The 144,179-nt window shown below is 49.0% G+C and overlaps 1 protein-coding gene across 1 annotated transcript; it reads left to right on the plus strand.

The window, feature by feature from the left end:
• The first annotated feature begins 1,216 nt into the window (after positions 1 to 1,216).
• On the plus strand, positions 1,217 to 110,187 carry LOC147090606 (zinc finger CW-type PWWP domain protein 1-like). Its single transcript, XM_085977080.1, has 18 exons — positions 1,217 to 1,296; positions 2,106 to 2,200; positions 5,013 to 5,075; positions 7,528 to 7,868; positions 11,355 to 11,433; positions 29,282 to 29,348; positions 29,574 to 29,716; positions 37,036 to 37,149; positions 64,283 to 64,399; positions 66,952 to 67,072; positions 69,777 to 69,852; positions 71,758 to 71,862; positions 73,646 to 73,717; positions 74,629 to 74,719; positions 79,196 to 79,263; positions 84,134 to 84,206; positions 86,203 to 86,346; positions 105,543 to 110,187. Exons 1-18 carry the CDS (start codon positions 1,217 to 1,219, stop codon positions 105,917 to 105,919), a joined length of 2,226 nt encoding a protein of 741 aa, XP_085833206.1. The 3' UTR covers positions 105,920 to 110,187.
• Positions 110,188 to 144,179: the final 33,992 nt, after the last annotated feature.

Below are 144,179 nucleotides of genomic sequence, written 5' to 3' on the forward strand. Positions count from 1 at the left end.
ACCATAAGGTCCCTGGTGTCGCTTCCTTCGCCCCACCATTGGCCGGCCATGCCTTCAGCTGTGTAGGCCCTAAGCTTTGAAATTCCCTCCTCCTTTAAGACACTCCTTAAAACCTACATCTTTGACCAAGCTTTTAGCCACCGGTCCTTATGTGGCACGGTGCCAATTTTATTTCTGATTACACTCCAGTAAGGCCGTGGGACATTTTACTACGTTAAAGGCGCCATATAAATACAAGTTATTGTTGTTGATATGGAGGATGTGAAGGCCCTCGAGAGGGTGCAGAGGAGATTTACCAGAATGGCTCCGGGGATGGGGGATCTTAGCTACAAGGACAGGTTGGAGAAGCTGGATTTGTAGAGCAAAGGAGGTTGAGGGGTGATTTGATCGAGGTGTACAAGATTATGACGGGTTTGGATAGGCTAGACGGGGGAAAGGCTGTTCCCACTAGTTGATGGTACAAGGACTAGGACACAGATTAAAGGTTTTGGGCAAGAGATACAGGGGGGACGTGAGGAAAAACTTTTTTACGCAGCGAGTGGTGAGGACCTGGAACTCGCTGCCGACGGAAGTGGTGGAAGCGGAGACACTCAATGTTTTCAAGGGGAGACTGGATAGGCACTTGAGAGAAATAAACTTACAGGGCTACGGGGATAGAGCGGGGGAATGGGACTGACTGGATTGCTCTACAGAGAGCCGGCACAGGCTCGATGGGCCGAATGGCCTCCTTCTGTGCCGTTATGACTCTGACTAGGTCATTTATATATATCTAGAAAAGCAGTGGCCCCAGCACTGGCCCTTGGGGAACACCACTGTCTACCATCCTCCAGTCTGAAAAACAGCCATTTACCACAACTCGCTGTTTTCTGTCCTTAAGCCAATTCCTTATCCAAGCTACCACTGTCCCACCTATTCCATGACCTCAGGTGGAGTGGCTGGGGGAGCGCCCTGCTTTACAAGGGCGGATTGGGATAGATGCCACTGTTGCATCCTTGCAGGGATTTGGGAGGGGGGGCGGCGGTGGGGGGAGCGGGGCGTTCTCCGGCCTGGGACTAGAGCAGGTGGGGTTCAGATCTGCCACACTTGCGGCAGCAGAACGGAGCCCAGGAATTTTGGGGCCCAGATATCTAACTCCAACTGGTACATCTTGCATTCTGTCTACAGCTTTAAACTAGTAAGAGATAAGAATTAAATACATAATAAAGGAATCTACAGTATGTATAAAATAAAGGCCACTCATTTATGGTTATCACAGAATAATGGACACAACTATGGAAGTAAGTCCCCAAAGTACCAGTAAGAAACCTGGAGTACCATTTAATGCAAATATTATTTGACTTACTCAGTCACTGTAAATCGACGGCACTGATGTTATCCCCTACATTGCACAAACACCCCCATTGTTATAAAACAGTGTAACCTCACTCGCGTTCAGCAATGCCATGGAAGATCTGCTCGTATATAATGTAATTAGTATGCAGGATTAGAACAGACGAGATGCCATTTTAAGTTTGGTCAGGGAGGATGTGCAGAAGGAATATCTCCGTGATCTCCTCCGCCCTTACACCCTCTCCCCCCCCCCCCCCCCCCCGAGGTCTCTGCGCTCCTCCAACTCTGGCCTCTCGCGCATCCCCGGATTTTTATCGCTCCTCCATTGGTGGCCGTGCCTTCAGCCGCCAGGGCTCTGAGCTCTGGAATTCCCCCCCCCCTAAACCTCTCCGCCTTTCTCCTCCTTCAAGTTGCTCCTTAAAACCTACCTCACCTGTCCTAATATCTCCTTATGCGGCTCGGTGTCAAATTTAGTTGGACAATCGCTCCTGCGGAAGCGTTATTATGTTTTGGCTACCTTAAAGGCGCGATATAAGTGCAAGTTGCTGTTGTTATGAAATAGCTGAACGAGAAAAGAAGATGAAAGGCTAAACTATAAAATAAGAGAAAACAGGCAGAAAGTGGGGTCAAACAGTTAGAACAACAACTTGTCATTTTAAAATTATGAACATGGAATTGTCAAAATAGTTGTAAAGTATGTAAGAAAATCATACTGAGTGAAGGACATTCTTTTAGATTTCCATTCCTCTTTACCCCCAGGGACAGAGCGTGTGAAGGAAGGAGAGCCGTGTTTACCAGATAATCATTGCGAACCAAATTAAACTGTTCAGAGAACTGAGGCACAGAGAGAGGACCATGAAAGACTTCGAAGGTGCAGTTGTGCTAATAATAACTTTCGATCTTGTATGTATTAAAACCTTGTGCATTGCGCGTTGTTTAAAAATGACAGTTTCGTAAAGATTCAAAACGAATAGGGTGGTGCGGCGGCGTATGGTTCCCTGGAGTGGAGTAATTCAGGTTCAGTCTCCCACCCCGCCCAGTTTTTTTTTTTCATCTCAGGAGTGCTGCTGTGGGAGAATTTGAGGGAATTTTAATCTAAAAAAAAACGGGTGGGAAGTTCAAGTGTTAAAAAATGAATCCCGACGTCGGGAAACCCTGCCAGGGTCAGCGAGGCGAGCAGTGGGTCTGCGGGGTGCAAAAGTGCACTGTGAAGGTAAGTGATGGGTGCAAGTGTGGAGAGGTGAGTATGTGAGGTGAGTGGAAAGTGATAGAAAATGTTCACTTACCTTTGTTTCTTCCTGAAAGTTTCAAGAGTTGGGGATGCGGAGACTCGCGCATCTCACCGGCAGAGATGACAGAATGGCTGCTGCATTCTCCGATGCAACATCCATCTAATTTCTGCTAAAGAAAGAGGCTTGATGAGTCTTGAATACAAGGACTCATCAAACAACAGAGAATGTCACAGAGCTGTCAAACGATGAAATGTCATACGCTGACGTTCTCTGTCACCGGCTTCCCCTTAGTTGGCCTGCTGAGCCCCGCTGGGCGGGTTTAACAAGGTCAATCAAGGGAACATAGTGTGGGTTGGCCACAAGTCGATGGAGGCTGGGCTGAAACCCGACAAGCAGCAGTCCCGCCTCCAACGTGCCCCCATTGATATAATCGCCTCCTGAATGTCAGGCGCTGCGTATAACGGGCGGCCGATCCCATCCCATCCCATCCCGCCAGACTTGCGCCACCGCCCAAGATGAATTTCTAGCTCAGTGCCTATATTGCCGTTGTGCCGGGGGACAATTGCCCTACGCGCTCTGTGTAGTGACATTGTAAGCGCGTTCATAATGAATTCCTCTGGTCTGTATTCCTAGCAAAATCATAAAACACATTCAAAAAAGATATCTTTGCAACAGAGCAAGCAGAACACTTTGTCCCATTGCTGTCACTGTATAGAAAATTAACAATACTTAATTGAAGAAAATAAAATGTGCGGGTGGCTTTTATTTGCTTAATGTTTAACTGTAGCAGTAACGTGGTTGATTTTTTTTTCCTGTGTTAATCAGATAGTGAGAGCAGCGGCGGCAATGTAATCACTGGTCATGTGGTCTATCTTGCAATAATTGAAAGTAGTCTTGTGAAAATGTGGTACAGGTACACTATCCCTTATCCGAAAGCCTTGGGACCAGCTGAGTTTCGGTTTTCGGAATTTTTCGGATTTCAGAAGGTATTATTATAAGACTGGGAAATTTGTACTTAATATAAATTGTAAAAGTTCAGGCTACCTCTTGCGACTGTTCCATGTCTCATAGAAACATAGAAACATAGAAGATAGGAGCAGGAGTAGGCCATTTGGCCCTTCGAGCCTGCTCCGCCATTCAACGAGATCATGGCTGATCATCCAAACCCTAGCACCCGGTCCCTACACCGACAGCCATCCCATCCAAGCCCTATCCCCGTAACCCCGTGTATTTAATCCCCCCTAACACTAAGGGTCAATTTTTATCATGGCCAATCAACCTAATTTCCCTTCCTGCTTCTCTGGAAAGCCGGATATCGTCTGACTCCTACTAAGCTGGCCCGCAAATCAGGTCGGGGGTTGGGTGGGGGCGGAGAAAAGAATATCGGACGGGCCGCGGTTCAGGTCGCGGGGGGGGCGGGGGGTCGGGGTCGGGGGGGGGCATCCGGGGGGGGAGAAAAGAATATCGGACGGGCCGCGGTTCGGGTCGGGTCGGGTCAGGGGGAGAAAAGAATATCGGACGGGCCGCTGCAGCTATCGGACGGGCTGCTGTATTGTTGGGTTCACTCTCCTGGTACCTCCTTCACACTGCCTGGCTCGGCCTGCAATCTCCTACCCAGGAGGGAACTCTGTGACCCTCTGCCCTGCTCAGCGTAAGTCGTGCGCCACTCTGGTCATGTCGTGCGCACGACTTACGCTGAACAAAAAAACTTTCGGTTTTTAGAGGTTTTCGGTTTTCGGAAGTTCAGATAAAGGATAGTCTACCTGTATCACACTGGTGCTGCCATACAGGTCCTACGGCCACTCTTCTCTTAGGCAGTCCCTCGGAACCGAGGATGACTTGCTTCCACATTAAAAATGAGTTTGCAGGTGACTGATGAGCCCAATGTGGGACCTACAGTCGCTGTCACAGGTGGGGCAGACGGTGTTTGTTGCCTTTCCAGAAGAAGGTGTAACCATCACCTTGCTCCTTGAGCTGGCCTTCCCCTGCCCGCTGGGTCTCACTTAGGGCGGCGCTGTCAATGTCAAAACGTCTGAGCTCCCGGGCAACATTAGCAGTACGGCGTTACGGTCTGTCGCTGTTGGGGTTGTCCATGAGGGTCCTGACTTTCCAGGTCCCGAACTTCATTTTAAAGGGTGGAAGATGCCTGTGCCTGAATTCTTTTAACGTGGGGTGGCCGTTGCACACCAGCTACCACACAGGCTTGACCGAGCAAGGTCTTGGTCCAATGGCAAGGGGATCCAAGACGAATGGAGACCAGGCTCTGCTACATCGGCCCAGCACACACACACACAAACATAATGCTACTGTCCTCCTCCCTCCTTCCCGCAGGTCCTCTCTGCCTGGGTTTCGTAGGATGCATTGTGGTCACACCCAATAAGATAACACACCATTTAAAAAAAAAGTTGAGCTTTTAATTGATTTGCATTTATTGTACTTGCCTTTCTCTAGAGCTGAGGAAACTGTGCTGCGCTGATAATTCTGGTGAGATTGAGATGTCTGCAGCAAGTAACGGTAGGTTATATATAGGTACCTCACTATACACATGGAGGTGCCAAGCACTCCTATATTTGCAGGGGAAAATGGGGCCTTTGTTTCATATTTTCACATCCTGACCAAGAACTATGCCTAAATAGACCTTTATCATGTAACATCTTTTAGGTATAGCCGTTGAAATTACATTGCACGGAGATTGCCACATTTGTATTAAATTCTTTTCAGTGCCGTTAACCTCTACCATCTAGAAGGACAAGGGCAGCAGGCGCACGGGAACACCACCACCTCCAAGTTCACCTCCAAGTCACACACACCATCCTGACTTGGAAATATATCGGCCGTTCCCTCATCGTCGCGGGGTCAAAATCCTGGAACTCCCTCCCTAACAGCGCTGTGGGAGCACCTTCACCACACGGACTGCAGCGGTTCAAGAAGGCAGCTCACCGCCACCTTCTCAAGGGGCAATTAGGGATGGACAGTGAATGCCGGCCTTGCCAGCGTCGCCCACATCCCATGAACGCATTAAAAAAATCCTTTATTTTAAATGGTTTAATGCTTCGTTTAAAATAACGGGCCAAGGAATTTCAAATGCAAGTTTGCACACAGCACAATTCCAAGGACATTGTTTCCACTTTATTCATGTGCCCTGTTTTGAAATGTCATTTCCTTTCCTGCTTTTGGTTCCCTCAGCCCTACGTGACGTGACATTCCCCTCACAGTGGCCTGCTGCCACATCTCTGCCAGTGCTGCTGTTGAGGTAGCTGCTAAGAGTTGTGTCTTTTTGGGCTGGGAGGGTGGGGGGGAGCGAGGGGGTAGGGGGACACACACACGACACATCCAGTCTGTGGTGCCTCTGTCCATGTTGGAAAGTGTCGCTGATGGCATGGCTAAAATCGGATACTCTCCTTGCAGGGAATAGCTACCGTTGTGTCTCAGATGAATGTGCAGAAAAGGAACAAGGAAAAGATACTTTGAAGAAGTACTTTTCGCCTCGATGGCCTTGTGTAGCAGACCAGAAGGTCCTCCTTAAGTTCCTGGTCTGAGTTAGGTGACCTCAGCCAGTGTGCTGGTTGATGCCATTACAAATGGCCTGAGCACCCTGGACTAGTTTTTACTCTTGATCACTATCAAGTGACTCTGGCTGGAAAGTGTCTGTGTGTGTGGATGAGGACAGCACAGGGCTTGGCTGTGATGCTCCTGTGGGGAAAATAGCCCAGTGACACCAAGGGCGCGATCTTGCCAGCCCTGGGGAGGCGGGTATGGAGGCGCGACTGCCGGGAAAATGGCAGAATTTGGGGGCGGGTGACTATCTCCAACAAGCGAGAGTCTAACCACCTCCCCATGACATTCAACGGCATTACCATCGCCGAATCCCCCACCATCAACATGCTGGGGGGTCACCATTGACCAGAAACTTAACTGGACCAGCCACATAAATACTGTGGCAACAAGAGCAGGTCAGAGGCTGGGTATTCTGCGGCGAGTGTCTCATCTCCTGACTCCCCAAAGCCTTTCCACCATCTACAAGGCACAAGTCAGGAGTGTGATGGAATACTCTCCACTTGCCTGGATGAGTGCAGCTCCAACAACACTCAAGAAGCTCGACACCATCCAGGCCAAAGCAGCCCGCTTGATTGGCACCCCATCCACCACCTTAAACATTCACTCCCTCCACCGCCGGCGCACCGTGGCTGCAGTGTGTACCATCTACAAGATGCACTGCAGCAACTCGCCAAGGCTTCTTCGGCAGCACCTCCCAAACCCGCGACCTCTACCACCTAGAAGGACAAGGGCAGCAGGCGCATGGGAACACCACCACCTCCAAGTTCCCCTCCAAGTCACACACCATCCTGACTTGGAAATATATCGGCCGTTCCTTCATCGTCGCTGGGTCAAAATCCTGGAACTCCCTCCCTAACAGCACTGTGGGAGCACCTTCACCGCACGGACTGCAGCGGTTCAAGAAGGCGGCTCACCACCACCTTCTCAAGGGGCAACTAGGGATGGGCAATAAATGCTGGCCTTGCCAGCGATGCCCAGATCCCATAAGCGAATAAAAAAAAAAGTTTTCTAAATCTTTGGGGGTCCAGGTCAGGTCCTAGGAATGAACCCACAGGTAAAATCGGGCGCCCCATGCTATACCGCCTGTTTTGCGTCCCCCGCCCGTGCCCAATTTTACCCCCATCCACTCCCAATTCAATTTCTTTTTTATTTCCAACCTTCCAATTTTCCTCCCCCTTGCTGTGGGGAAATGCTTGCTTTCTGCGTCGTACCATCCCAAACGGAGTGGTTCCGATCAGGAGCACAGCAGGTGGAGGATCATATGTGTGAACCCACGCCCTGCTAATCCATGGCGCGGTACTTCGGGGCGCCAGAGCGCAGCGCTATTTCTGTCGTGCGGAATGATTAAGAAAGCGTGTAATAGGGCAAATAAAAAGCGCCTTGTCACAAAAAATCTTTAAATATTCAGGTATCGAGAAGAACGTGAAGAAAGGTGCGAACTTTGTAGCTCCTGGTGGGAAGGACGACATCCTGAAGAAGAAGAAGAAAGAGGTGCCGTGTGAGAATTCCTCTGCCGTAATCGAGGGTCAGAACGGAGACAGCACGGACGGCACGAGTTCAGATATGGAAAGGAAGGGCCAGAAAAGCTTTGTACTGAAGAAAAAGATTGCTGTGTTAGAAAAGAAACAGGCCAAGACTTGTCCCGATGAAGGCTGTGTAGGCAAACCAGGAAAAGTCAGTAATAAGAGTGATGAAGTGAAGGCTAAACGCAAAAACAAGTGCGTTGGAGGCACAACTAAAACAAATAAGGTGTGGTTCTGAAATAAGCCAACTGCATATCTGGATAGATTAAAAACATGGCAAGATAAATACAGATAGTTCCTTAACATTCCCTGGATGTCAGAGTTTAAGTTAGAAAATTAACATGCAATCGTAGCTTGTGGGATGTTTAGTTAAAGGAAATGCCAAAACCTCTGATGGGCAAAGTTTAAAAAAAAGGTGTCAAGCCTACTCGGAGAGGGGTGGGTGAGTCGGGGGGGTGGTGGGGAAGTGAGAATACCTTGAAATGACACTGCAATCCCGGCATGTGAATGTTTAATGAGTTCATATTCAATTCCCCTGCCCTCTTAATGGAGATAGGAATCTGTTTGAACCAAAGTTAGAATAGTAATTTCATACAAAATGAGTTTGTCACTAATTGTGTACAATCCGGTTTCAGGTACAGTGGCTTCGAGACCAAGTGGGTAAAAACGGATCGCGTCCACTGCTGTTCGATTTGGGGTTGCCAACTCGGGTTGGGTGTATTCCGGGAGCTTTCATCACACGACCTCTTGTCTCCAATCACCCCGCCCCCACGCTCCCGTTATTGGTCACCCGACATGTTCACCCTTGTGGCGCACTGCTTTCCCACGCCAATTGGAAAGCAAACAGACTATATGACACCCAGTTGGATGATTCTTGACTGTCAGTCAAACAGCCTTTATCCTCATCTCCCATATTTCTTTTCATGTCCCTATGATTTTTCTCCCGGGTTGTTCGCAGCAGTGTCCGGGAGAGTAATCTTTAATTCCCAGTAAACCTTGGTGGGTTGGGCAAAACCTAGTTCGATTTCATATCTTTAAATATAAGAAAGGAGGACTAGATCTGATGTCAAGAAGAAAAGATGGAGATTGGTGTGAAGGAGAAAGGGCGAGTTTGATGTAAGAAAGGTGGAGTTTGGTGTTAAAGGGGAGAGAAAAAGATTTAGGCCTAGACAGCCTCACCAGGGCGCCGGAAGTTGCGCCCCGGAAGAAGTCGCGGCTGCCCGCCACAAATTCAGTTTCAGCGCCCCAAACGGAAGCGCGGCGCTACTCGAGGCGCCCTGCATCCCACTTGGGGTGCTGCAACTAAAGTTCGCGGCGCAACGTGCCGCAGCGCTACACGCTGCGGCACGGCGCGCTGCGGTACTGCAGGCCTTCCCTTCTTAAAGGGGAGGGGCCTGCTGCAGCGCAATCAGAGATCACGAGTGCCGGCAAAAGAGCCCGGCACCGAGGAGAAGTGCCGGGCTCTTGGGACACAGCCGGCACTCCGCAGGGTTGCGGGGGGGTGCCGAGGAGGCTGGGGACAACGGCGCGGCGAGGTGCTGGCAGGCGGCCAGCAAAAAAATTGGCCGCCCCGCACCTCAGCGCCTCTACCGCCGCAGGTAGGCCCCCCTGAACTGGTCGCAAATTGCGACCGGCGTTAAAGCAGGGGGCGCTACCAAATTTCGCGATCGGGGCATACAGCCTCACATTGGAATTGTGCAATAAAGGTGTACGAACACTTAACCTGTTTTATGAAATTACTTTATCTGCTGTTGTAACAGCCTGTTTAAAACAAGTGGTTAACATCTCTGTTAAAAAAAGCAGACAGAAGAATTTCATATTTATGTACAACAACTTGTATTTATATAGCTCCTTTAACGTAGTAAAACGTCCCAAGGCGCTTCACAGGCGTATTATAAAACAAAAAATTTGACACCGAGCCATATAAGGAGAAATTAGGGCAGGTGACCAAAAGCTTGGTCAAAGAGATAGGTTTTAAGGAGTGTCTTAAAGAAGGAAAGAGAGGTAGCGAGGCGGAGAGGTTTAGGCAGGGAATTCCAGAGCTTAGGGCCCAGGCAACAGATGGCATGGCCACCAATGGTTGAGTGATTATAATCAGGGATGCTCAAGAGGGCAGAATTAGAGGAGCGCAGGTATCTCAGGGGGTTGTGGGGCTGGAGGAGATTACAGAGATAGGGAGGGGCGAGACCATGGAGGGATTTGAAAATAAGGATTTTGAAATCGAGGCGTTACCGGACCAGGAGCCAATGTAGGTCAGCGAGCACAGGGGGTGATGGGTGAACGGGACTTGGTGCGAGTTAGGACACGGGCAGCTGAGTTTTGGATGACCTCAAGTTTACGTAGGGTGGAATGTGGGAGGCCAGCCAGGAGTGCGTTGGAATGGTCGAGTCTAGAGGTAACAAAGGCATGGATGAGGGTTTCAGCAGCGGATGAGCTGAGGCAATGGAGACGGGCGATGTTACAGAGGTGGAAGTAGGCGGTCTTTGTTATGCCGCGGATGTGTGGTCGGAAGCTCATTTCAGGGTCAAATATGACACTAAGGTTGCGAACAGCGTGGTTCAGCCTCAGACAGATGTTAGGGAGAGGGATGGAGTCAGTGGCTAGGGAACAGAGTTTGTGTTGGGGACCGAAAACAATGGCTTTGGTCTTCCCAATATTTAATTGGAGAAAATTTCTGCTCATCCAGAACTGTATGTCGGACAAGCAGTCTGAGAGACCGTGGAGGGGTCGAGAGAAGGGGTAGTGAGGTAGAGCCGGGTGTCGTCAGCGTACAAGTGGAAACTGACGCTGTGTTTTCGGATGATGTCGCCAAGGGGCAACATGTAGATGAGAAATAGGAGGGGGCCAAGGATAGATCCTTGGGGGACACCAGAGGTAACGATGCGGGAGTGGGAAGAGAAGCCGTTGCAGGTGATTCTCTGGTTACGATTAGATAGATAAGAATGGAACCAGGCGAGTGCAGTCCCACCCAGCTGGACGACGGTGGAGAGGTGTTGGAGGAGGATGGAGTGGTCAACCGTGTCAAAGGCTGCAGACAAGTTAAGAAGGACGAGGAGCGACAGTTTACCTTTGTCACAGTCACAAAGGATATCATTTGTGAGTGATGAGCGACGTTTCGGTACTGTGGTGGGGCGTAAACCTGATTGGAGGGATTCAAACATGGAGTTGCGGGAAAGTTGGGCACGGATTTGGGAGGCAACAACACGTTCAAGGACTTAGCGAGGAAAGGGAGGTTGGAGATGGGGCGGTAGTTTGCAAGGACGCAGGGGTCAAGGGTTCTTTTTGAGGAGAGGGGTGATGACGGCAGATTTGAGGGAGAGGGGGACAGTACTTGAGGAGAGAGAACCGTTAACAATATCAGCTAACATGGGATCCAGAAAAGGAAGTTGGGTGGTCAGCAGTTTGGTGGGAATAGGGTCGAGGGAGCAGGAAGTGGGTCTCATGGACAAGATGAGCGCAGAGAGGTATTGAGGGGAGATCGGAGAGATACTGGAGAAAGATGTGAGTTTAGGGCTAGGGCGGGTGGGGGGTGGGGGAACCTTAAGAGGAAGTTTGGCCCAGTATTAAACATTTGTTCACTTACACTGCACAACACAATGTTACGGTCATGATTGCTTGCATAGCAGCTGGGTAATAATTACCTGTAAACCTGTGGAATTTTTTCTTTTGATTGTATTTTTTTTTTAAGTGTTACCTTCGCTTATCTTTTCAGGAGATTCCAACACTCAGTGACAGTCAGTATGAAAAGCTCTTCCAGTCTGTAATAGACAACTCTCTAGAGGAATGCATAGGTACTGTACCTAGACGTATGATTAGGACTCTGTTCAGTCTTGCGCTGCACTGTGTTATGATTGTTAGTCAGTCCTCCCAGTAACAGTTACCCAGTAGGCAGTGGGTAAATTGTGGGCAGTGCATACCCGAAATCCTAATTTGCACTGCCAGCAGCTGAGGCACTTACCCAGCAGCAGGGACTCGAAAGATGCCGCCATTGTCTACTTAATGATAGAGCTCTGTTATATTCAGTAGCCACCTGAGCACGTTACAGACAAATATCTGTGGGTCCAACATCTTAGTGTAAGTGTGCTCGCTCCAAACCTCCACTGCTAAACCTTGCTGGACTTTCTGGGGTCGAGAGATTCCCTCATTAGATTATCCATAGTGGGCGCCCGCACCATTATGTGCCCATCTTAGGTGCCCGCCACCAGGAGGGGAAAGGGGGAGGAAATGCAGCACTGGCTAGCTGCTCGAGGAGAGTGCAAAGAGAACCTCCACTGCCCCCCCCCCCCTTTATAACAGTTTTCTGAACCTTTGAGGGGGTCCTGGTCAGGTCCTAGGTCTAAACCCATAGGTCGGCGTCAGTTGACATACGGGCCTGCTGGCTGTTTCTCAGGCCAGGGCTGAGGAAATCCCTGGCCTGGGAGTCCCCTCCTCTGGCTACATCCCATCTGACGCGGGCGATCTTGTTTGGGGTGGGGCAGAGTTTCTTCCCCAAACAAGGTCCTCCCGTGGTGCGTCAAAAGGCCTGCGGAGGTTTGTGCAATTGTCACCAAAGTGGATGGGGTGGTAACTGTTACATTTGAAATACATTTTTAATTCAGGTGAGATAAATAGCATTCAAAGAGACCTGCTAAGATATAACAGATGGATTTTAATACAGATAAAATAAGGTGCAGTAATGTATACACGATGAAGGGATGCACATTAGCATAGATGGAAAGGACTTTGGGTTAATTATTGATCACTTACTGAAAGTTGCATGTGAATCTGAAGCTGTTATCAGCAAAGTTGATGGAGATACTGGGACACATTCCACGAGCATTTGACAGTAAGTCAAAGCAATTTATTCTAACTAAGTTCCTCAGGGCAGTGTCCGAGGCCCAACCATCTTCAGCTACTTCATCAGTGACCCATCATAAGGTCAGAAGTGGGGATGTTCGCTGATGATTGCAGTGTTCAGTGCCATCTGCAACTCCTCAGATAATGAAGCAGTCCATGCCTGCATGCAGCAAGACCTGGACGACATTCAGGCTTGGGCTGATAAGTGGCAGGTAACATTCGCCCCACACAAGTGCCAGGCAATGACTGTCTCCAACGAGCGAGCGTCTAACCACCACCCTTTGACAATCAACAGCATTACCATCGCCGAATCCCCCACCATCGATATCCTGGGTGTCACCATTGACCAGAAACTTAACTGGACCAGCCACATAAATACTGTGGCAACAAGAGTCGGTCAGAGGCTGGGTATTCTGCGGCGAGTGTCTCACCTCCTGACTCCCCAAAGCCTTTCCACCATCTACAAGGCACAAGTCAGGAGTGTGATGGAATACTCTCCACAAAGCAATCCCCTTAATCGGCAGCCCATTCACCACCTTAAACATTCACTCCCTCCACCACCGGCGTACCGTGGTTGCAGTGTGTACCATCTACAAGATGCACTGCAGCAACTCACCGAGGCTTCTTCGGCAGCACCTCCCAAACCCGCGACCTCTTCCACCTAGAAGGACAAGGGCAGCAGGCGCATGGGAACACCACCACCTCCAAGTTCCCCTCCAAGTCACACACTATCCTGACTTAGAAGTATATTGGCCGGTCCTTTATCGTTGCTGGGTCAAAATACTGGAACTCCCTTCCACACGGACTGCAGCGGTTCAAGATAGGCAGCGCACCACCACCTTCTCAAGGGCAACTAGGGATGGGCAATAAATGCTGGCCTTGCCAGCGACGCCCACATCCAATGAACGAATTTTAAAAAAGTAGAAATTATTGATACGGCTGCATTTGGAACACTGTGTGCTACCTTGGGAACCCAATCTTTAATAGAGGATATGTGGAACAGGTGCCCAATAATATAGCATTATAGATGGGCCTGTGCCGGCTCGTTGTTAGAGCAATCTGAAACTAATTGTACTGCTCTGCTGTCTCCCCGTAGCCCTGTACTTCCTTTGCTTCAAATATTTATCCAGTTTTCCTGTAAAAGGTGCCGTAGTCTCTGCCCCCCACGCTATGTGACAAAGCAGTCCAGGCACCAACAACCTTTTGAGTAAAGAAGTTTCTCCTAACCTCTCTCCTCACTCTCTTCGAGTGGGATTGAATAGTGCATATGTGAGGACAAATGAACATGGCATAATTTTGCTTCATTTACCTTCAGGAGATTAAATGGGGAGAATGGAATCTAAGAGAGGGGAATTATAGAACGTAGGAACAGGAGGAGGCCATTCAGCCCCTCGAACCTGTTCCGCCATACGATTAGATCATATCTTAACTCTGTCTACCTGCATTTAGTTCCGTAACCATTAATACCCTTGCCTAACAAAAATCTAGCAATCTCAGTTTAGAAATTTTCAGTTGTCCCCCAGCATCGACAGCATTTTGGGGGGAGAGAGTTCCCGATTTCCACTCCCCTTTGTGTGAAGAAGTGCTGCCTGATATCACCCCTGAACGGCCTGGCTCTAATTTTAAGGTTACGCCCCCTTGTTCTGGACTCTCCCACCAGAGGAAATAGATTCTCTCTATCTACCCGATCCAATCCTTTAATCATCTTCAAAACACCTCAATTAGATCACCCCTTCTATATTCAAGGGAATGCCAGCCTAGTCTATGCAACCTGTCCTCATAATTTAACCCTTTTAACTCTGGTATCATTCTAGTGAATTTGCGCTGCACCCCCTCCAAGGCCAATACATCCTTCCTTCCTGAGGAGGGGGCTTGATCGGCTTTTTCTTATTCCATACTTTTTTTCTTAAACGTATTTAAAAAAAAAGTTCTCCCTCCCCTCCTAAAAATGCTGAGTCATGCAGGGGTTTGGTTTCACAGGTACGGCAGCCTTGCAGTACCTCACCCAAGCAACCATTCTTCATGCATGAGCCCAGACAATGAGTGTCGGCAGGATGTTCAACTGTGAGGGGTAGTACATCCGAGTGGAAATGTGTCCTTGCAGCTACAGTCACTGAATAGCGATCAGGACTGGAAATCGAGGCTGAGTTTTCCCTCCCTAACCCAGAGGTGCGGAGGCTAATTGTAGCACCTCTACTACAGGCCTGTCAGAGACCAGCTAATTCAGCACAGATGGTGGTAAAGGTAGCAGAGTGGTAATGTTACTGGATGAGTAATCCAGAGGCCAGGACTAATGATCGGAGACAAAGGGGGGTGATTTTGTCAATGGGGGCGCGTTGGAGGCGGGACTCCTGCTTGTTGGGTTTTAGTCCCGCCTCCATCGACTTGTGGCCAACCCACTCTACTTTCCCTTGATTGACCTTGTTAAGCCCGCTCAGCGGGCTTAGCAGGCCAATTAAGGGGAGGCCGGTTACAGAGAACGTTGGCGTATGACGTTTCATCTGTCAAAAATTTTTGACAGATGAATTGTCATCGTTTGACAGCTCTGTGAAGCTGTCAAACACGGACATTCTCTGTTGTTTGATGAGTCCTTGTATTCAAGACTCATCAAACCTCTTTTGTGAGCAGAAATTAGATGGTTGTTGCATTGGAGAATGCAGCAGCCATTCTGTCATCTCTGCCGGTGAGATGCGAGAGTCTCCGCATCCCCAACTGTTGAAGCCTGCAGAAAGAAACAAAGTAAACATTTTCTATCACTTTCCACTCACCTCACATACTTACCTCTCCACACTTGCACCCATCACTTACCTCCACAGCGCACTTTTGCACCCCTCCGACCCCCGCAGACCCACTGCCGCGCCTCTGCTGGAAAAATGGGGATAATCCTCTTAACTGCCTGTTAACTACCTGTTAACAGGCAGTTAAGTGGCTGTAATCCCCTTCCCGCCTGCAGGAGACCCATCGCAGGTCGGCTACCCGCCTCCTGGAAAGATGGCACAGAGGCGGGTTGGGGGGGGGTGCGGGATGGGTACCCGCCCCAGATTCAGCCATTTTCCCGGCAGTCTCACCTCCAAACCCGCCTCCCCAGGGCTGGCACGATCACGCCCAAGAGTTCATAATCCCACCACGGCAGCTGGGGAATTTAAATTCAGTTAAAACAATCTGGAATAAAAAGTAGTATCAGTAATGGTGACCATGAAACTACTGGATTGTCGTGAAACCCTGTCTGGTTCACCAATGTCCCTTAGGGAAGGAAATCTGCTCTCTTTACCCAGTCTGGCCTAAATGTGACTCCAGACCCAACAGCAATGTGGTTGACTCTTAACTGCCCTCTGAAATGGCCTCAGTTGTCAAGAAGGTGGCTCACCACCACCTTCTCAAGGGCAATTAGGGATGGATCTAATTCTTCTTCTTCTTCTTAGGCAGTCCCTCGGAACCGAGGATGACTTGCTTCCACACTAAAAATGAGTTCTCAGGTGACTGATGAGTCCAATGCGGGACCTACAGTCTCTGTTGCTGTTGGGGTTGTCCATGAGGATCCTGATGTTCCAGGTCCCGAATTTCATTTTAAAGGGTGGAAGATGCCTGTGCGTGAATTCTTTTAACGTGGGGTGGCCGTTGCACACTAGCTACCACACGGGCTTGACAGAGCAAGGTCTTGGTCCAATGGCAAGGGGATCCAAGACGATTGGAGACCAGGCTCTGCTACATCGGCCTAGCACACACACACAAACATACTGCTACTGTCCTCCCTCCTTCCCGTAGGTTCGCTCTGCCTGGGTTTCATAGGCTGCAGTGTGGTCCTCCCTACTCTGCTGCTGGCCCACGCTGGGCCTTGACTTATCAACTTACATAGTACCTGTACAGGAAACTTTTTTTTATCCGGGACCGACGTGGTGCCGGTTCATCAACAATTCCGGATAACCGAACGCTATAGTAAAAGATACGGAGCTGAGAGCTCCGTATAAAGCAACAAACCCTGTTGCTTAGCAACAGGTGCAGAACAATGGCCACAAGTTCCAAGCGTCTCTGTAGCTTAGCAACAGCTGCAGCCACACCCTTGCACAGCAACAGATGGAGGAAGGCAAGTAATAAAACTTACCTGAACCTACTCCTGAATTTTGCCGGTTAACCGAGATTTCCGGTTATTTAGGTGCCGGTAAATCGAAAGTTTCCTGTAACAGTTTTAGACAGGAGAACACCATCCGTCCATCTAGCCCTCCTAACCACAGTATTTGGTAGATATCTAAAAGCCCTGTATCACATTTCTTGACAAGGTTCTGATTAGTTCCTCTTGAACCCATTAAGGTTTCTTGTTCCACCATCCGTGCCGATAATTTGCTCCACATACTTACCACACTTTTGGTAAAAAAAAATTACTCCTGCATTTCCTATGTTCTGTTTTCTTTAATTTGTTAAGATGACCCCTTGTGCCAGCGATGCCCGCATCCCATGAATGAATACAAATAAGGGCCCAAACCTTTTAGATCTGCATCACTCAGTACTTCCATTCTTTTATAATATAAACAGAAAAGGCTGGGAATGCTTTCGAAAGGTCATCGACCTGTAAACGGTAACTCTGTTTCTCTCTCTCCACAGATGCTGCCTGACCTGCTGAACGTTCCCAGCATTTTCTGTTTATATTTCAGATTCCCAGCATCCGCAGCATTTTGCTTTTTCTCTTCCATTCTTTTATCCTTCTCTACAGTACTTACTGGGTAAAAAAAAAAGCAACAGCTCACTCACATCCCATACTTGTGTCTGTCTCAGTGTGAACTCCTATACAGGTACAGTTGAATCTCATCCAGTACAAAGGAGGTTATGTGTGTGTCATTCTAATACAATGTTAGATTGATACGCTAGAGTTACTACCCCATTTCCCTTTGGGGGACCAGGGAATGCAGACATTTCACCCAGTGACCTCTGGCTATTTACCTCCTTCCAGCAATGAAATTCCTCTTTTAATGAAAAGAAAAGGGAGAATGCGTGTTTATCTTGATCATTCGCCGACAAAGTTGCATTCTCAGAAACCACAAATTTCAAGGCTGCATGTCCCAGCGATTCCGTTAGCAGGTTAATGATGGAGGAAAAGCAGGCATTCTTCTGGTTTTTGTTAAAAGGGGAATTTTAAGCCCTGAATCCACTCGGGAGAGCCTACAACTGCAGAATGTAAACAGTGTTTGGAAGAACTGGACTCAGTGAGCCTATAGACCGTTTCTCATTCCAGCTTTTATTATGTTATTAGGTTGTCAGTGTTGGTTACTGTAAGCGTCGAGTAAGCGATGATACATGAGTGCTTATCCATATCTGTACAGTATTCTCCATTTTATACCGCGTCCTCCATCTGCACTCTCAGACCATATTCTGCACCTGTACTTTGCAAAATAAGAGCATTATGGACTGGAAACACACAGCAGGCAGATATTTCAAAAGAAAAAGGACAAGTTAACATTTCAAAGTAAACAAGGTCCCTTTGGGGTTGAAGCAGCTCAAAAGTGGAAAAGAAAGAGATATCGGAGACGAGATGAACCCTGAAGTGGTTCAGAGTGAGATGAGTGATAATTATGATGGATAAAAGAAACATTTTAAAATAAATTATTTGGGCTAAAGGAAGGTAAATCACTGGGGCCCACTAGGCTACATCCGAGGATCCTGAGGGAGGAAGTTGCCGAACCCCTAAAAATTATATTTCCGAGCTCTATTGAGCGCGGATGTGCGCCGGCGGCCTGGAGAATGGCCAATAATACCAATTTTTTAAAAGGGAGACAGAGCTAGTATGCATAATTATAGGTCCCAGTTAGTTTAACATCTGTGTCAGCCTAGGCTCAGTTGGTAGCATTCTTGCCTCCAAGTCAGAAGGTTGTAGGTTCATGTTTCACTCCAGAGACTTGAGCACATAATCCAGACTGACAGTTCAGTGCAGTGCTGAAGGAGTTGAATCTGCCGCCTGTCGGATGAGACATTAAGCCGAGGCCCTCTCTGCCCTCTCAGATGGACGTAAAGGATCCAGTGGCACTATTTGAAGAATAGTGGCACTATCCTGGCCAATGTTTATCCCTCAACTAACACCATTAAAAAAAAAATCCAGACCATCTGGTTATTTATCTTATTGCTGTTTGTGGGGGTTTGCTGTGCGCCAACTGGCTGCTGCGTTTCCTACATTACAACAGTGATTACAATTCAAAAGTATTTAATTGGCTGTGACGTGCTTTGGGATATTATGAGGTTGTGAAAGGCGCTATTTAAATGCAAATTATTTCTTATCTGTGGTAGGGAAAATTTTGGAGTCTCTAATTAGGGATGAAATTACAACGTATCTAGATAAAGAAAAAGTACAGGAAACTTTCTGGTATCCGGCACTGACGGGACCGAGTTGGTGCCGTACCATCAAAACTGCCGTATAAACCAGCGCTAATGTTAAAACATACAGAGCTTTTCAGCTCCGTGTGAATCAACAAACCCTGTTGCTTAGCAACTGCTTCAAAACAGTCGGCTGCAGCTGCAAGCGTCTCTAGCTGAAGCTGTTGCTTAGCTACAGACCTTGCAGAGCCTGACTGGGGAAAAAAAAAGCAACGAGAAGTAAAAAAACTTACAGGAAACGGCTCCTGAATTTTGCTGGTAGATAGAGCTTTCCGGACTTTTAACCTCCGGTTAAACGAAAGTTTCCTGTAGTTAGAAGTAGCCAGCACAGATTTCAAAAGGGACAATCGTGCTTGACAAATCTTATCCACAGTGTCAGTTGTGGCTCAGTAGTCAAATGCTCACTACGTTCTGACGAAGGGTCCTCGACCAGAAACATTGACTCTGTTTCTCTCTCCTCAATGCTGCCTGAGTGTTTCCAGCATTTCCTGTTGTTATTTCAGATTTCCAGCATCCACAGTATTTTGTTATTGTAGTAGAATGCTCGCCTCTTGAGTCAGAAGGTTGTGGGATCAAGTCCCACTCCATGGGACTTCAGCATAAGGCTGACACTCCCAATGCAAAACTGAGGGAGTGTTGCACTGTCGGATGAGACGTCGAACTGAAGCTCTGACTGCCCTCTGAGCGAGACGTAAAAGATCCCATGGCACTATTTCGGTGTCCTGGGCCAATATTTATCCCTCAACCAACACCACTAAAAAAAACCCAGATTATCTGGTCATTATCACATTGCTGTTTGTAGGAGCTTGCTGCGTGCAAATTGGCTGCTGCATTTCCTACATTACAACAGTGACTACACTTTCTTTTTTTTTGTTTGTTTTTATGGGATGTGGGCATCGCTGGCAAGGCCAGCATTTATTGCCCATCCCTAGTTGCCCTCGAGAAGGTGGTGGTGAGCCGCCTTCTTGAACCGCTGCAGTTCGTGTGGTGAAGGTGCTCCCACAGTGCTGTTAGGGAGGGAGTTCCAGGATTTTGACTCAGCGACGGTGAAGGATCGGCGATATACTTCTAAGTCAGGATGGTGTGTGACTTGGAGGTGGCGGTGTTCCCATGCGCCTGCTGTCCTTGTCCTTCTAGATGGTAGAGGTCGTGGGTTTGGGAGGTGCTGCAGTGCATCTTGTAGATGGTACACACTGCAGCCACAGTGCGCCGGTGGTGGAGGGAGTGAATGTTTAAGGTGGTGGATGGGGTGCCTATCAAGCGGGCTGCTTTGTCCTGGATGGTGTCGAGCTTCTTGAGTGTTGTTGGAGCTGCACTCATCCAGGCAAGTGGAGAGTATTCCATCACACTCCTTACTTGTGCCTTGTAGATGGTGGAAAGGCTTTGGGGAGTCAGGAGGTGAGACAGTCGTTGCAGAATTCCCAGTCTCTGGCCTGCTCTTGTAGCCACAGTATTTATGTGGCTGGTCCAGTTAAGTTTCTGGTCAATGGCGACCCCCAGGATGGTGGGGGATTCGGCGATGGTAATGCCGTTGAATGTCAAGGGGCGGCGGTTAGTCTCTCACTTGTTGGAGATAATCATTGCCTGGCACTTGACCTGAAGCCATGCGACTTCATGGGGTCCGGAGTCAATGTTGAGGACTCCCAGGGCCACTCCTTCCCGACTGTATACCACCGCCCTGGTGGGACAGGACATACCCAGGGATGGTGATGGAGGAGTTTGGGACATTGGCTGAAAGGTATGATTCTGTGAGTATGACTATGTCAGGCTGTTGCTTGACTAGTCTGTGGGACAGCTCTCCCAATTTTGGCACAAGTCCCCAGCTGTTGGTGAGGAGGACTTTGCAGGGTCGACTGGGCTGGGTGTGCCGTTGCCATGTCCGTACTGAGTGGTCCGTCCGGTTTCATTCTTATTATTTTGTTTTGTAGCGGTTAGTTACTTGCTAGGCCATTTAAAAGCCACCTATAGGCCAGACCAGGTAAGGACGGCAGATTTCCTTTCCTAAAGGACATTAGTGAACCAGATGGGTTTTTACGACAATCTGATAGTTTCATGGTTACCATTACTGATACTAGCTTTTTATTCCAGATTTAATTAATTGAATTTAAATTCTCCAGTTGGTGTGGTGGGATTGGAACTCATGTTCCAGTGGATCATTAGTCCAGGCTTCTGGATTACTAGCCCAGGGACATTACCACTACGCTACCATTCCCTACAGTTGGAAGTGGGAAGCAGTGTCCCTAGGGTGCAGTTCTGAGGCCACTTCTGACCAATGATTTGGATGTAGGCCTGGAGGGCGTGGTGTTGAAATTTGCTGATAATACCAAAATAGGAAGGATATAGTTAATTCCTTAGCAGACCAAAAGAAGCTGCAAAGGGATATTGATAAGATGGGGGACTGGGCTAAATATTGGCAAATGGAATTCAGCATCAGTAAGAGTGAGGTGATATTAAAAAAAAGCAGTAATTATACTCTGAATGGAAGTAGGCTCGGTGCTGTGGTTGAGCAGAGGGATTTGGGGAGACAGGTTCACAGGATATTAAAGGCAGCACCAGGTAGATAAGGCTGTAAAAAAGCTAAAGAAGTATATAGAATATAAAAGCCAAGTGGTAATATTGAGCCGCTTTAAAACCTTAATAAGACCTCGGTTAGAGTACTGGGATCCACACAATAGGAAGGATATTGAAGCTTTAGAGAGGGTGCAACACAGGTTTACTCGGATGCCGCCTGGTATGAGGGAATACAAATAAAGACTTGAAAAATTGGGCCTTTTTTTTTGTTAAAGCAATGCAGATTACGGGGGATATGATAGAAGTGTTTAAAATTATGAATGGATGGGACAGGGTAAATAAAAGCATACTGTCTCCAGTAGTTGAGGGGTCTAGAACGAAAAGCAATGGATACGATATTAAAAGTAATAGATTTACAACAGAGAGCAAGAGAAACGTCGTGAGGCTGTGGAATTCACTTCCAGGGTTAGTGGTTGTAGCAGAAAACTATATGAGCGTTCAAAATTAGATTGGAAAAGTGAATAAAGGAGAGGGGTTGAAGGGATAAAGGAACAGGGTGGGTAAATGTGATCAGGGCTATTTGTTCGTACGGAAGGTAAACACTGACATGGACTGGTTGAGCCTGTTTATGTGTTGTAATTTCTGCTTATGTATTTCTTTCTTGGCAATGGAAGATTGGAACCAAGTCAGTCTTCTGTAGTAGTGTTGAGAATTCGATACCTGAGCTAGGCAGGATGTGACAAGTGGTGTTCCCCCGGGATCGTTTTTAAATTCATTCACGGGATATGGGCATCGCTGGCAAGGCCAGCATTTATTGCCCATCCCTAACTGCCCTTGAGAAAAAAAGAAAGACTTGCATTTATATAGCAACTTTCACAACCACCGGACGTCCCAAAGCAGTACTTTTTTGAAGTGTAGTCACTGTTGTAATGTGGGAAACACAGCAGCCAATTTGCACACAGCAAGCTCCCACAAACTGCAATGTGATAATGACCAGATAATCTGTTTGTTATGTTAATCAAGGGATAAATATTGGCCAGGACACCAGGGATAACTTCCCTGCTCTTCTTTGAAATAGTGTCATGGGATCTTTTACATCCACCTGAGAGAGCAGACAGAACCTTGGTTTAACATCTCATCCGAAAGACGGCACCTCCAACAGTGCAGCACTCCACTGGAGTATCAGCCTAGATTTTTGTGCTCAAGTCCCTGGAGTGGGACTTGAATCCTCAACCGTCTAACTCAGAGGCAAGTGTGCTACCCACTGAGCCACAGCTGACACTTGAGAAGGTGGTGGTGAATCACCTTCTTGAACCACTGCAGTCTGTGCTTATTATAGTTTATCGTAGTGGTTTGGTACAACTGAGTGGCTTGCTAGGCCACTGCAGAGGGCAGTTAAGAGGCAACCACATTGCTGTGGGTCTGGAGTCACATATAGGCCAGACTGGGTAAGGACCACAGATTTCCTGAAGGACATTAGTGAACCAGTTGGGTTTTTACAACAATCCAGTAGTTTTTACTAGCTTTTTATTCCAGATTTATTTAATTAACTGAATGCCTTGGTAGAATTATGAACTCATGTCATTAGTCCAGGCCTCTGGATTACTAGTCCAGTAGCATAACCACTATGCTACTGTTCTGGGGCCTCAGCATTTCGCCATGTACTTGGATGAAGGAACAGAGAGTTTGCAAATGACACTGAGTTAGGCACAGTAGATAGTGTAGACAGAAGCACGATGTTACAAACAGACATAGATAGAATAAGTGAGTGGGCAAAACTATGGCAGAAGATTTCAATGTCGGAAAGTGTGAGGTCATCCACTTTGGATCTGAGAAAGGCCAATCGCTGTGGAGTTACAAAAGGACTTAAGTGGCCAAGTGGAGTTACAAAAGGACTTAAGTGGCCAAGTACACAAATCACTAAAGGCTAGTGGACAGGTACAAACGTAATCAAAAAAGGCAAAAGAGTTTAAAGGGTTAAATTACGAGGACAGGTCGAATAAACTTGGCTTGTATTCCCATGAGTTTAGATGGTTGAGGGGCGACCTGATCAAGGAGTTTATAATGCTAAAAGGAGTTGATAGGGTAGATACAGAGGCCGCGATTTTGCAAATGGATGCGGCTTGGGAGCGGGTCAGCTGGTTTACGGGTTCCAGTCCCGCCCCCCAACTGCATCTGGCCAACGAACGTGATTTTACGTCGATTGACCTTGTTAAGCCCGCCCTGCGGGTTTGCCGGCCAATTAAGAGGAAGCCGGTGTCAGATGATGTCATTTGATCACGCGTCATCAAATGCACTTTTTCTTTGACAGCTCATTTCTCAGTGTTTGACAGCATTGAGGTGCTGCAAACACTGACAATGACTGTTCACAGGTGAGCTCTTGCAGCTAGGCTCTCCAGTGACTCCCTCCTTAGGCTGGAACAGATGGCAGCTGCAGGTGAAGTGACAGAAGCGATCTATCACTGGTGAGAGAGGTTCTCCCAATGAGGTGGGACTAGACAGCCAATTCAAAACTTGTTACCTACAGAAAAGTGTAAATGCATTAAAAATGATTTTCCCAACATTTCCTTACTCACCAGTGCACCATTGTATCCTTCACACCACTTCTGCAGCTGTCATCAATGCAGAAACATTACAGCAGACTCACAACGCACCACACTTACCTGTGTGGTGCCCGGACGTTGGGAAACCCGAGGCAAAAGCGGCAACATTGAAAAAGAGCCTGTTAACAAGTATCAGGTACCTGTTAACAGCCAGGTAAGTGGCTATAATCCTCTTCCCGCTGCTACGTGTCGGGTCCATGCGCAAATCGGGGACCCGACACTTGGGAAGGTTGATTGGAGGCGGGTTGACAACGGGTTTCTTACCCGCTGTCAATCTTTGCCATTTTGACAGCGGTCCCGCCTCCAATCCCGCACTCTGAGGACCGGCAAAATTCCGGCCAGAGAAACTATTTCCTCTGGTGGGGGGAGTCCAGAACAAGGGGGCATAACCTTAAAATTAGAGCCAGGCCGTTCAGGGGTGAAATCAGGAAGCACTTCTTTGCACAAAGGGTAGCGGAAATGTGGTATTCTCTCCCCCAAATAAGCTGTGGATGCTGGGGGGTCAATTGAAATTTTAAAGATTGAAATTGATAGTTTTTTTGTTAGATAAGGGCATTAAGGGTTATGGAACAAAGGTGGATAGATGGAGTTAAGATACAGAGCAGCCAGGATCTAATTGAATGGCGTAACAGGCTAGGGGGGCTGAATGGCCTCCTGTTGCTGTGCAGAGCTCCAGGGCACTGTTGATGATTGACCAGACAGCCTGACTGGCTAATGGGATATGGAGAGGGGTAGACTGGTTGGGAGGTATGATTCTTCTCTCTGGGTCCAGATAACTCTGCAAACCTGTACCCTAGGTAGGTTCCGGCTGGACGTGCAGTGGGAAGCTTAGACGCGCTCTGTGATTGTAGGCTGCTTGGTTTTAGCTGATTAAGCATCAAAAGAAAGAAAGACTTGCATTTATATAGCGCCTTTCACGACCACTGGACATCCCAAAACGCTTTACAACCAATGAAGTACATTTTTTTGAAGTGCATTCAGTGTTGTAACATAGGAAACGCGACAGCCAATTTGCACACAGCAAGGTCCCACAAACAGCAATGTGATAACGACCCGATAATCTGTTTTAGTGATGTTGATTGAGGGATAAATATTGGCCAGGACACCGGGGAAGAACCCTTCTTCGAAATAGTGGCTGTGGGATCTTTTACATCCACCTGAGAGGGCAGACGGAGCCTCGGTTTAATGTCTCATCCGAAAGACGGCACTTCCAACAGTGCAGCGCTCCCTCAGTACTGGCACTGGGAGTGTCAGCCTAGATATTGCCCCACTGCGGGCCAAGAACGGAGAGGTACTCATCAAGGACAGAGAGGCAGTCAGTGCCCGCTGGAAGGAGCACTTCGAAGATCTCCTTAACCACGACCCTGTCTTCGACACGAGTGTCCTCAACTCCATCCCGCAGCATGCTACCCGCCACCATCTCAGCACAACCCCAGACCGGCATGAGGTTGAAAAGGCCATCCGACAACTGAAGAACAGCAAGGCCTCAGGAGCAGATGGAATCCCCGCCGAGGCACTAAAGCATGGCGGAGAAGCACTACGAATTCATGAACTCATTTCTCTTATCTGGAAGGAGGAGAGCATGCCAGGGGATCTCAGAGACGCCGTAATTGTGACCATCTTCAAGAAAGGTGACAAGTCCGATTGCGGTAATTACAGAGGAGTTTCCCTGCTGTCTGCCACAGGGAAAGTCATCGCAAGAATCCTCCTAAATTGCCTTCTCCCAGTGGCCGAAGAGCTCCTCCCAGAGTTGCAATGCGGATTCCGCCCACTAAGGGGCACAATGGACATGATCTTCACCGCACGTCAATTACAAGAGAAATGCAGGAAACAGCACCAACCGCTGTACATGGCCTTCTTTGATCTCACAAAGGCCTTCGACACTGTCAACTGTGAGGGGTTATGGAGTGTCTTCCTCAAATTTGGCTGCCCTCAAAAGTTTGTCACTATCCTCCGCCTGCTTCACGACGACATGCAAGCCGTGATTCTGACCAACAGTTCCACCACAGACCCAATTCACGTACGAACCGGGGTCAAGCAAGGCTGTGTCATCGCACCAACGCTCTTCTCGATCTTCCTTGCTGCTATGCTCTACCTCAGTAAGCTCCCCACTGGAGTGGAGCTAATTTACAGAACAAACGGGAAACTGTTCAACCTCCGTCACCTCCAGTCCAGATCCAAGATCGTCCCATCCTCTGTCGTTGAATTACAGTATGCAGACGACGCTTGCGTCTGCGCTCACTCGGAGGTCGAACTCCAAACCATCGTCAACACCTTCACCGAAGCGTACGAGAGCATGGGCCTTACACTAAACATCCGTAAGACAAAGGTCCTCTACCAACCTGCCCCTGCCACACAGTACTGCCCCCCCGATTATCAAAATCCACGACAAGGCCTTGGACAACGTGGACCACTTTCCATACCTCGGGAGCCTACTGTGAACAAGGGCAGATGTTGACGACGAAGTCCAACACCGCCTTCAGTGTGCCAGTGTAGCCTTCGGTTGCCTGAGGAAGAGAGTGTTTGAAGACCAGGACCTCAAACCCGGCACTAAGCTCATGGTCTACAGAGCAGCAGTGATACCCGCCCTGCTGTATGCCTCGGAGACATGGACCATGTACAGCAGGCACCTCAAAGCATTGGAGAGGTACCACCAACGTTGCCTCTGCAAGATCCTGCAAACCCATTGGCAGGATAGGCGCAGCAACGTCAGTGTTCTTTCTCAGGCCAACATCCCCAGCATCGAAGCTTTGACCACGCTCGATCAGCTCCAATGGACGGGTCACATTGTCCGCATGCCTGATACGAGACTCCCAAAACAAGCGCTCTACTTGGAGCTCCGGCACGGCAAGAGAGTCCCAGGTGGGCAGAGGAAACGCTTCAAGGACACCCTCAAAGCCTCCTTGAAAAAGTGTAACATCCCCACCGACACCTGGGAATCCCTGGCCCAAGACCACACAAAGTGGAGGAGAAGCATCCGGGAAGGTGCTGAACACCTCGAGTCTCTTCGCCGGGAGCAAGCGGAAGCAGCGCAAGGAGCGCACGTCAACCCAAGCACCCCACCCACCCGCCCCTTCAACCACCGTCTGCCCCACCTGTGACAGAGACTGTAGGTCCTGCATTGGACTCATCAGTCACCTGCGAACTCATTTTTTAATGTGGAAGCAAGTCATCCTCGGTTCCCAGGGACTGCCTAAGAAGAGAAGAGAAGATTTGTGCTCAAGTCCCGTTGCACATTACATTTGGCTTGGCTTTTGCCAGCCTGCACTGAAGCTCCCTGGACGTATGTAAGTAGGGTGTGTCCCTACAGGAAAACGGTGTGTTCAAATCAGGCAGCTAGAAACCACCTCTGGATTTGTCGGTAGTTTGCTGGGGAGACTCTTAAACAAGGTGGCGGGTTTCTGTGCATGTTACACATCTGACTGACTAAAAAAAAAATGTCAAAACCAGTTCTGCAGATGGGGTAAAGGCAGGGGAACTGGACTAAGCGGATAGCTCTTTCAGAAAGCTGCAAAGGGCCAAAAGGCCTTCCCTGGGGTAAAATTCTGTATCAGAAAAATTAGCATTTTAGCATGTGCAGTAAGGAAGTGGGCCACTAGAGGATGCTCTTAGTCTCAAAACAAACAAGAGCAAGCAGACACGGTGCACGGTTAAGTAAAAGGGCCCCGAAAATCTGTAGGTCAGCTGGTCAGTGAGATGAGTCGGGAACCTCCGGCACTGACCCAGTCAAAGTATGCGAGTCTAGGGGAGGTTTCCTCATTAAACTATCAGTGGCAAAACCAGGGAATCGCGGCATAGGCTGTCTGTACTGGAGGGGGAGTGGTGCCAGGGCCAATCCGTACTCTTCCATTGCCCCCCCACCTCCGGGAAGCATTCTGTAATTGACCCATTGAACCCCTTTAAAAGGGGGAGTAAAAAGATAAATCAAACATTTTTGAAATCTTCAGGGGTCCATGCATTACCGGACCAGGTAGGCTCATCTAGAAGGATGACATGTTTTATTTCACTTAAAGAAAGACTTGCATTTATATAGCGCCTTTCACGACCTCAGGACGTCCCAAGGCACTTTACAGCCAACGAAGTACTTTTGAAGTGCAGTCACTGTTGTAATGTGGGCAACACGGCAGACAATTTGCGCACAGCAAGCTCCCACAAACAGCAATGTGATAGTGACCAGATCATCTGTTTTAGTGATGTTGGTTGAGGGATAAATATTGGCCAGAACCCCGCTGCTCTTCTCGAAATAGTGTCATAGGATCTTTTACACCCACCTGAGAAAGCAGACGGGGCCTAGGTTTATGTCTCACCCAAAAGACAGCACCTCTGACAGTACAGCACTCCTTCAGTACTGCACTGGGAGTGTCAGCCTAGATTGTTATGCTCCAAGTCCCTGGAGTAGGACTGTGAACCCACAACATTTCTGGCTCAGAGGTGAGGATGCTACGGCTGACACTAGGCAGATTCACAGGCCGCAGACGAGAAATCACCTGGACTGGGAGTCCCCCACTCCCCCCCCCCCCCCCGCACTAAGCTCCCTCCGATGCATGTGAACTTGTTTGGGTGGGTATTGTGGCAGTGACGCCCAGTGCCTGGCCTGCCAGTGAAACCTAGCGGCAGGCAGCACTGCAGCCAGAAGAGGCCCAGGTAAGTTTCATTTTATAATTTTTTTTGAAGGGATTCTTTGTGGGCCAGGAGGAGCAGGAGTGTTCCTCCAGGCCCCACAAGGAAACCATGGGCCCCTCCTGACCCGGGCTTCCCTCCCCCGAAACCAATCACCTCAGGATACCCGCCTTATACTCGTCCCTTATGCCGGGGACTGTTCCCTCGGGTCCCCAGTGACAGCCTCCTGCCGCCCAAAATCCTGCTCTTGCCCACGGGCTAGGTAGTAATTCTCGCCCTCATCAGGGGGTGGGTTCGAGGGGAAGCCGACTTAAATGAGGCCAGTGAGTTAAAATCTCCTGGGCCGCTTGCTATGGGGGTGCCGGACAGTTTGCCGTCTGCCTCATCTACTGCACGCCACACTTGCAACCCGAGTTAAAATCGGGGCTTTACTGTCAAAGTTCACTCGTGGATATTGGTCGCTTGGGCAGGGAGCACCTGCGGAATCATACCCCAGCAAGGAGTCAAAGCCTTCAGCAAAAGAGAGACGAGGAGAAAATTGGGCAGGAAAAAAAAATATTGGATAAAAAAAAATAGTTACAGTGCAAATTAAATGAGATCATTAACGGGTAAATTCAGTTGCCTGCCGTTTACATTCCCATGTTTGTTCCTGTTTTGAAATTAAAGTTCTTAGAATAATGAAACTGACTTTTATTTCATTCTATCACAGCTAGTAGTAAGAAGCTAATGTATGAAGTGCAAAGCTTGCAGGAGAATAGTGAACTGCTGCTTGTCAGGTTAGTGTCCAGATGCTAATGTCTTGAACGATTCACTAGACAGTGCCTCAATCGGCCGACCTGCAACGCCATTCCAAGTATTAATCACTCGCGTGAAGCAGTGCTTCCCGACAGGATTCCCAAACTTTCACCAGATTAATGACGCGACCTTTAACTTACTGACATGCTGGCGCTGACGCGCTTGTTTTTCGTCTGTGCTCACGCGAAACGTTTCTTCCCACACAGCGAGAACACTGCGCCGGCCGAGCCTTCCATACCCAAAGGCAACGAGGATTCAGAAATGCAGCGAGTTCGGAAAACAAAGACCAAAGAAAAGGACAAGAAAGTTAACAAACTGTCTCGGAAAAATAAAATTCTCATCAGTACAAGTAAGAAATGAGTAAAGTCTGTACAGATTAAGAAAATAATTGGTGCATGGTATCGAGGTGCTGCAGCACAAGGGACATACTGGGTTATAGTAAGGAAACTCTTGATTTACCAGCACCTAAATAACCGGAAATCTCGGTTAACCGGCAAAATTCAGGAGTAGGTTCAGGTAAGTTTTACTTCATATTAGTGGCCGTTCCTCGATCTGTGGCTGTGCAATCGGGGTTCCTGCACATGTTGCTAAGCAACAGGGACGCTTGGTCTGTGGCTGGTGTTCCTGCACATGTTGCTAAGCAACAGGGAAGCCTGGATTTGTTGCTGTGTACGGAGCTCTCGTACCTTTTAACTATACCTCACTGTAATCTGGACTTTTTGATAAACCGGCACCACACCGGTGCCGGATAAAAAAGAGTTTCCTGTATTAATGTGCAAACAAAGGGTTTGTTTTATTGGAGTTTTCAAGAAGTGGTTAGGTATGTGTTTGAGCCCAGGGTCCTCCACACCATGAATTTTGCAGAAGATTACCGAGGATGACGGTAAAAGTTTGTAGCACAAAAGGAGAACATTGGGGGCGATTTTCCCACTGGAGGCGAGATGGAGGCGGTTTTCAGTTTGGGTGGGTTTGAAACCCGCCTCCACTGATAGCTTTCAAAAATTTGCGATTGGCCACTTGATTTCAGAGGTGTGGGATGCCCTCGGTCAATTAGTGTTTTGGGACTGAAACTCGCCTCTGCTGACATCACTTTTCCAGTCTGATTTTATGGCTTCTTGCTGCCTTGGCTCATTCCACAGGATTTCTGCCAATGCTGCACCACCTGCAACATATTCTGAGAAACCACTCTGTCCAATTCCAAGGCAAGGGCCTCCCCGAGGCTCTCGGATGAGGCGCTGCAAATGTTGTTTGAGGGGGTGACAGCTAGCAGGGAGGTGCTCTTCTACTCATCTGGGAGGAAGAGGCCTCCCAAAGAAACCAAGGCTGTGTGGGTACAGCTGGCAAGGGATATAACCTCCAGATCTATGTGCAGATTGGGAGAATGTTTCTGTGTATTGATGAAATGCCATCCCTGTTGGAAAGCATTAAAATGATTTGATGCCAAAATGTTGGCGTTACGACATCTGTTCTTTCGCCTTAGGCAGCTCCAGATTGCGGGCCCCGCCACACCTGCGTTGTCAGGTTGGTGACCTGAGTGAAAGGAGGCCAGAGAGTCATGTCCATTGTCAATGATGTCTTAGGATGGAGCCAAGGACATGTGCCACCTTGGGCAACCTATGCAAATCTGGTCATGATAAGTTCTTCCCTTGCATCCCGGGCTGCCATGTGCTCGCGTGCTGCTGCTGGTCGATACACCGGCGCTCTGACCTCCTCCTGCTCCTCCTCCAGATCCTCCTCCTCCTCAGCCTCCTCCTCTTCCTTATCTGAGGTCCATGGAGAAAGAAAACGAATGGTTCCCATGCTGCTTGCAGATGCCTCCATTGGGGAAGCGCTCATTGCAAGCGGGGAGAGGGTCTTCCAAGGAGGTCCCACAGTTGATAGATTCAAGCTGCAGCATCTCCGACTTTGGAAGGCCTTCTAAAAGTGCTCAGAGACCTTTTAAAGCAAAGTTCTGGCACCTGCAAGTAATCCTTGATGAAATAAATGATGAATCGTTGGACCTGCAGCTGTGAGGAGACCACCCACGAGTCAAACCCGCCAGGTTTAGCTGGCGTGGTTTAGGAGGGTCGTGGAACACGCCGAAATGCTCGAAAAATCACTAGGGCCTCTCAAAATAGGCTTAGAGAGGCCCTTAACGAGCATTTAATGATGTTAACTAGCGCTATGGCCAGCTGGAGGCGGGACCGTTTCCCGACCTCCAAAACCGGCACCGGCAAAATCCCGCGGAGGCGGGCTCCGAACCCGCCCTCATTGTTCCTGATTTTCTCGCCTCCAAACCCGCCTCCTCCGACGTCAGAAAATCGCCCCCATGGTGCCTATGCTGGCTTTTTGCTTGGAGGTGTCCAAAACTCATCCCACTGTTGTGCTTACTCCACAGAATCCTGCATCTCCTTCTACTTCAAATGTTTATCCACTTTTCCATTAAAAGATGATCTCAGCTACATCCAGTGGAAAATTATTTCATGCTTTAACAACACTCCGTGCAAAAAAAAAAATTTCTAACCTCTCTCCTCACTCTTTAGTGACAATTTTAAATCGATACTCACTCGCCACTGACTCCCCAACCAGGGCAAATAGTTTATCCCATTTCACTCTCAGTATTTTAAAAACCTCTATTAAATCTTTTTAAATGGTGAGAGATTGGCAAATGTTGGTATTCAGAGGGACCTGGGTGTCCTTGTACACGAATCACAGAAAGTTAACATGCAGGTACAGCAAGCAATTAGGGAAGTAAATGGTAGGTCAGCCTTTTTTGCAAAAGGATTGGAGTATAAGAGTAAAGACGTTTTACTGCAATTATACAGGGCCCTGGTGAGACCACACCTGGAGTATTGTGTACAGTTTTGGTCTCCTCACTTAAGGAAGGCTGTAATTACCTGAGAGGGAGTGCAACGAAGGTTCACTAGACTGATTCCTGGGATGGGGGGATTGTCCTATTAGGAGTGTTTGAGCAGACTCGGCCTATATTCTCAAGAGTTTAGAAGAATAAGAGTGAATCTCATTGAAACATATAAAAGTTTAAGGGCCTTGACAGGGTAGATGCTGTGAGGATGTTTCCCTGGCTGGGGAGTCTAGAACCAGGGGTCACAGTCTCTGAATAAGGGGTCGGCCATTTAGGACTGAGATGAGGAGAAATTTCTTCACTCAGAGGGTGGTGAATCTTTGGAATTTTCTACCCCAGAGGGCTGTGGATGCTGAGTCATTGGGTATATTCAAAACAGAGATCGATAGATTTTTGGATATTAAAGGAATCAAGGGATATGGGGATCGGGCGGGGAAGTGAAGATGAGGTAGAAGATCAGCCATGATCTTATTGAATGGCAGAGCAGGCTCGAGGGGCCGAATGGCCGACTCCTGCTCCTATTTCTTATGTTTTCTCAACCCCGGTGTCGTCCCAATGAATAATTGTTCTGCTCTGTAAGGCTTTAATGTCCTTTCTATAACGGGCTGCTTGCACACAGTACGCTAACTGTGGCCAAATTTATCATATAACCTCTTTGCTCTTGTACTCTATGGGGGCGATTTTGCCAGCCCTGGGGAGGCGGGTATGGAGGCGGGACTGCCAGGAAAATGGGAGAATTTGGGGGCGGGTGTGTTGGCCACAAGTCGATGGAGGCGGGACTAAAACCTGACAAGCAGCAGTCCTGCCTGTAACACGCCCCCAAAATCGCCCTCTATGCCCCTATTTATAAAACACCAAATGCAATTGGCATTTTTTTATGGCTATATCTATCTGCACTTGCACTTTCACAGAATTATGCATTTGAATTCCTAGATCTCGATATTCAGCCACACCCTTGAACTTCTTTTCATTGAGCGCATCCTCCCATCAAAATCTGGCAGCGCTCTGGGAGTACCTTCACCACACAGACTGCAGCGGTTCAAGATGAAAGCCCACCACCACTTTCCCAGGGACAACTAGGGATGGCCAATAAGTGCTGGCCTGTCCAGCGACGCCCACATCCCAAGAACGACTAATAAAAAAAAACCCAAGAATTTTGGGGCCTTACTGCCGCTACCCCGGGCCTACCGCCACTGTCTCCAGGCAGTCCTGGGAGTGGCAGTAAGAGAGGTGAAGGCCGGGTAGCAAAAACAGCTGGGAAACCGAATCCTGCTAACACCACCGCCGCCCCCCCCCTGCCGTCTTCCCCCTGGGGTCAGCATTTACATATAGTGGGTGGGGAAGGGGCAAGAAGAGGGAAATGGCGCTCAGTAGGGAACGTGAAGGCCTTACTGCCCAATTTTGTCCCCTTTTCTGCCACTAACTCACCCGATTTCAGACAAGATAGCGGAGGAAAATCCAGCCCATAACTTCTTGCTAGCAATTACATTTTTGACTGAACGCTTTGTTTCGTGCGTGTAGGATTTGAAGTTGTGCTGGTGATCATGTTTTTACTAATAGCAGAACCCCTGACCAAACTTAAAAGTGCCGCATATGAAAAACATGAACATTCATTAAAACGAATTAATTGTCGGGGAAAACTGACTCTGTGATTATTCTGCAGTTAATTGAATTATGAATGAGGCACTTTACAAAGGGAAGAATAATTAAAATCTGTGGATGCTTTGTAATTGTGACCGAAGGATAATAGTCAGGGAGGCTGAACAGGTTAGCGCCTCCGTTGAACTAGCAGACAGAGGAATGCCATACAAACACATTGGCCCAGAATTTCGGGTCGGGGGCTTCCCGCGGGTGTAAGCCCCCGACCTGCACTTACCTTGCGCGCCGGCAGTTGAGCTGTAGGGCCCCGTGGAATTCCGCTCCGGGGCCTGGTCCAGCTGCCGGCGCACTGTGCTTGCGTGTCCCAGGGGCGTAGTTAGTGCGATGCGTCCCCTGGGATCACGTGAGCCATGGGCAGCCAATCGGAGGAGGGAAAAGCCCATTCATAAGATTGACAGGTAGACCTGTGAAAACTTATAAATACTACGGGCCCAAAATAGCAGTAAACCTTCAAATAAATTTTTAAAAAATCACACTTTTTAAATAAACCATAAATTACATTAAATAACTATTTTAAACAATAATTTAAATTTTTGAAAAAAGTAATTTTATTTTATAACGGGGCTAAAAATAAACTTACCTTCCTTTAAAGTATTAAAAAATAATAAACCTGTGGAAAAAATGTTTTAATTTTAATTAATTGACCACTTACGCCTGCTTTTTAAATGTGTAAATCCTGCAGGCTTACCCTCCCGGAAAAACCTGTAAAAAAAAAACTAAGTTCAAAGCGCACACGCAGCCTCCCCTGCGCGTGCGTTCGACCTCTGAACCCCTTCGTTCAGAGGATCGGAAGTGCCGGTTTCCCGCGCATGCGCAGTGCATGCAGGAAACCCGCAATTCCATTCGGCCTACGGGTGAGTACCCCGTGCGTACACACCCGGGGAGAGCCGAATTTCTGGGCCAAATTAAATGCTCCTCTAAATTTGGCAACAGTAATGTTTTGCTTTCGGTCTTGCCTTCCTCCCACAATCTACAGGTTTTTAAAACCCCAGGTTGGTGACACTCTTGGGGTAAATTCGCTGAACCCTGGCTCCCAGTTCGGGAGAAGTACTCGAATGGTGCATGGTTTAGGGAATCGGCATTACAGCAGCAACTACAACTTGCATTTATACAGTGCCTTTAACGTGGTAAAACGTCCCATGCAGTGTTTCCCTCTCATTTTTTTTTAGGTGCCCGCGCGCGTGGCCCCTTTAACAGGCTGCGCGGCCCGTTCAAATTTTCCGCCCATGCGCGCAGCTTTTTTCCATTTAAATGCCGGTGAGCCGGCTGCGTGGGACCTCCAGACCGCTGCGCAGCCACGCGACTAAAAGGGCAACATTGGTCCCGAGGCGCTTCACAGGAGCGATTGTCAAACAAAATTTGGCAATACTGTCGCCCTGTCTTTGGCCCTTGCTCACTTTGAGTGTGACTTGATCAAGATCAGTGAGTTTACCCCTTTATCACTGCTGTTTCATGCATCATGTTTTTCATTTACTGTTCTCAGCCTTGGTAATGTTTTAGTTGCTCACCGTGGTACTTAGGTCTTCAATCAGGTTTTTCCAAATTTAATAAACGTAACTCTGTTTTAAGATTTTAACGGAGTCCAGTGGATCTCTGTGGGGCATTGCTTGCGAGACCAAGGGGGTCAGCCAACTTGCAGCTCGGGAGGTTGAGGGACTTAAAGCCAGAACCTTTAGGCCCAGAGACGCAAGTGCTACCACTGAGCCACAGCTGACACCGTACAGTCCCTGAGTTCATGTGTGCATGTGTAGAGAAGGGAAAAAAACTGATTGCTACAAAGAACATGTCGATTGTAAGCAATGTCTGCCATACTACAGGAAACTTTGTGATATCCGGCACCGACGGGACCGAGCTGTTGCCGTCCCATCAAAACTGCCGGACAAACCAGCGCTAATGTTGAAACATACGCTCCGTATCTGGCAACAAACCCTGTTGCTTAAATAGTCGGCCGTACCTTGCAAGCATCTCTGTAGCTTAGCAACAGCTTCAGCGAGACCTTGCAGAGCCTGACTGGTGAAAAAAAAGCAACGAAAACAAAAAAAAACTAACGAAACGGCTCCTGATTTTTGCCGGTGGATCGAGCATTCCGGACAGTTAAACCAAAGTTTCCTGTACCTGAAGGGTAATGGGTTGAGGCAGTGAGAGTTGCGGAGGCAGATATGTGACCCATGGTATATACCAAATATATATATAAATAATAATGACTGGTACTTGCTAATAAAAACCTGTAGATTATCACTGTATAAACCTCAAGTGATTTTTAAAATTCATTTACGGGGTATGGACGTCACTGGCAATCCCCAGTTGCCCCTTGAGAAGGTGGTGGTGGGCCTCCTTCTTGAACCGCTGCAGTCTGCGCGTTCTTTGTAGCGGTATGATGCAACCGAGTGGCTTGCGCAAGGCCACTTCAGAAGGGCAGTTTAGAGTCAACTGTGTGATGTACGACTGAATCATAGAAAGTTGCAGCGCGGAAGGAGGCCATTTCGGCCCATCGTGTCCGCGCCGGCCAACAACGAGCCGTCCAGCCTAATCCCACTTCCCAGCTCTTGGTCCGTAGCCCTGCAGGTTACAGCATCCCAAGCGCACATCCAAGTACTTTTTAAATGTGAGGGTTCCTGCCTCTACCACCCTTTCAGGCAGTGAGTTCCAGACCCCCACCACCCTCTGGGTGAAGACATTTCCCCTCTAAACCTTCCCCCAATTACTTTAAATCTCTGCCTCCTGGTTCTTGACCCATCTGCTAAGGGAATTAGGTCCTTTCTATCCACTTTATCTAGGCCCTCTGGAGTCACATATAGGCCCAGACCAGGCAAAGGCGGCAGGTTTCCTCCCCTAAAGGACATTGGAACATTCACAGTAAGAACGTTTTATGCATCAATTACTGTACATGAAATATTGATGTCTTCTCATGACACCTACCACTCATAAAAAATGAAACAAAACATGTATTTATCATAAAAGGTCATAGAGAGTGTAAATCGGCAAATACTGGTGTGAAGTGCACTTTGTGCAATCACTTCTTGTGCAAAATTAATTTCCTGGAAGACCTTTGCACTACATGTGGTAGATTAACATGGGGATAATTATTTGTCAACCCTATATATGGGAGGGTTTCCTGGGCAGTAATTTAAAAAAATATATATATATGTAACTCTTTTCATTATTAGATGAGATAAATGAAGTAAGCAAGGAAGGACGTAAGCGCAAACGAAAAGGCCAGCCGAAGAAAATTGTTCAGGACTACACCAGATTTACTGATGACGATGAGGAAACCACATTAGGTAAGCCTGGTGTTCCTAGCACTTGTGGAATGTAAATATGTGGGCTGTTGTCATTCTTGGACACCCACCGGTGTGTGTGTGAATAGTGTTTATAGCTCTGTGTGTGTGTAAATGTTTGATCAGGGCAGGATCGGGGGCCTTGGTCTGTGTGCGTGCATGGTCAAACAGCATTCTGTGTTCAAAGTTGGATGTGGTTTAGATGTGCAAACAATTGATTTCCTTTCTGAACAGCACTCAGACTCCGAACACATTAAAAAAAAAAAAATTCCTTTCTTCCCCTCCTCTGCTGCTCTTCTTGAAGCCATTAGCTCCTAGGAACAGGAGGCGGCCATTCAGCTCCTCGAGCCTGTTATGCCATTCAATTAGATCATGGCTGATCTGTATCTCGACTCTTGAGCCACCTTGGTTTCGTATCCCTTACCTAACCAAAAAAAAAAATCTATCAATCTCAGGTTTGATATTTTCAATTGACCTCCAGCCTCAACAGCTATTTGGGGGAGAGGGTTTCAGATTTCCTTGTTGGGTTTTAGTTCTGTGAGTGCCAGGCACTATCTCCTACTTCACCTAAGTGACCATTACTTACATGTGAGCCGTGACACTGAGGGCTAAAAATTGAGTAGGGTCCCCTTTGGGGCAGCGCCCCAGAAAAATTAGTGCCCCCGCGACGGAAATAAAGTGGTAGCGCCCCAAGAGGGAAGTGGGGCGCTACTGGAAGTGCCCCGCCTCCCTCTTGGGGCGCTGCGAGGGAATATCATGGCGCTACGTGCCGCGGTATTGCAGGCCTTCCTCCCCTTCTTAAAGGGGAGGGGCCTTGCGCAGCGCGACCCGGGGCCCAGCTGGGTCCCCGGGGATCGGGAGTGCCGGCAAAAGAGCCCGGCACTCAAGAGAAGTGCCGAGCTCATGGAGCGTAGCCGGCACTCCGTGGGGGAGCGGGTAAGGAGGACGGGAGCGGAGGCAGGTGCTGGCAGGCGGCCAGCAACAAAAATGGCCGCCCCGCACCTCGCCTTTAAATAGCGCCTCCCCGGCCGCAAGTAGACCCCCCCTGACCCTGTTGGACGTAGCGTCCGGCGGTAAGTCGGGGCGCTCCCAAAGATCGAGGCCGGGGCGCAAGTGGGGCGCTGCCTGTTGCCGCCGCCACTAACCTCCCGCTGAATTTTGTGGGAGACGTTGGCGGCGCCGCTCCCAGGCAGTAGTTGCTTTGTGCCCGGTTAGCGCTAACAGGAGGCGCAAAGCAACCGAATCTTTCCCCCTGAGTTTCAGCACGCTTTTTAACTGCGGGAGCATTACAGCTGAGCCCCGATTCTCTCTCACTGAGAATCCGCACATAAACGTTTTCTGCAAGAGCCACTAGATAGTGATCGGAAGCGGGCATCCAGTAGGAGTTTTACCTCTTTAACCCCAAGGGTTTAGAGGCCAGTTGCAGCACCCCAAGTGCTGTCCTGGCTGAGATCATACCAGGGATCTTCTTGTATCTTTTATATCATTCTTTGGGATGTGCGTGTTGTTGACAAGGCCTTCAAAACCAATAAGACTGAGATGAGGAGGAATTTCTTCACTCGGAGGGTTGTGAGTCTCTGGAATTCTTTGCCCCAGAGGGCTGTGGATGCTGAATCGTTGAGTATATTCAAGGCTGAGATCGATAGATTTTTGGACTCTAGGAAAATTAAGGGATATGGGGATCGGGCGGGAAAGTGGAGTTGAGGTCGAATATCAGCCATGATCTTATTGAATGGCGGAGCAGACTCAGAGGGCAGTATGGCCTATTCCTGCTCCTAATTCTTATATTCTTATGGTGGCGGGGGTGGGGGTGGGGGCGGGGGAACATGTATAACCAGCTGTCTGTCCTCCCTCCCACAAATGAATCAAACCTTGCAAGCTCATTCCCACAGAGGCTGTGTCTGGTGTTGGAAGTTGAAGCCACTGGTGCAGACCAATTACCATTCTAGAAATTGTAGATTAGGCAGTGATGTCTGCCATTCTGCGCGCCACCTTATTTAAAGTACTTGCACAGGCGTACTTAATGTAAAACCATTGTCATTTACCGAACTCGTTCCGTGATACTTTCTTTTAAAAGCAGCTGGTCGTCTGTGATGTTTCTGCTCAAGGGTAGCCTGGGGTCTTTGAGTACTGATGTAAGAAAACTAGTAGGCACTTGGTCTCGGCATTAAACAAAGCTTTAATCAACGGTTTTACAATATGGAGGTCTAGTTGTGTCCTTCACTAGTTCCTGCTAAGAATGTCCTGCGCAAGCTGGGCCCGTGCCCGAGTATTTATACTCTCCCTGGACAGCGCCACCCATAGGCCGCTCAGTATTATTTCATAGGTCTTTCTTTCATGAATGATTGATTTATATCAAGTACTATCAAGAATGTGGTGTTTAATCTGTCCTGTTTCATTAAGGCAGTTAGTTAGCTGCTCAGCTTTTTTCTGTTGGGGAAGTGGTCTAAATGGGGCAATCCTGAGGTCAGTCGCAGGTAATTGTTCCAAGGGACGCTTCTCAAATGAGGAACTTCTTGCAAATCACAACTCCCCCGCTTAGGGAGAGGCGAGGTTATCAGGGACAGAAGAAATCAGCAGGAAATCAACAGGCTTTTTTCTTCTTTCTCTTGTTAATACTTAAAAAATATTGTTCGGTTGTGACTTGTTGCTGTTTATTTTGGGTTAAACAAGTTCAAGTTGATGTATACTTTGCATACGTGACAAAGTGTGATACAGGAAACTCTCTTTTTACCGGCACCTAAATAACCGGAAATCTCTCTTAACCGGCAAAATTCAGGAGTAGGTTCAGGTAAGTTTTACTTCATATTAGTGGCTGTGTAACCAGGGTTCCTGGATCTGTGGCCGTGTAACTGGGGTTCCTGCACCTGTTGCCATGCAACAGGGACGCCTGGATCTGTGGCCGTGTACGGGGCTCTCGTACCTTAGTAAGTATACCTCTCTGTAATCCGGACTTTTTGATCAACCGGCAGCACGCCGGTCCCGTCGATGCCGGATAAAAAAGAGTTTCCTGTACTTTGAGGCGTGATATTTTGAGGTGTGACGGACACACATAGATGTAAGACTTTTAGTCAGAAAGAAGACTTTCTGGGATGAGAGGGTTGTCCTGTGAGGAGATATTGAGTAGATTGGGCCTCTACTCTCTGGAGTTTAGAAGAATGAGAGTTGATCTCATTGAAACATGCAAGATTCTGAGGGGGATTGACAGGGTAGATGCTGAGAGGTTGTTTCCCCCTGGCTGGAGAGTCTAGAACTAGGGGGCACAGTCTCAGGATAAGGGGTCGGCCATTTAGGACTGAGATGAGGAGAAATTTCTTCACTCAGAGGGTTGTGAATCTTTGGAATTCTCTACCCCAGAGGGCTGTGCTGAAATAGATAGATTTTTGGACTCTCGGGGAATCAAGGGATATGGAGATCGGGCGGGAAAGTGGAGTTGAGGTCGAAGATCAGCCATGATCTCATTGAATGGCGGACTTTCTCTAGATGTGGAGGGTGACTTAATCTCAGGCACTTATTTATGTCCCTTAAGGAATAGTTGAGGAAGTTGGGCTAGTCCTGTTTGGAAAAAGGACATTTTAAGGAGACTGATTGACAAAGCTGATCCAGGTAAACTGTTCACAGGGGCAAAGGATTCAAATACCAGGGCATATGTTAAAAGTTAGGAAGCTAGGAGCAAGAGAAGAAGGTAGAGAGAACTTGCTTTATGCAGAGGGTAGGATCATAAATAGTACCGGCCATGGATCATTCCTGGTACCGCATGGTACTATTACCCACTTAATTATAGGGAACCTAGTTGAAGAGGGGGGTTGGGTCGAATGAGTTAATGGGACTGGCAAGAATATAACGGTGCTAGATATTTTATTGAAAATACGAACATTACTCAACTGGGTCATTCTCAAAAGTCACCAGGACAGCAAACCCGGTTTAGGAGATTAGTACCCCGGCCTCCTCCTTTCATTCTCATTACTGAGCCATGAAGGTAGTTGGTTAATTGTGTAGGGCAACGGGGTCAAAGATTCATATTTGATATTGTAATATCTCAATGGTTCTCATCCTCACACAGAGTTCAGCAACCGGCCCAGCCCCTCCTTCATCGCCACATCCAGGTCAGACACCACCAGAGGGAGCGGGTCCATGGAGCCTCCTCGTGGGGAGAGTAGCCACGATATGCCAGCTGGCAGCTCCGATCCATGGGCCACTCCAGCGGCTATGAGAGACTACCTGCCAAAGGAGGAGGAGGAGAGTGTCCAGGATAGTCCAGCACAAAGTGCTTCCAGGAGTCTTTCTAGGGGAACCAGGGGGGTTGGCCAATACAGAAATGCTGGGTTTGGGTGCCAACAGCCAGAGGGAGAGGTAGGGGAGATCCTGGCTTCCAAGTTCTTGGAGCTACAACAGGAAGGGTTTCACATCCTGCACAGAGATCTGACGCAGCTGCAAGAAACCTTGGGAGAAGGAATCAATAGTTTCTCTCGGAAGCTGGGCAAGAGGCTAGTCAGGCTGTCCAATCAAATGTCAGTATTGGTGGAGCTCCTGCGGAACGTCAATGCCGCCCTGGTGCCCAGTCCCTCTGCGCAGATCTCGGTCGCCTGTCAAACCGCCGATGAGGAGGCTCCAGACCCTTCTGGGACGGCGTCTGCCCTCACCTCCCCCACAGAGCAAGCTGAGCCAGAGGCCATAAGCAGCAGGGTGTCCACCGCTCCTTTGCTGTCCGCCACCCTCAGGAAACGTCAGTATTCTGCGACAACAAGGAGTGGTGAGACACCCTTAAAAATAGTTAGAGCAGGCATATAAGAACAGACTGTTTACTGGGGTGCCCTTTTTCTGAAGTCTTGAAACTATTGGCTCGGTCAGTGGAATTTGTACACTATCCTGTTCTTTCAGCAGTTGTTGTGGCATTTTTATAATTTGGAAAGGGGAGCTGTTTTATTTGGTGGGGTGGTTTTACCGTGGAGGCGGTCTCATGTTGATATTTTGTTCTGTAAACAAAGGATGTGGGCGGCTGCAATTGAATGCCACCCTGCCAAGGTTTCCCAGCCATTTGTTAGTTAGTTAACAGAAGTGTGTGAGAGAATGGATTATCTCGGGATAAATTATGTAAAATTCCAGTTTGTTTACTTCTGTTTAAAACGTTCTTAGTCTCTGTTTCCCGTTAGATGCCATTTGAATTTCTCTTTTTCACTGGGGGGAAGGGTGGCAGTGGTGTGGAAACTGTGAACTTGGAAAATGCTTAAAAGGGAAGCCCAAGGCTCTAGCGCCTCATTGTTCTAATGCACCGTCCCACAGAGAAGTAGGGTGAGTTTTTTTGCCATCCGCGGTGCTCCTGCTTGGTGAGTTCCTGATCTTGCCCAGCCTGTTCGGGAAGAAATGCCGAGTGGAATTCATCTCCATAAGGGAGAATGAACAAGAGGGTAAATCATCCCAGACTGCACTGGTGTAATAACTGAAGGCCGATTGCTTGGCAGAAGCCATGAAACGAGCCGTCTGCACATCTTCTCAGTTGGTGACTGGTGTGCAGGGCTGGTGCAGGGGAAGGGACAAAATAGGGAGAGAAAAGAGGGCTTAAAATGAAGAGCAAAAAAAAAACCAATTTTGTGTTTCCAACTGTGAAACAATAAATGGTCCTGTCTATGCAATTCCTTAGTTTGGTGTTATTTTTCTTGTTACAATACATACAGTGCATGTCTATGCCTCCTTGGCGAACAGCTGGACAAAAAAGCATTTTAACAGAAAATCCCGTTTGTCTTATTGTCATAAATCTCATCATTCATCAAGAAACTACCTATGAAATAACGCTGGATGGCCAGCTGGTGGCGCCGTCCAAGGAGTATAAATACTCGGGCGTGGGCCCCAGCTTGCCAGGGACATTTTGTAAGACAAGGAGCTAGTGAAGTACAACTAGACCTCCATGTTCTGAAACAAGTTGATTAAAGCCTTGCTTTACGCTCAAACCAAGTGCGTAGTGAGTTTTATTACATCACTTATGTCCTTGATGTGAGCGGCTTAATGTCTCGTAAACTTGAGATCGCGTTTGGCCTTTAGACATGCAACAGCATGTAGTACAGGAAACTTTCTGTTATCCGGCACGGACGGTACCGACGTGGTGCCGGTTCATCAACAATTCCGGATAACCGAACGCTATAGTAAAAGATACGGAGCTCAGAGCTCCGTATAAAGCAACAAACCCTGTTGCTTAGCAACAGGTTCAGAACAATGGCCACAAGTTCCAAGCGTCTCTGTAGCTTAGCAACAGCTGCAGCCACACCCTTGCACAGCAACAAATGGAGTAAAAAAAGTAATAAAAGTTACCTGAACCTACTCCTGAATTTTGCCGGTTAACCGACATTTCCGGTTATTTAGGGGCCGGTTAATCGAAAGTTTCCTGTAAAAAGACTTGCATTTATATAGCACCTTTCATGACCACCGGACGTTCCAAAGCTTTTTACAGCCAATGAAGTACTTAAAAAAAAAAGTGTAGTCACTGTTGTAATGTAGGAAACACAGCAGCCAATTTGCACACAGCAAGCTCCCACGAACAGCAATGTGATAATGACCAGAGAATCTGTTCTAGATCGATAGCAAAATACTGCAGATGCTGGAAATCCGAAATAACAACAGAAAATGCTGGAAAAACTCAGCAGGCCAGGCAACATCCGTGGAGAGAAATTAGAGTCAACGTTTCGGTTCAAAACCCTTTGTCAAGACTAAAGAGGCACAGGAAATGAAATAGATTAAGAGGCCAGGCTGGGAGAGAACAAAAGAGAAGAAGAGACATTAAGAGGTATTCAAAACCAGACGAGATGGTGATAGGACTAGTGGAGACAAAAGACGGCTCAGATTAGGTGTGAAATGTTCGGGTAGAATGGGAGACAGCTGCCATGTGGGAGAGAGAAAAAAAAAGAAAGGGGGGGGGGGGAAAGGCCAAAACAAAGGTGTAGATAAAAAATATAATGGCCTAGAACTTCGGTGGGCTGCGCCACCAGTTAGCACCCAAAGAGGGCACTTAGTGGCTTTAGCGCCACTGGCCACGCCCCCCGCGAAATTTAGCGGGGCGTTAATGGTGGCGTTAGCCTGTAGCGCTGCGCCACCACCAATGACGTCATCGGTGTGCGCAGCGCCCCGATCGCGATATTGGGTCGCGCCCCCCGCTGTAACGCCGGTCGCAATTTGCGACCGGTTCAGGGGGGCCGACCTGCGGCGGTAGTGGCGTTAATTAAAGGGGAGGTGCAGGGTGGCCATTTTTTTTGCTGGCTGCCTGCCGGCACCTCCTCGCACCGCCGTCTCCCGGCCTCCTGAGCCCCGCCCCCCCGGGCAGTGCCGGCTGTGTCCCAAGAGCCCGGCACCTCTCCTCGGTGCCGGGCTCTTTTGCCGGCACTCGCGATCTCTGATCGCGCTGGTGCAGGCCCCTCCCCTTTAAGAAGGGGAGGAAGGCCTGCAGTACCGCAGCGCGCCGTGACGCAGCGGCACATTGTGCTGCGATATTCAGTTGCAGCGCCCCAAGAGGGACGCGGGGCGCCTCGAGCAGCGCCCCGCTTCCGTTTGGGGTGCTGAAACTGAATATCGCGCTGGCGCAAGCGGCTCCGTCCGGAGCGGTAATTCCGGCGCCCAGGCGAGTTTGGCGCCCCAAATGGGGCGCAACTGAATTTCTAGGCCAATATGTTCTAGATGTTGATTGAGGGATAAATATTGGCCAGGACACCAGAGAGTAATTCCGCTGCTCTTCTTCGAAATAGTGCCATATAGGATCTTTTACATCCACCTGAGAGAGCAGACAGGGCTTCACAGGGTTAATGTCTCATCCGTAAGACAGCACCTCTGACAATGCAGCACTCCCTTATTACTGCACTGGAGTGTCAGCCTGCATTTTTGTGCTCAAGTACTGTGGAGTGGGAACTTGAACCCACAACCTTCTGATTCAGAGGCACGAGTTCTACCCACTGAGCCACAGCTGACAGGTCACCTGACAGCATTGGTGTACGAGCTCAGTACTGCATCTTGTGAATCTATGTGACCTGGCCACGATGGAGGCGCCGAGTGTAAGTGAGGAAACTCTCGATAGGGAGGGTTGCTCTCATTCACCCTCTTACAATCACAGAGCACAAATTGGATTAAGTCACCTGGTCAACTGTGAAATAGTGCGTTTGTGGGCGGCGGGGGTTGTGTTAAAACTAACTTAAAATGGTGAACAAAAATATACATTTTTGCCAAAGTAAAGGAAGAAAGTGAAAGAAACAAAAAATGAAAGCCAAAAGAGGTAAAAAGACAAATTTCAGACGCTACAACTGAAAATAAAATTTCCTTGAACTATCTGGAACAATAACTTTGAATTCGAGGTCAGTACATAACCCTCGAGCAGTAATTTTGCAATCCTGTTTCTTTTGCTGAAGTCTTAAGAATGGACCAATGGAGCAAGCAACTGGTGTTTCAGACTGTGACGCCTGTCGCCCGCGGAGAAAAAAGAATCACCACGAGAGTTGAGTTAGCTTTCGTGAGGCATATACTCCTTCCTGCACCTGCCTGGCAGACCGTCTAAAACTTAAAAGATCAAAAATTGATGACGCAAATGTTAAGTATGTGTATTGTACTGAACAATTAACACAAAGACTTAAACGTATAACTCAAACAGGTCTTTACTGGTTGGAGGTAGGGACTGCACGTAGGTCTTTACTTCATGCCCACAGGCGGGAACTGAGGGGAGATCAGTACCCACAGTACTATTTATACCCCTATGGCCAGGAGTGGTACTGCGTATCACTACGCCCTACAAGTAGTGCAGTCCTGTCCATAGGTTCAAGTAGCACACATATTACATACACAACATTCCTCCCTTCTTAGCTTTACAGTCATCTCCCCATTTAACATAACGTAATAACATATATACATATATAACTTCAGGTTTACATAACAGAATAACATAGATACATAGATAACTTCATGTCAAAACAGATCACAGATTCAGTCTCTGCGGAAAACAGTTCACAGATTCAATCTCTGTGGTGTAGTCGGTTCATGTTGCTGGAGTGGCTCATTCAATAGTCCTTCCATGGATTTAACAGTTTGAACTTCCGAACTGAATTGGCTCCGTTCGGAGGGACCACGTGTGTGATCTGGTAGAGGTAATAATGGTTCAGATGGGTCATCTTCTGTTTCGACTTTTCCTTTTCTGCTTCTTGGAGACTCTCTGGGCTCCACTGTCAGCTGCCAGCTGCATGCGCAGTTCCTCCTTCTCTTCCTCCTTTTTCCGTAGTAGAGCCACCTTCTCCCGATGTTCCGTAGACTTTCGGTGCACCTCCATGATTTCTGTATGGTGGGAGTCGAAGTTACAAGTTGGGCAGGACAGGACATAGTAATATTCGGTGTCATCCTGATCTAGGCCAGCGAGAGGGTCTTCTATTTCCTCCATACCCAGCTGGGCGTTAGCCAGCTTTTGTTCCAAGTCCAGACATCTTTCCTGAAGAGACTTCTTCATGCGTACCTCTTCATCCAGCTTTTTCTGGGCTTTCAGCAAGTCGTTTACTAATGACCTCATTTGAGATTTTACTACTTCAACTTCTTTTGGAGATTGATTGATCGGACTATTCAATCCCTCTACCGGAGCAGCTGTTTCAGCGGTCTGTTGTTCTACGTTGACGTGAGTCAGCGTACTTTTGGCATCCAAGGGCTGCTCTGTTGCAGTCATCTCAGTCTGTGTTGCCACCTCAGCTCTTCCAATAACCTTTGAGAGCTCCGAACCCCTTTCGTTTGAATATTGAAGTTCGTGTTCAAGTTTTTCCCATTTCAGAGTCCTGTCCTTCAGCATATGCAGGAGTTGGCTGACCGTTAACTCCTCTGACATCAGACGTTTTGTGTGCTCCTGCTCCATTTTCTCCATCAGCTGCTTCTGTTGTCTTTCCAGATTCTCCAACTCTATATCAAAGAACTCTTTCGTTGCATTCAACTCTTGCTCAAAACGGCGAAGCATTTGCTCTAATTGCTGTTGTAGTTTGAAATGGAGTTGAGTTCGAGCCCGGTGTCCCTCAGAAATGGGCACATCAGTAGACTTGCCAGACTCAGAATCCACAGTTAAACTATGTTGTTGTTGCTCAGTGGAATTCTGTGCTGAAACTTTGTCTTTTGCACCTGAGTTGGGCTTACCATCATCCGTTCCAGAGTCTGGGCCGACTATCTTCACCGAGTTCTCACTCGTTATTGTTTGTAGGAAATGCCAGTCCATATTCATTTTCCTAATCCACTCCCATCCTAGTAGTGGAGGACCTCCTTCAGATATCACATATAAGTCCATTATTTGACTGTCTTCGCCCTTGTGGACCACTGCAACCTCTATTTTCCCGATGGGGTACATTCTTTGCCCCGTGTATGTTTTCAATATAATCCCCGTATCCTGTAGGGGAATATGTTGGAATAACTTTCCGTAATCTTTCTTATTTATGACCGTCAATGCCGATCCAGTGTCCAATTCCAGTTTTACTTGGACTCCTTCTATCTGAAGAGTGACCCAAATTGTCTGGAGGTCTGCACCCTTACCAGCGTTGAGTACTCTTAAGCTAGCCAGTTCATTACAGCTTAAGCTAGCCAGTTCATTACTGCTAGCGTCTGAATCGGACTCCTGTTCGGTCACCTTGTGTACCTTTGCGTATTTTCCTTGCGGTGACTTCTTGTTGCTGGTCTTCTTCCCTGACCTGCATACTCTAGCTATATGTCCAAGCCTACCACAAGTTCTACATTCTTGGTTTTTAAACCAACACTGGTTCTGATCATGCGTTGTCTTTCCACAACGATAACATTTGCCAGAACTCACACCCAATTTGTGTGCACTGAGCTCCGGTGACCGTAGCTGCATTACTGCCGTGCCTCTCGCTGCGGCTTCGTGTGCTGCTGCCATAGTGACCGCCTTCTCAAGCGTCAGCTCATTCTCCTCGAGCAGTCGCTTTTGTGTATCCTGTTTAAATAAACCACACACAAATTTGTCTCGTAGTGCATCTGTCAGTCCCGTTCCAAACTGGCAATATTTCGCTAATTTACGCAATTCCAGCAAATATTCAGCATTGCTTTCATGCTGTAGCTGCCTTCTGTCGTAAAATTTAAATCGTTCCGCTAGCATCAGCGGCGTGGGGTTTAGATGATCTTTCAGGACAGTAACAATCTCATCGAACGTCTTATCCGCCGGTTCATCTGGTGATAACAGGTGTTTCAATTGCCCGTATGTCTTCGCACCCATTAAATTTAATAATGTTAGAGCTTTATCTTGGTCACGAATTTTATTGGCCTTACAATAATTTTTTACTCTTTCAACATATATGGCCCAATCTTCGAGGTCACTATCAAAGGTGCTAATATTCCCGTGTTTAGGCATTGTAGATTTGCAATTTCTCAGATTTTATTTTCTTTACTTGTTATCAAAGATGGCGGCTTCCCGCTCTTGCCGTCGTCCTCCGCCCACAAAATGGCGGTTTTCCCGCGCTTGGCGGTCTTCACCCGTCCCCCGACGCCGTCTCCCTTCAGCCCCCGAGTGCGGCCCTTATCTTCGGTCCCGATCGCTGGCCCGCGCTGCGCCTCGCACTTGAAGCGGCTCCCGGCCTCTGGCTCACCCGCTCGCGCGGCTCTTGCTCGCTCCCTCCCGGGCTCTGGCTTACCCACGAGGTTATGGAGGCTTCAGGGTCCTAATGCCTGTCGCTTCCAGTCGCTGGAAGCTGTCAGGATTCCTGCTGCCCTTCAGTTTTGAGTGGGGTGTTGAGGATTGAAACCTCTCTTCAACGTCCTGTCTTTGGACGAAGCCGCCGTGGAATAACTGCCGCAGGGTTCGAACCGACTCGTCGCCAGTGTTAAGTATGTGTATTGTATTGAACAATTAACACAAAGACTTAAACGTATAACTCAAACAGGTCTTTACTGGTTGGAGGTAGGGACTGCACGTAGGTCTTTACTTCATGCCCACAGGCGGGAACTGAGGGGAGATCAGTACCCACAGTACTATTTATACCCCTATGGCCAGGAGTGGTACTGCGTATCACTACGCCCTACAAGTAGTGCAGTCCTGTCCATAGGTTCAAGTAGCACACATATTACATACACAACAGCAAACACATGGGAGGTCTCAGACTGCTTGTACATCCACAGACACTGCTCATTCCGATTACAGACTAAAGTGTTTGTCTCGTCACAGGCCACATGATTCAGCATGTGTGCAGTTGACAGAAATCAGGACCCCGGGGAAGCCAGTGATGAACAAATCCTTTGTGTTTGCGCGTGATGATCCTGTGTGTCAAGAGAAAAAAAAAACAGGTACAGCACGGTGCCTGCTTTGCCAGTACAGCTGTTAACCTGTTTTATGCGGTTTGACATTGCGAACTGCCCTATGATGTCACCTAGAAAAGTCTGAAAGGAGCTGTTAATGCAGGAGAATGAAATATGCACTGCTGGCTGGTGAAGCTCAATTCGTCTTCACTGCTCGTGAAAGAAAGACTTGTGTTTATATAGCGTCGTATCACACCTCTCAGAAATATGCCAGACCACTTCACATCACTGAATTACATAGAAGTGTAGTGACTGTTATTTAGGCAGAGGCAGCAGCCAATCTGCACACAACAATATAACAACAACAACAATTTGTATTTATGTAGCGCCTTTAACGTAGTAAAACATCCCAAAGCACTGCACAGGAGTATTTTAAGACAAAAAATTTGACACCGATTCACATAAGGATAAATTAGGGCAGGCTTGGTCAAAGAGGTAGGTTTTAAGGAGCGTCTTAAAGGAGGAAAGAGAGGTAGAGAGGCGGAGAGGTTTAGGCAGGGAATTCCAGAGCTTAGGGCCTAGGCAATGGAAGGCACGGCCAGCAAAGGTTGAGCGATTATAATCAGGGATCCTCGAGAGGGCTGAATTAGAGGAGCACAGATATCTCGGGGGCGGGGGGGGGGGGGGTGGTGGGGGTTGTGGGGCTGAAGGAGATTACAGAGATAGGGGAGGGGCGAGGCCATGGAGGGATTTGAAAACAAGGATGAGAATTTTGAATATACCACAAATAGCCAGCTTATCCATTGATAGCGGTCTCCTCTACATTGGGGAGATCCAACGCAGATTGGGCGACCGCTTTGCGGAACACCTCCGTTCAGTCCGCAAGCGTGACCCCGAGCTTCCGGTCGCCTGTCACTTTAATTCTCCGCTCCACTCCCACTCTGACCTCTCTGTCCTCGGCCTCCTACACTGTACCAATGAAGCTCAACATAAGCTTGAGGACCAGCACCTCATCTTTCGATGAGGCACTGTACAGCCTTCCAGACTCAACATGGAGTTCAACAATTTCAGACCATAACCTCTGCCCCCATTTTTTCGGACGGCAGCTGTCGATGATTCTGCCATTCCCATTTACACCTCCTCGAATCTAGACCTATCTTTTGTTTCTTTAATTGTCCCATTACCATCTCCTTTTGCCTCGCACCATCATCCCTTTTGTCTTTTAATCTCTCCTGCCTTCCACCCTTCCTTCCCTTTTGTTCTTTGCAAACCCACTTTCCCTGCCTCTGTACTTGCTTATAACCTGTTACATCTCTAACTTTTTCCAGTTCTGACGAAAGGTCATCGACCTGAAACGTTAACTCTGTTTCTTTCTCCACAGATACTGCCTGACCGGCTGAGTACTTCCAGCATTTTTTGTTTTTATTTCAGTTTGGCTGTTTATGGTGATGTTGGCTGAGGAAGGAATTTTGGCCAGGACACCAGGAGATCTCTTTGCCCTTCTTCAAGCAGTTTATTTGTTTTTTTTTAATATCTATCCGAACCACAGGAACAGTCAACTTGGGGTCTTGGTTTAACACCTAATCTGAAAGCCAGCTGGTCTGACAGTGCAGTACTCTCTCAGTACTGCACAGGTATGTCATCTTAGATTATGCACACAGGTCCTAGAGTGCGACTTGAAATCAACAGCTTTCTGCCTCAGAGGCAATCGTGCCACCAGTTGAGCCAAGCTGAGACAATGCTGAGGCTGCACCCACCAATTTACTTGCACTGCTTCTGGTGAGGATGAACTGTTACTGGCAAAGCTAAACTGGCCTCCACAGTTACCGGGGTGCCTAAATTCGCCTTCATAGCTACTAGAGAAGCTAAACTGGCCTTCATAGTTACTAGCGAGCCTAACCTGGCCTTCATAGTTACTGGCGAGCCTAAACTGGCCTTCATAGTTACTGGCGAGGCTAAACTGGCCTTCATAGTTACTGGCGAGCCTAAACTGGCCTTCATAGTTACTGGCGAGCCTAAACTGGCCTTCATAGTTACTGGTGAGATAAACCTGGCCTTCATAGTTACTGGCGAGCCTAAACTGGCCTTCATAGTTACTGGCGAGCCTAAACTGGCCTTCATAGTTACTGGCGAGGCTAAACTGGCCTTCATAGTTACTAGCGAGCCTAAACTGGCCTTCATAGTTACTGGCGAGCCTAAACTGGCCTTCATAGTTACTGGCGAGGCTAAACTGGCCTTCATAGTTACTGGTGAGATAAACCTGGCCTTCATAGTTACTGGCGAGCCTAAACTGGCCTTCATAGTTACTGGTGAGCCTAAACTGGCCTTCATAGTTACTGGCGAGCCTAAACTGGCTTTCATAGTTACTGGCGAGGCTAAACTGGCCTTCATAGTTACTGGCGAGCCTAAACTGGCTTTCATAGTTACTGGCGAGGCTAAACTGGCCTTCATAGTTACTGGCGAGGCTAAACTGGCCTTCATAGTTACTGGTGAGATAAACCTGGCCTTCATAGTTACTGGCGAGCCTAAACTGGCCTTCATAGTTACCGGTGAGCCTAAACTGGCCTTCATAGTTACTGGCGAGCCTAAACTGGCTTTCATAGTTACTGGCGAGGCTAAACTGGCCTTCATAGTTACTGGTGAGATAAACCTGGCCTTCATAGTTACTGGCGAGCCTAAACTGGCCTTCATAGTTACTGGCGAGCCTAAACTGGCCTTCATAGTTACTGGCGAGGCTAAACTGGCCTTCATTGTTACCGACGAGGCAAACCTGGCCTTCATAGTTACTGGTGAGATAAACCTGGCCTTCATAGCTACTGGCGAGCCTAAACTGGCCTTCATAGTTACTGGCGAGGCTAAACTGGCCTTCATAGTTACTGGCGAGGCTAAACTGGCCTTCATTGTTACCGACGAGGCAAACCTGGCCTTCATAGTTACTGGTGAGATAAACCTGGCCTACATAGTTACTGGCAAGCCTAAACTGGCCTTCATAGTTACTGGCGAGGCTAAACTGGCCTTCATAGTTACTGGTGAGATAAACCTGGCCTTCATAGTTACTGGCGAGCCTAAACTGGCCTTCATAGTTACTGGCGAGCCTAAACTGGTCTTCATAGTTACTGGCGAGGCTAAACTGGCCTTTGTAGTTACTGGCGAGGCTAAACTGGCCTTCATAGTTACTGGCGAGGCTAAACTGGCCCTCATAGTTACTGGCGAGGCTAAACTGGCCTTCATAGTTACTGGCGAGCCTAAACTGGCCTTTGTAATTACTGGCGAGCCTAAACTGGTCTTCATAGTTAGTGGCGAGGCTAAACTGGCCTTCATAGTTACTGGTGATCCTAAACTGGCCTTTATAGTTACTAGCGAGGCTAAACTGGCCTTCATAGTTACTAGCGAGGCTAAACTGGCCTTCATAGTTACTGGCGAGGCTAAACTGGCCTTCATAGTTACTAGCGAGGCTAAACTGGCCTTCATAGTTACTGGCGAGGCTAAACTGGTCTTCATAGTTACTGGCGAGGCTAAACTGGTCTTCCTAGTTACTAACAAGGCTAATCTGGCCTTCATAGTTACTGGCGAGGCTAACCTGGCCTTCATAGTTACTAGCGAGGCTAAACTGGCCTTCATAGTTACTGGTGATCCTAAACTGGCCTTTGTAGTTACTGGTGAGGCTAAACTGGACTTCATAGTTACTGGCGAGGCTAAACTGGTCTTCATAGTTACTGGCGAGGCTAAACTGGTCTTCCTAGTTACTAGCAAGGCTAATCTGGCCTTCATAGTTACTGGCGAGGCTAACCTGGCCTTCATAGTTACTGGCGAGGCTAAACTGGCCTTCGTAGTTACTGGCGAGCCTAAACTGGCCTTTGTAGTTACTGGCGAGCCTAAACTGGCCTTCATAGTTACTGGCGAGCCTAAACTGGCCTTTGTAGTTACTGGCGAGCCTAAACTGGCCTTCATAGTTACTGGCGAGGCTAAACTGGGCTTCATAGTTACTGGCGAGGCTAAACTAGTCTTCGTAGTTACGGGCGAGGCTAAACTGGTCTTCATAGTTACAGGTGAGCCTAAACTGGCCTTCATAGTTACTGGCGAGGCTAAACTGGCCTTCATAGTTACTGGCGAGGCTAAACTGGTCTTCCTAGTTACTGGCGAGGCTAATCTGGCCTTCATAGTTACTAGCGAGGCTAAACTGGCCTTCATAGTTACTAGTAAACCTAAACTGGCCTTCATAGTTACTAGCAAACCTAAACTGGCCTTCATAGTTACTAGTGAGGCTAAATTGGTCTTCATAGTTACTGGCGAGGCTAAACTGGTCTTCGTAGTTACTGGCGAGGCTAAACTGGCCTTCATAGTTACTAGCAAACCTAAACGGGCCTTCATAGTTACTGGCGAGGCTAAACTGGCCTTCGTAGTTACTAGTAAACCTAAACTGACCTTCATAGTTACTGGCGAGGCTAACCTGGCGTTCATAGTTAATGGTGAAGCTAAACTGGCCTTTACTGCTCTTGTCGTGGCTGGACTGGCGTTCACTGTTACTGGTGAGGCTGGACTGGCATTCACTGTTACTGGCGAGGCTGGACTGGCATCACTGTAACTGGCGAGGCTGGACTGGCATTCACTGTAACTGGCGAGGCTGGACTGGCATTCACTGTTACTGGCGAGGCTGGACTGGCATTCACTGTAACTGGCGAGGCTGGACTGGCATTCACTGTAACTGGCGAGGCTGGACTGGCATTCACTGTTACTGGCGAGGCTGGACTGGCATTCACTGTTACTGGCGAGGCTGGACTGGCATCACTGTAACTGGCGAGGCTGGACTGGCATTCACTGTAACTGGCGAGGCTGGACTGGCATCACTAACTGGCGAGGCTGGACTGGCATCACTGTAACTGGTGAGGCTGGACTGACATTCACTGTTACTGGTGAGGCTGGACTGGCATCACTGTAACTGGCGAGGCTGGACTGGCATTCACTGTTACTGGCGAGGCTGGACTGGCATCACTAACTGGCGAGGCTGGACTGGCATCACTGTTACTGGCGAGGCTGGACTGGCATTCACTGTTACTGGCGAGGCTGGACTGGCATCACTGTAACTGGCGAGGCTGGACTGGCATTCACTGTTACTGGCGAGGCCGGACTGGTATTCACTGTAACTGGCGAGGCTGGACTGGCATTCACTGTTACTGGCGAGGCTGGACTGGCATTCACTGTTACTGGCGAGGCTGGACTGGCATCACTGTAACTGGCGAGGCTGGACTGGCATCACTGTAACTGGCGAGGCTGGACTGGCATCACTGTTACTGGCGAGGCTGGACTGGCATCACTGTAACTGGCAAGGCTGGACTGGCATCACTGTAACTGGCGAGGCTGGACTGGCATCACTGTAACTGGCGAGGCTGGACTGGCATTCACTGTTACTGGCGAGGCTGGACTGGCATCACTAACTGGCGAGGCTGGACTGGCATCACTAACTGGCGAGGCTGGACTGGCATCACTGTTACTGGCGAGGCTGGACTAGCATTCACTGTAACTGGCAAGGCTGGACTGGCGTTCACTGTAACTGGCAAGGCTGGACTGGCATCACTGTTACTGGCGAGGCTGGACTGGCATTCACTGTTACTGGCGAGGCTGGACTGGCATTCACTGTTACTGGCGAGGCTGGACTGGCATCACTAACTGGCGAGGCTGGACTGGCATCACTAACTGGCGAGGCTGGACTGGCATTCACTGTAACTGGCGAGGCTGGACTGGCGTTCACTAACTGGCGAGGCTGGACTGGCATCACTGTAACTGGCGAGGCTGGACTGGCATTCACTGTAACTGGCGAGGCTGGACTGGCATTCACTGTAACTGGCGAGGCTGGACTAGCATTCACTGTAACTGGCGAGGCTGGACTGGCATTACTGTTACTGGTGAGGCTGGACTGGCATTCACTGTAACTGGCGAGGCTGGACTGGCATCACTGTTACTGGTGAGGCTGGACTGGCATCACTGTAACTGGCATCACTGTAACTGGCGAGGCTGGACTGGCATCACTGTAACTGGCGAGGCTGGACTGGCATCACTGTAACTGGCGAGGCTGGACTGGCATTCACTGTTACTGGCGAGGCTGGACTGGCATCACTGTAACTGGTGAGGCTGGACTGGCATCACTGTAACTGGCGAGGCTGGACTGGCATCACTGTAACTGGTGAGGCTGGACTGGCATTCACTAACTGGTGAGGCTGGACTGGCATCACTGTAACTGGCGAGGCTGGACTGGCATTCACTAACTGGTGAGGCTGGACTGGCATCACTGTAACTGGCGAGGCTGGACTGGCATTCACTGTTACTGGCGAGGCTGGACTGGCATCACTGTTACTGGCGAGGCTGGACTGGCATCACTTACTGGCGAGGCTGGACTGGCGTTCACTGTAACTGGCAAGGTTGGACTGGTGTTCACTGTAACTGGCGAGGCTGGACTGGCATCACTGTAACTGGCGAGGCTGGACTGGTGTTCACTAACTGGCAAGGCTGGACTGGCATCACTGTAACTGGCGAGGCTGGACTGGCATTCACTGTAACTGGCGAGGCTGGACTGGCATTCACTGTAACTGGCGAGGCTGGACTAGCATTCACTGTAACTGGCGAGGCTGGACTGGCATTACTGTTACTGGTGAGGCTGGACAGGCATTCACTGTAACTGGCGAGGCTGGACTGGCATCACTGTAACTGCCGTGGCTGGACTGGCATTACTGTTACTGGTGAGGCTGGACTGGCATCACTGTAACTGGCATCACTGTAACTGGCGAGGCTGGACTGGCATCACTGTAACTGGCGAGGCTGGACTGGCATCATTGTAACTGGCGAGGCTGGACTGGCATTCACTGTTACTGGCGAGGCTGGACTGGCATCACTGTAACTGGTGAGGCTGGACTGGCATCACTGTAACTGGCGAGGCTGGACTGGCATCACTGTAACTGGTGAGGCTGGACTGGCATTCACTAACTGGTGAGGCTGGACTGGCATCACTGTAACTGGCGAGGCTGGACTGGCATTCACTAACTGGTGAGGCTGGACTGGCATCACTTACTGGCGAGGCTGGACTGGCGTTCACTGTAACTGGCAAGGTTGGACTGGTGTTCACTGTAACTGGCGAGGCTGGACTGGCATCACTGTAACTGGCGAGGCTGGACTGGCGTTCACTGTAACTGGCAAGGCTGGACTGGCGTTCACTGTAACTGGCAAGGCTGGACTGGCATCACTGTAACTGGCGAGGCTGGACTGGCATCACTAACTGGCGAGGCTGGACTGGCGTTCACTGTTACTGGCGAGGCTGGACTGGCATCACTGTAACTGGCGAGGCTGGACTGGCATCACTGTAACTGGCGAGGCTGGACTGGCATCACTGTAACTGGCGAGGCTGGACTGGCGTTCACTGTAACTGGCGAGGCTGGACTGGCATCACTGTAACTGGCGAGGCTGGACTGGCGTTCACTGTAACTGGCGAGGCTGGACTGGCATCACTGTAACTGGCGAGGCTGGACTGGCATCACTGTAACTGGCGAGGCTGGACTGGCGTTCACTGTAACTGCCGTGGCTGGACTGGCATTACTGTTACTGGTGAGGCTGGACTGGCATCACTGTAACTGGCATCACTGTAACTGGCGAGGCTGGACTGGCATCACTGTAACTGGCGAGGCTGGACTGGCATCACTGTAACTGGCGAGGCTGGACTGGCATTCACTGTTACTGGCGAGGCTGGACTGGCATCACTGTAACTGGTGAGGCTGGACTGGCATCACTGTAACTGGCGAGGCTGGACTGGCATCACTGTAACTGGTGAGGCTGGACTGGCATTCACTAACTGGTGAGGCTGGACTGGCATCACTGTAACTGGCGAGGCTGGACTGGCATTCACTAACTGGTGAGGCTGGACTGGCATCACTTACTGGCGAGGCTGGACTGGCGTTCACTGTAACTGGCAAGGTTGGACTGGTGTTCACTGTAACTGGCGAGGCTGGACTGGCATCACTGTAACTGGCGAGGCTGGACTGGCGTTCACTGTAACTGGCAAGGCTGGACTGGCGTTCACTGTAACTGGCAAGGCTGGACTGGCATCACTGTAACTGGCGAGGCTGGACTGGCATCACTAACTGGCGAGGCTGGACTGGCGTTCACTGTTACTGGCGAGGCTGGACTGGCATCACTGTAACTGGCGAGGCTGGACTGGCATCACTGTAACTGGCGAGGCTGGACTGGCATCACTGTAACTGGCGAGGCTGGACTGGCGTTCACTGTAACTGGCGAGGCTGGACTGGCATCACTGTAACTGGCGAGGCTGGACTGGCGTTCACTGTAACTGGCGAGGCTGGACTGGCATCACTGTAACTGGCGAGGCTGGACTGGCATCACTGTAACTGGCGAGGCTGGACTGGCGTTCACTGTAACTGGCGAGGCTGGACTGGCATCACTGTAACTGGCGAGGCTGGACTGGCGTTCACTGTTACTGGCAAGGCTGGACTGGCGTTCACTGTAACTGGCGAGGCTGGACTGGCGTTCACTGTAACTGGCGAGGCTGGACTGGCATCACTGTAACTGGCGAGGCTGGACTGGCATTACTGTTACTGGCAAGGCTGGACTGGCGTTCACTGTAACTGGCGAGGCTGGACTGGCGTTCACTGTAACTGGCGAGGCTGGACTGGCATCACTGTAACTGGCGAGGCTGGACTGGCGTTCACTGTAACTGGCAAGGCTGGACTGGCGTTCACTGTAACTGGCGAGGCTGGACTTACATCACTAACTGGTGAGGCTGGACTGGCATTCACTGTTACTGGCGAGGCTGGACTGGCATCACTGTCACTGACGAGCTCAGACTACATTTACATAGCATCTTTCACATCCTCAGGACATCCAAAAAGCACTTGAGAGCCATTTAATCCATTTTGAAGTGTAGCTTCTGTTATGTAAGCAACACAGCAGCCAATTTGTGCACAGCAAGAACCCACAAACTGCAGTGAGATTTATAACTAATTAATAATGTTATGGGATCTTTAACATGCACCTGAACAGGCAGATTTACGAAGATTTTGCCGGGACTGGAGAATTTTAGCTTTGCGGAAAGATTAAATAGGCTGAGGGGAGATTTAATTGAGGTGTAGAAAATTATGAGGGGCCCGGATAGAGTGGATAGGAAGGACCTATTTCCCTTAGCAGAGTGGTCAATAACCAGGGGGCAGAGATTTAAAATAATTGGTAGAAGGATTAGAGGGGAGCCGAGGGAAAATTTTTCACCCAGAGGGTGGAGGGGGTCTGAAACTCACTGCCTGAAAGGGTGGGAGAGGCAGAAACCCTCATCGCATTTAAAAAGTACTTGGATATGCGCTTGAAGTGCCGTAACCTGCAGGGCTACGGACCAAGAGCTGGAAAGTGGGATTAGGCTGGATAGCTCTTTGTGGGCCGGCACGGACACGATGGGCCGAATGGCCTCCTTCTGTGCGTGCCGTAAATTTCTATGATTCTACGGGCCTTTGTTTAATATCTCATCTGAGGAACAGCAGCTCCAATGCTCTGGCATTGGACTGTCAGCATAGAATATCTGCTCAAGTCCCAGAGTGGAACTTAAACGCACAACCTGCTGACTCCGTTGTGAGAGTGTTTCCACTGGCTGGCGAGTCTAGAACCGGGGGGGTCACAGTCTCAGAATAAAGGGTCGGCCATTTAGGACTGAGAGGAGGAGAAATTTCTTCACTCAGAGGGTGGTGAATCTTTGGAATTCTCTACCCCAGAGGGCTGTGGAGGCTCCGTCGTTGAGTATATTCAAGACAGAGATCGCTAGATTTTTGAATATTAAGGGAATCAAGGGATATGGGGATAGTGCAGGAAAGTGCAGATGAGGTAGAAGATCAGCCATGATCTTATTGAATGGCGGAGCAGGTTCAAATGGCCGACTCCTGCTCCGATTTTTTATGTTCTTACCCACTGAGCCCGTCTTTCTGATATTTGCACAAAAACCTGCACTAACTTAAAAAAAAATGTAGAACGTTAAGTCAACATCCTAAATTAAATACAGCAAACTAAACGTTTGAACGAATTGCAGATTCCTTATTGAAATGATAACGTTTAAAATACTGAATTATGTATATTCAGTTTTAATGTCAAATTTATGCTGCTTTGCCATCTTTAAGTGGACTGTTTTGCTGATGATCTCCTATCAGGCAGATGCTGCGTTATGTTCTGAACTCGCAATTATAAATGAGCCAGATTCACCCTCACCTTTAAGTAGGAGTGGAGGCCCGGCAGACTGTGCTGTCCTGCGCAAACACTCCAGTGCAGTGCTGAGGGAGCGCCGCACTGTCGGAGACGTTAAACCGAGGGCCCCGTCTGTTCTCTCAGGTGGACGTAAAAGATCCCATGGCACTATTTCGAAGAAGAGCAGTGGGAGTTCTCCCCGGTGTCCTGGGGCTGATATTTATCCCTCAATCAACATCACTAAAACACAGACGATCTGGTCATTATCGCATTGCTGTTTGTGGGAGCTTGCTGTGCGCGAATTGGCTGCCGCGTTTCCCACATTACAACAGCGACTCCACTTCAAAAACGACTTCATCGGCCGTAAAGCGCTTTGAGATGCCCGGTGGTCGTGGAAGGCGCTCTATAAATGCAAGTCTTTCTTTTAAAGTACAAACCACCAATCTCATACAGCAGCGTAGCCATCTGCTGGTAGGAGTGTGGTACTGCTTCAGCAAAAAACAAAGGGAGAGGGGAAAATGCAACTGTTTTTTAATCTCTTCTACTGACATGCACGACAAGCAAAGACCAGCATCCTTCCTAGTTTCTGATCACTGAATTTCATGCTGGAATGCCTTGCAGGTCTTCCGAGGTATTGCTTTGTCTGCGTGATTCATCAGTGTGCAGCGGTGCTTTGCACTCCTGAGCAAACATGAAGGAGAGCACTTGAATGCATTTCTGGCGTGTTTTTTGTGTCGGCACGCTGAAATGTTGCTAGGGCATCAGGAAGGAAATGGCCAGACATTATAAATTCAGAGTCCATTTCCTTTCCTGGATGAAAGGAGAGGGAACATCATTTAAAAAAAAAACACAAAACAAAAATGTATTTTTAGGTATAAATTTTATTTACAATTAAAAAAAAAACATTAAAACACAAGGGGGAGAAATTGGGTTGAGGCGCCAAAGTGGCGCCAAGTTCGCCTGGGCGCTAATTTTTGCGCAGCGTTCAGAGCATTAGCGAATGTCAGAAATTCAGTTTCAGCGCCCCTAGAGGGAGATGAGGCGAGGCTCGAGGCGCTCCGCGTCCCTCTTAGGGCGCTGAAACTGAATATCGCAGCTCAACGTGGCGCTGCGGCACGGCACGCTGCGATACTGCAGGCCTTCCTCCCATTGTTAAGGGGGAGGGGCCTGCAACAGCGCGATCCCCGATCGCGAGTGCCGGCAAAAGAGCCCGGCACCGAGGAGATGTGCCGGGCTCTCGGGAAACAGCCGGCAATGCCGCGGGGGGGGGGGGGGCTCAGGAGGCCGGGGACGGAGGTGCTGGCAGGCGACCGCCGAAAAAGGCGGCCGCCCCGCACCTCCACCTTAACTTGCGCCACTGCCGGCACAGCAAGACCCCGTGAACCGGGCGCGGGTAGCGAACGGCGCTACAGCGGCGTTCGCTACCAAATATCGCAATCGGGGCGCTGCGCACACCGATCACGTCATCGGTGGCGGCGCAGCGCAACAGGCTAACGCCACCATTAGCGCCCCCCCCCCCCCGCCGAATATCGCGGGAGGCGGGCCAGTGGCGCTACAGCCACTGACTGCCCTTTTTAGGCGCTAATAGGTGGCGCTACATACCCAATTTCTCCCCTTGATACTTTAAAATTAATGATATGCCTTATGTATGCTTCCTTTCATGTGAGTGTTGAGGTTGCACCTGAAAACTAGTGCTGGATTACTACAGCCTCTGTGTGGCACATTGCAACATGAACGTGTCGCGTTAAATGGGGCAGGGAAGAGAGGAGATCCCCAGCGTTGCAACAGGGGAAATCTGTGTGCAATGCCAAAACACATTCTTGTTACGACACACCATGATCAGCGTTCGGCCTTGTGTTTCAGTATGAGACTCAGCGGGCTCTCGAGATACTCATCGCTCCACCATTGGCGGCCGTGCCTTCAGCAGCCCGAAGCTCAGGAATTTTCGCCCTAAAGATCTCCGCCTTGCTCTCTCCTCCTTTAAGTCGCTCCTTAAAATCTACCTCTTTGACCAAGCTTTTGGTCATCTGCCCTAATACCTCCTTATGTGGCTCGGTGTCAAATTTTGTTTGATAATCGCTCCTGTGAAGCACCTTGGGACGTTCTACTACGTTAAAGGCGCTATATAAATGTAAGTTGTTGCTGCCCATTACTTCTTCAAATATTGCCCCTGCTTTATGTCTCCTCATGTATCATCCCTCCGTCTGAGAGAGTTGGCAGGTGGGTGACCTGTTTTCAGGCCTTTGCAAAAGCTAGGAGGTGACCAAGCATGTCGTGGGTTGAATCGCCCTCTGATTTCCCCGCCTTCTTCCCTCTGGAGAAGAGCCTTGCTTTCCTATGATAGATCAATATCTGGGTTGCCAACCTGTTGTGCCTCTGGTTTACCACAAGATCCTGTGCCGATGGCCTGCCAGCCTAGAGAAAAGCAGTAGCTGTTTTTCTTCTCTTAAGCAGTCCCTCGGAAGCGAGGATGACTTGCTTCCACATTAAAAATGAGTTCGCAGGTGACTGATGAGTCCAATGCGGGACCTACAGTCTCTGTCACATGTGGGGCAGACGGTGGTTGAAGGGGCGAGTGGGTGGGGTGCTTGGGTTGACGTGCGCTCCTTGCGCTTGGCTTCCGCTTGCTCCCGGCGAAGAGACTCGAGGTGTTCGGCCCCTTCCCGGATGCTTCTCCTCCACTTTGTGCAGCCTTGGGCCAGGGATTCCCAGGTGTCGGTGGGGATGTTACACTTTTTCAAGGAGGCTTTGAGGGTGCCCTTGAAACGTTTCCTCTGCCCACCTGGGGCTCTCTTGCCGTGCCGGAGCTCCGAGTAGAGCGCTTGTTTTGGGAGTCTCGTATCGGGCATGCGGACGATGCGACCCATCCATCGGAGCTGATTGAGCGTGGTCAAAGCTTCGATGCTGGGGATGTTGGCCTGAGCGAGAACACTGACGTTGGTGCGCCTGTCCTGCCAATGGATTTGCAGGATCTTGCGGAGGCAGCATTGGTGGTACCTCTCCAGTGATTTGAGGTGCCTGCTGTACATGGTCCATGTCTCTGAGGCATACAGCAGGGCGGGTATCACTGCTGCTCTGTAGACCATGAGCTTAGTGCCGGGTTTGAGTTCCTGGTCTTCAAACACTCTCTTCCTCAGGCGACCGAAGGCTACACTGGCACACTGGTGTTGGACTTCGTCGTCGACATCTGCCCTTGTTGACAGTAGGCTCCCGAGGTATGGAAAGTGGTCCATGTTGTCCAAGGCCTTGTCGTGGATTTTGATAATCGGGGGGGCAGCACTGTGTGGCGGGGGCAGGTTGGTAGAGGACCTTTGTCTTACGGATGTTTAGTGTAAGGCCCATGCTCTCGTACGCTTCGGTGAAGGTGTTAACGATGGTTTGGAGTTCGACCTCCGAGTGAGCGCAGACGCAAGCATCGTCTGCATACTGTAATTCGATGACAGAGGATGGGACGACCTTGGATCTGGACTGGAGGCGACGGAGGTTGAACAGTTTCCCGTTTGTTCTGTAAATTAGCTCCAGTGGGGAGCTTACTGAGGGTGAGATGGAGCATTGTAGCAAGGGAGATTGAGAAGAGCGTTGGTGCGATGACACAGCCTTGCTTGACCCCGGTTCGTACGTGAATTGGGTCTGTGGTGGAACCATTGGTCAGGATCACGGCTTGCATGTCGTCATGAAGCAGGCGGAGGATGGTGACAAACTTTTGAGGGCAGCCGAATTTGAGGAGGGCACTCCATAATCCCTCATGGTTGACAGTGTCGAAGGCCTTTGTGAGGTCAAAGAAGCCATGTACAGCGGTTGGTGCTGTTCCCTGCATTTCTCTTGTAATTGACGTGCGGTGTAGATCATGTCCATTGTGCCCCTTAGTGGGCGGAATCCGCACTGCGACTCTGGGATGAGCTCTTCGGCCACTGGGTGAAGGCGATTGAGGAGGATTCTTACGATGACTTTCCCTGTGACAGACAGCAGGGAAACTCCTCTGTAATTACCGCAATCGAACTTGTCACCTTTCTTGAAGATGGTCACAATTACGGCGTCTCTGAGATCCCCTGGCATGCTCTCCTCCTTCCAGATAAGAGAAATGAGTTCATGAAGTCACGCCAGTAGTGCTTCTCCGCCATGCTTTAGTGCCTCGGCGGGGATTCCATCTGCTTCTGAGGCCTTGTTTTTAACTCAGTTGCAGGTGACATAATCCAGGCTGACACTCCCAGTGCAGTGCTGAGGGAGCGCTGCACTGTCAGAGGTGCTGTCTTTCGGAGGCCCCGTCTGCTCTCTCAGGTGGACAGAAAAGATCCCGTGGCCACTATTTCGAAGGAAGAGCTGGGGAGCTATCCTAGCCAATATTTATTCCTCAATCAACATCACTAAAACAGATGATCTGGTCATTATCACATTGCTGTTTGTGCGCAAATTGGCTGTCGCGTTTCCTACATTACAACAGTGGCTACATTTCAAAAAATACTTCATTGGCTGTAAAGTGCTTTGGGACGCCCGGTGGTCGTGAAAGGCGCTATAGAAATGTAAATCTTTTCTTTATAAAAATACTTGGGATAATTTTTAAAAATGTGAATGTGTATGAAATGCAAACTTGAGGTTGCTGCATTCAGTCTCTCTGCACTCCTGGGTAACCGGTTGTTTACTGAAGGTGGCCCCCGCTGATTGAATGTCCTTTGTTTCCTTCCAGATAATTATGTCGCCTGGGTTCAGTGCAGCAGGAAGAAATGTGGGAAGTGGAGACGGTTGGGAGACAATGTGGATCCAGCGACACTGCCGCTGGACTGGATATGCAGTCAGAATCCAGGTACTGAGTAATCCTTCCATAATAAACACAATGATGTTATTGCTCATATTAGTCTTGTCTTCCACAGGAGGCGCAGTCAGTTGAAAATCATTGCTGAAACTCATTTTTAATTACTGTCGTCAGAAGTAAAGTATATACAGGAAACTTTCGCTTTACCGGCACCTAAATAACCGGAAATCTCGGTTAACCGGCAAAATTCAGGAGTAGGTTTTACTTGATATTGTATTTGCCTTCCTCCATCTGTGCTGTGCAAGGGTGTGGCTGCAACTGTTGCTAAGCTACAGAGACGCTTGAAACTTGAGGCCATTGTTCTACAGAGGGTTTGTTGCTTTATATGGAGCTGTCAGCTCCGTATCTTTTACTACAGCGTTCGGTTATCCGGAATTTTTGATGAACCGGCACCATGTCGGTCCCGTCCGTGCCGGATAAAAAAAAGTTTCCTGTACTAAGTGACATGAATCAGTCATTGATGAAAGAAAGACCTATGAAATAATACTGAGCGGCCTACGGGTGGCACTGTCCAGGGAGAGTATAAATACTCGGGCACGGGCCCAGCTTGCGCAGGACATTCTTAACGAACTAGTGAAGGACACAACTAGACCTCCATGTTGTAAAACAGTTGATTAAAGCCTTGTTTAACGCTTAGACCAAGTGCCTCGTAGTTTTCTTACGTTACTAAGCGCCTTGGGATGTTTTCCTACATTAAAGGCACTATATAAACACAGTCTGTTGTTGTTGAGTTGGGAAAACACCGAGGCCAGCTACAGATAAAAAGAAAACCCGAACACTGGAAATAATGAAATTAAAAAAATAAACTTTCTGGCAATGATCTCCCCTGTGTAGGTTATTGGAGGTAAAAAAAAAACCTTGCATTCATTCAAGATCCAGTTATATAACATGATGGGATAAATCATGGAATAATACAGTGCAGGAGGAGGCCATTCGGCCCATCGTGCCTGTGCCGGCTTTCTGAAAGAACTGTTCAATTAAGTCCCACTTGTTTCCCTTGGCTGGGGCATCTAGAACCAGGGGCCACAGCCTCAGGATAAAGGGTAGGCCATTCAGGACTGAGATGAGAAGAAATTTCTTCACACAGAGGGCGGTGAATCTTTGGAATTCGCTACCCCAGAGGGCTGTGGAGGCTCAGTCGTTAGATATATTCAGAACAGAAGTCGATAGATTTGTGACTAGTAAGGGCATCAAGGGATATGGCGATAGGGCTGGTGAATGGAGTTGAGGCAGAAGATCAGCCATGATCTCATTGACTGGCGGAGCAGGCTCGAAGGGCCGAATGGCCGACTCCTGCTCCTATTTCTTATGTTCCCCCTGCTTGTTCCCCATAGCCCTAGAAATTTTTCTTTTCAAGTATTTCTCCAATTCCCTTTTGAAAGTTACTATTGAATCTGCTTCCACCGCCCTTTCAGGCAGTGCATTCCAGATCACAACAACTCGCTGAGTAAAAAAAATTCTCCTCATCTCCCCCTCAGGTTCTTTTGCCAATTATCTTAAATCTGTGTCCTCTGGTTGCCGCCCCTCCTTATTTCCTCTATCAAAACTCTTCATAACTGTGAACATCTCTATTAAATCTCCCCTTAACCGTCTTTGCTCGAAGGAGAACAACCCCAGCTTCTCCAGTCTCTCCAGATAACTGAAGTCCCTCATCCCTGGTACCATCCTAGTAAATCTCCTCTGCACCCTCTCCAGGGCCTTGACATCCTTCCTAAAGTGTGGTGTTCACAACTGGACACAAAGTATAGCTGAGGTGTAAATTTTTTTTTTAACCTTGGATGGATGATTTAAGATGGGCCAAATAGCCCACTCATCCGTGTCTTATCTTATGAACAATTTCCCCAATATATGTTACTCTCTGGGGCGGTAAAGATCCCAGAAGCAAGCGGGGGTGAAGGGGTCAGCACTGAAGATGCAAAGATAAAGTAGCCTTGAACATGAGCAAGGATTTTAAGCCGTGGCCCAGTGGGTAGCATCCTCACCTCTGAGTCAAAAGTTCATAGTCCCACTTCAGAGACTTGAGCGCAAAATGCAGGCTGGCACCCCAGTGCCGTGCTGGGGGAGCGCTGCACCGTCGGAGCGCCTGCCTTTCAGATTGAGACGTTAAACCGAGGCCCCGCCGGCCCCCTCAGGTGAACGGGAAACGGGAAACAAAAAATGTTAATCAGTTCCTGCCGTGCACTATTTCAAAGAAGAGCAGGGGGAGTTCTAACTGGTGTCCTGGGGCCAATATTTATCCCTCAACCAACATCATCAAAAAAAAATTATCTGGGCATTATCACATTGCTGTTTGTGGGATCTTGCTGTGTGCAAGTTGGCTGCCACGTTTCCTACAGTACAACAGTGACCGCACTTCAAAAAGTACTTCCATTGGCTGTAAAGCGCTTTGGGACGCCCTGAGGTTGTGAAAGGCGCTGTAGAAATGCAAGTCTTTCTCTTCTTTCTATAATGAGGGGAAGCTGATGCCCCAGTTGTACAGACACGCTGGTAATAGATGCTTGTTACTGTATATTGAATAACATTTGTTGAACTATGTGTTGCAGACCTCCTGTACAATATGTGTGACCTACCAGAAGAGGTCTGGGACGGAAGAGAGAACGACATCATTTACGCTGAGCTGGTTCCTGGTTCCATAGTGTGGGCCAAGCAGCTTGGATATCCTTGGTGGGCTCATCACTACAGCGCACAGAGACTATTGCTGTGTTTTTTTATATGTTGCTGTTCATTTCACAACCCCTCCACCACCCCCAATTTTTAAGACACACGGGGGAAAAATTTGGTCGCGCCGCCTTTGGGGCGCTAAGTTTTTCGGGGCACTAAGCAGGAGGCGGGGCGCTACTGGAAGCGCTCCCCCTCCTTCCTGGGACGCTACCGTTCAATATCGCGGCCCTACGTGCAACAGCGCCAAGTGTGTCGTGGTATTGCAGGCCTACCTCCACTGATTAAAGGGGAGGGGCGCACCGGGGCCCCTGCTGGACCACCGGGGAGCAGTGCCGGGAAAACAGCTGACTCGAGGAGTGCCGGGCTGACAGATTGCGGCCGGCACCCCGCATGAAGAAGCAGAAGGGGGCAGATGCTGGCAGGCGGCCCACCCAAAAAATGGCCGCCCGTCATCTGCCCTTTAATTTGTGCTGCCGCGGCCACAAGAACACCACCCTGACCCTGTTGGACATATTGTCCGGCGGTAGGTCAGGGGGCACGACCGAAGTTTGCGAGTGGGGCGCTGTGCACGCCGATGAATTTCGCAGGAGGCGTTAGCTGTGCCGTGCCCAAGCGTTAGGGGCTTTGCGTTCCGTTAGCACCCCCCAGGGGCACTAACGGAAGGTGCAAAGCAACCCAATTTTCACCCATAGAATCATAGAATCACACAGCACAGAAGGAATCCATTCGACCCATCGTGCCTGTGCCAGCTCTTTGAAAGATCTATCCAATTAGTCCCACTCCCCTGCTCGATCCCCATAGCCCTGCAAATTTCTCCCCTTCAAGTATTTATCCAATTTCCTTTTGATAGTTACTGTTAAACCTGCTTCCATTACCCTTTCTGGTAGCGCACTCCTGATAACGCTGTGTAAAAAAATGTTTTTCTCATCTCACCTTTGGCTCTTGTCAGTCACCTTAAATCTGTCCCTTCTGGTTACCGACCCTTCTGCAGTGGATGTAGTTTCTTCTTATTTACTCCATCAAAACCCTTCATGTTTTCATTTAGGCTGCTCTTTAGGTGTCAGCTTGGCTTAGTTGGTGGCATTATAGTCAGAAGGTTGTGAGTTGAAGTCCCACACTAGGACTTTAGCCCATAATTAGGCTGTCACTCAGTGCTGAAGGAGTGCGCCATTCATTGTAAGACATTCTCTCCTTTGGACAAGACACTAAACTGAGGTCTTGTCTGCCTGTTCCAGTTGTTCAGGCGAATGGTAAAGATCCCGCGTCGCAGTTGAAAGAAGAACATGGAGGTCCCATTCCTTCCTCGACAAAGAGCAACATTAACTGGCCTTTACGGGATCTTGTGTGCAAAATGGCTGACGCATTTGCCTACATGATAGCAGTCACTGCATGTCCAACTAATCCATTGGCCGCGATTTTGTCGTTGGGAGCGGGTCAGGTGGTTTCCGGCTTCCAGTCCCGCCCCCAACTGCCTCCGGCCCACAGACGTGATTTTACATCGATTGACCTTGTTAAGCCCGCCCTGCGGGCTTGCCGGCCAATTAAGAGGAAGCCGGTCAGATGACGTCATTTGATGACGCGTCATCTGCCGGTTTTCTTAAAGGGACCACGCACAATTTTACTTTTGACAGCTCATTTCTCAGTGTTTGACAGCATTTAGGAGCTGCAAACACTGACAATCACTGTACAAAGGTGAGCTCTTGCACCCAGGCTCTCCAATGACTCCCTCCATAGGCTAGAACAGATGGCAGCTGCAGGTGAGGTGACAGAAGCGATCTGTCACTGGTGAGAGAGGCTCTCCCAATGAGGTGGGACTAGACAGCCAATTCAAAACTTGTTACCTACAGAAAAGTGTAAATGCATTCAAAATGATTTTCCCAACATTTCCTTACCTCTGAAACTCACCAGTGCACCATTGGATCCTTCACACCACTTCTGCAGCTGTCATCAATGCAGAAACATTACAGCAGACTCACAACACGCCACACTTACCTGGCGTGCTGTCCGGACGTCGGGAAACCCGAGGCAGAAGGATCGGAACCCGCCGTCAATCAAAACGATTTTAACCCTTGACCTGCCTCCAAACCCGCCCTCTCAGTGCCGATAAAATCGCGGCCATTGTTTGTGAAACACTTTGACGTTTCTAAGAGCTGTGATAAGGAGCCGTATAAATGCCCTAAATTAATTTGATACGCAGGTAAACATACTGGTTTGTTCTTCCTTTCCCCAACCTGCTTACTTGCCTGAGGAGAGAGGCATTTGACCTGCTCTCTAGACTCTGCGAATGCTGGAATGGATTCACGGCAGAGTTCTGATGAAGGGTTTGCACCTGAAATGTTAATTTTCCTCTCTCTTGTCAGATCCTGATTGACCTGCTGCACATTTCAAGCAATTTCAGCTTTTTGTAAAATAATTAAATCCCATTCTCTGATTCTGCTCCCCTCCCAACCCCACTCTGCTGATCTTTAACGTGAGATCGTTCATGTCCACCTGAGCAGGTAGACAAGACCTCACCTGAACGACGGCATCACCAGCAGTGGAGCCCTCTCTCCATAGTGCACAGAAGTGTCAGCTTACGTCAATGTCGTCCAATAGAAATTGTTGACTAGCCGCAGGCGTGGCTACAGTGACACTGCTAAAACTGTGTTTCTGCATTTCAAATTCTGTTTTTAAAGACTGAGGCCAACGGCTCTGTTATTGTATTTAGGTGGCCAGGGATGGTGGAACATGATCCTCAGACCGGGAAATACTTTATGTTCACAAGCGACTCAGATCAGTTTCCGGTCAGTATGATTCTACCGTCTAGTGTAGCACTAAGCCACAGCCACCAAAGGTTACAGGTTCAATTCTCGATCTGTGCTGAGTATTTGTTCTCTGGATGTGGGAGTTGCCGTATTTATTGCCCATTCCTAGTTGCCCAGAAAGGGTGGCGATATAGCAATTGTTTTACAACTGAATGGCACGCAAAGCCATTTCCAAGAGTACTGAGAGTCAACCACATAACAACAACAGCTTGCATTTATATCGCGCCTTTAATGTAGTAAGACGTCCCAAGACACTTCACAGGAGTGTTATCAAACAATATTTGACACCAAGATAATTTGACGTGGTAAATTCATGTAGTGAGACAAGGAACTCGAAGAGGCGAGGTATTAGGATTAATACGAGTACTTTATTAAACGACTGCAAAACAACCAGGCAGGCCTGCATCCAGGCATTGCCCCGTTGCTGACCTTAGCAGGAAGCTAACCCCTGACCTTAACAGGAAGCAAACCCCTGACCTTAGCAGCAGCATTGGCTACAGCACCACCTGGTGGATAACCTTAATCATAACATCCCAGATTACTATAGACACATAAGGAGATATTAGGGCCGAAAGAGGCAAGTTTTAGGGAGAGTCTTAAAGGAGGAAAGAGGCGGAGAGGTTTAAGGAGGGAATTCCAGAGCTTAGGGCCCAGGCAGCTGAAGGCACGGCCGCCAGTGGCGGAGCGATTAAAATCGGGGATGCTCAAGAGGCCAGAGGAGCGCTGAGATCTCGGGGGGGGTTGTGGGGATGGAGGAGATTACAGAGAAAGGGAGGGGGGGCGAGGCCATGGAGGGATTTGAAAGCAAGGATGAGAATTTTAAAATCGAGGCGTTGCCGGATCGGGAGCCAATGTAGGTCAGCGAGCACAGGGGTGATAAGTGAATGGGAGGACAGGTGCACCTGAATGTGGCTCGGTGTCAAATTTTTGTCTGATAACGCTCCTGTGAAGTGCCTTAGGACGTTTTACTACGTTAAAGGCGCTATATAAATACAAGTTGTTGTTGTTAAAGGCGCTATATGAATGCAAGTTGTTGTTGTTGCTGTCCCACGCCCTACGACCACACACGTGCACTTTCCTGCAGGGATCATGGGATAGCGATCGGAGGGAGGAAGTTTTTGTTGATTTTTTTTTTCCGCTCTCCCAAGCCCAGTTAACACTGAGGTCAATTATAGTGCCCCTCCCGCCCGGTTGCGATCAGCTAGCTCTGCATTGACTGGGATTGAGCACCTTCGCGAACTGCATAGCTCAGCACAACACTGCCTGGATGAGTTGCAGCTCCAACAACACCCAAAAAGCTCGACACCATCCAGGACAAAGCAGCCCGTTTGATCGGCACCCCATCCACCACCTTAAACATTCACTCCCTCCACCACCGGCGCACCGTGGCTGCAGTGTGCACCATCTACAAGATGCACTGCAGCAACTTGCCGAGGCTTCTTCAGCAGCACCTCCCAAACCCACGACCTCTTCCACCTAGAAGGACAAGGGCAGCAGGCGCATGGGAACACCACCACCCCCAAGTTCCCCTCCTGACTTAGAAGTATATCGGCCGATCCTTCATCGTTGCTGGGTCAAAATACTGGCACTCCCTCCCTAACAGCACTGTGGGAGCACCTTCGCCATACGGACTGCAGCGGTTCAAGAAGGCGGCTCACCACCACCTTCTGAAGGGCAATTAGGGATGGGCAATAAATGCTGGCCTTGCCAGCGACGCCCACATCCCATAAGTGAATTAAAAAAAACATTGGAGGCGGGGTGTGGGGGAGAGGGGCGCCTTTGGAGCCGTGTGTAACTGTTTAACAGTATCATTGTTGAACAATGTGAGGTGAATACATTGATTGTGATAGCCTTGTTCACTAAACAGCTGTGTTGATTTTCCAGTCAAAATACCACATTACGTTTTTCGACAACACTGTAAGCCATGCATGGATCTCTGTATCACTGATAAAGAGTTTCCAGGAACCTTCTCTGGACAAAAACATATCAGTGAGTAAACTTCATTAGCAAAATTTCTATTACACAAGACGTCCTTTTGCTCTCAAGGTATTTTAAATGAATAAGTAGTGTTTGTTCCATGTTGGACGTGGGGCTCGATTTTAACTCCTTTCACCTGGTTTCCGGCGGGGGGGGGGACACACAGTTAAAATGGAGTGGGGGAGATTTACCCACTCCTTTCCCGTCCCAATCTGGCCTCCTGCTATTGTAAATTGCAGGCGGCAAGCACACCAGCCCCAAGTCGGTGGGGTCCTCTTTAAATATACAGATCGGGCTCAAATTATGCCAATGATCGGTGCCTTGGCCAACATTTATCCCTCAACCAACACCTAAAAACAGATTATCCGGTCATTATCGCTGTTTGTGGGCGCTTGCTGTGCACAAATTGGCTGCTGCGTTTCCCACGTTACAACAGTGACTACACTTCAAAAAGTACCTCATTGGCTGTAAAGCGCTTTGGGACGTCCTGAGGTCGTGAAAGGCATTAACAGGCGGGAGCTTTATTTATAACTGCAAGTCTTTCTTTCAATGAGGGTCTGATCTGCCATTTTAACCTATGGCCTGAATGGGGGAAGCAGTGATCATTTCCTCCGCCAGGCAAAATCTGCCGGGAAGATCAGCCAGGGCCGAAAGAGCCTCAGGAAAGAAAGCTTTTCAAAATATTTTCCTTTCCTTGTGGTCCAAGTGCTCCTCCAGGCGCCACAAGGAACCGTCGGGCTTACCCCCCGCCCCCCCCCGGCCAACCATGCCCTAGAATCTCTCCCCCATATGCCGACCAGGATTCCTCCCCCGAACCACCTACCTTGTGCCGGGAACCAGGCAGCAGCCTCCTGCCGCCCGAGTTTAACAGCCGGGCGGCCGCTTCCCAGAGTGAATGATGATGCAAGCGGCATGCTAGTGAGGCTCGGCTGATAAAAATCAGCGAGCCGGAGCATTTCTGTGGGCCCAGCAGAAGCACTCCTGCACGCCAGAAGAAATTTTGGCCCACTACTGGAGCATCCTGCAGTGGTTCCTTTAAGAGCCGCTTGTTCGGCCACTCCACGCCTGGGACCCATGGGCGAGGAGTGCGCGGCGAAAATCAGGGCACAAAGATTGTGTCGGGGTCCTCCAGCGGGTGTGGGATTCTGACTTAAATATTGAGATAAGGCAAGAGCACAGTTAAAATCGCCCTGGCCCTTACCTGTCCGAAAGCCGCCACGATCACAACATCTGCAGTTTAAACCTGCTCTCCTGAGCAGGCAGCAAGGACAGACGCCCGGAGCCATACAGGGTCCTTCTTTACATTAGCATGTTGCGGCCCAATGACATCACTGAGACCCGACTGTAATTTTAACTCGGGCCTGAGCGGGGAATCGACCTGGAGTTACTCGAAATGCTTTGAGACCTTTCAGTGATGTGATAAGGTGCTACACAAACACGTGCTTCATTTGTGTGATGAAATATTCCATTCATCACTGCCTGTGACTGTGGTTGGTTTCAGGTTTCAGTTCCCTTACCTCAGTTCCGTCTCCTCACCATTGTATTGTATATTGTAATGTATTGTGTGTAGGGCTCCGCCCATACCTGGCCCCTATGTAAGCAAGCTCAGTCTGGCCTCATATCCAGTACTGCAGACCTCCAGATGGAAGATACCTCTCTCCACTGCGTGTTACCTTCTAAGTTAATAAAAGCCTTGTTTTGTTTCGCTAACATCGAGTCTCGGAATTATTGAGGCACATCAATTTGTTTACGGGAAGAATCCAGCGTTGTTTTCGTTTATTTTTTTTGTATCTAGAAACACGATTTCACGAAGCGGATAAATGCAGGAAAGAAGATGGCTGAAGAGGCTCAGAAAGTGAAAATACAGGTGTCTTATAGAGTCTCTGTTATTTTGCGATTTTGAGCTTTAAAGCCGAGGATGGCTGCCTTCTCTTGTATCTTTTTGGAGCTATTCAAAGAAGGCATCGGATTTGAACTTCACCTAATAAACTAGTAAGAAAACAAGAGCGAAACCAAATTAGGCAGCAAACCTTCTCTGTCCTGACCACATGTTACAAACATAAATATCAAAAGCCTTTCGATTCTTTTATTGTGCTCATCGAGGTGAGGGATGTTAGAGCTGACAAGGGAGACAGCCATTTCAGGCATCCAGTCACAGAGTGAAGCACACCCAGGCCAGGTGCAGCACAGGTTCGATACGCAGTAAAACTCCCTCTATGCTGCCCTGACAATGGTCTAGAAATTGGTCGCGGGCGGTGACTGAAAACGGGCGCTTATCGGATCGGCCGCCCGTTATTCTCAGCGCCTGATGGCCAATCCATTGTCTGCAATGGAACTGAATATCTAGCCCTGTCTCAGCACCAATCTCAGAAGTGCACCTCTATTGCACTAGTGTGCCAGTATCTAGCCTGTATAGTGTGGGAGTGTGCTTGATTCATGTGTGCGTTTGGTGTGAATGCATGTCTGTGGTGTGGGAGTGGGTTAGCGGAGTGGGAATGTGTGTGGTGTGGCAATGTGCTTGTGTGGCAGCGTGTTTGGGGTGTGAGCTTGTGGTGTGAGTGTTGTGCACTGTGACAGTGTTTGGTATGGGAGTCTGTTCTGGGAGTGTGGGGCTGCACCTGCAGTGTGGGAATGGGTTTATGGTGTGCGAGTACAACATGTGCGTGTTCGGTGTCAGAACACGTACGGTGCGTGTCTGTCTATGGCGTGTGTGCGGGGATGCACTACTGTACTAAAGCACTGTTTTGCTCTTCATCATTATTTTATTTTATTTGGCAGGACCGACTATCTCACTTTGGCTTTGTTGTCAGATACAAGGGAAATGGAGACGCCGATCTTTCCAAAGAGAATGCCAGTCAGGAATCACTGGGTAACTATATGTTGTGTTATAGTTGACAAATTGATAATTTCTCCAACACATTAGAATCATAGCAATTTACGGCACAGAAGGAGGCCGGGGATTGTCCTATGAGGAGAGATTGAGTAGTCTAGGTCTATATTCTCTAGAGTTTAGAAGAATGAGAGGTGATCTCATTGAAACATACAAAATTCTTACAGGGCTTGACAGGGTAGATGCAGGGAGGATGTTTCCCCTGGCTGGGGAGTCTAGAACCAGGGGTCACAGTCTCAGAATAAGGGGTCGGCCATTTAGGATTGAGATGAGGAGAAATTTCTTCACTCAGTAGGTGGTGAATCTTTGGAATTCTCTACCCCAGAGGGCTGTGGAGGCTCAGTCATTGAGTATATTCAAGACAGAGATCGCTAGATTTTTGAATATTAAGGGAATCAAGGGATATGGGGATAGTCCAGGAAAGTGGAGATGAGGTAGAAGATCAGCCATGATCTTATTGAATGGCGGAGCAGGCTCGAGGGGATGAATGGCCGACTCCTGCTCCTATTTCTTATGTTCTTAGGCCATTCGGCCCATCGTGTCTGTGCCGGCCGAAAAAGAGCTATCCAGCCTAAACCCACTTTCCAGCTCTTGGTCCGTAGCCTTGTAGGTTACGGCACTTCAAGTGCATATCCAAGTACTTTGTAAATACTTTTTATTTAAACAACTTGAAGATTCTGTTTTCTTTGGCAAATGCATTCTTTACAAATAGATTTTATTGAAAAATGCACCATTTTAAAGTAAATTGTAGGTACCTTAACGCAGCATAAGAAGACAAACACAACTTATAGCGGAGACACTGGCAAAATCTGTTGGCGCCCACTTTTGGGCATGAAGGCCGGCTGGAGACTGGGCCTCGGGCCTTATCTAAAAAAATCCTGGCCTGATACCGGCGCCCATCGCACCTCCACAGGCAGCTGGGCCTTCTGCATGAACCAATTTCAGGCCACCTGCTTCACCGGCAACAGTCTTGGGTGAGTGCTGGGAAGGGGTGGGGGAGGATAGTGGCGGGGGGGTGGGGTGCGATTGTGTCCAGCAGGAGCGCCGCAGAGCCACAGCAACTTTAAAAGAAAATGACTTAAAACTCACCCTTTCAGTGGCGGCCGGTACTTAAGCCACATCCACACCAGGTGAAGCTGATCCGAGCCGGACTGGCGGCCTGCTCTACTCCTGAGCAATGTTCCCTCTAATTTTTTTTGGGGGGGGGGGGTGGGGGGGTGCGGTCCATTCAAACCTCCGCGCATGCACGGTTATTCCATTGAGAAACCGGCAAGCGGCCTGCGCGGGAGCCTCAGACACAGCCGTGCAGCTAAACGAGAACATTACTCCTTGGGGCACCAATTTCCCAAGAGGGTCCTAAAACAGCCGTTGGGCCCCTCATTTACAGACATAAGGGGCCTACCGCCTGTTCTAGGCGGCCCACTAGAGACGCCGAAAAAATAATTCCACCCAAAGTCCTTGGATGTTGGTCCCCGAAATTGGGCCTCGTTGCACCCGGGCAGATGTATGGCAGATGCAGTATAATGTGGATAAATGCGAGGTTATCCACTTTGGTGGCAAAAACAGGAAGGCAGATTATTATCTGAATGGCAATAGATTGGGAGAAGGGGAAGTGCAACGAGACCTGGGTGTCCTTGTGCACCAGTCGCTGAAGGTAAGCATGCAGGTGCAGCAGGCGGTTAAGAAGGCAAATGGTATGTTGGCCTTCGTAGCGAGAGGGTTTGAGTACAGGAACAAGGATGTCTTGCTGCAGTTGTACAGGGCCTTGGTGAGACCACACCTTGAGTATTGTGTGCAGTTTTGGTCGCCTTATCTGAGGAAGGATGTTCTTGCCATGGAGGGAGTGCAGCGAAGATTCACCAGGCTGATACCTGGGATGGCAGGAATGATGTATGAGGAGAGATTGGGTCGATTGGGCTTATACTCGCTGGAGTTTAGAAAAATGAGAGGGGATCTCATTGAAACTTATAAAATTCTAACAGGACTAGACAGACTAGATGCAGGAAGGATGTTCCCGATGGCGGGGGAGTCCAGAACCAGGGGTCACAGTCTAAGGATAAGGGGTAAGCCATTTAGGACAGAGATGAGGAGGAATTTCTTCACCCAGAGAGTGGTGAACCTGTGGCATTCTCTACCACAGAAGGCAGTTGAGGCCAGTTCATTAAATATATTCAAGAAGGAGTTAGATATATTTCTTAAGGCTAAAGGGATCAAGAGATATGGGGAGAAGGCAGGGACAGGGTACTGAGTTTGGATGATCAGCCATGATCGCATTAAATGGCGGAGCAGGCTCGAGGGGTCGAATGGCCTACTCCTGCTCCTATCTTCTGTGTTTCTATGTTTTAGGAATATAAATCGTGTAAGGAGGTCCAATTTATGCCCACCTGTACCACAATGGGGTACAAATTCCACTGCATGCAATGTACAGTGACACTGAGGGTGTCTCCAGTCACTATTTCTAGCAATGGTGTTTAAAATGCTGCATCAAACAACGGATCAGGTCAGAAGAATTTTTACCCCAAACGTCACCGGCTTTTGTTTTGTGTTACTGTAAGCTGCACATGAAATATAACTCCATTTACAGAACACTTGTTTCAGCTGTGCATAGGGCAGACAGTGTTCAGCCAGATTCACTGAGCAGAATTCACGGGATCGCAAGATATTTACAGATGAGGAAGGCCGATGAGCATACCTTGGCTTATCTATCTAAAATTACCCTGAGGTTCTGCCATTGCTGCATCCAGTTAGTTCTTAAATTACTCCAGGGTTTTTGCTCCACTAAATGCACAGAAGTCCATGCCATGTGTCGATCACTCTCTGTGTGACGAAGTATCAGATATCAGTCCTGAATTTGCCTTTTACGAGTTTTAACCTGTGTCCCATTATCCTACTCCAGCATATTAATTTAGTATTATTCAGGATTAACTTTATGTATTTCCTTAACTATTTTATCATGTCCCTCTATGAGATCACCTCTCAGACACCTCGGGGGGCGATTTTGCCAGCCCTATGGAGGTGGGACTGCCGGGAAAATGGCAGAATTTGGGGGCGGGTCCCCAACCCACCTCCATGGCATCTTCGTAGGAGGCGGGTAGCCGTCCCGCGCCGGGTCCCGTCTCCTTGGAGGCGGGAAGGGATTAAAGCCTATTAACTGCCTGTTAACAGGTAGTTAACGGGCAGAAAATAGGATTATTCCCCTTTTTGCCCTCACAAGTGCGGGCTTCCCGAAGGCTCCAAAACACGCCAGCTCAGCGAGGCGAGTACTGGGTTTGCGGGGGTCGGGGGGGAGGTGCAAAAGTGTGGTGTGAAGGTAAGTGATGGGTGCAAGAGTGTAGAGGTGAGTATCTGAGGTAAGTGCAAAGTGTTTTTAAAAGTGTACATGAAACTTTCTGGTATCCGGCACCGACGGGACCGAGCTGGTGCCGTTAGATCAAAACTGCCGTAGAAACCAGCGCTAATGTTAAAACATACGGAGCTCAGAGCTCCATGTGAAGCAACAAACCCTGTTGCTTGCTTCAAAACAGTCGGCGCAGCTTGCAAGCGTCTAGCTGAAGCTGTTGCTTAGCTACAGAGATGCTTGCAGAGCTAGGACTGGAGACAAGAAGCAACGAAAAGAAAAAAAATTATCTGAACCGACTCCTGAATTTTGCCGGTCGATAGAGCTTTCCGGACATTTAACCTCCGGATAAACGAAAGTTTCCTGTACTTACCTTTGTTTCTTCCTGCAGGCTTCAGTCGGTTTGTATGCGGAGAGTCTCGGACCTCCGTGTTGCAGATGAGAGATGGCCGTTGCATTCTCAGATGCAACAACCATCTCATTTCTGTAAAACAAAGAGGTTTGATGAGGTCTTGAATGCAAGAACTCATCAAACTGCAGAGAATGTCACTGTTTGACAGCTTCACAGAGCTGTCAAACGATGACAATTCATCTGTCAAAATTTTTTAACAGATGAAACGTCATACGCTGACGTTCTCTGTAACCGGCTTCCCCATAATTGGCCTGCTAAACCCACTGAGTGGGCTTAACAAGGTCAATCAAGGGAAAATAGCGTGGGTTGGCCAGAAGTCGATGGAGGCGGGACTGAAACCCGACAAGTGGGAGTCCCGCCTCCAATGCGCCCCCATTGACAAAATCACCCCCGAGCCCTTTCCCGGCTGAATAGCCCGAGTCTGTTCAGTCTTTCTTCATAACACAGACACTGGGGATCAACCTCGTGCCTCTTCTCTGCACTGACTCCCAATGCTGGAATGTCTTCCTGTGTCGTGGTGACCAGAAAAGGACGCGGTCGTCCTATTTCCTGGTTGGCTATCCTGCAATCCTATGACTGGCTGTCAGCTTAGAAACTGAGACTAAACAATGAGAAAACACACTGACCATGCACATCAAGTGAACGTGGCCGCACAGCCACAATGTACAGAATCATCAGCGTTAAAGCCATTACCTTTGCTCCACAGAAACTCCCAGCAGTGTCAAGGACGCAACAAGGCCCAAGGCCAGGAAGGATGAGGATTATTGGAGTGAGGTAGGTCTCAGCAAAATGCCCAGACCAAGAAAGTCCCTAGTCCGCGTCAAGTTACCTGATCTGATGCGAGGCGGCTGTAAGACCACTACAGTTAGATCGCGGCATCTCTGGGCTCGGAAGGGGAAGAAAAGCGAGAAATTTCACCCTTGGTCATGCTTCATTGATCCTTGCTGGAAAGTGCATGCTTGTGAATGTTACGATGGGCTGTGATTGGGATGCCGCACATGGCTGAATACAACAACAACAACTTGTATTTATACAGCACCTTCAATGTAGTAAAACATCCCAAGGCGCTTCGCAAGAGCGATTATCAGACAAAATTTGACACCGAACCACATAAAGAGACATTAGGACAGGTGACCAAAAGCTTGATCAAAGAGGTAGGTTTTAAGGAGTGTCTTAAAGGAGGAGAGAGAGATGGAAAGATGGAGAGGTTTAGGGAGGGCATTCCAGAGCTTGGGGCCCAGGCAGCTGAAGGCACGGACACCAATGGCGGGGCGGTTAAAATCGGGGGATGCGCAGGAGGCCAGAATTGGAAGAGCGCAGAGATCTCGGAGGGTTGTAGGGCTGGAGAGGTTACAGAGATAGGGAGGGGGGCGAGGCCATGGAGGGATTTGAACACGAGGATGAGAATTTTAAAAATTGAGGCAGTGCCGGACCGGGAGTCAGTTTAGGTCAGCGAGCACAGGGAGGTGATAAGTGACCGGGACTTGGTGCGAGTTAGAATGCGGGGCAGCCGAGTGTTGGAGGAGCTGAAGTTTACAGAGGGTGGTAGGTGGGAAGCTGGCCAGGAAAGCATTGTAAACACATAGGTAAACATGAAACTATTCCCAGGCACATCCGCCAGTGGAACGGAGGCAGTGTAGCTGAACTCAAGGACTCGCCCTGATGGGGCATCACAGAGATGCACCCTTGTTGTAAGACTGCATTCGTGTTTCAGCAATTCTTGCATTACAGAGGGTAAAGTGATGACCAGGGAGCGACCGACAGGCACGATAGTCTCATTTAATTGAGGATTCAGATGGATTATCTATTGAATAATATTGGATACCTGGAAATGAGCTACATGCTGTAATCTAATCATGGAATTAGGATGGATAATATACAAAATAAATAGTTGGATACCTGGCAAAAGACTTTGAAGCTGTAACCGGGATTCAGATGGCTTACATGCAGAGTAATTAATACCCAGAAATCAGTTACAGATCGCAATCTAATCAAGGATTTCAGCTGGCAGCTTGCGCAATCCATAACAACCCTTGTAATAATTCCCTGATATTTTACTTTTCATGCACTTTTTGGGGATGAGATTGTTCAGTCTTCGGTCTGTTTTTTTGCAATGACATAAAAGGGGGAATTTTAACTGCCTCTGCCTGGGGTGGACCGAGAGTTAAGATCGAAGCGGTACACTTAGCGCTTATTTTCCACCCGATGGCTATTTTAGCAGCGCGGTTTTCTCGGCGGTTGAGGACTCACGCGGAAGTCTCATAAATATATGCGAATCAGGAATCACTTCAATAGGGCCTCAATGCAATTTAAACGGCCTACTTCTCCGGGCTTTACAAAGAAAGTTTGGGCCCTGGGCTCTCTTCTTCCCCCCGCCACACCCGCCCCTTCCCAACCACAAAACCCTCCCGAACCTTCATTCCCTCCCGCAGGACTCGCCTGACTGGCGGCCTCCAGGCCTGCCCCTGGATGGCCGTTTCAGGCGGGCAGCTGGCCAGCAGGATGCTAATAAGGCCCGGCCGTTGAAAATGGGTTCGGCCTCCCAGTGCAGCCCACATGTCCCGCCGCCTTCGTGCCTGGGAGCTATGATTTCCCCCTTAAGTGTCAGTATGGACACCGATTACCAGGTTGCTGCACGCATTTGACGTGCTGTAGGAATTGACGAATTCCTAACTAATAACTGAGGCCGACTCAGGAGATCAATCAAACAGGTCTTTAATGTAAAACTAAACGAGTTCAAACAGTTTGATGAGATCGATACAGGAGAACCACGAAAACAGGTCTTAACAAGATGGAGATTCCACGAGGACTGCCCGGGCAGTCACATGGTTTGCGACGTGACGTCATCGCGTTTTCCCACGCTCTTAAAGGTGCCACGCCTCGTGCATACAAATACTATATACAAAGCAAAGTAATGTCTAACACAATGGTACAGGCTTAGGCTGGTGTTAGACATCGTTAAAGGGAATTATAAACAGTTGCCCAGAGTCATTCAGTGGCTCCGCCACAGTGCGATGATAATGCCGTGGGCTTAACCTTTGTGAGGACAGTACCACAAGTTTTTAAAAAATACTTAGCACCCTCCCACATTGTCGAAATGTCTCAAAGATGCTGCCTGACCTGTTTGCAGAATTTTCTGTTTGTTTTATTTAATTACTGATAATTTGCCACAAAATCAAAACAACCTTTTTCTTGATCAATTTTGTCTCCTGCAAATTTAACAGATTTAGATTGACTTCAGTTTCCAAATTGGCCGTGGTGGGATTTGAACTCAATAACTCAATTGAATTGCTAACTCGGGACTGCAACCACAAGGCTACCCGACATGAGGGGGGGCGGGGCCTTGGACACCCAGCGATGGTGATGTCTCAATTGTAACGGAGAATTTAATTGCCGTGTTCACATCCGCCCTTATTTAATCAAGAATGATCTCGAGGCTCTGGCGAAGGTGCAAACAAGATTTACAAGAGTGATACTAGAACTGAGAGGTTATAACTATCAGGGAAGGCTGAACAGGCTGGGGCTCTTTTCTCTAGAAAAGAGGAGGCTGAGGGGCAACCTGATAGAGATCTTTAGAATTATAAAGGGGTTCGATAGGGTCGACGTAGAGAAGATGTTTCCACGTGTGGGGGAGACCAGAACTAGAGGCCATCAATATAAGATAGTCACTAATAAATCCAATAGGGAATTCAGGAGAAACCGCTTTACCCAGAGAGTGGTGAGACTGTTAGAGTAGTTGAGGCGAATAGCATAGATGCCTTTAAACACACGAGGTAGAAAGGAATAGAAGGATATGTTGATAGGGTGAGATTAAGAGGGGTGGGAGGAGGCTCGTGTGGAGCATAAACACCGCCACGGACCAGTTGGGCCGAATGGCCTGTTTCTGTGCTGTACGTTCGATGTAATTCTATGTTCAGACAGTGAAGTACGTTTGGAGTGCAGTGACCATTGTTATGTCCTCCCAATGGCCTAATGGGTCAAGGAGTTGCCTGGTGCAGCACTGAGCTAGTCATACCTTAAAATCCCAGGTTTAATCCCTGGTCTGTGCTGAGTTAGATGATCTCAGGCAGGGCGGTTCCAATTTGCATCAGCGCCTTCGGGCTGGGAGCGGAGGGGTAAAATTAGGTAGAGTTCCCACCAATGTTCTCTTTGAGCTGCGGGGGGCCCTGCGCAGCCGGCTTTTAAATAGAAAAACCGCGCACGCGTGGAATTTTGAGTGGCCTGCGCAGCCCGTTTAAAGGGGCCGCGCGGGAATTTTAAAAAAAATTGAGGGGAAACATTGGTTCCCACTCCCGATTGCTAGGCAGCAACCTCTGCTGAAAGTGCCTGTGCATGGATGTCGGGTGAGGACAGCGTTGGGCTTTACAGTTCAGCAGTATGCCAGCACCCGCTGTCTTAGCTTACACACGAAGAATGTGCAGTTGGGTGAGGCATTGGAGGGAGTCCAGTGCCTGTGGAACTCTATTCCGGCATAAGCCAGCAGTTGTACAACAAGGTGATTTAAAACTGGAAGGGAAAAAAAAAAGTAAATATTACGTAAGAGAAAAACCTGTCTCCGGAATCAAATTTGCATGTGATAAAATTAATATCTACTTAATTCCTTTTTGAAAAGTGTTCCTTTAATAGCTAGTTTACTAGGATAGTGTACGTCTGCCCGCTCTCACCCTTTCAGCAGAGGTTGAAGGATGGCGATCAGAAACAGGGAATCCTGAATGATTTTCCCCAGCCTAACGCAAGGTTCCTGAGGCTCGACTGCCCCCCACCCCAACCACCAGCTAACTCAACACAGAACTCAGATCGACCCTGGGATATTTCTGTTCTGTGTAGCTCAGCCCTTCAAGGGATAAGCCAGTAATTAGCTTATCCAGAGAAGCATGTGGGGATTCTCAATTGTGGGAACATGTGAGAGTTCATCTGATGATTCCCAAATGTGCCTATTGCTGCTGTTCTTGTAGAAATTTACGGCACAGAAGGAGGCCATTCGGCCCATTGTGTCTGTGCCGGCCGAAAAAGAGCCATCTAGCCTAATCCCACTTTGCAGCTCTTGGTCCGTAGCCCTGCAGGTTACGGCACTTCAAGCGCATATCCAAGTACTTTTTAAATGTGTTGAGAGCTTCTGCCTCTACCACCCTTTCAGTCAGTGAGTTCCAGATCCCCATCACCCTCTGGGTGAAAATATTTCTCCTCATCTCCCCGCTAATCCTCTTACCACTTACTTTAAATCTGTGCCCCCTGGTTATTGACCTCTCTGCTAAGGGAAATGGGTGCTTCCACTCTCTATCCACTTTATCTAGGCCCCTCATAATTGTATACACCTCAATTAAATCTCCCCTCAGCCTCCTCTGTTCCAAAGAAAACAACCCCAGCCTATCCAATCCTTCCTCATAGCTAAAATTCTCCAGTCCCGGCAACATCCTCGTAAATTGCCTCTGCACCCTCTCTGGTGCGATCACATCTTTTCTGTAATGTGGTGACCAGAACTGCATGCAGTGCTCTAGCTGTGGCCTAACTCTCTCGAGATATAATTAAGGCAAGCTATAACAAGGAACGTCACGCATTGATGCTTAACAAATGCATGCTGCTTTATGCTTTGTAATTTCAACTCCCCTTTGTTTACAAAAGTACAATATATGCTTGCTTATAGGACAGTGCAGAGAAGGTGCCTATTACGGCTAAAACCCACCAGCCGAAAGCAAGAAAGGAAAAAGGGAGGTACAGTATTTTCTTTTGTACATATGCTGAGAAAGGCCGCTCGTGTGGGACACAACCGGGGCTGAAAAGAGTGGAAGGCGAGATAAATCAGGAAGTACTGATTCAGGGGAATTCAGGAGAGTTGTAGAAGCACCCTTGCATTGGTGAGTCTTTAGTTTGGATTACAGGAGACTGGCATCCGTGGAAACAGCTGCCCTTCATTTACACTGATAAATCCAGCTCTTTTATTGCGGCCAGAAAAAAGCAAAGAAAAGGAAGACTTGCATTTATATCGCGCCTTTCACAACCTCGGGGCGTTCCCACCTGCCACTGAAGTACTTTTTTGAAGTGTAGTCACTGTTGTAATGTAGGAAACGCGGCAGCCAATTTGCACACAGCAAGCTCCCACAAACAGCAATGTGATAATGACCGGATAACCTGTTTTAGTGATTGAGGGATAAAAATTGGCTCCAGGACACCGGGGAGAACTCCCCCCTGCTCTTCTTCTAAATAGTGGCCGTGGGATCTTTTACATCCACCCGAGAGGGCAGACGGGGCCTCGGTTTAACGTCTCATCCGAAAGACGGCACCTCCGACAGTGCAGCGCTCCCTCAGCACTGCACTGGGAGTGTCCGCCTGGATTTTTGTACTCAAGTCTCTGGAGTGGGACTCGAACCCACAAAAGAGTGCCTGATTTAGCAGAATAAGCACAGAGATATGCTGGTGTATGGGTGCTGGTCCCTTATGATCCAGATTAAATAAACACCATTAAAAAAATGTCTTATAAGAATGAGACAGAAGGGGTGACGTGGGGGGGGGGGGGTTTGGTGGGAAGGCTCCAAAACCACCCTAGGAACCCGGAACATCCCCGTGGGACTTACAGTGTCTATTATCCCACTCCAGGAACTTGAGCACAAAATCTAGGCTGGCACACCCAGTGCCAGTGCTGAGGGAGTGCTGCACTGTCAGAGGTGCCGTCTTTCGGATCAGACGTTAAGCCGAGGCCCCGTCTGCCCCCTCAGGTGGGCATAAAAGATCCCACGGGCCCTACTTCGAAGAAGAGCAGGGGGAGTTCGTCCTGGGGGCCGATATTTATCTCTCAACCAACAACACTGAAACAGATGATCTGGTCATTATCACGGCGCTGGCCGTGGGATCTTGCTGTGCGCAAAATAACTGCCGCGTTTTCCCCCATTACAACAGTGACTGCACTTCAAAAATACTTCATTCGCTGTAAAGCGTCTTGGGAACGCCCTGAGGTAGTGAAAGGCGCTGTACTTTCTTACTTCCTTCCTTTTGTGGTGGTGATACTGCCCCAGGTGATACAAGATTGCAGCTGCTGCCGCTGCAACTCTATATTGGGGGGAACGAGAGGTTATGAGCTTACACCAGGAGCAGCTCTATTCATTTGCACAAAGATCAGTTCTTCAGGCTGAGCCAGTAGTGTTTGAGCCAGGAACAAATGACATGGTATTAATTTGACGCTGGTTGCTGCCGGCCAGACTGAAGCATTAACTGTACAAGTGAGTGAAATTCCTCTCAAGGACATGTGGGAGTTGATCACGTTGGAACAACTGTGGATAAGAGCAGAGACCTGAAATAACAGGAGGTGGTGGTGGTGGTGGTGCTACCACCAGGTGATCTAGTACTGGAAAGCACTACTCCTTTTCCTACAACTCTCCAGGCTCGGCCATGAAGAAAGGTCACTTAGGCGAGTTACCAGAGGGCCGGGCACCCTGGTGGAGCCAAACCCCAGAAACGACCCACCGGGCGGTATCGCATCTGCCACCAGTTGTACATCCCGCCCGATATTCAGTCCCATTGAAGTCAATGAATACTGGAGGGGTCGTATAACGGGCGCCGGATGCCATACCGCCAGTTTTGTGTCGAATTTCACCCCCAACCATCTTTAGGAGGGAGGTGGGGGGGGGGTGGAATCCCTCCTCAACACATTCTCAGAACGACTAGTTGTTAAAACAGCAACTACACCGACTAATGATAACTTATCCCTTTAAAATGCAGGCGTCAATCGTATTAGTGCTGACCCAAAGAGACGAAGGAAACAGGAATCTCCAGTGCAGTTTGTGAGGAAGGCATTTCTGACTCACTCCAAACAGTTTAGAGTCCCCACGGTGAAAAAGAACAGCACCGGCGACAATCGGAAAGGTCAGCTAAGTGGAAGTTACACGTTGTGTGGGCTGCAGCTGAGGTGCAGCGTTGAGGGGGATGTAATAACGTGGGGTGTAGCATTGAGGGGGATGTAATAACGTGGGGTGCAGCATTGAGGGGGTGTAATAACGTGGGGTGCAGCGTTGAGGGGGTGTAATAACGGGTGCAGCATTGAGGGGATGTAATAACGTGGGGTGCAGCGTTGAGGGGGTGTAATAACGTGGGGTGCAGCATTGAAGGGGATGTAATAACGTGGGGTGCAGCATTGAGGGGATGTAATAACGTGGGGTGCAGCATTGAAGGGGATGTAATAACGTGGGGTGCAGCGTTGAGGGGGATGTAATAACGTGGGGTGCAGCATTGAAGGGGATGTAATAACGTGGGGTGCAGCATTGAAGGGGATGTAATAACGTGGGGTGCAGCATTGAGGGGATGTAATAACGTGGGGTGCAGCGTTGAGGGGGATGTAATAACGTGGGGTGCAGCATTGAGGGGATGTAATAACGTGGGGTGCAGTGTTGAGGGGATGTAATAACGGGTGCAGCATTGAGGGGATGTAATAACGTGGGGTGCAGCGTTGAGGGGGATGTAATAACGTGGGGTGCAGCATTGAAGGGGATGTAATAACGTGGGGTGCAGCATTGAAGGGGATGTAATAACGTGGGGTGCAGCATTGAGGGGATGTAATAACGTGGGGTGCAGCGTTGAGGGGGATGTAATAACGTGGGGTGCAGCATTGAGGGGATGTAATAACGTGGGGTGCAGTGTTGAGGGGATGTAATAACGTGGGGTGCAGCATTGAGGGGATGTAATAACGTGGGGTGCAGCATTGAAGGGGATGTAATAACGTGGGGTGCAGCATTGAAGGGGATGTAATAACGTGGGGTGCAGCATTGAGGGGATGTAATAACGTGGGGTGCAGCGTTGAGGGGGATGTAATAACGTGGGGTGCAGCATTGAGGGGATGTAATAACGTGGGGTGCAGTGTTGAGGGGGATGTAATAACGTGGGGTGCAGCATTGAAGGGGATGTAATAACGTGGGGTGCAGCATTGAAGGGGATGTAATAACGTGGGGTGCAGCGTTGAGGGGATGTAATAACGTGGGGTGCAGCGTTGAGGGGGATGTAATAACGTGGGGTGCAGCATTGAAGGGGATGTAATAACGTGGGGTGCAGCGTTGAGGGGATGTAATAACATGGGGTGCAGCGTTGAGGGGGATGTAATAACATGGGGTGCAGCGTTGAGGGGGATGTAATAACGTGGGGTGCAGCATTGAAGGGGATGTAATAACGTGGGGTGCAGCGTTGAGGGGATGTAATAACATGGGGTGCAGCGTTGAGGGGGATGTAATAACGTGGGATGCAGCGTTGAGGGGGATGTAATAACGTGGGGTGCAGCATTGAGGGGGATGTAATAACGTGGGGTGCAGCGTTGAGGGGATGTAATAACGTGGGGTGCAGCATTGAGGGGATGTAATAACGTGGGGTGCAGCATTGAGGGGGATGTAATAACGTGGGGTGCAGCGTTGAGGGGATGTAATAACGTGGGGTGCAGCATTGAGGGGGATGTAATAACGTGGGGTGCAGCATTGAGGGGATGTAATAACGTGGGGTGCAGCGTTGAGGGGGATGTAATAATGTGGGGTGTAGCATTGAGGGGGATGTAATAACGTGTGCAGCATTGAGGGGATGTAATAACGTGGGGTGCAGCGTTGAGGGGGATGTAATAATGTGGGGTGTAGCATTGAGGGGGATGTAATAATGTGGGGTGCAGCGTTGAGGGGGATGTAATAACGTGGGGTGCAGCATTGAGGGGATGTAATAACATGGGGTGCAGCATTGAGGGGATGTAATAACGTGGGGTGCAGCGTTGAGGGGGATGTAATAACGTGGGGTGCAGCGTTGAGGGGGATGTAATAACGTGGGGTGCAGCGTTGAGGGGGATGTAATAACATGGGGTGCAGCATTGAGGGGATGTAATAACGTGGGGTGCAGCATTGAGGGGGATGTAATAACGTGGGGTGCAGCATTGAGGGGATGTAATAACATGGGGTGCAGCATTGAGGGGATGTAATAATGTGGGGTGCAGCGTTGAGGGGATGTAATAACGTGGGGTGCAGCGTTGAGGGGGATGTAATAACGTGGGGTGCAGCGTTGAGGGGGATGTAATAACGTGGGTTGCAGCATTGAGGGGATGTAATAACATGGGGTGCAGCATTACAGGGGATGTAATAACGTGGGGTGCAGCGTTGAGGGGGATGTAATAACGTGGGGTGCAGCATTGAGGGGGATGTAATAACAAGGGGTGCAGCATTGAGGGGATGTAATAACATGGGGTGCAGCGTTGAGGGGGATGTAATAACGTGGGTTGCAGCATTGAGGGGATGTAATAACGTGGGGTGCAGCGTTGAGGGGATGTAATAACGTGGGGTGCAGCATTGAGGGGATGTAATAACGTGGGGTGCAGCGTTGAGGGGATGTAATAACATGGGGTGCAGCGTTGAGGGGGATGTAATAACATGGGGTGCAGCGTTGAGGGGATGTAATAACATGGGGTGCAGCGTTGAGGGGATGTAATAACGTGGGGTGTAGCATTGAGGGGATGTAATAACATGGGGTGCAGCGTTGAGGGGATGTAATAACATGGGGTGCAGCGTTGAGGGGATGTAATAACGTGGGGTGCAGCGTTGAGGGGATGTAATAACGTGGGGTGTAGCATTGAGGGGATGTAATAACATGGGGTGCAGCGTTGAGGGGATGTAATAACGTGGGGTGCAGCGTTGAGGGGATGTAATAACATGGGGTGCAGCGTTGAGGGGATGTAATAACGTGGGGTGCAGCGTTGAGGGGGATTTAATAACGTGGGGTGCAGCATTGAGGGGGATGTAATAACGTGGGGTGCAGCCTTGAGGGGATGTAATAACGTGGGGTGCAGCATTGAGGGGGATTTAATAACGTGGGGTGCAGCATTGAGGGGGATGTAATAACGTGGGGTGCAGCCTTGAGGGGATGTAATAACATGGGGTGCAGCGTTGAGGGGATGTAATAACGTGGGGTGCAGTGTTGAGGGGATGTAATAGCGTGGGGTGCAGCGTTGAGGGGGATGTAATAACGTTGGGTGCAGCGTTGAGGGGGATGTAATAACGTGGGGTGCCGCATTGAGGGGATGTAATAACATGGGGTGCAGCGTTGAGGGGGATGTAATAACGTGGGGTGCAGCGTTGAGGGGGATGTAATAACGTGGGGTGCAGCGTTGAGGGGGATGTAATAACATGGGGTGCAGCATTGAGGGGGATGTAATAACGTGGGGTGCAGTGTTGAGGGGATGTAATAACGTGGGGTGCAGTGTTGAGGGGGATGTAATAACGTGGGGTGCAGTGTTGAGGGGGATGTAATAACGTGGGGTGCAGCGTTGAGGGGATGTAATAACGTGGGGTGCAGCATTGAGGGGATGTAATAACATGGGGTGCAGCATTGAGGGAGATGTAATAACGTGGGGTGCAGCGTTGAGGGGATGTAATAACGTGGGGTGCAGCATTGAGGGAGATGTAATAACGTGGGGTGCAGCATTGAGGGGGATGTAATAACGTGGGGTGCAGCGTTGAGGGGATGTAATAACGTGAACGAGGCAAATATAAACCCGCTGAATATTTTTGGCAAATTTGCCATCCTGTGTTCCTATCACTGAGAACCCCATTATAATAGGTTCAGCGCTTAAAAGAAACCATAAGCAGAAAATAATACTGCCATTTGGCATTATTTTGTAATCGTCAAACTGGTCTACTTCACGTTCGGCTCAATCTTGACCCAGCTGCGTTAAGATTTGAATTTTTATTTTTGCACAACATCTTAATTGACAGGTGGATCAAAGTAACAGGGCAGCTTCTGCAATGGCAGCGGGGGGGGATTTTAAACCAGAAAAACAGGTGGGTTGGGGTCGGGTGGGAAGTTCAAGTGTTGAATCCTGACCCCAATCCACCTCTAACCCGCCCACTTCCGGTTTTAACGGAGGCGGGGTGGCAGCCAACCCGCTCCCAGGAGGCGGGTCGCTCATTTAAATATTATAATGAGGCTGCCGTGCCTCAGATATAGCAACCATTTAAAATTTAACTGTAGCTGGTCGGGTTTTGCAGGCCCCGTGAAATCTGCCAGCTAAAGTAAGGCAAGGACTGCTGAATTTCGGGAGGTAAGCCGCCCCTTTGTTACCTCTAGACTTGACTATTCCAACGCACTCCTGGCTGGCCTCCCACATCCCACCCTACGTAAACTTGAAGTCATCCAAAACTCGGCTGCCCGTGTCCTAACTCGCACCGAGTCCCGTTCGCCCATCACCCCCTGTGCTCGCTGACCTACATTGGCTCCCGGATAAGCAGCGCCTCGATTTCAAAATTCTCATCCCTGTTTTCAAATCCCTCCATGGCCTCGCCCCTCCCTATCTCTGTAATCTCCTCCAGCCCCACAACCCCCCGAGATATCTGCGCTCCTCTAATTCTGCCCTCTTGAGCATCCCTGATTATAATCGCTCCACCATTGGTGGCCGTGCCTTCTGTTGCCTGGGCCCTAAGCTCTGGAATTCCCTCCCTAAACCTCTCCGCCTATTTACCTCTCTTTCCTCCTTTAAGACGCTTCTTAAAACCTACATTTTTGACCAAGCTTTTGGTCACCTGCCCTAATTTCTCCTTATGTGGCTCGGTGTCAAATTTTTTGTCTTAAAATATTCCTGTGAAGCGCCTTGGGACGTTTTACTACGTTAAAGGTGCTATATAAATACAAGTTGTTGTTGTTGTTGCAAGTGCCTTTACACTTACCTCCTTGATTCAGCATCCCTGCCTAACCCACCCCCACGATCGGAGGACCCACCCCCACCCCACGAAGCCTCCCCACCACCATGCTCATCCGGTCCCCTGAACCCCATGCTCCCGGCCCTCCGATGCTCACTTGTCCTCCGGCCCTCCGATCAGCCGCTACGACCCCCAATCGGTCCCGAAACCCAAGCTCCTCCAGCCCTCGATCGGTCCCGACCGCCCCCCCACCCCACCCCCTGCTCCTTCGGCCCTCCCCATACTCCTCCGACCCCCATGCGATCCCACCCTCCTCTCTGCGGCCTAGTGCCACAGGCCTACCCGCCCGCAGCTAGCCAGCCTCTCAACCTGGCTGGCTGCGGGTGGGAAAAATTCGGCAGGGCCTGTGGGGAAGCAGTTCTCCCGGGATTCCCAACCACTTCGTTACCCCTCCCCACCCCCAACCCACCTTCTCCATTAAAATTCAGCCCATAGTTCTGATTGGGGGATGAAAGGGGGCAAATGATTGACAGATACAGTGATGTTGTCCACTTGTACACTTGGGAGGCAGCCTCGGTTTCTTAACGTCTCCCACTGGGGGGGGCGGGGGGCGGGTTGTTGCACTCCCCACATCTCATGATGTGAGGCACCACCCCTGCTCCCCGCATTCCCCACCTATATCCCGGTCTGAGCCGGTACCTCCTGCTGTGAGGTGACTTGCTCTTCCTGCGAGGTCGCCCTACTCCTCACTTCTCCCACACTGCGCCGTAGGGGTGCAAAGAGACAGTGCGCACAACGGCTGAGAGTGCTCTAGAAGTGGTGTTTCACTGCCAACATTTACCTTTACAAGAATTGACAGTGAGGTCAAATGATAAGTAATTTTCTGTCATAATTTAGGAGAATCTCACGTAAATAGTTTGATATTGCTATTAAGCCCCCGGTACAGCCTATAATTTAAGGAGCTGTCACTTGAATTCCCAGTGCCAGCCTGGCCATATCTACTCCAGCACAGCTCTTTCACTTCTTTTATCACTTTTAAGGTCCCTGCTCACCATAATGCTGCATGGCTTTCATGGACCAATCAGTTCTCAAAAAAGGGGCAGCCGGCGACACAATTGTTTTCAATAATTCTAGACAGGCCCGAGCAGCCATTTTGAAAGAGGCAGCGGCCATTTTATTGAGCATTGGTGCAGGTGAAGCTATTTTCAATGTGGCGTATTGGTGTAGATTTTGGTCTGGGCGGTAATCTGGTGGAGTAGATCGCCCGCTCGTTATAGAACCCACCTGAATTTTGTTCCGTTTAAATCAAATGAAATGAAAATCGTGCGAGTTCTATAACACTGGGAAATCCACTCCGTCAGATTGCCACCCAGTCGGTGAAGACAAAAATGCACCCCAATGACCCACAAGTAGGTTGGTAAGTGCGTCTTGAGAATACCTGAGTTTTCCAGTGATCTTAGAACCACCCTTTTTATTATCTTCTTATAGCAACGGCTGTGTTTCGATTGGTAATGTTTATCGAGGCTGAATTCTGTTTCTGCAACAGTACTTTTTTTTGAATAGAAGGATATGCTGATAGGGTGAGATGAAGTAGGGTGGGAGGAGGCTTGAATCATAGAATAGAATCATAGAACAGTACAGCACAGAAGGAGGCCATTTGGCCCATCGAGTCTGCGCCGGCTCTCTCTCGAAGAGCAATCCAGTTAGTCCCACTCCCCCGCTCTTTCCCCATATCCCTGCAATTTTTTTCTCCTTCAAGTATTTATCCAATTCCCTTTTGAAGGCTACCATTGAATCTGCCTCCACCACCCTATCAGGCAGTGCATTCCAAATCCTCACCACTCGTTGGGTAAAAAAGTTTTTCCTCATGTCGCCTCTGGTTCTTTTGCCAATCACCTTAAATCTGTGCCCTCTGGTGATCGACCCTTCAGCCATTGGAAACAGGTTCTCTTTCTTTACTCTACCTAAATCCTTCATGGTTTTAAACACCTCTATCAAACCTCTCTGCTCTAAGCTTGTGTGCAACATAAACACTGGCATAGACCAGTTGGGCCGAATGGCCTGTTTCTGTGCTGTACATTCTATGTAATTCTATTGCAATTTCTCTTACAAGCATGTTACTTTTCTCTCATCGCTTAAAGGCTCATTTTTTGAGTTCTGTTATTAAATCCAAAAGATTTAAATTAAACACTCCTTATTTTTTTTAATTTTCTCTCCTCGCGCTCCACCCACCACCACCCCCCCCCCCCACCCCCCCCCGCCCCCAACCAACTCCCTGGAAAGAGTATGATTGCATAGATGCAGCTAGCCCTCCAGTACACCGCCCAAGTAGCCACTCCTCAGGTGTGCGCCTAGATGGCGGGTGTTTGAGAGGCTATTCAACTGCAAGGGGCATCACAGTCAAACCGATCCTGCCCTTGCCTGATGGCCACACAAACAAGTTGTCACTGGTTGAAGATAGAAGCAGGAACTGTGGCTGTTTTCCTCCTCCCTAACCCAGGCTAATGACCGGCTGCTCCAGCTGAGGCCTGGGGCTGGATTTTGTCAGCCCCGAGGAGGCGGGTGTGGAGGCGGGACTGCCAGTAAAGTTGCAGAATTTGGGGGTGGGTGGCAAGCCCGCCCCCATCCCACCTCCGTGCCCTCTTGCCAGGAGGTGGGAAGACGTCCTGCCCTGGGTCCCGTCTCCTCGAGGCGGGAAAGGGATTAAAGCCTATTAACTGCCTGTTAACAGGCAGAAAATAGGATTATCCCAATTTTTCGTTTCGATGTGCAGGCTTCCTGGCCTCAGGGAACCCCACCAGGGTGTAGGAGACGAGAAGGAGGTCTGCGGCGGTCGGAGAGGTCTGAAAGTGCGATGTAGAGGTGAGTGATGGGTGCAAGTGTGGAGTGGTAAGTATGTAAGGTGAGTGTAAAGTGTTATAAAATGTTCATTTACCTTTGTTTCTGCCTACAGCCTTCAGCTGTTGTGGAGCTGGAGTCCCGACATCTCCATTGTAGATATCACAGACTGACTGTTGGTTCCTCCGAACCAATAGCCAGATGATTTCTGCAAAGTTGAAAGGTTTGATGAGTCCTGAACACAAGGGCTCATCAAACTACAGGAAACTTTGTGCTATCCGGCACCGACGGGACCGAGCTGCTGCCGTTCCCTCAAAACTGCCGGACACTCCAGAGTTAATGTTGAAAGATACGGAGATTTTCATCTCCGTATCTGACAACAAACACTGTTGCTTAGCAACAGCTTCTAAACACTCGGCTGCAGCTGCAAGCGTCTGTAGCTGAAGCTGTTGCTATAGCTACAGACCTTGCAGTGCTTGACTGGGAAAAAAAAAGCAAAGAAAAGAAACGAAAAGAATAAAAAACGGCTCCCGATTTTTGCCAGTGGCTTGAGCTTGCCGGATGGTTCGCCTCCGGCTCCGGATAACTCAAAGTTTCCTGTACACAGAATGTCAGCGTTTGACAGCTTCACAGAGCTGTCAAACGATTACATTTCTTCTTTCGTTGATGTGCCCTGTCAGTGACTTCTCCCTAATTGGCCTGCTGAGCCCGCTGGACAGGCTTAACAAGGTCAATCAGGGGAATATCCCGCTGGTTGGCCAGAAGCTGATGGAGGCGGGATTGAAAGCCGGCAAGCAGCAGTCCTGCCTCCAAAAGCTTCTCATTGAGAAAATCCAGCCTCTGCTAAGCACAGGGGAAAATGGGATTCAAATTTTTTTGAAAGATTTGTGAGGGTATGTCCTGGCCAGGGAATCAGTAACAAGAGGACATAAACTCAGGATTTGTACTAGAAACATAAAGGAGACATTAGAAGAAATGTTTCCATGCATTAGAATATGGAATATATCACCACAAGTGAGGGGTTTTCAATAGAGTAGATATTTTCATTGGCAGGAGGGCACATAAGAACATAAGAAATAGGAGCAGGAGTAGGCCATTCGACCTTTCGAGCCTGCTCCGCCATTCAATGAGATCATGGTTGATCTTCTGCCTCAACTCCATTCACCGGCACTATCGCCATATCCCTTGATGCCCTTACTAGTCAGAAATCTATCGACTTCTGTTTTGAATATACCCAATGACTGAGCCTCCACAGCCCTCTGGGGTAGAGAATTCCAAAGATTCACCACCCTCTGTGTGAAGAAATTTCTTCTCATCTCAGTCTTGAATGGCCTACCCTTTATCCTGAGGCTGTGGCCCCTGGTTCTAGACTCCCCAGCTAAGGGAAACATTCTCCCAGCATCCATCCTATCAAGCCCTTTAATAATTTTGTATGCTTCAATGAGATCCCCTCTCATTCTTCTGAATTCAAGAGAATACAGGCCTAGTTTACTCAATCTCTTCTCATACGACAGTCCCGCCATCCCAGGAATCAATCTCGTGAACCTTCGTTACACTCCCTATATGGCAAGTATATCCTTCCTTAGGTAAGGAGACCAAAATTGTACACAGTACTCCGGGTGTGGTCTCACCAAGGCCCTATATAATTGGAGTAAGACTTCTTTACTCCTGTTCTCAAATCCTCTTGTAATGAAGGCCAGCATACCATTTGCCTTCCTAATGGCTTGCTGCACCTGCACATTCACTTTCAGTGACTCATGTACAAGGATCTACATTACCCAATCTTTCACCATTTAGGAAATACTCTGCCTTTCTGTTTTTTCTATCAAAGTGGATAACTTCACATTTATCCACATTATATTCCATCTGCCATGTTCTCGCCCACTCACTGAGCCTGTCGAGATCCCCTTGAAGCCTCTTCACATCCTCTTCGCAACTGACACTGCCACCTAGCTTTGTATCTTTAGCAAATTTGGAAATGTTACATTTAGTCCCCTCATCCAAATCATTGATATAGATTGTGAATAGCTGGGGCCCAAGCACCGATTCTTACGGTACCCCACCAGTCACAGCCTGCCATCCTGAAAAAGACCCGTTTATCCCTACTCTTTGTTTTCTGTCTGTTAACCAATTCTCAATCCATGCTACTATATTACCCCCAATTCCATGTGCCCTAATTTTGTTCACCAACCTCTTGTGTGGGACCTTATCGAAGGCCTTCTGAAAATCCAAATACACCACATCTACCAGTTCCCCTTTGTCTACTCCACTAGTTACATCCTCAAAGAACTCCAATAGGTTTGTCAAACAGGATTTCCCTTTCATAAATCCATGTTAACTCTGCCCAATCTTACTATTAGTTTCTAAGTGCCCAGTTATTGCATCCTTTATAATAGATTCCAGCATTTTCCCAACTACTGATGTGAGGCTAACAGGTCTGTAGTTCCCCGTTTTCTCTCTCCCTCCTTTCTTAAATAGCGAGGTTACATTTGCTATCCTCCAATCTGCAGGAACCGTTCCAGAATCTACAGAATTTTGGAAGGTGACAACCAATGCATCCACTATTCCAATGGCCACTTCTTTCAAAACCCTAGGATGTACGGGGAACTTTTTTTTATCCGGCACGGACGGGACCGACGTGGTGCCGGTTCATCAAAAATTCTGGATAACCGAACGCTATAGTAAAAGATATGGAGCTGAGAGCTCCGTATTAAGCAACAAACCCAGTTGCTTAGCAACAGCTTCAGAACAATGGCCACAAGTTCCAAGTATCTCTGTAGCTTAGCAACAGCTGCAGCCACACCCTTGCACAGCAACAAATGGAGTAAAAAAAGTAATAAAAGTTACCTGAACCTACTCCTGAATTCTGCCGGTTAACCGAGATTTCTGGTTATTTAGGTGCCGGTAAATCGAAAGTTTCCTGTAGGTCATCCGGTCCTATGGGATTTGTCGACTTTTAGTCCCATTAATTTTGCTAGTACTGTTTTTTACTAATAATAATTTCTTTAAGTTCCTCATTCTCGTCACAGATTTAAAATAATTGACAAAAAAAACAGGTTAGATTTTTACGCTGCGAGTTGCTGTGATCTGGAATGCATTGCCAGAAAGGGCGGTGGAAGCAGATTCAATAATAACTTTCAAAAGGGATTTGGATAAATACTTACAAAGGAAATATTTACAGGGCGATGGGGAAAATTGGACAACTCTCTCAAAGAACCGACTCAGGCACGATGGGCCGAATGGCCTCTTTCCTGTGTTGTGTGATTCTATAAGTAGTTATTGAAGTTGAGTCAGCCACACTGTAAAGCACGGAATAAACACTTGGGCCGAAAAATTTGCGCAAAGCAAAGCAACTAGCGCCCGGGCGTGGCGGCACCAACGCTTCCCACGAAATTCAGCGGGAGGTTAGCGGTGGCGGTAACCGTTAGCGTCCCGTGGCGCTGCGCTGTGCGCAGCACCCCGTCTGCGATCTTCGGTAGCGCCCCCCGACTTACCGCCGGACGCTATGTCCAACAGGGTCAGGGGGGCCTACCTGCGGCCGGAGCGGCACAAATTAAAGGGGAGGTGCCGGGCGACCATTTTTGTTGCTGGCCGCCTGCCTGCACCTGCCCCCTCTGCCGTCCCCGGCCTCCTCTGAAGCCCCCTCCGCGGAGTGCCGGCTGCGCTCCGTGAGCCCGGCAATTCTCTTGAGTGCCGGGCTCTTTTGCCGGCACTCCGATCCCTGGTGGCTCAGCTGGGCCCCGGGTCGCGCTGCGCTAGGCCCCTCCCCTTTAAGAAGGGCCCCAAGAGGGAGGCGGGGCGCTTCCAGTAGCTCGCCGCGTCTCTCTTGGGGCGTTACCGGTGAAATTTGGCCGCAGGGACACTAAAAGTAGTGCCCCGACAAAGTTAGCGCCCCAAAGGGGCTGCGACTCAATTCTTCCCCCTTGGAGAAGGAAAGTATTGAAGGGTATAGGGAAAAGGGAGCTTTGATGTGGAGCTAGTACTGGCATGATGGGCCGAATGGCCTCACGCTGAAATGTCTATGGCTGTATCCTCGCCGTTATGGCTAAGTACTACACCCAGTAGCGTATTTACCAACTGAGCCAGCATGGCGGTTCTGAGAGGCCTCCGCGGTATTGCTGTATACATCCACGTTATCAGCGGAGTTATGGAGAGTGTCTCGTCATTAAGGACGCTTGAAAAGAAATTTAAAAAAAAATATGATTAACTATAATATTCTTTTTGTTCCTCTGTTCATTTTTGATTGACTGTCGTGCAAATTTTAGTTTAAGCCGAGTACTGACGACATAATTGATGGAAGTAGCTAGGAGCAATTACTGAACCTGAAAATGTGTGTAGGAGCCTGAATGCCTCCAGCAGAGGAATGAAAATTGGGGTTGGGTCGAAGGAAACGCAACCATCATACCGTAATAACTAACCTCCTTTAATCTGGCTGTTGAATCTTGCGGTCACCCAATAAATTGAGAAATTCTACACTTAAATAAGCCCAGAGTTCATCCCTCATACTGCCTGTCACTCAAGTAGTACGTTCTCCAGCACGAGGACGTTCAGCTGCTCCAGGTGAGGCTGCTGGATCCCGGAGCGTGTGGCGGTATTTGAAGGTTAGGGAGGGGGGAAAACAGCCACGGTTCCTCTTTCTGCCTTCCCTCAGTGAGCCTCATAATGGAGTGAAAAGCATCTGTTACCTCATCTCACTACCTGAAACATAACATTTCCCCCACCCCGCCCCTCCAGCGGTACTAACGCCAGTACAAACGTGGAAATTAAGCTTTGCGATATCACACAGACATCGAACTAGTTCGCGTCAAATTCCTCTGACTGCTATTCTAACGGTGGCGCCAAACTATTCATTTTCAAAGTGTTAAGCCCGCGATTAAAATTGGAAATTAGGAATTGGATCTGAGCACATGATACAATGTCACACAGCTTAATTTCCAGGCCCTTAGTCATTTACCCGTAACTGCTTTTAGCTGATTCAGTGATTGTGTAATTTAAGTTTGGCAGAGGCAATCTCAGCCTCCACAGTGACTGGCTGATTTCTAGGGCACAATTCTACAAGCCTCAGGTGGCCCTGGTGACTCACCCAAGTGTGTGGGAGCCTGGACAGTGAGGCAATTCGATCATTGAGGGCGTCACAGCTCAGCCAGACCCTGTCCTTCCTTACCCCGGTGCGCACGTGCACTCCCGGACGAAAACCCAGCAACAGAAGATTCTGTCTTTACTGAGATGCACATCTTACAACAGGAGTCATTAAAGAACGATCGGGAGCGGGCACCGTTTTACTGATTTTTCTTTCCCTGTCTTGCCCAGGGTTGCTAAAATCAGCCTCAGCGGATGCTGGGGGCTGGATTTTCTGCCCTGCTGCTGCTCTAATTTAGAGCCGGGGGGGCTGGTAGGAACATTCAGCCACTGGAGCCTGTCCCACCGTTCAATGAGATCATGGCTGACCTGTACCTCAACCCCATTTACAGGAAACTTTGTGTTATCCGGAGGCTAAATGTCCGGCAAGCTCGAGCCACCGGCAAAAATCAGGAGCCGTTTCGTTAGGTTTTTTTTCTTTTCCGTTGCTTTTTTCTCAACAGTCAAGCTCTGCAAGATCTCGCTGAAGCTGTTGCTAAGCTACAGAGACGCTACAGAGACGCTTGCAAGGTACGGCCGACTGTTTAGAAGCTGTACAGGGTTTGCTGCCAGATACGGAGCTCAAAATCTCCGTATGTTTCAACATTAGCGCTGGTTTGTCCGGCAGTTTTGATCCAACGGCAACAGCTCGGTCCCGTCGGTGCCGGATAGCACAAAGTTTCCTGTACCCACCTTTGCTCCATATCCCATAATACCCTTACCCAGCAATAATCTATCTATCTCAGTTTTGAAATTTTCAGTTGACCCTTCGTCTCAACAGCTTTTTGAGAGTTCTAGATTTCCACTGCCCTTTGTGTTAAGGGGGGGCGATTTTGCCAATGGGGGCATGTGGGAGGCGGGACTCCCACTTGTCGGGTTGTAGTCCCACCTCCATCGACTTGTGGCCAACCCACGCTATTTTCCCTTGATTGACCTTGTTATGCCCGCCCAGGGGGCTTAGCAGGCCAATTAAGGGGAAGCCGGTTACAGAGAGCGTCAGCGTATGATGTTTCATCTGTCAAAAATTTTTGACAGATGAATTGTCATCGTTTTGACAGCTTTGCGAAGCTGTCAAACACGGACATTCTCTGTTGTTTGGTGAGTTCTTGTATTCAAGACTCATCAAACCTCTTTTCTGAGCAGAAATTAGATGGCTGTTACATCGGAGAATGCAACCAGCCATTCTGTCATCTCTGCCATTGAGATGCCGGAGCCTCCGGATCCCCAACGATTGAAGCCTCCAGGAAGAAACAAAGGTAAGTAAACTTTTTCTAACACTCTTCACTCACCTCACATACTTACCTCTCCACACTTACACCCATCACTCACCTCCACAGCGCACTTTTGCACCCCTCCGACCCCCGCAGACCCACTGCCGCGCCTCGCTGACCCTGGCGGGGTTCGCAGTCTTCTGGAAGCCCGCACTTGTGTGGGTAAAATGGGGATCATCGTGTTAACTACCTGTTAACAGGCAGATAAGTGGCACTAATACCCTTCCTGCCTCCAAGGAGACGGGACCCGGTGCGGGTCGGGTACCCGCCTCCTGGGAAGGTGGCACGGAGGCGGGTTGGGGGTGGGATGGGTACCCCCAGATTCTGCCATTTTCCCGGTAGTCCCGCCTCCAAACCCGCCTCCCCAGGGCTGGCAAGATCGTGCCCGTAGGTTTTATGGAGCGACTTAAAGGAGGAGAGAGAGGCGGAGAGCTTCAGGGAGGGAATTCCAGAGCTTGGGGCCCAGGTGACTGAAGGCACGGCCGCCAGTGGTGGTGCGATTAAAATCAGGGATGCGCAAGAGGCCAGAATTGGAGGCGCGCAGAGATCACGGAGGGTTGTAGGGCTGGAGGAAGTTACAGAGATAGAGAGGGGGTGGTGGCGGGCAAGGCCGTGGAGGGATTTGAAAACAAGGAGGAGAATTTTTAAATTGAGAACGGACTCACTCTAATTTTATGGTTAAGCCAGCAGGAACATGGCAGGGAGGTGTTGTGCCAGTTCCCTGATGTCCACGGCCGCATTCTGTTTGTTCTGACGGAAGGGCCAGAGGCTGTATTCACCCACCTATGTTTTTGGCAGGTGTAATCAAATGGTACATTAATGCCAGGAATATTTCATCACATATTTCCTATTAATTAAGCCTTCGCAACACTGGGTGTCAGAAATGCCATTGCTTTCCTGGTTTCCAGTGTTGAGTGGGGGGCGGGGAAGGAGATTAATACGGTAATTAAAGGGCTGCTTTGCCTGGTGGAATGACAGTTGATTTGACCGAGGCAAGGCACCAGGGATTGCTTCAGCCCTGGGGGCCATTGGCCGTGCCACACGGCAGGAGGTGCTGCAGGCATTTCCTTCCCTCCGCCTGTGATGGACAACCCAGCAGCATTGGAAATACTGCTGGAAACCTGCCAAAAACAATCATTCCAATATGCCCCACTTCGCAAGAGCAGCTCAGGGTCAGCATTCCTGCTGGAATTAGGAAATAGAGGCCAGTTAATCAAACCTGGGACATTATACTTTGTACAGCTTAGAATCATCGAATGGTTATAGCACAGAAGGAGGCCATTCGGCCCGTCGAGCCCGTGCCGGCTCTCTGCAAGAGCACTTCAGCTAGTCCCACTCCCCCGCCCTTTCCCCGGAGCCCTGCAAATGTTTTTCCTTCAGGTACTTATCCAATTTCCTTTTGAAAGCCATGATTGAGTCTGCCTCCACCGCCCTTTCAGGCAGTGCATTCCAGATCCTAACCACTCGCTGCGTAAAAACATTTTTCCTTATGTCGCCTTTGATTCTTTTGCCAATCACCTTAAATCTGTGTCCTCTGGTTCTCGACCCTTCCGCCAATGGGAACAGTTTCTCTCTATCTACTCTATCTAGACCCCTCATGATTTTGAACACCTCTATCAAATCTCCTCTCAACCTTCTCTGCTCCAAGGAGAACAACCCCAGCTTCTCCAGTCTAGCCACGTAAATGAAGTCCCTCATCACAGAATCACAGAAACCCCACAGTGCAGATAGAGGCCATTTCGGCCCATCGAGCCTGCACCGACACATATCCCACCCGATCCCCGTAACCCCTACACCAACACATATCCCACCCTATCCCCGTAACCCCACGTATTTAACCCCCCTAACACTAAGGGTCAATTTATCATAGCCAATCAACCTAACCCGCACATCTTTGGACTGTGGGAGGAAACCGGAGCACCCGGAGGAAACCCACGCAAACACGGGGAGAATGTGCAAACTCCACACAGACAGTCGCCCGAGGCCGGATTCGAACCCGGGTCCCTGGCGCTGTGAGGCAACAGTGCTAACCACTATGCCACCGTGCCACCAAATTCCATTCCTTGAATCATTCTCGTAAATCTTTTCTGCACCCTCTCTAAGGCCTTCACATCCTTCCTAAAGTGCGGTGCCCAGAATTGGACCCAGTACTCCAGTTGAGGCCGAACCAGTGTTTTATAAAGGTTCATCTTAATTTTCTTGCTTTTGTACTGTATGGGGGAGAAATTCGGTATCGCCCCGTTTGGGGCGCTATTATCGGCCGGGTGCAAAGTTTAGCACCTGGCGTCTCCAACTGCAAACATGGCGTCTATCGCCCCTGGAGGTGATTGAAGCACTAAATCAGGTGCTACACAACTGTCTTAAGGCGCTAACGCCGAGGAGCGAGGCGCTACCTCAGAGCGCTGGCGAAGCTCAGGTAATGTCAGTTAGCAATGGAACACAGACAGACTGTCACCAGCCAGTTCTTAAAGGGGAGGGTCGATGTTGCTGTCCAGCCACACCCTGCTCATTGCACCCTTGAACCCCTCCAGAAGTCTCCCTCTCTCTCTCTCTCTCAGAATGCGTGGTGCAAAAATGTCGCCGACAAAAAAAGGCAGGAAGCGGCCGCCTTTAAATAGCGCTTATCCCAGCCCCTTCCCGACTGCAAAACGTTCCTCTCAACCGGTCGTTGCTAGCGGCAGGCGAAAAGGCCTCAATATCCGGTCCGGGGCGTTGCACGCTCGAGTGATGCCACGATTGTGGCGGTAGTGTTTAACGCTGCCACAAAATGTCTGGTCAATTTCGCGAGCGGCGCAAACATCGCCGCACTCAGACGCTAGTTGCTTTGTGCCCCGTTAGCGCCCTCTTAGGGCGCTAACGTGAGGCGCTAATCAGCCGAATTTTTCCCCCTATGCCTCTATTTATGAAGCCCAGGATCCGTTATGCTTTTTTAGCTTTGTGGTATACTGGGCTGTGCCTTCATCCGCCAGGCCATCAAGGGAGCAGGTTAAGTGTCCTTAGAAAAGGTGGAATTCTGCTGTCCCACAACAACAACAACAACTTGCATTTATGTAGCGCCTTTAACAGAGCAAAAGGCCCCAAGGCGCTTCACAGGAGTGTGATCAAACAAAATTTGACACCGAGCCACATAAGGAGATATTAAGACAAGTGGTCAAAAGCTTGGTCAAAGAGGTAGGTTTTAAGGAGCGACTTACAGGAGGAGAGAGAGCTAAAGAGGCGGAGAGGTTTTGGGAGGGAATTCCAGAGCTAAAGGCCCAGGCAACTGAAGGCACGGCCGCCAATGATGGAGCGACTAATATTGGGGATGCGCAAGAGGCCAGAATTGGAGAAGCGCAGAGATCTCAGAAGGTTGCAGGGCTGGAGGAGATTACAGAAATAGGGAAATAGGGAGGCGGGGGGGGGGGGCGAGGCCATGAAAACAAGGATGAGAATTTTAAAATCGAGGCTAGGCCGGGCCGGGCCGGGAGCCATGGTAGGTCAGCAGCGAGCACAGGGGGTGATGGGTGAACGGGGCTTGGTGCGAGGTAGGATACGGGGCAGCCGAGTGTTGGATGAGCTCAGTAACAAGAGCTACAGTTGCGTGCATTACTCCTTGTATGTTGAGCTAGCCATGCTGTCTGGTTGGTGGGGGGGGAGTGAGATGCTGTAGAGGCCTAGGGGGAAAAGCTCGGTTGGTTATCGCCTCCCGTTAGCGCCTCCGGGTGCGCTAATGGGGCGCTAGCAACTTAGCGCCCGAGCGCGGCGATTTTAGCGCCGCTCGCAAAATTGACCAGTCGTTTTGCGGCGGCGCTAAGCACGACCGCCACCATCTCCTGCGCCTGCAGATCGTGACGTCAGTCGAGCGTGCAACGCCCCGGACCGGATATTGAGTGGCGCCCCCTGCCTTGGCGCCTGCCGCTAGGAACGACAGGTAGAGGGGAACGTTTTCAAGTCGGGAAGAGGCTGGGGGAGCGCTATTTAAAGGCGGGCGCTTCCTGCCTTTTCTTGTCGGCAAAATTTTTGGTTTTAACGCCGTCCTAAAGAGTTTCGGCCCTCAGCACCACTTTTGAGGTTCCTAAGCGCCGAGCTCTTTCCCTGGGCCTATCCATTAGTGCTTCCAACACAATTGCTTTCGAGGTCTCTCCAGGCCGAGATTCAAGGCTGCAGTGAGCAGGGAGTGGTTGGCCAGCAAGATGGCCCCTCCCCTTTAAGAACTGGACGGCGCCAGTCTGTCTGGCTTCCATGGTAACGGTCATTGCCTGAGCTTCGGTAGCGTTCTGAGGTAGCGCCTCGCTCCCTGACGTTAGCGCCTTAAGAGAGGTGTGTAGCGTCTGATTTAACGCTCAAATCACCCCATGGGGCGATAGAGGCGAATTTTGCAGTCGGAGGCGATAATTAGCGGCAGGCGCTAAACTTTGCGCCCGGCCGATATTATCGCCCCAAAATGGGCGATAACAAATTTTTTCCCCAGTACTTAAACCGGAGGAGCAAGGGGAAAATTGAAAGGAAGTTATGCTTGAGAGCCTGTTACAGTGTGCCATTAATTCAGAACTAAGAGCAGGTTGCCTGCTGCCACCTTAGACCATTGTGAAAAATAAAACAAATCATTTACAAATAAATATAAATTATGGGAGAAATTCACCAATCCTGCACTCCCAGCCGGTAGCTACACTCGAAGGGAGTATGGGTCTGAGGCAGGGCTATTGCACTGTAACGCTAATTCTCCAACCAGAGATCTCTTCCAGCATGGTGTATAAAATTATGAGGGGCCTGGATAGAGTGGTTAGGAAGAACCTATTTCCCTTAGCAGAGAGGTCAACAACCAGGGGGCAGAGATTTAAAGTAATTGGTAGAAGGATTAGAGGGGAGTTGAGGAGAATTTTTTTCACCCAGAGGGTGGTGGTGGTCTGGAACTCACTGCCTGAAAGGATGATAGAGGCAGAAACCCTCATTGCATTTAAAAAGCACTTGGATATGCACTTGGATATGTAACCTCCAGGGCTACAGATGAAAAGCTGGAAAGTGCGATTAGGCTGGGTAACTCCTTTTTGGCCGGCACAGACACGATGGGCCGAATGGCCTCCTCTGTGCCGTAAATTTCTATGATCCACGGCTCCCTACTGGAAGCACTAAATTTGCCCTTAACGCACTCGGCCGCACTTGCCCTTGCTGTTGGCCGCTAACACGTTACTGCTCTCTTTCACAGTTGCTGAGAAGTCGGCAGTCCCAAATGGGATTAAAGAGCCAGAGCTGGGTCCTCTGAAAGCAAAGGTGACTGAGGACAAAATCACGGGGCATGATCACGGTAAGAGCAAATCTTGCCTAAATCCAGACCTCTACACCATGAGCTTCGCGACTGACCTGAACGAAGAGGAACACTCGATGGAGCCGAAGGTTCGCCACAAAGATCCCATAATATCTCGCAGGGATAACCCGAACAAGGAAGATTTTGCCGAGTTGTTTCAGGAAGTTATGGAAAAAAACCAAGATGCGGACTTGTTCTCGGATGACGACATGGCAATTTTAACGTCGAAGAAATCCGACGAGGAAGAAGAGTTTGCTGAATACATGTTTGAGGAGTAATTAACAGTGTCTATCGTTGAGTGTTGCGGCTTATTGTAATACTTTCCAAGGATCTCAATTTCATTCTCAACTGTCGAGCATGTAATCTAACGCAGAAAAGGTTACGTCACATGTGGTCTGTGATACAGTGGTTTGTTATAATGGTACCACATTAGTTGTCTGTGATCAGGGTGTTTATTATAGAGCTAGCACATGGTTTAACAGTGATCCAGGGGTTTATTGTAGGGCTGCCACATGTTCAGACTATGATCCAGGGGTTTATAATAGGGCTGCCACATGTTCGGACTGTGATCCAGGGGTTTATTGTAGGGCTGCCACATGTTCAGACTGTGATCCAGGGGTTTATAATAGGGCTGCCACATGTTCGAACTGTGATCCAGGGGTTTATTGTAGGGCTGCCTCATGTTCGGACTGTGATCCAGGGGTTTATTGTAGGGCTGCCACATGTTCGGACTGTGATCCAGGGGTTTATTGTAGGGCTGCCACATGTTTGAGCTGTGATCCAGGGGTTTATAATAGGGCTAGCAGATGTTCGGACTGTGATCCAGGGGTTTATTGTAGGGCTGCCACATGCTCGGACTGTGATCCAGGGGTTTATTGTAGGGCTGCCACATGTTCGGACTGTGATCCAGGGGTTTATTGTAGGGCTGCCACATGCTCGGACTGTGATCCAGGGGTTTATTGTAGGGCTGCCACATGTTCGGACTGTGATCCAGGGGTTTATTGTAGGGCTGCCACATGTTCGGACTGTGATCCAGGGCTTTATTGTAGGGCTAGCAGATGTTTGGACTGTGATTCAGGGGTTTATTGTTGGGCTGCCACATGTTCGGACTGATCCAGAGGTTTATTGTAGGGCTGCCACATGTTTGGACTGTGCTCCAGGGGTTTATTGTAGGGCTGCCACATGTTTGGACTGTGATCCAGGGGTTTATTGTTGGGCTGCCACATGTTCGGACTGTGATCCAGGGGTTTATTGTAGGGCTGCCACATGTTTGGATGTGATCCAGGGGTTTATTGTTGGGCTGCCACATGTTCAGACTGTGATCCAGGGGTTTATTGTTGGGCTGCCACATGTTCGGACTGTGATCCAGGGGTTGATTGTAGGACTGCCACATGTTCGGACTGTGATCCAGGGGTTTATTGTAGGGCTTCCACATGTTCAGACTGTGATCCAGGGGTTTATTGTTGGGCTGCCACATGTTCGCACTGTGATCCAGGGGTTTATTGTAGGGCTGCCACATGTTCGGACTGTGATCCAGGGGTTTATTGTTGGGCTGCCACATGTTCGGACTGTGATCCAGGGGTTTATTGTTGGGCTGCCACATGTTCGCACTGTGATCCAGGGGTTTATTGTAGGGCTGCCACATGTTCGCACTGTGATCCAGGGGTTTATTGTTGGGCTGCCACATGTTCGGACTGTGATCCAGGGGTTTATTGTAGGGCTAGCAGATGTTCGCACTGTGATCCAGGGGTTTATTGTAGGGCTGCCACATGTTCGGACTGTGATCCAGGGGTTTATTGTAGGGCTGCCACATGTTCGGACTGTGATCCAGGGGTTTATTGTTGGGCTGCCACATGTTCGGACTGTGATCCAGGGGTTTATTGTAGGGCTAGCAGATGTTCGCACTGTGATCCAGGGGTTTATTGTAGGGCTGCCACATGTTCGGACTGTGATCCAGGGGTTTATTGTAGGGCTGCCACATGTTCGGACTGTGATCCAGGGGTTTATTGTAGGGCTGCCACATGTTCGGACTGTGATCCAGGGGTTTATTGTTGGGCTGCCACATGTTCGGACTGTGATCCAGGGGTTTAGTGTAAGGCTGCCACATGTTCGGACTGTGATCCAGGGGTTTATAATAGGGCTGCCACATGTTCGGACTGTGATCCAGGGGTTTATTGTAGGGCTGCCACATGTTCGGACTGTGATCCAGGGGTTTATTGCAGGGCTGCCACATGTTCAGATGTGATCCAGGGGTTTATTGTAGGGCTGCCACATGCTCGGACTGTGATCCAGTGGTTTATTGTAGGGCTGCCTCATGTTCGGACTGTGATCCAGGGGTTTATTGTAGGGCTAGCCCACCACATGTTTGAGCTGTAGGGTTACTGTAGTTTGTCCAAGGGCTTTATTGCCGGATGTGTCTCCTATGTTTATTGACACAGTGAGGGTAATATTGACTTCAGACGATAGCGTAATATATGCGCTATCGGCTCGGCTACCCGTTAAATACCTCTCCTGATTTACGTATCGGGAGGGGTGTTTAATTAGTGGTCGAGCCGATATCGCTCATTTTACGCTATTGCCAAAAGGGCAAATTACCTCCATTATGTGATAATGCAGGTCTGCGCCTTCCCCCTTTGTTTCCATTTGTTCCTTCTCTTTGATTTACTGCCCCACCCCACCACCTTTTGATCTAGATTTATTCTTTTATCTGAATAACCAAGGTGGTTGCTTCTTGTGAATGCCTTGCCAGCAGTGTAGTACAATGCTAGTTTTATTTTGGCCAGTTGTAAGAGTGGCCCCAATTAGATTAAAGTATCCCTTTTACATTATTTCAGCAGTTAGGCCCCTTATTAAGACCCGGTGTTGAAATGTTTAAAATTCTGAATCAACGTCATTAGTTCTATCATCAAAAGTACTTTTCTAACTCCCCTCATTGGCTTAGTGGGTGAGTGCACTGTGTGGCGTGGTACAAGCCATGCAGAGCACAATTGGAACCAGTTATGAATTCCTCTCTGTTGCCTGTCAGCTGCTCTCCACGTGTCCAGCATACTTTCATCCAGGCCAGCAATTGGATATCATTCAATATCCCAGGGCTAGGGATAGGCAAAACCAGCCCCTGGTCCTTACACTTATAGAATCATAGAATAGTACAGCACCGAAGGTGGCCATTCGGCCCATTGGGTCTGCACCGGCTCTTTCGAGGAGCAGTCCAGTTAGTCCCACTCCTCCCCCGCTCTTTCCCCATATCCCTGCAATTTTTTTCTCCTTCAAGTATTTATCCAATTCCCTTTTCGAAGGCTACTATTGAATCTGTTTCCACCCCCCTATCAGGCAGCGCATTCCAAATCCTAACCACTCGATGCTTAAAGTGTTTCCTCATGTCGCCTCTGGTTCTTTTGCCAATCACCTTAAATCTGTGCCCTTCAGCCACTAGAAACAGTTTATTTTTATTTACTCTATCTAAACCCTTCATGATTTTGAACACTATTGTGCTGGAAAGGCTTTGATGAGGTTACAGAAGAGATTTGCTAGAATGGTTGCCGGGATGAGGGATCACAGTTACGTGGATAGACTGGAGAAGCCGGGGTTGTTCTCCTTGGAGCAGAGAAGGCTAAGAGGAGATTTGATAGAGGTTTTTAAAATCATGAAGGGTTTAGTTAGAGTAAATAAAGGGAAACTGTTTCCAATGGCTGAAGGGCCGATAACCAGAGGGCACAGATTTAAGGCGACATGAGGAAAAGCTTTTTTACGCAACGAGTGGTTAGGATTTGGTATGCACTGGCTGATAGGGTGGTGGACACAGATTCAATACAGGAAACTTTCGTTTAACTGGAGGTTAAAAGTCCGGAAAGCTCTATCTACCGGCAAAATTCAGGAGCCGTTTTCTATAAGTTTTTTTACTTCTCGTTGCTTTTTTTTTCCCAGTCAGGCTCTGCAAGGCCTGTAGCTAAGCAACAGCTTCAGCTAGAGATGCTTGCAGCTGCAGCTGACTGTTTTGAAGCTGTTGCTAAGCAACAGGGTTTGTTGATTCACACGGAGCTGAAAAGCTCTGTATATGTTTTAACATTGCCGCTGGTTTATACGGCAGTTTTGATCTAATGGCACCAGCTCAGTCCCGTCAGTGCCGGATACCAGAAAGTTTCCTGTAGTAGCCTTCACAAGGGAATTGGATAAATACTTGAAGGAGAAAAAATTTGCAGGGATATGGGGAAAGAGCGGGGGAGTGGGACTAACTGGATTGCTCTTCGAGAGAGCCGGTGCAGACTCGATGGGCCGAATGGCCCCCTTCTGTGCTGTACTATTCTATGGTTCGGTGTTAGCTGAGGATTGGTTTGGGCTACTACCTAAGCTCCGACATGAAGTATAACCCCCTTGAGTTACCAGAGGGAAGCCAGCGCCCATGGCACTGTACCCCAGAGTCAGTGCTTTCGGTAAAGAAGGAATAAAAATAACAGGGGAGGGGAGGCGGACTTCTTAAAAAAAAAATATGTATCCAGAATTTTAAGCGGTATAAGGACTGTTTCTATTAAAGTTTCTTTTTAAAGTTTGCCATTGTTAATTCAAGTTGAGTAGTCCCGTTAGCGTGAACCAAAGGAAGGAACCACCAAGGTTAATGGATGGGCTGACGTCACGTTCAAAAGCAGCTCAATAATACCAGACCTTTCATTTGTCCTTAAATAGAAGGGGCTGTTAATGGACTAAGATGCTTCTTGACAGCATAAGTTTTGACGGTTACCAATGACCTCTTATCCTAAATTGTTTACAGACTGAAGGTGGAGGTCTTTGAACCGAAATACAGGGCAGGAAGCGCGAGAGTAGCAACTAGGGCTGTACCTTTATATGTTGCTATTGTGCTTATCGTTAGGAACACGGGAAAAGTAGAAAGGACCATCTGGTCGGTCTTAAAAGGCGAACTCTCCCTTTTTGTAGGGAGTGTCGGGAGCTCGGGGCTCTGGACTTCTCCAGGCTCGCCACTGTCACTGTCGTTGGGTTGAGTGCCTGACAGACCCTTGTCAGTTCCTTCTCCCACCAGGGATAGACAGCTTCACTGCCAAGAACTCATCCAATTAGCCTGAATGTCTGTCAGTGGCGCTGCCAGACTGCGGTACGTTTTAACGTTGCTATGGCAACTGTATGCCATTGCAATGACACTCCGCAGACTTTCAGACTCTGCCGACTGACTCCTGCTCCCTTTCCATTTTAAAATTCTTCAGGGCTTCCCGATAGGCCCGACAAAATAATAAATACGCAGCGGATTTATGTTTGGTAAAAAGTGACTGAGGATATGTGTGCGCCTTTATCCTGGTGAAATGGGCATGACAGTAGATGGCCAGGATTAATGTGCCTGAGAGTTGGCGGAAAGCAGTAATGTATATATAAGAAAGATAGTGTATAAAATCTCCCCTGTGTGGGGATCAGGCGAGCACTTTGCACTGGGTATAAAAACAGGCTAGCGGCAGCAGGGATTTGCAGTGTGACCCTGATTCATTGCTGTATACGTACAACAAGCTGTTGTGTGTCACACACACAGCTACTGCCAAACAATTTTATTTCTTCCAGTAATTACTCGCACCTTCACCTGTGGAGAAAACAGTTCCTTCGGTGTCTCAGCATCATTACTGTCAGACGTGGTTTCGCCAGCCCAGGGGCTCCAACATCTGCTCTTCCTTCACAGTAGTATATTTGATAATAGAGATTATGAGGAAATATTTCTGTTTTGCGGGACACTTCAGCATTTATTGTAATATAAGTCCGGAGGTTGCATTGTTTTTTTGAGGATTTTTGCATTAATGCCCAAAGCAGACACTGATTTTAGAAACTGTCGGCCTCGAGCTTCCTGATCACGGCTTCATCATCTCTGAAGAAGATGGTTAATAGATTTATCCCAGTTCCCAAAAGAAATGAGGGTGAGTTACCTGCAAGTGCAGACCTCAAGAACGGAGGCTGTCGCTCTGAATACTCGGACATTCTGATTTTTGTTGTTGGAGGAGAGGATCAGAATTGGAGAAAGTATTACACAGTATTTACAGCTCAGAAACAGGCCTTTCGGCCCAACAGATCCATCTATGCCCCACACGAGCCTCCTCCCAGCCCTCTTCATCTAACCCTGTCAGCATATCCCTCGATTCCTTTCTCCCTCATGTGTTTATCCAGCTTCCCCTTAAATGCATCTATACTATTCGCCTCAACCACTCCCTGCGGTAGCGAGTTCCACATTCTCACCACTCTCTGAGGAAAGAAGTTTCTCCTGAATTCCCTTTTGGATTTATTAATGACTATCTTATAGTGATGGCCCCTTAGTGTTTGAATCCCCTGCAAGTGGAAACATCTTCTCAACATCTACCCTATCCAACCCCTTCATAATCTTAAAGGCCTCTATCGGGTCACCCCTCAGTCTTTTTTTTAAAGAGAAAAGAGCCCCAGCCTGTTCCATCTTTCCTGATAGGTGTATCCTCCCAATTCTGGTGTCATCCTTGTAAATCTTTTTTGCGCCTTCTCTAGTGGCGCTATGTCCTTTTTAATAATAGGGAGGCCAGAACTGCTCACCGTGCTCCCAAGTGTGGGCTAACCAGAAAGTATCTGTGTTATAACCATAACGTGTGGAGTAGATTGAATGGAAACAAGCATTTTTTTTTTTTACATTTCTAGCCTTGCATGAGTCTGGTCTCATATACAGACAGGTTGATAATTATAACTTTTTTAAGCTCAGACTGGGGAACAGCTTGTATTTTACAACAGCGAGCCCTACAGCACATCATAAACCACTTACACCACTGTGCCACGTTAACTACTTCTCTTTTCGCACCATCGTGAAAGCATTTGATATTTCTAAAGTGTTTGTAACATTTCAGTCCTTGTAATTCATTATTGCAATGCATGTGTTTGGTTTCTAAAATAGAGAAATCGTCGATATTTTTCTTCTTGACGATTATATAGAAAGCTAAATTCAGGTTTGGCACGTTCCCTGCATTTCAGGGCCACTGCTCCTTACGTACTTAACATAAGCATAACTGCTTACAGATATATCAACCAGAGAGGAAAAATATATTTAAACTGCTCTTAACGGTGAATTTCAAAAGTTGATTCACATTAAAAGAACCTTGATTTTTTGTGACCAAAGTATTGAAAGTTGTCTTGTTACTTTTGCTTGCATCCACATACCCAATATTCTGAATAAAATATATAGTATAAAAACAGATTTTTTTTTTTTTAATTTGTTCACGGGATGTGGGTGTCGCTGGCAAGGCCAGCATTTATTGCCCATCCCTAGTTGCCCTTGAGAAGGTGGTGGTGAGCCGCCTTCTTGAACCGCTGCAGCCTGTGTGGTGAAGGTGCTCCCACAGTGCTGTTAGGTAGGGAGTTCCAGGATTTTGACCCAGCGACGATGAAGGAACGGCCGATATACTTCCAAGCCAGGATGGTGTGTGACTTGGAGGGGAACTTGGAGGTGGTGGTGTTCCCATGCGCCTGCTGCCCTTGTTTTTCTAGGTGGTAGAGGTCGCGGGTTTGGGAGGTGCTGCCGAAGGAGCCTTGGCGAGTTGCTGCAGTGCATCTTGTAGATAGTGCACACTGCAGCCACGGTGCGCCGATGGTGGAGGGAGTGAATGTTTAAGTCGGTAGATGGGGTGCTGGAAACATATGTGGAGAGAGAAAGAGGGTTAACGTTTCAAGTCAAATGACCTTTCATCAGAACTGCAAGGAAGAACAGTGAGCGTTTTTTTTGCCTCAAGTTCTGAGGAAAGGTCATCGACTTGAGGCATTGACTCTGTTTCGTGCTCTCTCCACAATTAATTAATGGACATCTGTCCGGGACATCCAAGCTTTTTTTTTCTTCATGGGCTGCCTGGATACATAGGGGTCGATTTCCATTGACCCGTGGAGTCGGGATTGGAGGCGTGCGGGGGGTTAAAGTCCCGAATTCGGGGTCCCGACACCATGTAAGTTTCAAAGGAGGCGGGTACCTGCCCCACACTGGGACCCGCCTACCCGAGGCGGGAAGGGATTAGTGCCAATTAACTGCCTGTTAATAGGTAGTTAACAGGCAGTTTTTAGCCTAATCCCTATTTTAAAGCTTGAAGTGTGGGATTCCCGACGGCTCCAAACCACGCCAAGTTAGAGGAGTCGGGTTGAAGGACTTGGAGGGGTCGAGATGTCGGTGTTCAGGTGAGTGATGGGTGCAGGAGTGCAAAGGTAAGTGTGTTTGGTGTTTCTAAAGTGTGTAAAGAAGTTTAAATTACCTGTACTTACCTTTTCAGTCTTCCTTCCTCTAGGTTTCGGGAGTCCATCATCTAACCGGCACAGAAAGCAGAATGGCTGCGATCTGTCAAAAGTGACAGCCTGCAGCTTTCTGTGCCGGTGAGATTTCTAACTGAGTCTGTGTAGAAGGACTCAGGTTAGAAGTAAGACTGTCAGTGTTTGACAGCTTCAAACAGCTGTGAAACGCTGATATTTCATCTGTCAAAACGTCTTGACAGATGAAATTTCAGTCTGTCACGTCACCTGTTGCCGGGTGGCCCTTAATTGGCCTGCTGAGCCCGCATCTCGATGGAGGCGGGACTACAACCACAAAAGTTGTAGTCCCGCCTCCTTCCCGACTTCTGAATGAAAATTACCCCATATTGTGGAGCCTTGGGTTCCCATTAATTTGCATACTTGCTAGAAGGAGATGCCGATAGGGTGAGATAAATAGGGTGGGTGGAGGCACGTGTGGAGCATAAACACCGGCATGGACCAGTTGGGCCGAATGGGCCTGTTTCTGCGCTGTAAGTTCTATGTAGTTGGCGATTGCACTTCAGAGAGGTCACGAGATGGCTGATGTGGGAGATGGAAACTGTCACACTGGTTGCTGCAGGGCCCACTCTTCCGAGTTGCGACTAAGGCACGCCGTTGAGGCAGAATGGAGCGATTCTTAGTTTGCATTGACAGCTTTACCTACTGGGTGCTTGATGTAATGTTCTCAACACACGGACACAGGATGTATTCCATCAGCCATCAACACGAGGCTTCTTTATTCATTTCCTTTCTCTGTTTACTCTCTGTCGCCCCCTACCGGGGCGGAGGGTAACTATCACCACATCTCCCTTTCTAAACAGACTTTGAATACTATTCCTTTACTATTAACATTTCAAATGACCTTCTTTCAAATCATTACTTTTTTACTGTGCTTAAGAAATAACAAACTCTAACAAACATAACATCTCTAATGCACAATGTATCGCTCCTTTTTTTTCTTTTTTTTTAGAAACACGAATAATGCAAGCTGAGTAAGCTTGGAGGGACAAGGTGACTGCCTGAACCCTCCACCAAGTACCTCGGGTATTATTCTGACCCAATGAGGCGTCTTGGTTCTTAAGCTATTCATGTTGCAAAGTCCTGGAGGTATGAAGGAGGATTGCAGACCCTTTCAGGGTATCGTCTGGAACCCGATGGAGGTGGGGTATCCCCTGTGGGTGGAGGAGACGGAGGTGGGGTATCCCCTGTGGGTGGAGGAGTTCCAGGACCCGCATCCCCATTGTAGTCATCGGGAATGAAAGGCTCATCAGCAGCGTCTGGGGGCTGCTGGGTAAGTGCGAGGTGTCTGCGGTTCCTGCGAACAATTTGGCCCTGGATATCAACCAGATACGATCTTGGGGCGTTGGCCTGTCCTTGCACAATGCCTCTTTTGCGGGAGTCACGTATCCACACATACTCACCTGGAAGGAGTGGACACAAGGACTTAGCTCTGTGGCGACTGTTAAAGTTGGCCTGTTGTCTTAGTTTAGATTGTTTATCCTTGTCTGTAACATTCTGGAGGTCGGGCCAGCCTGGGGTCAGGAGTGATGGTATAGTTGGCACGGTTGTACGAAGTTTTCTGCCTTGTAGCAACTCAGCAGGGCTGAATTCGCTAGAAAGAGGTGTGGAGCGGTATGCAAGGAGTGCCCGGTATGGGTCAGGTGACTTTTTAAAAAGCTGTTTGGCTGTCTGGACAGCACGCTCAGCAGCCCCATTGCTTTGAGGATACAGAGGACTGGATGTGACATGGGTGAAGTCCCAGCTGTCGGCAAATGAGCGAAAGGTGTCCGAGGCAAATTGGGGGCCATTATCTGTTCGGACCAGCAGGGGGACCCCTAGGCGGGCGAAGCAGGATTTCATACACTCAACGACTGCATGAGAGGTGGTGGAGAGGAGCTTGATAACTTCAATGAACTTAGAGAAGTAGTCAAACATTACCAGCTAAGTTGAGTTATCCAAATGAAATAGATCAGCCCCAACCTTCTGCCATGGGCCCTCAGGGGTGTCATCTGGAATCAATGGCTCTGGTGGTTGTTGTCTAATTTGGGCGCAGCTTGGGCATTGTTGTACTTTACGTTGTAGTTGACGGCTTAATCCAGGCCACCAGACAGAACACCTGGCTCGTGCTCTGCATTTTGTGACCCCTTGATGGCCATCATGCAGTTTGTCCAGAATGTCTTTCTGCATTGATGCTGGAATGACCTACCGACACCCTTGTAGCAGCAATCCTTGTGCAATAGTGAGGTCACCTGAAACAGCCGCGTAAGGTCTAAGAGCGTTGTCAAGTTTCGCATGATCTGGCCAGCCCTCACGGCAGTATGTGAAGACCTGACGAAGTAGCTTATCCGTTTCCTGTTCTTGACGAAGTGCAGCCAGGCATTTCTCGGTAATGGGCAGTGCAGTGAGTATTGAGTGTACATAATTCTCTATGCACTGCACCTCAGGGGAATCATCCACCGGCAGCTGGTAGGGAGCCCTGGAGAGGACGTCGGCAGTTGCTAGTGTAGGATTCGCAAAATTGGATTTCATATTAATAAGGGTCAATGGGCAGAAGAGGCCACGTTTTAAAGACTGTTTTAAAAGAAGCCCAGAAAAAGGGGCATACAAAATGGCCACCGTATCATGTGACCAGCTTATTGGGACACTTTAAAATGGTTCCTGCGCAACCTCAGACAGCTATGTGGATTGAACCCTTAGTAAGTTCTGGAAGCCGTTTTCTGAGAGAACGAAACCAGACCCACAGGCATGCATATGGATTAGATGCAGATCCACTCAAGATCGGCTTGGAGACAGGGGCCATCTAAATGTTGACCCAGACGAAAGAGGACAATATCTATTCATGAGGACAACACCAAGGGCTCGGTAACAGGATCAGCACGAAATTAAAAACAATGAAAGCCATTTCCAACCAGAGATGGGCCTGTTACCAGCCGCTTAAAATGATTTTAAATATAATAACTGCCCCGCTGTGCTCAAAGCCCGCCAAAGTTAAAACAAAGACTAACCTGATTTTGGGCGGGAAGTGAGGCCTCGGGAAGAAAGGTATAACTGAAGAGACCTTTCAGCAGTTGAAGCACGGAGTGCAGCACCCCGGACACGCAGCTTGAGGAGGAAGAAACAGCTTGGAAGAAGACGCTGGAGGAAGCTTGAATCGGCAAGCTTGAACAGTCACAAGGAGAGTCGAGCTGAAAGACAGTTTACAGGTGGCAGTCGGACAGTCGTTGCAGCCCCAGCAGCCTGTCCAGCTTTTGAGCTGGGCAAAGAGGAGCTGGTTTGGGGAAAGATCAGCAGACTCTGCTCCACCGTTGGAGAAATCAGAAGGACAATTCTGACTGTATAAAGAGTCATTTCGGAACCAGCGTCCCGCCCCGGGGAAGACCCATCGGGAGATCATCGACCATCCCCGGGCCGTAGCTGAAGGTAGAAGGGGCCACACCAGCCCAAGGCTCCCCTGACCAGGGTCGAGCCGATGATCCTCGACCTCGCCGACATCCAGGCCTGCCGGTGTCCAGCCGCCCCCGACCCCCACCTCAGGAAAGAGGTGTGTCGCAGTTCGCAAGGGCTCCACGATCCACGTGGAGACGAGACGCCTGAAAGGACCAAACACAGACTGGATTTCAAAACCTTGCACTTCCTAGTGGGATTGGTGAGCATGTTTCTGGCCCTTCACAATCAGATCTAGATAGGTTTAATAAGGGGGTGGATTTAAGGGTACAATTAACATGAGTTGTTGTCCCTCGATGTTCCGTGTGTTTCCTTATTTCATGATGATCTTTGTAGAGTATAAGATGCCTGTATTTGCTTTAGTTAGTACTGTGTCGTTATGATTTGTTTGTGTGTTTTTCCCTCCCATGTACTCACTTATCTGCTTGCATTTGATTTGATAATTTTCCTTATGCAATAAAATTTCATTTTGTTTCATCAAACTTGGTCTACAAGAGTTTTCTCTGCATTGCAGTTCCTGCGCCTAAGTCCAGAGTATAGAATCTAAGGGGTGAGTGGGTCGAACCACTCAAGGTTTTACTGTGCAAGAGAGAGAGGCCTCTAGAGAGAGAAACCTCTGGGAAACCTCTCGAGAAAAACCCCTTACACTAGGCTCTTCCCTGGCACATGTGATATAGTGAAGTGAAAGTGCATGAGTCGCATCCGAAAGCGCTGAATGCGGGGGGACAACTCGTCCAGGTTTTTAGATCCCAATAGTGTAAGGAGGGGCTTGTGATCTGTTTTGACCTGGAATGTCATGCCTATTAGGAAGTCTCTATAGTGCTCACACGCCCATGTAATGGCCAGGGCCTCTTTTTCAATCTGCGCATAGCGCTGCTCTGTTTTTGAAAGGGCTCGTGAAGCATAGGCTACAGGGCGCCAGTCAGTGTCAGGTCTCTTTTGTAAAAGGACTGCACCCAAGCCAAACGATGAGGCATCAGCTGACACTTTAGTGAGTGCATTGGGGTCATACAGTGCAAGGCCTGACGGGGTGGTTAGCTCCGTCTTTATCTCAGTGAAAGCTTGGGACTGCTGGGGTCCCCAATACCATGAGGTCTGCCTGTTGAGGAGATCCCGGAGTGGCTTGGTTTTATCGGCTAGATGGGGTATGTATTTGCCCAAGTGATTGACCAGGCCCATGAAGCGGCGTATTTCAGATACATTCCTTGGCGCGGCCATGTGTGCGAGGGCCTTGACTTTGTCAGGATCTGCTCTGACACCGGTCCCATCGATGACCTGGCCGAGAAATTTCACCTGCGTCTTGGCGAATTCACATTTGGAGTTAAGAGTAAGTCCAGCTTGCTGTAGTTTACTGAGAATTGCAAAAAGTCGCTGATCGTGCTGTTCTTGGGTTGCGCCAAACACCAACACATCATTCTTTTGGCATAAGACACCATCAAGTCCCTCAAGGAGGCGGGACATGCAGTGCTGGAAATGCTCAGGGGCGGAGGATATTCCAAAGGGCAGTCTGTGGAAACAGTAACGTCCGAATGGCGTGATGAACGTGGTGAGACGTTTTGACTCCTCTGACAAGGGTATTTGCCAGAAACCAGATTGAGCGTCAAGCTTTGTAAAAACCTTTTGCATCTTTCAGCTGCCCCAGAGTGTGCTCTACGCAGGGTAAGAGATGCAGCTCTCTACAGACACTTTCATTGAGTTTTGTTAGGTCTACGCAGATTCTGATTTTTCCGTTGGGTTTTGGGACTACAACCATTCCGGAGCACCAGGCTGTGGGTTCCTCAACTCTTGTAATTATTCCCAGTTGTTCCATGTGGGTGAGTTCCTCCTTAACTTTGGACATAAGGGAGAGCGAGACACGTCGGGGTGTAGAGAGAGCAAAAGGCTTAGCATCCGGCTTGAGGCGAATGTGATACTCCTCTTGCAGTCGCCCAATGCCTTGAAACAGTCTGGGGAACCGCTGTCTGACCTCCCGTTCGAGGTCCGTAGATACTGTCTCTGCTACTTGTAGGTCCAACCTGGACACCAGACACAGGGAAATGATGGCGGGGCGACCGAGGAGCGCTGTTCGTAGACCGCGTACCACATACACGTCCTGTTTTGTAGACCGTGGACCACGGGTCAGGGTAGCTGAAAATTTTCCTCTGACATTCAACGGGACTTGACCAGGCCCCCGAAGAATCTTAGTGGTGCTCTGAAGAGCCTCTTGACCTAGGTCGTTGTAGAGGCACTCTGGGATGACAGTGACATCAGCCCCTGTATCGATTTTGAATTCAGTCATGTGACCACACAGGCTTAGGGTGATGGCCCACGGCTGGTCCTGCCCATCTCCATTTGACCCCAGGACCGCTATCTCATTGTCATCGTCCTCTGATATTTCAGCAACCGCAGGTGTGGATCGGCAAACTGCAGCAAAATGTCCCTTTTTCTGGCAATTCCTGCAGCTAACATTATTGGCTGGACAGATTTGTCTATTGTGTGTACTCCGGCCACACCATCTGCAACTCCGCTTTTGTGGTTGGAAATGTGTTCCAGCTTGAGTTCCAGTGCGAGGCCTCTGTACATATTCATGTGAGTCAGTTTGTCTTGATTTGGTAGAAAAATGTTTTTGGGGGGCTGATTGTCGGGGGGCGCTTATGGTTTCAATGGCATTACTATTTTTCTGAAGCATTGATTGCTGTTTCTTTATTGCTTCACTTTGGAAAACCTGTGTTTTTGCTTTGTCAACTGTGAGGTCTGGATCCATCTGTAATTTTTCAGAGAGCTTAAGATCCCTTAGTCCAACAACCAATCTGTCACGAATTAGTTCATCCCGCATAGCTCCATATTCACAGTGTTCTATGAGCTCATATAGCGCTTTGATGAAGCTATCACCCGATTCCCCTCTCTCCTGCACGCGCCTATGGAATCTTGCGCGTTCGAATATCAAATTCCTCCGCGGGATGAAATGATTAGACAACTCCGTTTTAACTGTATCATAGCTGCTCAGTTGATCAGCCGTAATATTCCTGCACCGGACGATCGCTTCAGCCTCTGCTCCCATGGAATATAATAGCGTGTTGACCTCTTTTTCCTGTGACTGTTTATCAAGACCTGAAGCCTGTCTGAAGCGTTCAAATCTGTTGAGCCACAACGGCCGCTCTTCCGGCCGTGTAAAATCAAATTCGGAGGGGGGAGAAATCTGAAAGAATGCAGGACTTTGAGTGGCCATGATAGTAAGCAACGTGGGGTAAGTACACTTTTTTTTTCAGTCTCTCTTGTTTGTCTCCGTCCTGGCTGAACTAGCTACTATGCTACACCCGTATCGTAAACTTTCACTCACCGGGAGCTGACTAATTTCACTGGGAAAGTTAGTTCCATTGACGCAGACAGTCTTTAAGATGGGTATTTCGGGTACTTGCCACTTCTGTCACCATGTAATGTTCTCAACACACGGACACGGGATGTATTCCATCAGCCATCAACACGAGGCTTCTTTTGTGAGGGTGCCGGTTAGTTCCCTCAGTAACCCCTAGATGGCACCTTCACTTGTTTTTTTCCCTTTGCTAATTGTTACTAGTTTCTCCTGTGTTTATTACTTAACTGGCTTTCATCTGGTTTATTGGTTTCACCTGTTTTTGCTTGTATTTAAGTTCTGTGATTTCTTCCCTCTGTGCTCAGTCTTGACAAGCCGTTTGCCTTGTGGTAGCTTGTCTTGAGCTCCTATGTTTGTAACTGTTTACCTGTGTGAATCTAGTAAAGTACTTTTATTTAAGACTGCATACCTGCTTCTCGCCTCGTTTGTCTGCACTTGGGTCCAGAACCAGCCCCGCCCTGACATCTTTATTCATTTCCTTTCTCTGTTTACTCTCTGTCGCCCCCTACCGGGGCGGAGGGTAACTATCACCACACTTGAGACTCCAAAGCGTTCCATTGTCCTGGCAGTAAGACCTTGATTAGTGCAAAAAAATCCAGTAAAGTACATCACAAATCAACTGGAAGAAAATTGCCGTGAATTGCCTGCAAACAGGATACCTTGTGAATTAACACTTGGAGATGCATTATTTAAAATGATGTGATAAAATAGATTCCTTTTTCATGGCCCATTGACAGGCTGTGCCGTGGAGGGATTGAGCAGAAGCCTAAATGCCGTGTTCTTCATCTTGGCCTGATCATTGGGATGCAGGGAGAAGAGTGTAATGCTTCCCCCTTCTTAGAAAGAAAGACTTGCATTTATATAGCACCTTTCATGACCATCGGACGTCCCAAAGCGCTTTACAGCCAACAAAGTACTTTTGGGGTGTAGTCACTGTTGTAATGTGGAAAACACACCAGCCAATTTGCGCACAGCAAGCTCCCACAAACAGCAATGTGATAATGACCAGATAATCTGTATCGTTATGTTGGTTGAGGGATAAATATTGGCCAGGACACCAGGGATAACTCCCCCCTGCTCTTCTTCAAAAAAGTGCCCGTGGGATTATATCCGTCCACCTGAGAGAGCAGACGGGGCCTCGGTTTAACGTCTTATCCGAAAGACGGCACCTCCGACAGCGCAGCGCTCCCTCAGCACTGGCACTGGGAGCGTCAGCCTAGCTTTATATACTCAAGTTCCTGGAGTGGGACTTGAACCCACAACCTTCGTGACTCAGGGGCGAGTATGCTACCAACTGAGCCACAGCTGACACTGGATGGTGAATTAGAATGAATGGCGCCGATATTAACGGGGTTCAGGGGAGCCCGGTAGCAGATGAAGAACATGGCAAAGCCGGGGACATGGAGGACACCGGCAGTCAGTAGAGGGGTGGGGGGGGTGGGGGGTGGCCACGATCGGGACTGGGGAGGTGGGGCGCGGTGGAGGGGGGTGATGGCTCACATGAGGTGCTAAAAGGACCTGATCTTCAGTACTTGCAGTCGACGCCTCCTGCCTCAGATCTGATTCCAGGCAGCCAAAAACACGGGGCCACCCCCTGACCTACAGTTAAGTTTAAGTTACGGCGCCGATGATGCCTGATTTGGGTTACATAGAATTACATCGAACGTACAGCACAGAAACAGGCCATTCGGCCCAACTGGCCCATGCCGGTGTTTATGCTCCACACGAGCCTCCTCCCACCCCTCTTAATCTCACCCTATCAGCATATCCTTCTATTCCTTTCACCCTCGTGTGTTTAAAGGCATCTATGCTATTTGCCTCAACTACTCTAACAGTCTCACCACTCTCTGGGTAAAGGGGTTTCTCCTGAATTCCCTATTGGATTTATTAGTGACTATCTTATATTGATGGCCTCTAGTTTTGGTCTCCCCACAAGTGGAAACATCTTCTCTACGTCTACCCTATCGAACCCCTTTATAATTTTAAAGACAGGTCACCCCCTCAGCCTCCTCTTTTCTAGAGAAAAGAGCCCCCGCCTGTTCAGTCTTCCCTGATAGTTATAACCTCTCCGTTCTGGTATCACTCGTGTAAATCTTGTTTGCACCTTCGCCAGAGCCTCGAGATCATTTTTGATTAAATGCGGGCGGATGCACACACGGCAATTAAATTCTCCGTTACAAATGAGACATCACCATCGCTGGGTGTCCAAGGCCCCGCCCCCCCCTCATGTCGGCAATTGGGAAACTAAAGTCAATCTAAATTTGGTAAATTTGCGGGGGACAAAATTGATCAAGAAAAAGGTTGTTTTGATTTGTGGCAAATTATCAGTAATTAAATAAAACAAACAGAAAATTCCGCAGGTCAGGCAGCATCTTTGAGACACTTTGACAATGTGGGAGGGTGCTAAGTATTTTTTAATAAACTTGTGCTACTGTCCTCACAAAGGTTAAGCCCACGGCATTATCATCGCACGTCAAATGCGTGCAGCAACCTGGCAATCGGTGTCCATACTGACACTTAAGGGGCAAATCATAGCTCCCAGGCACGAAGGCGGCGGGACATGTGGGCTGCACTGGGAGGCCGAAACCATTTTAACGGCAGGGCCTTATTAGCATCCTGCTGGCCAGCTGCCCGCCGAATGGGATCGGGTTGCTCGTTCCCGATATTTTACCACCCTCCAACCCTGACGCACTCCCGCCCGTCCCGGCTGGTTGGTGGGATTAAAATTGAGACCTTTTAATGAGCTGGATTACTGTTGGATGTTCCTCGTGGTGGGTTATAGTGGCATTAATTAGGAGCTTGGGGGGGGGCATATCAGCTACCTCCCCTTTTGGTTAGCATGAAATGGTCTGTAACAAAGGGGTCCAGAAGACAACAGAAAAAGTAGAAGATACTAGACTGGAGGAGCAAGTGGTTTAAGGTGGAGACAGATTTTTAAACAATAAGGGAGTGATGGATTATGGGGAGTGGGCAGCGAAATGGAGCTGAGCCCAAGCCATGATTTCATTAAATGGCGGAGCAGGCTCGAGGGTCCAAATGGCCTACTCCTGCTCCTATTTCTTATGTTCTTGCATACATACTCCAGGAATGGTGTAGAAATAGCAACGGGTGAAGGTGAGAAGGCAGTAGGGGTGTTTGTAGAGGCGATGCTTAATGGGATAGATTTTCAGCTTGCCGCCCTGGCACAGAGATGGCCCTGTGGATTGGCCGTCCGTTATAGAAACCGTCCGATTTCCATTGACACCAATTACTGTGGAGCAGCAATCAGCAGCATATTAAACGCTGAATTAGTTTGCTAAAATCAGTATACGTCAGAGAATGCCACAGTGAAACTGTCCAGAGCTGCCGTTAGACTGCACCTTGAGTACAGGAATCTTACAGCACTGAAGGAGGCCATTCGGCCCATCATGCCTGTGCCGGCTCTTTGAAAGCTGTCCAACCAGTCCCACTCCCCACTGCCCTTTCCTATAACCCTGCAATTTTCTTCCCCTTCAAGTATTTATCCAATTCCCTTTTGAAAGTTACTATTGAATCTGCTTCCTTTCAGGCAGCGCATTCCAGATCGTAACAACTCGCTGCATGAAAAAGATTCTCCTCACCTCTTTTGCCAATTACCTTAAATCTGTGTCCTCTGGTTACCGACCCTTCTGCCAGTGGAAACAGTTTCTCCTTATTTACCTTTAATCAAAACTCGTCATCATTTTGAACACCTCCATTAAATCTCCCCTTAACCTTCTCTGCACTAAGGAGAACAATCCCGGCTTCTCGAGTCTCTCCAGGTAACCGATGTCCCTCATCCCTGGGACCATTCCGGTAAATCACCTCTGCACCCTCTCCAAGGCCTTGACATCCTTCCTAAAGTACAGTGCCCAGAATTGGACACAATACTCCAGCTCAGGCCTAACCAGTGATTTGTAAAGGTTCAGCATAACTTCCTTGCTTTTGTACTCTCTGCCTCTATTTATAAAACCACGGATCCCGTATGCTTTTTTAGCAGCCTCTCAACTTCTGCGCAGTTTTGGTTGCCAAGGCACTAGGGAGGCATTCAAGCCCGAGAGGGGTTGCAGAGGGCCCTGAGTCTGATTGCTAGCTTCAGGAGACTGAAAAAATAAAAACAGAAAGTGTTGGAACCACACAGCAGAGCTGGTCAGTTTCTGTAGCGAACACGGACAACCTTTTGGGTGCGGACCCTACAGTACTGGAACATAAGAGGAGGGTAGGCATATTGATACAATCTGACAAAGGGGACGAGGGAAAATATATACATTAAAAAAAACACTGACGAACTCAGAGAGGAATCATGAAGGGAGTGCCTGCAGCAAATCATCTCAGTTAAGTAATGGACAAAAACGTTTAGTTGAGGTACAGATCAGCCACAATTTAATTGAGTGGCAGAACAGACTCAAGGGGCTGAATGGCCTACTCCTATTCCTATGACATTAAAGAGGTGTGCAAATAGTACAAAAGTGTGGAAGTTATGATGAACCTTTATAAAACACTGATTTGGCCTCAACTGGAGTATTGTGTCCAATTCTGGGCGCCGCACTTTAGGAAGGATGTCAAGGCCTTAGAGAGGGTGCAGAAAAGATTTACGAGAATGACTCCAGGGATGAGGGACTTCAGTTACGTGGATAGACTGGAGAAGCTGGGGTGGTTCTCCTTAGAGCAGAGAAGAGTGAGAGGAGATTTGATAGAGGTGTTCAAAATCATGAGGGGTCTGGACAAAGTAGATCAAGAGAGAAACTGTTCCCATTGGCAGAAAGGTCGGGAACCAGAGGACACAGATTTAAGGTGATTGGCAGAAGAACCAAAGGCGACAGGAGGAAAAACTTTTTTACGCAGCGAGTGGTTAGGATCTGGAATGTGCTGCCTGAAAGGGCGGTGGAGGCAGATTCAATCGCGGCTTTCAAAAGGGAATTGGCTAAGTCCCTGAAGGAAAAAATTTGCAGGGCTACGGGGAAAGGGCGGGGGAATGGGACTAGCTGAGTCATAGAGCCATAGAGTTATACAGCACAGAAAGAGGCCCTTCGGCCCATCGTGTCCGCGCCGGCCATCAAGCCCTGTCTAATCTAATCCCATTTTCCAGCACTTGGTCCATAGCCTTGTATGTTATGGCGTTTCAAGTGCTCATCTAAATGCTTCTTGAATGTTGTGAGGGTTCCTGTCTCTACCACCCTTTCAGGCAGTGAGTTCCAGATTCCAACCACCCTCTGGGTGAAAACTTTTTTCCTCAACTCCCCTCTAAACCTCCTGCCCTTTACCTTGAAACTATGCCCCCTGGTTATTAACCCCTCTACTAAGGGGAAAAGTTCCTTTCTATCTACCCTATCTATGCCCCTCATAATTTTGTACACCTCAATCAGGTCCCCCCCTCAGCCTTCTCTGCTCTAAGGAAAACAACCCCAGCCTGTCCAGTCTCTCTTTATAGCTGAAGTGCTCCAGCCCAGGTAACATCCTGATGAATCTCCTCTGCACCCTCTCCAATGCAATCACATCCCTCCTATAGTGCAGCGACCAGAACTGCACACAGTATTCCAGCTGTGGCCTAACTAGCGTTTTGTACAACTCCATCATAACCTCCCTGCTCTTATATTCCATGCCTCGGCTAATGAAGGCAAGTATCCCATATGCCTTCTTAACCACCTTATCTACCTGTCCTGCTGCCTTCAGGGATCTGTGTACATGCACACCAAGGTCCCTCTGATCCTCTGTCCTTCCTAGGGTCCTGAGGTGCTCTTGCAGAGAGCCGGCACGGGCGCGACGGGCCGAATGGCCTTCTTCCGTGCCGTAACCATTCTGTGATTCTGTGAATAGCTAAAGCAAGGGAGAGACCTGGGGAAATATGAGAGACTGAAAACCTGGTGGCCAGGTAAGAAATTGAAGCAGGTTTGAAAATGACGAATAGGCACTTTACAGCCTTCCGGACTCACCATTGAGTTCAACAATTTCAGACCATAACCGCAGCCCCCCATCTTTTCAGACGGCAGCGGTTGATGGTTCTGACATTCCCATTTACACCTCCTCCAGACCCATCTTTTGTTCCTTTACTGGTCCCATTACCATCTCCTTTTGCCTCGCACCATCATCTCCTTCTGTCATTTAATCTCTCCTGCCTTCCATCCTATCGCAGACCGTCCCTTTTGTTCTTTCCTCCCCTTCCTCCTTTCCCTGCCCCCTACACTCGCTTAAAAACCTATCACATCTCTAACATTTTCCAGTTCTGACGAAGGGTCACCGACCTGAAACGTTAGCTCTGTTTCTCTCTCCACAGATGCTGCCTGGCCTGCTGAGTATTTCCAGCACATTCCGTTTTTATATTGAAAATGAGGATACAGCTAAAATCTGAAGTTACTTCTGCTATTTTTATACATTCTCCCTGAATTATGCTGTGGTTGCCTAGGATCTTGCTGAGCTTTGATTTCACTGTCTCTACAAAGACAGCAGTGCAGGTGTAAAAATAAAAGCTAGAAACCAAGGACTTGCATTTATATGGCACTGTTCACATCCTCAGGACATCCCAAAGCACTTCATAGCCAATTAATTAATTTTGAAGTGTAGTGATTTGTTTTGTAGGTAAATATGGCAACCAGTTTGTACACAGCACGATCCCACAAACAGCAAGTTTGTTTTGGTGGTGGTGTTCGTTAATAATGAATGGTGGCCAGGACACGGCAAGGTCTCTTCAGAAAGCACCATGGGATCTTTTACGTTCACCTGAACAGGCAACAGGGTCTTGGTTTAACATTTAACGTCTCATCCAAAAGCCACATAAATACTGTGGCTACAAGAGCGGGTCAGAGGCTGGCTATTCTGCGGCGAGTGTCTCACCTCCTGACTCCCCAAAGCCTTTCCACCAGCTATAGAGTACAAAAAGTGTGGCAATTATGATGAACCTGGATAAAACACTGGTTCGGCCCCAACTGGAGTACTGTGTCCAATTCTGGGCACCGCACTTTAGGAAGGATGTGAAGGCCTTAGAGAGGGTGCGGAAAAGATTTACGAGAATGATTCCAGGGACTTCAGTTACGTTGATATACTGGAGAAGCTGGGGTTGTTCTTGTTCTCCTTGGAGCAGAGGAGATTTGATAGAAGTATTCAAAATCATGAGGGGTCTGGGCAGAGTAGATAGAGAGAAACTGTTCCCATTGGCAGAAAGGTCGAGAACCAGAGGACACAGATTTAAGGTGATTGGCAAAAGAACCAAAGGTGACATGAGGAAAAACTTTTTTACACAGCGAGTGGTGAAGATCTGGAATTCACTGCCTGAAAGGGTGGTGGAGGCAGACTCAATTTTATCTTTCAAAAGGGAGTTGGATAATTATCTGAAGGAAAAAATTTGCAGGGCTACAGGGAAAGGGCGGGAGAGTGGGACTATCTGAGTCATAGAGTCATACAGTTATACAGCACAGAAAGAGGCCCTTCGGCCCATCGTGTCTGCACCAGCCATCAAGCCCTGTCTATTCTAATCCCATTTTCCAGCACTTGGTCCATAGCCTTGTATGCTATGGCATTTCAAGTGCTCATCTAAATGCTTCTTGAATGTTGTGAGGGTTCCTGCCTCTACCACCCTTTCAGGCAGTGAGTTCCAGATTCCAACCACCCTCTGGGTGAAAAAGTTTTCCCTCAAATCCCCTCTAAACCTCCTGCCCCTTACCTTGAAACTATGCACCCTGGTTATTGACCCCTCAACTAAGGGGAAAAGTTCCTTTCTATCTACCCTATCTATGCCCCTCATAATTTTGTACACCTCAATCAGGTCACCCCCTCAGCCTTCTCTGCTCTAAGGAAAACAACCGCAGCCTGTCCAGTCTCTCTTCATAGCTGAAGCGCTCCAGCCCAGGTAACATCCTGGTGAATCTCCTCTGCACCCTCTACAATGCAATCCCATCCCTCCTATAGTGTGGCGACCAGAACTGCACACAGTATTCCAGCTGTGGACTAACCAGCGTTTTGTACCGCTCCATCATAACCTCCCTGCTCTTATATTCTATGCCTCGGCTAATGAAGGCAAGTATCCCATATGCCTTCTTAACCACCTTATCTACCTGTCCTGCTGCCTTCAGGGATCTATGTACATGCACACCAAGGTCCCTCTGATCCTCTGTCCTTCCTAGGGTCCTGAGGTGCTCTTGCAGAGAGCCGGCACGGGCGCGACGGGCTGAATGGCCTTCTTCCGTGCCGTAACCATTCTGTGATTCTGTGAATAGCTAAAGCAAGGGAGAGACCTGGGGAAATATGAGAGACTGAAAACCTGGTGGTCAGGTAAGAAATTGAAGCAGGTTTGAAAATGACGAATAGGCACTTTACAGCCTTCCAGACTCACCACTGAGTTCAACAATTTCAGACCATAACCGCAGCCCCCCATCTTTTTAGACAGCAGCGGTTGATGGTTCTGACATTCCCATTTACACCTCCTCCAGACCCATCTTTTATTCCTTTACTGATCCCATTACCATCTCCTTTTGCCTCGCACCATCATCTCCTTCTGTCATTTAATCTCTCCTGCCTTCCATCCTATCGCAGACCGTCCCTTTTGTTCTTTCCTCCCCTTCCTCCTTTCCCTGCCCCCTACACTCGCTTAAAAACCTTTAAGTTCCTCGGAGTCCACATCACGGAAGACCTCTCCTGGTCCCTCAACACCTCCTCTCTGGTGAAGAAGGCCCAGCAGCGCCTATATTTCCTAAGGAGGCTGAAGGGATGTAATCTGTCACCCCTGATCCTCTCTAACTTTTACCGCTGCACTATAGAGAGCATCCTGACGAACTGTATCACAGTATGGTATGGCAGCTGTAGCTACTATGACCGGAAAGCCCTGCAGCGGGTAGTCAAAACTGCCCAACGCATTACCGGCACCCGGCTACCGACCATAGAGCACATATACCAGAAACGCTGTCTACGGAGGTCACGGTCCATCATCAAAGACCCTACCCACCCCAGCCACAGTCTGTTCGCCCTCCTGCCATCTGGGAGATGCTACAGATGCATTCGCACCCGTACGACCAGATTTAGGAACAGCTTCTTTCCCAGGGCTGTCATCCTACTGAACTCCACAAATAAACTCTCAAGCCTGCACATCTGCCAATGCACTTTATTATGGTTATGTTTATGTTAATGTATTACAAGCCAAATGTATGTTGAATGTTTAAATGTCTTAATCCAAATGTACACTCTCGGGAGCCGCAAGCCTGCATTTCGTTGTACTGCACTTGTGCACTAACAATGACAATAAAAGTTGATTTGATTTGATTTGATTTGATCTCTAACATTTTCCAGTTCTGACGAAGGGTCACCGACCTGAAACGTTAGCTCTGTTTCTCTCTCCACAGATGCTGCCTGACCGGCTGAGTGTTTCCAGCACGTTCCGTCTTTATATTGAAAATGAGGACACAGCTAAAATCTGAAGTTACTTCTGCTATTTTTATACATTCTCCCTGAATTATGCTGTGGTTGCCTCGGATCTTGCTGAGCTTTGATTTCACTGTCTCTACAAAGACAGCAGTGCAGGTGTAAAAATAAAAGCTCGAAACCAAGGACTTGCATTTATATGGCACCGTTCACATCCTCAGGACATCTCAAAGCACTTCATAGCCAATTAATTAATTTTGCAGTGTAGTGATTTGTTTTGTAGGTAAATATGGCAACCAGTTTGTACACAGCACATAAGAACATAAGAAATAGGAGCAGGAGTAGGCCAATCGGCCCCTCGAGCCTGCTCCGCCATTCAATAAGATCATGGCTGATCTGATCCTAACCGCCAATCCACTATCACAGAACCATCTCCTGAATCTAACAGAATTAGACACACGAAATAGGAGCAGGATCAGGCTACACGGCCCCTGGGCCCGCTCCGCTACCCACAGGGCCATGACCGATCCGAACCTAGACTCAGGTCCAAATTCCTGCCCGCTCCCCGTAACCCTTAATTCCCTTTACTTCTAGGAAACTGTCTATTTCTGTTTTAAATTTATGTAATGATGTAGCTTCTACAGCTTTTTGGGGCAGCATATTCCATGGACCTACCACCCTCTGAGTGAAGTAGTTCCTCCTCATCTCAGTTTTGAAAGAGCAGCCCCTTATTCTAAGACTATGCCCCCTAGTTCTAGTTTCACCCATCATCGGGAACATCTTCCCCGCATCCACCCGATCCAACCCCTTCACAATCTTATATGTTTCAATAAGATCGCCTCTCATTCTTCTGAACTCCAATGAGTAGGGTCCCAATCTACTCAACCTCTCCTCATATGTCCACGATCCCACAAACAGCAAGTTTGTTTTGGTGGTGGTGTTCGTTGATAATGAATGGTGGCCAGGACATGGCAAGGTCTCTTCAGAAAGCACCGTGGGATCTTTTATGTCCACCTGAACAGGCAACAGGGTCTTGGTTTAACATTTAACGTCTCATCCAAAAGCCACATAAATACTGTGGCCACAAGAGCGGGTCAGAGGCTGGGTATTCTGCGGCGAGTGTCTCACCTCCTGACTCCCCAAAGCCTTTCCACCAGCTATAGAGTACAAAAAGTGTGGCAATTATGATGAACCTGGATAAAACACTGGTTCAGCCCCAACTGGAGTACTGTGTCCAATTCTGGGCACCGCACTTTAAGAAGGATGTGAAGGCCTTAGAGAGGGTGCGGAAAAGATTTACGAGAATGATTCCAGGGACTTCAGTTACGTTGATATACTGGAGAAGCTGGGGTTGTTCTTGTTCTCCTTGGAGCAGAGGAGATTTGATAGAAGTATTCAAAATCATGAGGGGTCTGGGCAGAGTAGATAGAGAGAAACTGTTCCCATTGGCGGAAGGGTCGAGAACCAGAGGACACAGATTTAAGGTGATTGGCAAAAGAATCAAAGGCGACATAAGAAAAAAACTTTTTTACACAGCGAGTGGTGAAGATCTGGAATTCACTGCCTGAAAGGGTGGTGGAGGCTGACTCAATTTTATCTTTCAAAAGAGAGTTGGATAATTATCTGAAGGAAAAAAAATTGCAGGGAAAGGGGAAAGGGCGGGGGAGTGGGACTAGCTGAGAGTCGTCACGGGCTCGACGGGCCGAATGGCCTTCTTCCATGCTCTAACCATTCTATGATTCTATGAGGGCACAAGTCAGGAATACACTCCACTTGCCTGGATGAGTGCAGCTTCAACAACACTCAAGAAGTTCAACACCATCCTGGACAAAGCAGCCCACTTGATTGGCACCCCATCCACCACCTAAGTGTTTTTGCTGCTTGGTGCGCTCGGCTCGTTAAGGAAAAAGCATTTCACTGACTGGATTTCACTTGTTGTATTTGGTTATGTGACAAATAAAATTGAAATTGAAATTAAACATTCGCTCCCTCCACCACCGGCGCACCGTGGCTGCAGTGTGTACCATCTACAAGATGCACTGCAGCAACTCGCCAAGGCTTCTTCGACAGCACCTCCCAAACCCGTGACCTCCACCACCTAGAAGGACAAGGGCAGCAGGCACATGAGAACACCACCACCTCCAAGTTCCCCATCAAGTCACACACCATCCTGACTTGTAAATATATCGGCCGTTCCTTCATCGTCGCTGGGTCAAAATCCTGGAACTCCCTCCCTAACAGCACTGTGGGAGCACCTTCGCCACACGGACTGCAGCGGTTCAAGGTGGCGGCTCACCTCCAACTTCTCAAGGGCAATTAGGGATGGGCAACAAATGTTGGTCTTGCCAGCGACGCTCACATCTCATGAACGAATAGAAAAATAGTCTGCGACAAAGCAGCACTCCCTCAGTACTGCACTGAAGTGTCGGCCTGGATTACGTGCTCAAGACCACGAGTGGATCTTGAACCCACGACTGTTTGACTCAGGCGAGGGGGCTGCCACCTGAGTCAAGCTTACAATGTGACAAAAGCTGGGAATGAAAACGATGCTTTACACATACACCCTCATTTGTCAGTGAGTCAATAAGTAGAGCTCATCAATATAAGGTCATCACCAAAAGAACAAAGGGAGAGGTTAGGAGAAATATATGAGGGTTGTTAGGAAATGAAATGTCTGACCAGAAACACTGGGGGAAGCAGAATCCATAATACAGGAAACTCTTGTTTAAACGGCACCTAAATATCTGGAATTCTCTATTAACCAGTAAAACTCTCGCTCCGAAAACAACACCTCAATAACCGGCAATGTTGCCGAGTCCGAGTCTCCGAGTGGCCGAGTTAGTCAGTGGGGTTAGTTCTCCAAACTGGCACTACTCTGCTTCTTGGCGCTGTCGGAGGTCCGAACACCTCAATAACAGGAGTCTGACTCTCCTGCGCTGCCTGTAGTCTCTTCTGATCCGCCATTTTACAGGGGTACTGTGTGTCTCCCGCGCTGCCTGTAGTCTCTTCCGATCCGCCATTTTACAGGGGGTACTGTGTGTCTCCCACGCTGCTGGTAGTCATTACATTGCATTACCCTCAACTGGCAGTACTGTACTTAATCATCGTGTGGAGATGCCGGAGTTGGACTGGGGTGGACAAATGTAAGAAGTCATCGATGACGACGAACACCTCGCTAAGGCCATCCCCACGCCTCCACTACTCGCTTTCAAACAGCCGCCTAACCTCAAACAGACCATCGTTCGCAGCAAATTACCCAGCTTTCAGGAGAACAGCGACCACGACACCACACAACCCTGCCACAGCAACCTCTGCAAGACATGCCAGATCATCAACACAGATACCATCATCACACGTGAGGACACCACCCACCAGGTACATGGTACATACTCATGTGACTCGGCCAACGTTGTCTACCTCATACGTTGCAGGAAAGGATGCCCCGGAGCATGGTACATCGGCGAGACCATGCAGACACTGCGACAACGGATGAACGGACACTGCACAACAATCACCAGGCAGGAGTGTTCCCTCCCAATCGGGGAACACTTCAGCAGTCAAGGACATTCAGCCTCCGATCTTCGGGTAAGCATTCTCCAAGGCGGCCTTCGAGACACACGACAACGCAAAATCGTCGAGCAGAAACTGATAGCCAAGTTCCGCACCCATGAGGACGGCCTCAACCGAGATCTTGGGTTCATGTCACGCTACATGTAACCCCACCTGACGCAGGGTCATCCAGACTCGAGTCGACATTGGCTTGTTCTCTCTACACAGATGCGGCCGGACCTGCTGTGATTTCCAGCCAAAAAAAATGTTTTTTGTCTGTTTTTTTGTTTTTCATACAGACCCCAGCATCTGCAATATTTGACCCCTTGTGACGCCACCTCATTGTTCTTTGATGTAATGTTTCCCTGACTGACCTGCTTGGACACCATTCACACCTTTGACTGCTGTGATTATCTCTCTGCCGAGGTGTGATAAATGGCAGTTGGAAAGGTTACCTGTAAACATCTGACATGATTCTCTGACTATATAAGCTGTGTCTTTATGCATTTCTCCACTTCACCTGAAGAAGGAGCAGCGCTCCGAAAGCTTGTGATTTCAAATAAAGCTGTTGGACTATAACCTGGTGTTGTGTGACTTCTTACATTTGTACTTAATCAAGCATCTTCCACCATCCATTTAACACAACATTCTGTAGGTGAGTACCCAATTACTGTATACTGCACATTTCTTGATTTTTTAATTTTTCTTTGTTAAAAATAGCCTCGGTAGATAACCCTCTCCGTCATCCGGAATTTTTGATCAACCGGCAACACGCTGGTCCCATCGGTGCCGGATACCAAAGAGTTTCCTGTAGCTTTTAAAAGGGAAGTGGATAAATATTTGAAAAAGATAAAAAAATTAAAAGGGTACATGGGGGAAAGGGCAGGGGAATGGGACAGCGAATGGCTGTTTGAGAGCTGGCACAGCTATGATGGGCTGAATGACTTGCTACGATTCTAAAAGGAATTCTGTATGAACTTGCTGTTTTTTAACATTGCACAGCACAATTTCAACCAAGAACGATCTTTGTGAAGTGTTAAGAGGATTTAGAGCGTTTAGCTCACTCCAATTACGCTACACCTAGTCAGGGTGGGTCCACCACTGCCCCATGGCTGGGTAATGCCTTCATGCACATTAGTCATTCAGTAAGTGTCAGCTGTGACTCAGTTGGTAGCACCCTCATCTCTGACTCATGAAGGTTTGTGAGTTTAAGTCCCACTCCAGAAACACAAAAATCTAGGCTGACACTCCAGTGCAGTATTAAGGGAGTGCTGTCTTTCAGATGCAGACGCTAAACCGAGACCGAGACCCTGTCTGCCCTCTGTGGACACAAAAGATCCCGTGGCACTATTTTGAATAAGAGCAGGGGCGTTCTCCCCGGTGTCCTGGCCAATGTTTATCCCTCAACCAACATCACTACAACAGATTATCTGCTCAATATCACATTGCTGTTTGTGGGAGCTTGCTGTGCGCAAATTGGCTGCTGCGTTTCCTACATTGCAACAGCGACTACACTTCAAAATAGTACTTCATTGTCTGTGAAGTGCTTTGGGACGTCTGGTGGTCGTGAAAGGCGCTATATAAATGCAAGTCTTTTTCTTTTCACTGCCCAAAGTCACCACAGCTGCACTAAGCAGGGCATCTCATTATATCAGCATCCTAATGCTCCCACAGTAACAACATAAGGGAGGCTGTCATCACTGCTGTGCTCCCTATATTATGACGGTAACGTTTTTAGGAATAGCATTAGAGCCCATGAAGAGGTCGCAAAGTCTCTGTTTGAAGAGTGGACTCAGTCGAGAATATTTTGTGGACTTTATGGGATTTTTCTGAGGGCATTTTCCCTGTGGTGGGATCGCCCTGTGCAGATGCGTGGGGGACTGGTTCGTTAAAACTCCAGAGAACGCATGGCAGTTGGCTGTGACAAAAGAACTGTCAGTCATCCAGAATGTATGGGTTCGCCCGACAGTCCTGGAAAAAGGAAGGGGGCCATTGACGAAGGGGCTGAGGACCCTGAGGCACCCGCTGAACTTGAACTTATTAGAAAAGGCCACTCTAATATGCAGAAGCACTTCTCACCTCCATCTCAGAACAGAAGCAGAACAATGAACCCACTGGCCTCAGCCAGCCGAAGAGGAGCCAGTTTTTCCCAACACAAAGACCGAAGATATGTCCCAGACTTAGGGCCATTAATCCAATCACGGAATACTCATGGGTCCGATGATGACCCATCACTGATTAAGCACCGGAGTGCTTAGAAACAAAAGGATTTTAAAGATTGGCGGGAAAGATAGGGGTAGCCAGACTCCTATAACGGAGGTCACGGTCCATCATCAAAGACCCTACCCACCCCAGCCACAGTCTGTTCGCCCTCCTGCCATCTGGGAGATGCTACAGATGCATTCGCACCCGTACGACCAGATTTAGGAACAGCTTCTTTCCCAGGGCTGTCATCCTACTGAACTCCACAAATAAACTCTAAAGCCTGCACATCTGCCAATGCACTTTATTAGGGTTATGTTTATGTTAATGTATTACAAGCCAAATGAATGTTGAATGTTTAAATGTCTTAATCTAAATGTACACTCTCGGGAGCCGCAAGCCTACATTTCGTTGTACTGCACTTGTGCACTAACAATGACAATAAAAAGTTGATTTGATTTGATTTGATTTATAAAGATAGATCCTTTTCCACCATTCTCTCTCTCTCGCTCCCGCTCCACCAAGATCGACCTAACAAGAAGTACCAGAGGAAGAAGCCGCTGAGCGGCGTGATCGAGACCGACTATGTGTGGTGTAAAGCATGGTGTCGAGTGTCCCAAGCCGGTAACCCGATATCCCAGGCGAGCTGGGTGAGCTGTAAGGGCTCAGAGTTTGTCTCAGAAGTGACGTTTTTGGGCTATTCCGGGGTGGAAGCTTTGTTTGATTCAGCCAGGCGAAGGGGCTTATGCGACTGGGTAATTCATTGGTAGGGGCGGAGTTAGACTCCACCATAGCAACAAGGGAATTACTGCTTGTTATAGTCCCCAGTTGTGTACTGTATGTATGTTGTTTGTAACCTGGATCTTATTCGCCACAGAGACAGTGATTTCGTTTAGTAGTGCATGTTTTAGCCAGTGTATGTTAGACCAAATAAATATAAGTCTGATTTTTCACCGAAGCATTCCTGTCCGTGACTTATTCCACTTACACTCTGAATAATAATTCCCGGGTATAGAACTTTCGTAGGGCAGGGGCGATTCGAACCGTCCGTCTAGCAATTGGACTGGGATCAAAAACCGCTTACATCCAGCAAGCTCATCTAACACGCTTTCTCGCTGTATCCCCCTACCCCTTCCTAAGGAAACAAATCTTGAACCAATTTATGAAGTCTAATTCCCTGTTCAGAAGTGCCACTTCACTCTTATATCTAAAATGAAGGTCCATGCAAGGACTGGATTGTAGCTTGCTGATTGTAAGATAGCTGTTCTATTTACGGTTAATTTCAGAGTAATACCATTTTCTCTTGCTGGCAGGTGACAAAAGCGCTGGTCGGGAGCTGTGCTTCATGATTCCAGGGACGAATCCCCCAAACCTGACCACGAAAGAGGTAGTACAGTGCACACTAGTGCAAGGATAGACAATCATAGAATCATACAGCACAGAACGAGACTATTCAGCCTGTCGTGGCTGTGCTGGCTCTTTGAAAGCTACTATTGAATCTGCTTCCACTGCCCTTTCAGGCAGCGCGTTCCAGATCACAACAACTCGCTGCGTAAAAAATATTCTCCTCATCTCCCCCTCTGGTTCTTTTGCCAGTCACCTGAAATCCAGGACAAAGCAGCCCGCTTGATTGGCACCCCATCCACCACCATAAACATTCACTCCCTCCACCACCGGCGCACCGTGGCTGCAGTGTGTACCATCTACAAGATGCACTGCAGCAACTCGCCAAGGCTTCTTCGGCAGCACCTCCCAAACCCGTGACCTCTACCACCTAGAAGGACAAGGGCAGCAGGCGCATGGGAACACCACCACCTCCAAGTTCCGCTTCAAGTCACATACACCATCCTGACTTGGAAATATATCGGCCGATCCTTCATCGTCGCTGGGTCAGAATCCTGGAACTCCCTCCCTAACAGCACTGTGGGAGCACCTTCACCACACGGACTGCAGCGGTTCTAGAAGGCGGCTCACCACCACCTTCTCGAGGGCAACTAGGGATGGGCAATAAATGCTGGCCTGGCCAGCGACACCCACATCCCATAAACGAATAAAAAATTGTTAAAAAATCTGTGCCCTCTGGTTACCAACTCTTCTGCCACCGGAATCAGTGTCTCCTTATTTACTCTATCAAAACCCTTCATGATTTTGAACACCTCTATTAAATCTCCTCTTACCCTTCTCTGCCCTAAGAAAAACAATCAGTTTTTCTCAACCTTTAAGCTGTGCGGTCGCACAGTGGTCTGGAGGTCTCGCGCAGCCGGTGAGTCGGCTTTTAACTGGGAAAACCATGCATGTGCGGAAATTTGAATGGGCCGCGCACCCAAAAAAAATTAAAGGGAACATTGGTCTCAACACGTAACTGGTACTGTTCTGGTAAATCTCCGCACCCTCTTCCCAAGGCCTTGACATCCTTCCTAAAGTGCGGTGCCCAGAATTGGACACAATACTCCAGCTGGAGCCCGAACCAATGATTTAATTATCAGCTATCATGAAAGCACTTTGCCACAAGCTCTAAAAGGAGTGTGCATTTGGCAATTTTGGAAACGTGGATCAGGCAGTAGACTTTCAGTTCTGGGACCAGGGGGGTGGAATCAAGCCAGGACGGATGAGAATCCCCAGGTCCGATTCCTGGTCTGTGTGTAGTTTGCTGATCTCGACCAGGGCAGCAGTCGGGCTCAGGACCGCTGGGTTAAAGCAAGATAGAAAGAAAGAAAGACTTGCATTTCTATAGCGCCTTTAATGACCTCAGTACGTCCCAAAGTGCTTTACAGCCAATGAAGTACTTTTGAAATGTAGTCACTGTTGTAATGTAGGAAACGCGGAAGACATTAGCGCACAGCAAGCTCCCACAAACAGCTCTGTAATAATGACCAGATAATCTGTTTTAGTGATGTTGATTGAGGGATAAATATTGGCCCCAGGACACCGGGGAGAACTCCCCTGCTCTTCTTCGAAATAGTGCCATGGGATCTTTTACATCCACCCGAGAGGGCAGACGGGGCCTCGGTTTAATGTCTCATACAAAGGACAGCATAAGAACATAAGAAATAGGAGCAGGAGCAGGCCATTCGGCCCCTCGAGCCTGCTCCGCCATTTAATGAGATCATGGCTGATCTGATCTTTGCCTCAATCCACTTTCCTGCCCGCTCCCCATAACCCTTGACTCCCCTGTTTTTCAAAAATCTGTCAATCTCCGCCTTGAATATATTCACCGACTCCGCCTCCACAGCTCTCTGGGGCAGAGAATTCCAAAGATTCACGACCCTCTGAGAGAAGAAATTCCTCCTCATCTCCGTTTTAAATGGGCGACCCCTTATTCTGAATCTATGCCCCTAGTTCTAGATACCCCCACGAGGGGAAACATCCTCTCAGCATCAGCCCCTCAGAATCTTACATGTTTCAATAAGATCACCTCTTATTCTTCTAAACTCCAATGAGTACCGGCCGAACCTGCTCAACCTTTCCTCATAAGATCTCAAACAGTGCAGCACTCGCTCAGCACTGCACTGGGAGCGTCAGCTTAGATTTTTATGCTCAAGTCTCATGATCCCACAACTTGCTGACTCAGAGTGCTACCCACTGAGCCACAACCGACAAAGAGGACAATACTCAGCGAGGTGTCCAATCCCAGGTTCAGGTCGCACTGCAGTGCCTGCTATTGGAAAGGGCGCGTGTGTGTGTGAATCCGCCGCCTGCTTGCAGCGGGAAATCTCGGCCGAGTTGAAAGTCGGTGGTGATAAGATGGCGCCGGGCGGGAACGGGGCGCCCTCCGGCCTCGGCCTAATTTTAACCCTCTTCCTATGCGCCAATTCCGCAGGGCGAGGGGTGGGTTGGATTAAAATCCCGGTTCCACTGTTCAACTGTGGCTCCACCTGCTTGCTCAGCTGGCTGTAAAAGATCCCGTGGCACAATCCAAAGCAGACTTCTGCTATCCTCGTGAACAATCCTCCCTCAAACAACACTGCCAAACATGGGTTAACCGGTCACGTATCACATATTTGTTGTTTCTTGGAGCTCTTTATGTGCAAATTGAGATGCCATGTTTGACCACATTTCCAAAGTAATTTATTGACTGAGGCAGGGGATTTTTTTTTTTTGGTGTGTGAGTCTTCTCTATTGGAAAGGGCGCGTGTGTGTGTGTGAATCCGGAGTGAGGACATTATCAGGCTCAGCTGGGAGCCTGCCAACACACGCTGTTTAGCCTCACACGTGAAGAATTGCCACTCGGGCAAGCTCTGTGTTGAGTTAGCCAATCTCAGCCACGTCAGCAATGTCAGGATGCTGGGATTGGCTTAGTAGTCACCTTCGTAATTACTGGCTGGGTTCATCTGGAGTCCAATACACCCAAGTCAACTCATTAGATTGTTCTCACAGTGTGCGCTTCTTAACTCTTAAGTCTAGAAAAAATTTGTGGGCATGTCATCGTTCTGACATACACGCGCACACACCGTTTCCAAATAATCTTATACCAACTCACGTAAGAAAACTACTAGGCACTTGGTCTAAGCGTTAAACAAAGCTTTAATCAACTGTTTTACAACATGGAGGTCTAGTTGTGTCCTTCACTAGTTCCTGTTAAGAATGTCCTGCGCAAGCTGGGCCCGTGCCCGAGTATTTATACTCTCCTTGGACAGCGCCACCCGCAGGCCGCTCAGTATTATTTCATAAGTCTTTCTTTCATGAATGACTGATTCATGTCACCAACATCAGTGAATATGGAAAGTCCTAACTATAAAAATCAGCAGAAGTTTGTTCTTTGCCTCATTGTATATCCCCTTCTTTACAATCAGCGATTTGCTTTTGAAGTGTACTCACTGTCGTTATGTTGGTAAACGCAGCCAACTGCTACACACAGCAAGGTTTCGCGAACAGTAAATGAATGAATGATGCACTAATTTGTTGATTGGCGGAATATATGTTGAAGGAGGAATCTTGGCCAGGACACTAGGATAATTCCGTGCTCTTCTTTGAATAGTGCCTTGGGACCTTTTATGTGCATCTGAACAAGCAGACTTGGTCACGTCCGAAAGAGTGGCGCAGAGTCTGGTGAAGATCGAGGGTGGGGTGGGGAGGGGGCGGATGCGGTTCAGAGGGTGGAGATGATTGGGGATCCGTGGGGACAGTTCAGGGGCTGGAGGCGTTAGGGAATCGGGGGGAGGTTCAGAGGCTGGAGGCGATTGAGGATTGAGAGTCGGGGGGGGTTTAGAGGCTGGAGGTGACTGAGGATTGGGAGTCGGGGGGCTCAGAGGCTGGAGGTGACTGAGGATTGGGAGTCGGGGGTTCAGAGGCTGGAGGTGATTGAGGATTGGGAATCGGGGGGAGGTTCGGAGGCTGGAGGTGATTGAGGATTGGGAGTCGGGGGGTTCGGAGGCTGGAGGTGATTGAGGATTGGGAATCGGGGGGTTCGGAGGCTGGAGGTGATTGAGGATTGGGAGTCGGGGGGTTCGGAGGCTGGAGGTGATTGAGGATTGAGAGTCGGGGGGGGGTTTAGAGGCTGGAGGTGACTGAGGATTGGGAGTCGGGGGTTCAGAGGCTGGAGGTGACTGAGGATTGGGAGTCAGGGGGTTCAGAGGCTGGAGGTGACTGAGGATTGAGAGTCGGGGGGTTCAGTGGCTGGAGGTGACTGAGGATTGGGAGTCGGGGGGTTCAGAGGCTGGAGGTGACTGAGGATTGGGAGTCGGGGGGTTCAGAGGCTGGAGGTGACTGAGGATTGGGAATCGGGGGGTTCAGAGGCTGGAGGTGACTGAGGATTGGGAGTCGGGGGGTTCAGAGGCTGGAGGTGACTGAGGATTGGGAGTCGGGGGGTTCAGAGGCTGGAGGTGATTGAGGATTGGGAGTCGGGGGGTTCAGAGGCTGGAGGTGATTGAGGATTGGGAGTCGGGGGTTCAGAGGCTGGAGGTGATTGAGGATTGGGAGTCGGGGGGTTCAGAGGCTGGAGGTGATTGAGGATTGGGATCGGGGGTTCAGAGGCTGGAGGTGATTGAGGGTTGGGAGTCGGGGGGTTCAGAGGCTGGAGGTGACTGAGGATTGGGAATCGGGGGGTTCAGAGGCTGGAGGTGACTGGGGATTGGGAGTCGGGGGGTTTAGAGGCTGGAGGTGACTGAGGATTGGGAATCGGGGGGTTCAGAGGCTGGAGGTGACTGAGGATTGGGAGTCGGGGGGTTCAGAGGCTGGAGGTGACTGAGGATTGGGAGTCGGGGGGTTCGGAGGCTGGAGGTGACTGAGGATTGGGAGTCGGGGGGTTCAGAGGCTGGAGGTGATTGATTGGGAGTCGGGGGGTTCGAAGGCTGGAGGTGACTGAGGATTGGGAGTCGGGGGGTTCAGAGGCTGGAGGTGATTGATTGGGAGTCGGGGGGTTCAGAGGCTGGAGGTGACTGAGGATTGGGAGTCGGGGGGTTTAGAGGCTGGAGGTGACTGAGGATTGGGAATCGGGGGGTTCAGAGGCTGGAGGTGACTGAGGATTGGGAGTCGGGGGTTCAGAGGCTGGAGGTGATTGAGGATTGGGAGTCGGGGGGTTCAGAGGCTGGAGGTGATTGAGGATTGGGAGTCGGGGGGTTCAGAGGCTGGAGGTGACTGAGGATTGGGAATCGGGGTGTTCAGAGGCTGGAGGTGACTGAGGATTGGTAGTCGGGGGGTTCAGAGGCTGGAGGTGACTGAGGATTGGGAATCGGGGTGTTCAGAGGCTGGAGGTGACTGAGGATTGGGAGTCGGGGGTTCAGAGGCTGGAGGTGACTGAGGATTGAGAGTCGGGGGGTTCAGAGGCTGGAGGTGACTGAGGATTGGGAGTCGGGGGGTTCGGAGGCTGGAGGTGATTGAGGATTGAGAGTCGGGGGGTTCGGAGGCTGGAGGTGACTGAGGATTGGGAGTCGGGGGGGTTCAGAGGCTGGAGGTGACTGAGGATTGGGAGTCGGGTGGTTCAGAGGCTGGAGGTGATTGAGGATTGGGAGTCGGGGGTTCAGAGGCTGGAGGTGACTGAGGATTGGGAGTCGGGGGGTTCAGAGGCTGGAGGTGACTGAGGATTGGGAATCGGGGGGTTCAGAGGCTGGAGGTGACTGAGGTTTGGGAGTCGGGGGGTTTAGAGGCTGGAGGTGACTGAGGATTGGGAATCGGGGGGTTCAGAGGCTGGAGGTGACTGAGGATTGGGAGTCGGGGGGTTCAGAGGCTGGAGGTGACTGAGGATTGGGAGTCGGGGGGTTCAGAGGCTGGAGGTGACTGAGGATTGGGAGTTGGGGGGTTCGGAGGCTGGAGGTGACTGAGGATTGGGAGTCGGGGGGTTCGGAGGCTGCAGGTGACTGAGGATTGGGAGTCGGGGGGTTCAGAGGCTGGAGGTGATTGATTGGGAGTCGGGGGGTTCAGAGGCTGGAGGTGACTGAGGATTGGGAGTCGGGGGGTTTAGAGGCTGGAGGTGACTGAGGATTGGGAATCGGGGGGTTCAGAGGCTGGAGGTGACTGAGGATTGAGAGTCGGGGGGTTCAGAGGCTGGAGGTGACTGAGGATTGAGAGTCGGGGGGTTCAGAGGCTGGAGGTGACTGAGGATTGGGAGTCGGGGGGTTTGGAGGCTGGAGGTGACTGAGGATTGGGAGTCGGGGGGTTCGGAGGCTGGAGGTGACTGAGGATTGGGAGTCGGGGGGTTCCGAGGCTGGAGGTGACTGAGGATTGGGAGTCGGGGGGTTCAGAGGCTGGAGGTGACTGAGGATTGAGAGTCGGGGGGTTCAGAGGCTGGAGGTGACTGAGGATTGGGAGTCGGGGGGGTTCGGAGGCTGGAGGTGATTGAAGATTGGGAGTCGGGGGGTTCAGAGGCTGGAGGTGACTGAGGATTGGGAGTCGGGGGGTTCAGAGGCTGGAGGTGACTGAGGATTGAGAGTCGGGGGGTTCGGAGGCTGGAGGTGATTGAGGATTGGGAGTCGGGGGGTTCGGAGGCTGGAGGGGATTGAGGATTGGGAGTCGGGGGGTTCAGAGGCTGGAGGTGACTGAGGATTGGGAATCGGGGGTTCAGAGGCTGAAGGTGACTGAGGATTGGGAGTCGGGGGGTTCAGAGGCTGGAGGTGACTGAGGATTGGGAGTCGGGGGGTTCAGAGGCTGGAGGTGACTGGGGATTGGGAGTCGGGGGGTTCGGAGGCTGGAGGTGACTGAGGATTGGGAGTCGGGGGGTTCGGAGGCTGGAGGTGACTGAGGATTGGGAGTCGGGGGGTTCTGAGGCTGGAGGTGACTGGGGAGTGGGAGTCGGGGCGTTCAGAGGCTGGAGGTGACTGAGGATTGGGAATCGGGGGGTTCAGAGGCTGGAGGTGACTGAGGTTTGGGAGTCGGGGGGTTTAGAGGCTGGAGGTGACTGAGGATTGGGAATCGGGGGGTTCAGAGGCTGGAGGTGACTG

The sequence above is a fragment of the Somniosus microcephalus genome, unplaced genomic scaffold (assembly GCF_052327205.1).
Source record: "Somniosus microcephalus isolate GS21.2 unplaced genomic scaffold, FLI_Smic_1.0 unresolved_chr4, whole genome shotgun sequence".
NCBI lineage: Eukaryota > Metazoa > Chordata > Chondrichthyes > Squaliformes > Somniosidae > Somniosus > Somniosus microcephalus.

Coding starts and splice junctions, on each gene's coding strand:
- LOC147090606 (XM_085977080.1), top strand. CDS start 1,217: ATGTATAAAATAAAGGCCACTCATTTATGGTTATCACAGAATAATGGA. Junction 67,073..69,776: donor AAGCAGCTTGGATATCCTTG/GTGGGCTCATCA, acceptor TATTGTATTTAG/GTGGCCAGGGATGGTGGAAC. Junction 73,718..74,628: donor CTCAGAAAGTGAAAATACAG/GTGTCTTATAGA, acceptor TTTATTTGGCAG/GACCGACTATCTCACTTTGG.